Here is a 137,339-nt window from a genome sequence, read left to right on the forward strand (position 1 = left end):
GAACGCTCGGTAGACTACACAGACGGAAGATCATACAGGACTGTCTCAGAAAATTAGAATATTGTGATTTTCTGTAATGCAATTACAAAAACAAAAATGTCATACATTCTGGATTCATTACAAATCAACTGAAATATTGCAAGCCTTTTATTATTTTAATATTGCTAATCATGGCTTACAGCTTAAGAAAACTCAAATATCCTATCTCAAAAAATTAGAATATTCTGGGAATCTTAATCTTAAACTGTAAACCATAATCAGCAATATTAAAATAATAAAAGGCTTGCAATATTTCAGTTGATTTGTAATGAATCCAGAATGTATGACATTTTTGTTTTTTTAATTGCATTACAGAAAATAAAGAACTTTATCACAATATTCTAATTTTCTGAGACAGTCCTGTAGTCGGAGTAACAGATATGCTTCTTCATGTTCAAGATTACACCATCTGTTAACAAATACCGCAGTCAATCATCATTTATTCTTACCGCTCTGTCTGCAGTCTATTTATGCCCGTATTGTTTGAGATCCATATCGAGAGGCGTTGAAGTCCAGAACATGTTCCTGCAGAGAAGTCTTGGTGATAAATTATTGCATTCCCGATCTTTCTTCTTTGTGAGAGAGGGCAGGGGAGGACTGCAGATACCGGGGTGTTCATCTGGACAACAGACTGAACTAGAAACTCAAACCCTGAGGCTCTCTATCATAAGGAAAAGGGCAGCTTCTACTTCTAAAGGATGGAAGTCCTTCAGTGATTGAAGCAAAGTGCTGCATTTCTTCTGTAACTCTGGTGGAGAGTGTCGTTTCACTTCCATTTACTGTTGGGATCGAAGCATTGAAGCAAGTAACTTAAAGGAACTGAACGGACTGAAAGAAATGTGGTGCAGCATCTGGAGGTTGTCAGAAAAACGCTTGACATCCTCTACGCAACACAACTGTGTGTTAAAAGTGTGAAAAGTGTGTTCAGCTAAATATTTCTCCAAGTTTGCTGCAATTACAATCAGAACAAAAGTTATCCAATAAAAACCTTACCTTTCTCAGAAAATTCCGTTTATTATTAATATTTCACTTACTATTTACATTTTAAACGCATGGTTCAAATGGCAAAATGACCAGTTCGATCATGTGATGCGTGCTATGACATTTCTCAGATGAGCGATGAAGAGTTTTTAAGGAAATCTGTGATTTATTAGCAACATTTCCCATAGAAATGCATAATGGTATTTTTGTATTTCTGAGTGTAACTGACATTAAATGTGATAAAATGTGTATGAATGCACGACTTTCCATCATCTATATTTGCCTATTGCTGTGTAGGGTTACAGGGATCTGCTGATATGCATGCTTTTAGGCTGTGGAGGGAAGTCGGAGTATCTCGAGAAAACCCAACAAGTCAGGGAAAACCCGCAAACACACAGAAAGACCCCTGCTGGGATTTGAAACGGGAACTCCCTTGTTGTGAGGCAACAACCACCAAGCCACCATGGTGCCCACTGCCCACTAAATACAGAATGAGAAACTTTTTCATAAACATGCTTCCCAGCATTTTCACTTGAAAAACCTCAATTAAACATCAAACTTGAGAAAAAAACTATCTTCTTTCATGCAATTTAAATATATAAATCAGCACAGCAATATATATACATAGATAAAAAAAAAGAAGCCTCCAAATGAGAAAAACTTGTTCAACTATGATATTATTTCCAATGCAAAATCAGACCAGCAGTTCTACAGATGGCCAAAAGTGACTCTTTTTTCTTCTTTACTATTCCCTTTTTTTTTTTAAACTTGTATGTTGACAGTTTTTACTTGAGAGGCAGAAATGTTACACCGGTCTTATAGCAGTTGTTTCAGACAATATTTGAGTCCACTTTAATACTGAGTTGGAAGAAACATTTGGATTTCATGGATTTCAGGTAGCCATGGAGACCATTAACTCCCAGTGTAGCATCCCCGACTGATGACTGTTGACTCTTTAATTGATGGTTCACGGATGTTTTTATTCCTTCAATTGTAAAATCACTGCAAACACACCGTAAGAGCTATAAAGGAATAAAATAAAACAAAGTTACTCTCACTATATACATACATTGTTTCATCCAACTCAAATACAGGCCGACACAGCAGCTCACTGGGTCGGCAAACCCGTTAACCACAATAAATGACTGTAACAGCCAACCAAACTTAATATATACATAAATACTGTATAAAATTTACAAAGAAAACAAACCTTGTGCCCCTTATCAGCCAGGTGCTTTTTGTGTCAGTTAGGCACACTTTAGCACTACCGACACTAGTTTAGTCTTGCAGAAAATGTTTAGAAAGCCGTTAAACTTTACCGTTAAATACCGGAGCGCTGAAGTTCTCGGCGAGACGCCTTCAAAATAAAAGCACTAAATATTCGCCTCAATACACAGTAAAATAAAAGCCTGGCTCCAAACAACGCCAATAAGCAAAACAAACACAAAAACATATTTACAGAAATAATCATATCAAAGGTCATTTACAGCATGCTTTTAGGCTGTGGAGGGAAGTCGGAGTATCTCGAGAAAACCCAACAAGTTAGGGAAAACACGCAAACACACAGAAAGACCCCTGCTGGGATTTGAAACGGGAACTCCCTTGTTGTGAGGCAACAACCACCAAGCCACCATGCTGCCCACTAAATACAGAATGAGAAACCTTTTCATAAACATGCTTCCCAGCATTTTCACTTGAAAAACCTCAATTAAACATCAAACTTGAGAAAAAAACTATCTTCTTTCATGCAATTTAAATATATAAATCAGCACAGCAATATATATACATAGATAAAAAAAAAGAAGCCTCCAAATGAGAAAAACTTGTTCAACTATGACATTATTTCCAATGCAAAATCAGACCAGCAGTTCTACAGATGGCCAAAAGTGACTCTTTTTTCTTCTTTACTATTCCCTTTTCTTTTAAACTTGTATGTTGACAGTTTTTACTTGAGAGGCAGAAATGTTACACCGGTCTTATAGCAGTTGTTTCAGACAATATTTGAGTCCACTTTAATACTGAGTTGGAAGAAACATTTGGATTTCATGGATTTCAGGTAGCCATGGAGACCATTAACTCCCAGCCAGAGCTGCTTAAGTGACATTCAGCACTCAAGACCATGGAGCGCTCTGATAGCCAGTCAGAATCCACACCTGTCTGGCAGCGTGTCAATTATGTGCTCTAATTTATACATTTTTACAGTTTCACGTCAAACTTATATGATTTCTTCTCAAACCCTTTTACAGACTGATCTGAAAATCTTAAGCAGTGAGGGCAGGGACTGGGCAGTAGCAGCAATCCTAGCTATCCTTTTATTGGTAATATTTAGGCTTCACATCTAACTTGATTAGGCTTGTTTTGGGTGAGGTACTAGTTTGTACTAGTTGTTTGTCATTGGTTCAGTTGCTGCTTAATAAGCTTTAAGCATCACAAGTCATTATACAGTATATGTTCAGACAACACACCCTTATGATAGGGAATAAGAAAATACTGCTGTTTTGTTGAAAATACATTAATTCACAAATTGTATTTAGCATCTTTACTTTTCACTTATGGCCACATTGGTAAAAAAAAAAGAAAAAGAAACAATTTTGGCTTTTTCCTTTCAGGGGTCATTGTGGATTATTGCAGTCTGGATATTGATTTGTCATTTCTTTCCTGACACAACCCTTCCCCGTTTACCCAGACTTGAGACTGGCTTGTGACTACCTAGTGCCAATAGGGCAATGTGAGGTTCAGTGTGCTGCCCAAAGACACCTCTGCATGTGGCAGGGCTGGAGATCGATTGGGAAACAATTTCTACTGCAGTCATACCCTGAAAAAGGGTTGGAAGAGGACGGGTCAAGGAATAGGCTAAAGTTTGTTTGAGTGTTTTAGGTGAAGAAGAACAGAATAAACCACTTGTGATGCCACTCACAGGTTTTCTGAAGAGTCCTTTTGAGCACTTATCAATACTTCAAGACAACCTAATTTCAACTGGGGTTATCACAACAAGTGTGGGTTATTCCTGGTGCAAAGTTGCATTGATTGACTCACTTTTTGAGCCCTCCCCCAGTGGTCAATAGACAAAGTGGAACTTCACTTACTTCTGCACTGGACTGGACCTGGATCCCTGATGCTGCCTCTTGGTTAGACTAAGATGTTCTTTAATAATCCTTTTATTCCATGGATCTAATTGCAATGGATCTTATTAATTTTTTGTGTAAAATATTTGCTCAATACAAAATTGCATCCATCCATCCATCCATCCATCCATCCATCCATCCATCCATCCATCCATCCATCCATCCATCCATCCATCCATCCATCCATCCATCCATCCATCCATCCATCCATCCATCCATCCATCCATCCATCCATCCATCCATCCATCCATCCATCCATCCATCCATCCATCCATCCATCCCTGCTTCAATCCTCTTCAGGGTTACTCGGGTCAGCAGGATCCTATTGTTCAGTGGGCAAACTTCTCAAATCCTCACTTTTTTTTTATTAGTAAAAATTTTTTTCTCATTTAATTACTTATTGCACAAATACAAATTAATATACATTTTAAAGCATTTTTTACTTTTTTTATTTTATTATTTGATTTTACTTATTATTTTTTCACTCCACTCACTGTGTGAGTGAAAGGGGGTGGGGATCTGGGGGGGGGCAGAGTTCAGCAGGGAGACAGCTGTGGGGAAGAAGCCGTTCCTGAACCTGGTGGTTCGTGTGCGGAGACTCCTGTAGCGTCTCCCAGAGGGCAGGAGAGCAAACAGGCTGTGTGCTGGGTGGTAGGAGTCCTTGATGGTGCTGGTTGCTCTTCTGAGACAACGCTTCCTGTGTGGATAGTGTTCATGGCAGGAAGTGAAGCTCCGGCGATGCGCTGGGCGGTTTTCACCACCCTCTGCTGTGCCTTCCGGTCAGCGCTGGAGCAGTTCCCGTACCAGACTGTGATACAGTTGGTAAGGATGCTCTCGATGCTGCAGCGGTAGAAGTTCACCAGCACGTCTGAAGAGAGGTGCTGTTTCCTCAGAGTCCTCAAGAAGAAGAGGCGCTGGTGAGCCTTCCTGACCAGGTTGGAGCAGTTTGTTGTCCAGGAGAGGTCCTATGAAATGTGGATCCCCAGGAATTTGAAGCTGGTCACACGTTCCACTGCCACACCGTTGATGTGGATGGGTGGATGAATGACAGCATTCTTCTTGAAGTCCACAATCAGTTCTTTGGTTTTTGAGGTATTGAGCCTCTGTAGGCCGACTCATCATTGTTCCTGATGTGGCCAATCATGGTGGTGTCGTCCGCAAACTTGATGATGGCCGGCGTTGGAGCCATGTACAGGTCTGCAGTCCTGGGTGAAGAGGGAGTAGAGGAATGGACTCAACACGCAGCCTTGTGGTACGCCAGTGTTGATGGTGAGTGTGGAGGAGCCTAACCGGACTTGTTGTGGCCTGTTGGTCAGAAAGTCCAGTAGCCAGTTGCAGATGGGAGCTGTGAAAATGGGTTAAATGCAGAGAAAGATTATTAGATTATTAATATTATTATTATTATTGTTGTTAGTATAGTATATTATTATTATTATAGGAATCGGATGGGTGAGTGGATGAACGAATGGGATGCCTGGGCCTGGGGCCCTCCATTGTCGGCCCCGCGCGGGTGTCGTCCTGTTGGGGGGGTTCCCTCTCTCTGGGCCCGTCTCCGGTCCCCCCCCGCTGCCTCTGCGGCGGGACGCTCCTCTGGTCCTGGAGGGCCGCTTTCGTGGGGGCGGGTGCACCTGCCCGCGTCGGCGGCCGGGGCGGCTCTGTCTCTCTGGGCAGGCTGGCCCCTCGCCGGGTGGGGGTCATTGGCCTGGGGGGTGTGGGCCTCCTGGCCGCATGTCCGGGGTTGTGATTGGATCTCAAGATTTGGGACGGTTGCTGCTCGTGATTTGGCCGGTTCCGTGTCGGTTTCGTGTCTGTTCTGTCTGTCTACAAAAATGGGTTTGTATGTGTATATATATGTATGTGTATGCGTATATATATTAAATATAGTAACAATGCACATATATATGCCTTAGGTTTTTACCAGCATGGTATTAACCATTGATATGTGTGCAGAAAAGGTAAAAAAAAAAAATGCAGAGAAAGAATTTCCCCATTGTGAGATTACTTAGGGAAAATGTATTTATTTATAATAAATCAGCAAGGCAAATCTTACAGTTACACGTAATTCATGGGGAGAAAAAGAAGCGTTATCTGATCATTCACTAGCAAGAGCTTCACTGAATGATGGTTGTTGTTATCAGCCTTTAATGTCAAAGAGAGACAAGGACATTTTCAGTGAGAGTTAACCGGACAAACACTCACCCTTTGTAGTCTGTATCTGCAGTTGCGAAAGTTTTTTATCTGAGAACCTGCCCTGTGTCCCTCGGGTTAATTTTACTTTATGCTTCACTCTATAAAGCTTATTTTCCTCCTTCCACCTCATCACATCCTTGTTTTCTTACTTTTCTCACCGCTTTGTGAGATAAGCATGGTAAAGAAAACTTGGTGCCTTACTTATTAAGGGCATCCCTGTTCTGGATAAAGGAGGCTAAGCATTACACCTACTGTTTCACACACACTTTAACATATATAGATGATAGCAAAGCGAAAGCCCAATGATCTTGATCTGCAGCTAGTTAAAGAATTAGACTGTAAAGGGTGGTTGGGTGAACCGTTCGACGTGGTGAGGAGCCATCCGGGGGTAGCTCAGAGTAAAGTTACTGTTCTTCCGCTTCTGGAAAAGCCAGTTGAGGTGGTTTTGGGTCTGGTCAGGATGCCTGCCAGACACCTTCCAGGGTGTCTTGAACATGTCCAGTTGGAAGGAGACCTCTGGGCACGCGGGGCAGACTCACTGGCTTGTGAAAACCTCTGTGCTTCCCTTGGTAGAGCAAAGGGTGGTGGGGGTGAAGGAGGTCTCTGCTGAGGCTGTTGCTCCCATGACCTGGTCTTGGATAAACTGCAGGAAAAAAAAAAGTCTCCTATAAGCTTAATGATGTCTCACCTTGCGGTCCCTTTCATCTGATCTCCTGTCAGCATGAGGACCTATGTGTGTGCATGCATGAAATTCACTGAGAACTCAGCATCGCTCTCTTTAAAATTACAGAATTAAAATGGAAATTAGATCTTTGGTTTGCATCCTTGAAATCCTAATCAGAGGAAACGACCTCCTCCTGATTCTCTTTCCTCAAATTATATATTTTTTTTAAATCCACAGGCTATAAGAAGAAGAAGAACGAGGGAGGGTGCAGTGTAGGCACACTGTTAACAAATCAAAATAGTCATATGCTGTTATTGTTATCAGTGCTATTATTTTCATTACTATAACCGTTATCACTATTACTGTATTTCCTCCTCATATGTATCCTATCCCACGCATCATTAGCTCATTCTCTGTGGCCCCTGGGGGCTGCGTCATCGTCTGCTGATGTGCTGCCGCTCCTGCTGCTGCTGTCGGCACAGTGACGCCTGTCGATAGTCAACCAGATGTTTTTTTTTCCCCTCTCCCTCTCTCTCTCTTATTTTTCATCCCTTCTTCTGGGACAGCGGCTGTGCCAGGTTCACTGTGGCAACCGTGGGATGGTGCTTTAGAAGCCATTACAGCGATCCTCTGATGACACTCAAATAGCTATCATTACACCTCCTCCAAGAGAGACGCAGAGAGAGAGGGGGGGGGGGGGGGGTATAAGGGGAGAAAGAGGGGTAGAGATGGGAGGAGGGATGGGTGCAAGGCAAGGAGGGAAGGAAAAAGGTGGGAGAGGAGCAGATAAGAGGTGAAGGAGAGGAAACGAATGGTGATAGAGGGATTGAGGATGGTGGGACACAGAGGGGAGAAAACTCAAATTACACAGGTCGGCATGGATGGGAAGTGTTAAAGATGTACAAGGTGCACGGAAAGACGGTGGAGAGGGAAAGGAGTGATGGAGACTGGGGAATTTAAAATGACCGTTTCTGAGTTAACAGCCTCAAGCCTTTTTCTACCCTATTAAGTTCTATTCTGCCATTACTCTGGGCTGCAGGGGGCTACCTCATACCCCACAGTGCCCCCCACTTCCCACAGACATCCCCTCTTACACAGACACACATATGCCCACACTCTTCCTCTTCTCTTCCCCTTTTTTTCAGTCATACGTCTGCCTCCCCTTTCCTCCTTTCTCTCTGGTGTTCAGTTCATTTCCAGAGGTTGTGAACTGAATGAAAGAGAGATCAGCCTGATCAATTCTTGAGTCCACTGGCTGCGGCTGTACTTGTTGTTGCTTTGCGCATGCCAAAACAAGATTATTTTCCCCTTTTTTTGTCTCCCTCTTTTTGGATACTGTTGCGGTTGGTTCCTTTGCACTTTTCAGAGACATTGCAATCAAATTAGTTCTGTCTCAGGAGCAAAGCTGTCACTGAACTCAACACAATAATCACGCTGAACTCACGCTGACTTTCAGACTAACTATAACTTTTTGAGGCATAAAAGCCACTGTTCAGATGCAAAAGAAGAAAAAAAAAAGTTACATACACTTGCCTCTATGGAGCCTCATAACAAAATAGTTCTCCATATCTCATAAATTTAGACTTTGTTGAGTTCCTACCCTTCTCTGGCAGTCGCGCTAGCTGCTGACATTTCTAAGAAATTGTGATCTCATTAACCAGAATGGTAAAAGCTGTTTCTTGTTTTCGTAGTGAGAATAGGAGTGAGAACAAGTGTAAATATGTGGGAATTCACAGGCGAACAGCTTCAGCGACAGTGATGTCAAAGCAAAGAGAAGGAGGACACTGTTTGCTGCAAAAGAGACAATGTGAAATGTGTCAGATGTGAAAGCTGGGAGCTCTTTATTTGTGAGTCGTTGAGCCTTTCATCTTCCATCTTGCTTTGTACCAAACCACCTCTTTCCAGGGTTTTCCTCGCCTCCTCATCATCACATCTGCATCCCTTTGCTCAACTTGGTCCTGTTCTCTTCTTGACACACTTTTTGGATCTGCGGAGTTGAACAAAAATGTATTTGCTCTCTGCTGTAATTTAAAAGCCCTTCAACCTTTTCCCTTTGGCAAATACATCCATTACACCCATTGCACACTGTAGAGAATCATTTAGAAAACAGACTTGACCTTGAAACTATTTGACATACAGTATTAACAAATGTAATATTACACACAACGGAGACTAAGTTAGACAATGTCTGTGCAAAAACAACTAAAAGCACTAGTGCCACCACTCAGTGGCGTCAATTCAGTGGAAGCTAAGGTATGGCAAGGTTACGAGTCACAGAACTTAACTAGAGTATCAATCAACACGTCCAGCAAATACTCATCACACAAGTCTGCTATGGAGTTGATCTGTGTGGTCAAGAAAATTGAAACTTTTTCAAATGCAGTCTCGCTCACTGCAAAAACTCACAATCTTAGCAGGAATATTTGTCTTATTTCTAGTTAAAATGTCTCATTTTTAGTCTCATTACACTTAAAACAAGAGTCATCGCCAGAAAAATAACTTATTTGACCATTTTCACCTGTTTCAAGTAAATTTTCAATTGAAATAAGTAGAAAAATCTGCCAGTGGGACAAGATTTATCTTCTCATTACAAGCAGAAAAAATGTTCTACTTATTTTAAGTGAAAATCTACTTGAAACAGGTGAAAATTGTTGTTTTTTGAGTTTTTGAGTCTTGTCTTAAATGTAATGAAATTTTTTTTACTAAAAATTAGACATTTTATTAGAAATAAGACAAATATTCTTGTTAAGATTTTGAGGTTTTGCAGTGTAATAACTTGTGAAATCGATCATGTTGTTCTGATTTGCATTTGTAGTTATTTTATATGTATTAAATAATAGAATAATCAATACAAATAGACAGAGTAATTCCATAAATGTATTTAAAAAAACATTTACATTTTCCCCTGAAGCCAAGGTGTGGCGGCTGCCATACCTTGCCATACCCAATTGACGCCCCTGCCACCACTGCAGGTATGAGAATAAAATACAAAAAACACACAAAAAAAACCCCAATATAATATAGAACTGTAATAAACGTTTTTATCGGTGCAGTGACAGATATTTTACCTTCATACACTTACCTGGTACACGCCACTTGAAATTCACTACCTAAATCCCCCACTGGGGGGCGGTGTCGGCCTTCTGCTTCGGCTCCTGAACGAGAACCTTGCCTATATATTTTTTGGAGGTCGCAAAAAACGAAAGAGAAGATTGATGCATGGTTTGTCAGTGTTGGTGCCTGTGTGACTGCATAGCGTGGGAGGGAAGGACTGTAGTGCTATTTAAAATGGCTGCTTTTAATGTTTCTTGTTTGTTTTTGTTTTTTAAAGAAAGGAGGCTCTGTAGGAACTGAAAGGCGTAGACAACACGTGAGGTCTTATCAACTGTAAAACATCAGTGAAATTAAAATAACGGGGGTCGGGGGGCGATTTCACCATTTCCATAATTTCCAGTCGTCTACCTGAGTCTCTTCTTCCACTTTGTAATAACAGGCTGTACGTGGCAGGAGAAACAACTTTGACCCGCAATTTTAGAGCCTGAATGTGTGAATGTGGGTTATACCTCACTGCTAAGCATTCACTTCTCATGTGCTTTTAATCTCATTGGTTTTCTTGCATGCTGATTTGATTATGATCAGAGCAAGAAACGCGCTTAAAAGGGCTGCAGAAATGCTCTGGTCGCCTCATGTGCTCCAGTATATAGTTTAGCACATTATCCTCGATTTTCTTCAAATGTTTCGGAAACGACGCTTTGAAACAGTCTGGATTAACTGATGTATCGCGTTTCTAAAAACAAACTGCCTCTGAATCATTCATTAATTCACATTTGGCTATTACAGCGCGTATTTCTGTTTTATGGGCAGAACAACTCTTCAGCGTAGCAGGAAAGGGTTAAAGACGATGCGCTAAAAGTGATGAGTGAGGGGACTCTTTGAAAAACAGCCAGCCAATCAGCGTCGAGATTAACACCTTGCGGGGCTGTGATTGGCCGAAATTCCAGTCGCTGTCGTCCGAAGCTCAACACCCACGTGGGGACGGAGACAACCATACCAGCTTCCATTGGCTGAAACTTCGACGTTAAGCCCCGCCCACGGAGAATACTGCTGCGCCATTGGTCGAGCTGGTACCCAGGCCACGCCCACACATCAACTCCCCTTGTTTTTCCGTCCGAGAGGATGGAAATCTTCCTCTCGCGAGCTCCACGTGCTCGCGCGAGCAGTCGCGCTGCCTCCGCCGCTGTCGCTTCACATCTAGAAAGAGGCGCAGGAGCCGAGACCAGACGTTTTAAGCGATTTGGTCCGAAATTACGAATGAAAAAAAATACAAAAAAACAAAAAAAATGTTTCTTGATATGATATTTAGGTCAGTGACGACGCCTGTGGTCGAGGAGCCGCCGCTTTATCGTCAGTTTCCCTGCTTGGCTGCTCCGTCTGTCCGCCTGTTTCCTCATGTTTGTCTTCAAAGCAGCCAGCTCCCGCTGCACCGGACACTCACCGTAACACACACACATATACACACCTGTGCATGTTCATATGTGCTGCTTTGCTGTAACGTTTCAGGTAAACTGCGTATGAAAAGAAAGATTGATCTCTATTATGTCGTCATGATCCATACATTTTTGAAAGGATAAGACGCAGTCAAGACGCACATTTTCATTGCACGCTACACGTAACACTGTACAATGGCTGTCATGTTCAGTTTCTGTTTATTACAATTTTTATTAATATTTATAAGGTGTTTTTTTTCTTTTTAATATTTTTTGGCACAGTTGTTAATTGGTGCAGTTCTTTTTTTTTTCCACAGTTCTTACTTGCTCTAGTTTTATAGTTTTAGGTTTCAGGTTAATCTCAAGTTCCATTAATTGTATTTGATTCATTTTACCATTGTGCTTACTTTATTTTAAACTAATGATACTTTTGAATGCATTCGGAGTTTACTTTGCATCATTTCACCTCACGGAGGGTCGATGCTCCCCATGTAAAAGTTGGGGAGACGGAAGTCTGGGCCTCTTTGCTCAGGCTGCTGCCCCCGCGACCTGAGCTCTGATAAGCAGAAGTTAATGAGTGGATGTTTGGATATTTCACTTCATGAATGCCTTTTTGAAGAGTACTCAATTGTAGTTTTTTTTTTTGTAGTTAGTATGACAAAAAAGATTTGATTCTGATTCGAATACAGATCCTGAGGTTGTCTTTTAGATCCACACATTATCTTTCATATCCAGGCCCCTTTTTTGAATGCAAAAAGAATAATGGCCACTTTGTTTTTTTATTTGAACATGAAAATGCAAGATTTGTGGTATTTGGCACATTTTTGGGTATAATATAAATTGGAGGTTAGCAATTAACAGTGTTTTATTCCTAAAAAAGATATCAACAAAATATCAATTTTAGTGCCAAAGCATCATTGTTCTGCTGATTAAATCACTCACTTAAATCATCATTAAAGCACTTATCTCAATTAGCTAAAATTCAAATACATTTATTAAAAAAGAATTCTGACCAGTGTGTTTAAGACACGTGTAAAACCAAGGAAATTATATACGCTTCTTTACAACTATAAAATCAAACTAAGTTACAAAATGGTGCTTTTTGTACCAAAATTGCGCAGTTTGTTTTATTTTTTTCAAATTTATTGTTAGAGCGTAAAAGCTCTAACATCGGCATCCTGTCAAAACTGATTAGACGCAGAACTGGGAGGTGTTGACTGATGACAAACATTTGTTCCTCCAGTTTGATTTAAGACGGTGAAGCATTCGCATTTTACCGCACAGCTGGCTTTGAAAACGGGCTGATCAGTGTTTCATGTTTCAGAAAAGAAAGTTAAAACCTCCATGATGAAATACACTAGAGAGAGTGGGTACTATGTTTTTCGGCTCGTTTGTCTTTCAGTCGGTGTAATTGAATGACAAAACTGCATGAAAATGGTACTGCTAGGGCGCTTAAATATCCAAATAAAAAGGCAGACAGAGCCATGTGTGTTCGTGTAAGGAGAGCGGGGTCAAGCTCAGCTGCTTGGTGCACAAATACGTCTGTAGGAGCATTTCTGAAAGACCAGGGGAACTCTCATCAGAAAAAACAATAAAATCCCTTTAAAGAACTGAATATTTCATTATAATGTATGGACATGCACTTTTAGACTACAGAGTGCATCCATTCATCTGTGCAGCTGTGGACTTCACACTCCTCACAATTTTTCTGTACCCGGTTCCCTCTGTCCTCTTGAAATGGTGAATAATGCCGCTAACCTCAGCTCTGACTGAATCTCCTGTCCATTCAGTTCACCACAGAATTGAGATCAGTCAGCTTTTTCTCGTCTCATCCTGTGCCGGAGCCGTGCTGAGGATTTAGCTTGCTTCTGATCTGGCAACAGCAGGCACGGCGGCCCTCGCTCTAAGACGGCTTCAGGAGGGGAGCTGGGCCAGCAGGAAAGGGGGGATGCTCCCCCCAACCTCCGCCTCCAATGTTCGCCCAGCAATTGTTGTTGTGGTGATGGTGGCCATAGTGGTGGTTGCCAGGGAGATGGCGGTTGCTTGTCTGACCTGTCCCCTCGTGCTGTCACCAGCGTTATTGATGCACGCCGCTGCTCGGCATTGTGGTAGTGCAGGAGGGAGGGCGGAGAGGACAACGGTTAATGAGTTCAGGAGGAATAGGGAGTCTCCATGGTCTCCCTCTCTACTCTTTCTCTGTTATTCCCTCTCAGCCCGTTTCCTCATCATCTCTCTCTCTCTCTCTCTCTCTCTCTCTCTCTCTCTCTCTCTCTCTCTCTCCCCTTCATTTCTCATGGGTGTCTGTCTTCTCCGAGTGTGCATTAAGAATGTGCCCCTCTCTCTCATGATCCATCTTGGCAAAATACACTTTCTGCCTTCTTCACACACATAAACATGTACACGGACGCACCATGCAAACACACACATGCACATGAGCCTGACTGGCATTGAAGGTTCACAAAAGGATTTTCTCTCACACCTTTACTTGCACAGCGTAAGTGACTCATTTGAACCACTCCTTTCACTCTCACTTATATATACACACACATATGTGCACAACTGCATGCACACAAACACATGCACAGAGATACACACAGATGCTGCCCTGCTGTTATGCCTGAAGCTAGGAGAGCCAGCAAGATTAATAATGACCCCTGACTCCCCATAGGCAGAACCAAATATACACAGTTTGGAGAGAGAGAAAGAGCAATGGCAAATGAATTGAGGGGAAGAACAAGGTGAGGCCAAATGCTAACTATAATACACAGTTTGGAAACGACGAGGGAGAAAATGAATTCGGTTTAGCACATAATAGTGGGAATAAGTGGAATAAAAAGTGGGAGTCAGATAGAAAGCATGGTGAGGGACAAGAGAGCTTATGTCAACACAAAGAAAGCTGATCTGGAAATACATATTTCATCAAATTTTGCATTTAGTGTCTTTAAAAACTGTCCAACACTACAAGTCTCTTGCATAGTACTACAGGACCCAATAACAAGTTTCTCTCATTCTGCTAATGAGTGTGTTAAGGAATAAGACATGTTCTGAATTTGTCACCCTTGTGACAATATGGATGATAATATCAAAAAGTATATAAATAATAATAGTTTTCGAAATGTGATCATTTATTAGCAACCATGGTGTCACGTTTAAACGCAGAAGAAATGTCTGTGGTGTAATGAGATAGGTTTACATTAGGAAGTGTGGTCTTAAACGATGATCACAGGCATTTTTAAACCTAACCAAGTAGATATAGCATATAAAACTAACTACTAAAGATATTAAGTTTACTATCCATTTTACTTCAGACTTTATCCAGGGGAGGTTAATGCAAAACATCTCGCCAACATCTTAGCTCTTCTGGGTATGAACATTGCACATCATATACAGAACTCCACAGTGTTTGTTAATACATTTAGATATTGGAAACTGGCTCCAGTCTTCTCACGTATACCTACATCTGAGGAAGCGGAGATTTCCAGTAAATGGTTCCTTAAATAATAGGACCAATTTCACCCACAGCCAGATAACTGCCCTGCAGGACCTCTGCCTCTCCACCATCCATTTCAAATACAATGACAGATTTTATAGACAGAGACATAGATGTGCTGTGGGTTGTCCAGTGTCACGCATTGTTGCCCGTCTGAAGGAAGTGGAAAACAGCCTTCAACTCCTTCAAGGGAACCACACCAAGCCAGGTTCTCAGATATGAGGACGACACCTGGGTCGACATCCAAACCACCACCAAACACATCACCTCAGTGGACAGCAGCATCAAATTTACTAGAAAAGATGCAAAAAAACAGAAAGCTGCCTTTTTTAAATGTGTGAAGCATACCTGAAACCTACCCACACACCCCAATATCTACCTTTTGTCTCACAGCACCCACTGGGAGGCAAACTGTCCGTCATCAGAACCCTACACCACTGGGGTGAGATATTCCCCCGCAAGACAGCAGGAAAAGGAAGAAAGAAAGAAAAGGAACAAAAATGCACCAAGAAAGTGCAACAAACTTGTGGATATGAGAAGTGGGTCTTTGTCACGTCAGCAAAGAAATCTGGAGGCAACACCTCAGCATCAATGAGAGGGGAAGAAAAACTAGCAAAATCATTCTGGTTCCATGTGGCAGGAGCGTCTGAAAAGCTTAGGATCTTTTCCAAAAACAACATCCTGATGTACTTCAAACTTAACACCGCCCTCAGACAAAAACGGATTCTATATAAATGACAAAACCCCTAAAAGGAGGCTGAGCAGCGTTGCATACAGACTTAAGTGCTGTGAGGAGTGCATAGGCCTTTTTATAAGAGAAACTAAACATCTTCACAAACGCATGACATAACACAGGAGGATTGGCTCCTCAGGTCAAGAGTCAGCAGTCCACTTGCATGTCAAGGGTAAAGGAGAATATTTTTTATAAGTGCACATTTTGTACAGAGAATAAAGATTGTTTCAAAAAGGAATCAAATAAGCCATCCGTACTGCCATTCACATAATCAGATGATTTTGCAACTGCAGAGCCTGTATTTTGCCACGCCCCCTGTGCTGTGTGAACATGATGGAGGCGGAGCATTTCATTCTGCAGCTGTTACATCGTTTCAACTCTGGAGGTAGAAACAAAGGTGTAAGAGGGTTGAAATGAGTGCTGTGTGAAGAAACGATGGTGACATAGGTAGAAGGAGTCCCAAGGATGGCGGAAAACTCCACAGAGAAGATGAAAGTAGCCTGTCACGAGCATGGTACGAAACAACCCAGGGGGTTGCCTGTCAGCAGTGTTAAAGCCCACCAGAATGTCTAGCCAAGACGCATACAAGCTAAAGATGCCGTAAGAAAGATAAGTGGCTGTATTGCAAACTCTATCACCCAACGTGGGGTGATAGATACCTGGTTTACCCCATTGTTGTACTGAGCAACCTGGAGGAGCCTCTACCAGCTAAAGTCAGGCTCTCATCTACGAGACGCTTTTATTCAAAGTCACTTGCAATTGAACATGCATGTTATTTGGACTGTGTGAGGAAACCCACATAAGCACAGGGAAAACATGCAAACTCGACAGAAATCCTCCTGCTGTCAATCAAATCAGGAATCTTCTTACTTTGAGGCAGTAGTGCTAACCACTACGCCGCTGTGTGGGGCTACGTCCTACAGTCGCAGTCACACCCCAAACACCAGCAGCATCAGTCAAACTGAGGGCTCCACGGGAACTTTTTTATTGATGTTGATGTTTGTTCAGTGTCATGTTTGATTCAGTGCTGACTGCATAAAGCAGCCAGGAACCAGAGATATTGGGGACTTGTTTCTGACCCTGGACCACCAAGTATAGTGAAGAGATTGTTGAATGGTGTCATGCTCTGGGAAAGCAAATCCTAGAGGAATTACAGCATTGCATCTTCATGGGATCACTAGATCACAAACACTTTGTGAAAGTAGCCATGGTCTCATTCTGTTATTTTATATGATTATTAGTATTTAGCCTGCTGTGTAATTTCTGCAAGATGTTCAGAGTATTATGGTCATCCAGGTTGGCCCATGGAGCCCCCATGTTTACAAAAGTTAAGGTGCATGGACATTTTATGACCATACATGTTGTGTATGACCCACTGTCTTGTGCTTGCTCAGGATGGGGGATTGTATTAAAGAAAAGTCTTGGCGTAATCTGTATGTTTATTTAGCTATGCAGTTATTTTTTTAATTGGCTTTGTTTTGATTGAAATAATTTGGAATGGGATGAATTGTATTCTTGAAATGCTTGGGGGAACACTTGTAGTAATTTGGCGCTACATAAATAAAACTGAATTAAAGTGAATAGAATTCATGAATCCAACTACATTAGTTTCTGTTGCGGATTGAAAAAGTCAGACGATCTGTGTCAGGTAAACGTGACACAAGCGGTTTTAGGTTCTTGTGAGTACAAATTCTATACAAGTGACAGTTCTCAAGATCTATTTCCCTCTTTTTTACACAATCACCAACCTCAGATGCACACTTGTATGCATATTTGGGCACAAAAAACAGGTGCCAGTAGAATTAGACACATACGCAAACCGCGATGCACACGTACCACGTAACACACAAACACCCACAGCTACAGAGGCACGAGCATAGATTAATGTGTTTGGCTCAACTATTTCATTTATTATTGTCCGAGGCCTTTTGTGATGAGGGCATTTTTCAGGTTGCTAACCATTATTTCCTCTAGGCCCCGGGCCCCTCAAAGGACTGCTTGAATGTGTGTGTGAGTATGTGTGTCATGGACCTACCCAGCCTTATGGTTATGGTCGGACCATGTAGTCAGGGGATTCACATTGCCATTTCTAACTATACTTAAGGCCCCTTTCCCATTTGTCAACACATGCCTAAGCTGCTCAAAGCCTGCTTGTTTTGCTATGAAAGGGTTTTTTTTTGTACCTCTATCATACCTTGAGATATTGCTGAGTGTGCTGCATCCATCAACATACTATCTGAGAGAGGGGTGGAGAAAAGAAAAAAAAAGAATGCTAGAGTCTCATAATCATCCTCTTTTCCCCTTTTTTATATTAAAATGTGTTTACGCTCAGCTGAAGCACAAATTACATCTATAAACACAAACCACATGGCTCTGCTTCTGCTCTGAATCGTGGCGGGTGTTTGGTTCTGTTCTTGCTGTCTTCACTTTGCCTTTACATCAAGAATAAATTAATTCCACGGTTCATTTTGGGTTTGTTTGTTTACTGAGTGATATTTGTATTCTGGTCAGTCAGCTAATCTGGGACACTGGCACAAGGATTGCTAGAAATCGGTCTAAAAATAGATGATGGAGCAGGCAGGAAGCCACGAGGCCCCGTCGTTCACCTTGACTCTGTTACACCACAAGGAATAAAGCTGGATAAATGTGTGATTGAATTAAGCGCTCACTAATGACATGCAACAAACCCAAAGCTGGTAACATCTGCAGATTTAATTGAGCTTTTCCCAGTTTAAAGGTTGCTAAAAAAAAAACAGACTACTTTTTTGCAACAATAATAATTACCTGCTGAGATACTAACGTAAGACTACCGGTACTTGTACTTGTATTTTTGTTCTGAACAAAGGCAAAAACTTGAACCCACAACAAACGTAACATCTTAACTGAGTACAGAATCAGAGCTGAGCAAAAGGTTATGAAGCAGAACAGACTCTCTTATCGTGTACTTTACATGCTGTGATGTTTGTGCTCAGTTTAAATCAACATCTAGCTTTTGCTTTGAATAGTAAAGTGTACCACAGGTATCATCCCCACGGCAAATGACTCGGTTATTTATCGTCTCCAATCTGTAGTAATAGAAAACACCACATCAGGTACCATAACAGAGACAAAAAGACCTGTCTACTCTGTACCTTCGACAACACAACCATAAATTTAATCTCCCTTAAAGCTGTGCTCAAACAATAATCTGCTAGCATCAATGCCAGGAATGGGGAGGGAGTTAAAAAAAACCACTTTAATAAAACACTGTATATCCTGTTTTATCTGTATATTTGCATATAGCTACTTCAAAATCTTTTTTTTTTTAAATCAATAAGTTATGATCATTTGAATCGTTTCCCCGTTTATTAACTGTGAGCGGATAGATGGTGAAAAAAGGAAAATAAACATGTTTGATATCCTTTGTTCTGAACTAAGATTTGCAAAGTATGCGAGCAGTCCAGCATGATCGGCACTGCACCAAACCCGTGAACTGTAAGAGACGCGAGAGCTACGCTTTTAAAAACTAAAAAGAAAATATTTTGACTGCATATCTTATAATTTGAAATTATATAGTGCCATAACATTGACAGTGTTTATATGGACAATAATCCAGTTGTGGACATTAATCTCAATAAAACAATATTCCCAGTTAAGGTTTTGGTTAAACATTGGTTGGTTTAAAGAAATAGCACGTAGTTTAAATCAACCCTATGTCTATTACTAGATGTTAATTAGTGTAAACTTTCGTTACAGAGTAAAACCTTAGCAACTGAAGCAGTTTTTAGGTAGAACAAAGTATAATTTTACAGTTTCATAGCCGTTAAAGTTCGCCCAGCAGGCAAGTTGTGATGTCAGAATAAATTACTGTTATATCCATGTGAAAAGACTCAAAAATGACATAAAATGTTTGTACAAGTAAACGACCGATATCACATAAAATACCATCTATGCAAAGGGAGGAAAGTTCATGGCCTCTGCTTCTTACGCTTACTTGTGTTGTCATAATTATAGGACTGATTCAGTTCAAATGCAAAACTGCTTCAATTCACATAATTTTAAACCCTAAAGAAAGGTCATTACCATCTAGTAATATTCTTAGGGTTGATTTAACTTCAGGATATTCCTTTAAGAATATTCATTGCGTATTCCAGGTTTAATTGTTAAGGAGTGTTGTCTGATTAATAGGACGTCCTTGTGTTCCTCCTCGTGGCACGGTGCACTGCTGAAACAGAAGGAATGCCATTTTATCTTTGTACATTTCTATGAACATTTCTCTGCAGGCTGCAAAACCTAGCTGAACACCATTTATAGTGATAGTCACTCCAGAATTTCACAATACAACACAAAACACAAATTGAATTTTTAGCGCTATTATTTTTGTTTCGCACTTGTCATACTCAAACATTTAAAAACTGCCATTAGCAAAGAAGAGTTGCAAAAACTCCAACAATAGAGGGCAACCATGAACCCTCTCGCTGAGAACCATTCAGGCCATGAAAGAATTAATTTATTTATTTATTTATTGATCCATTGTCAGTGGCAAAGGGGTAAAGTGCATTTTTTTCATGTATGCGTGAAAGATTTTGGCCTGAAATGGGATTGTGTCTACAATTAACTACATCAGTATTTTGTAATTCACTTCTGTCACATAGTACTTTATTTTTAGTAACCAAAAATACTTTTTTTTCTCACATTGAAATGTAAATCATTGTTTTATTATCTTTTTCCTTTTCTTTTTGTGATTTAGTTATTTAAAAAAAAAAAATGTCTTGCTTTTTCTGTCATAGACCACTTAAAAGATGTTCAGGTTTTACAAGAAACTTTGGCCTTCTTATTTTTTAACACTGTTGTCATTCCAGACTGCCATTCCTGCCTGTCTGCCCTTTTCAGCCATTAGTGTCCACTCATCTGCTCTCAGTCCCTCTTTCAACCTTGCAGTTTATATACCTGCAGCTCTTCATTGCTCGTCCTTCAGGTTTTTCTTTTTCCCTGGAGCTTTATCTTTCTTTTGTTCTATTTCTGTGTAGTCTGTGGTTGCTTTTTGAGTTCAGATATGTTTTTGGATTTTGGCTCAGCAGGCTCTGTCTGCTTTGTGTATTTGTCTACCTTTTTTTTTTTTGTAAGCTCAAACTCACCATGAGTGCCAGAAAAGCTAATTTTCTTTTATTGTTTGGTGTATTAAGTTGTGCTGTTGGGTCCACTATGGTGGTGATGGTAATGAAGGGATGAAAGAGTTAAGGCAGTTTCAAGTTGAAGAAAGAGGCAACAGGAAAGCTGCTAAACATTGTGAAAGTATGGCGCTAAAATTCACCACAGATTTTAATCAACCTTCCAACCCCTGACTGATACTGTGTCAACAAACACTGTAAGCATTGTAAAGCCGCTATTCAAGCCTGGTATTCACGCACAGCCTGCTGCCAAGGCCAAAACACAAAGATATTTGACGCAAGAAGCACAAAACCCAGAGCCGTGAGCTATGGACAGGGGCAATGTGATCTAATGAGGCGTCTTCGTGTTTCTCTTATAGGTGTCATCAGAGTCTGCTGGGCCCAGCGATTCCTTTATATGGCTTTATAACAGCCAAACAACAGCAGGCCAATAATGTGTGTGACTTCCTCACTTTGAAAGATGATGATGTTCATGGACACAGTTGGAATACAAAACCCAAATCAGGATAGTATTTTCAAACATTTTTAAACCGTTCAACACAACCCTGACCCTGTATAGAGAGCAGTTTAAAAATCTTGCTTCTTCCTCTTCTTTTCTATTTCTTCCGGAGATCTGGGACAAGGAGGACTTTTATACCAAGTCCTCAAATTCTGAACAAAGCAAAATTGCTATTTCTGATTACGTCTTTGAAAGACACAGATGCCATTTAACTTGGAAAGAAAAAGGGTTTAATTCCGTTTTTATCCATTTAAATTATGTTTGAGGTTTTTCAGTAAAGTTAAAACCTCTTAACATTTTATATTTTTGCTATTGCTATATATTTTTTTTTATTTTAACTATTTATTATATAATGAAATCAAAAACACTACCTGCATTCTTTAATAGTGTGAAATTGTTTTTTGTATTATAAAAAAATACACTGGTTAATTCTTTTTTGGTGTTGTTTAATTTTTTTGATTGTACAAAACCCTTTTTTATGTGGTTAATCCAGAGCTCTCAGAAATTTATATATCAAATATAATCCAGCATTACTAAGTTACTTTTACTGTATAACTAAGTCCGATGTCATTGTACAGTACATCCTTTGGGTAAAACATATTGCAAATTAAAAAGGTGCTAAAATAGTATAGATATATATATAGACCACTTTTTTTTAATTAGTTGTGTTTTTCTTAACTAGTGTTGGTTTATTTTATTTGGTTTGTCCATTTTTATTTTTATGTTTTTTTCCCTGGTGTTGATTTTCACCTAGTGTTTCCCTTCTGGGGTCTTTGGTTTATGCACTGATTTATCACACAGGCGCTGCTCATAACTGCTTCAGCTATTACTCACACATCACCGAATCTGCAGCAGGTATGATACTCATGCTCAGGCTCGTGATAAACCTTTTTGCCTGGGCACGCAGGCATATTAGCACCATGAGTCTAGCTGCAGCTCTGAAACAGTTTTCATAGCTTTCTCTTTGGTTTGTTTGTTGAAGTGATAACAACCAAATGGCTCTGCACAACAAGGGCAGCTTTGTAAAACCCCACATTTCCAGTTCAGTTCATTTACACATGAAAATACTTTGACAAATTAGTCGAGTTTTCTAATGCTGCAGTTTTGAACTGGAATGCTTTATTGGCAGTCTCACGTCAGCAGGTGATAAACGTCAAGAGAGAAATGGCTTGAGAACACTTGATGATTGTACGCCAAAGCTGGTTTGACAGGAGGAATTTTCACAGTAAATATTTCTTTGTAACCCAAGCAATAACCGTAAAAGCCAATGCAACAGACTTTTGGTCACAACATGTGAATTTCTGCAGTGGAGATAAAGACCACAAAGAGCATCACTCTGTTCATTAGATGAAAATTCTCTTTTAAAAGATGCTCCTAGCAGCTTGATCTCACATAAACACGCAAATTTAATTTATGATTAAACAGTGAATTGATCAATATGTTGAATTATTGAAAAAAAAAAAACAATAACATTATTTACACATAATCTAATTGTGTGTAATCCTAAAGGGTGTATTATGTGGGCATTTTTTTCTTTTATTTAATGAAAGTAAAATATTTGTGTCTTTTCATGGTAATTGTATTTCTTCTTTTTAAGTTGATTTTGGTTTTTCCATTGTGACGCCAAACTGGTGGTAGCTTCCTCCCAAATTCTTTAGGGTATCTTCTAATTTAAAAATGAACAAATAAATTTGATAAAGTAATCAAATTTCCTGTTTTTATTTGATGCATGTCATTTTTGTCTATGTTTATTGACTACAGATTTTAATCTTCAAACAAAGGTTTTTTGTTTTTTTTTGCGTATGTGTGCATGGGTGTGTGTGTGTGTGTGTGAGTGGGTTTCCTTCACCAGCCCTTTTGGCAGTCTACTATATCTTATCGTTGTCCCCTTTAATAAAAAAGTAAGAAAAAATTATAATTATAAGAGTATAATTAAGTGTTGGTAGGGGGACATATACATATACATAATATCTTTGATTGCTCGTTCATATTTAAGTATACCAATGTGAAGGCATGCAATACATGCAGTCATATGGGAAGAAAGAAAGAAGAGAAAATACTATATATATATATATATATGTATATATATATATATATATATATATATATATATATATATATATATATATACACACACACATTTATATGTATGCACACATCCATATACACGTGCAGTCCCACATAAAAATCAATGTGTTGTATTCCATTTGACAAAGTTTCTTTTAGATTCATTGTGGAGACAGGTATGATCCAGGTGCTATTTTACAACTTCTTTGTGTGGAAAATGCCTCTCAAAGCTGGTACAGGTCACACCACATTCATCAAATCAAATCAAATCAAACTTTATTCATAAAGCACCTTTCATACATAAAATGCAACACAAAGTGCTTTACATAAAACAAATAAACATAAAACGTATTAATGCCCTGCCCCCCTCCCCACACACACACAGACAGACACAAGCACACCACAATTCACCCAAGTTACACACACAGACACACGGTGTAGACATGGCTGAGCACAGAGGATCCAGGTGAGGAAACGGTAACAGGGAGCCGCCCACGCCAGGAGGTCTCATAACCCGCAGCTACAAGGGTTTCCTCCACAGAGATCATCCCGGCCTGGACGGATAGAGGAGTCCACACCACAGCGGTGAAGCCGTGGTGCAGAGCTCCACAACCATCCAGGCCAGAACAGAACGACCCCCAGGACGACCCCCTGCAGGCCAGAGTCACTCCCAGCATGGAGGCTCCCCATGAGGAAACACTGGAGATAAAAGCTACAAGAAAGCAGGATAAGATACACTAAAAGAGTTTAAAAAGTATAACATAACATAAAATCCTAAAAGTATGTCTAGAAAGCGAGACATTAAAAACTAAAAGAATAAGACTATAGAATGTATAAAATAGACCATAAATAACGACTAAAATATTTAAATATAACATTGAGATAAAACAATGAAAGAATAAAACAGGATAAACTAAAGATTAATATAAAACAGAGTAGTAAGATCCAATAAAAATAGCGGTGAGCATAAAAAACGCCGCCTCCCCGTGTGTCCTGGTTCTAACTTTTGGTATGGTTAAAAGGCACCGGAGGACCTCAGGGTCCGCAAGGGTCGATAGGGTAAAAGTAGTTCAGACAAATAAGAAGGCCCAAGACCATTAAGACACTTTAAAACTAGTAAGAGAACCTTAAAATTCATTACTGTCATCGCTGTTATTCTTTGTTAATCCTTAATAGTGCTAAAACATAATCCATAACTCTAGAAATAAAGATTAACACTAAAACGAAACCATGCAACAAAATCAATTTCATACCAAAAGACAAGGTCAGCACTAAAACCAGGAAACAACAAACATAACAAATGTTTGGGCCGTGATGTTTTTACATGTCAGTTCAACGGTCATCAGTTGGGTGTATGAACTACAAACACTGAGAAACATGTGGTTTAAAGGGCTCATCACCTGTAGTGGTGTTTGTGTAATTTCAGTGTCAGGATGGTGCACAAAGTTGCATTCCAAATCAAAGTCTTTATCTTTGCAAAATCTGGAGGTTGATATATTTTGAAATAAATATCTTGGAAACAACGGTGTACATGACAGCTGTGTTGTTGGCTTATTTAGTCCATTTACTCATTTAAAAATACAAATTCAGAAATGTAGTATGCGAGGTTGTTCCTGGTGAACTCTTACATCTCCTGTGAGCATCTTTGCAAAGAATTTTGCTGCAAAGACAAAGTTGCCTCTTGTGGACAGTGCAGTGATTGAGTGTCAGAGGTTCATGTTGACTCATGTCCCCACATGGGCAGAAAATCTGAACTCCAACTGAGACTACATCTGGTACAGGATGAGACTACAAATAAATGACAGCAGAATAAACTTACCCTTCTCATCTTTGTACCCAGTCAGTATGAAGGATAAAAGCAGTTATGTCTGTGCCATGATTGGCTACAGAGTGCTTCCCTCATCTGTTGTCAGCCTCAGAATCCAGACCAGGCCCAGAAACAGAGGGGTGTCAACTGAAATCCCGGACAGCTGACTAAATGACAGTTTGCAGACTCCAAAGACAACCAAAGGCAAGTTCTTGCTTTAGTCTATATATCATACCACAACCAGTGTTTGCTTTGGCTGGATTATCATATACTAAGTGTATGTTAGTCTTCAAAGCAAAGTAGAGGAAATAGAGGAGTCCCAAAAATAAACATAATCAGAATCACGAGAGGAGAAAACACTAATATTTGTCACAATAACTGTTTTGTTTGGCAAAGAAGAGGGAGAGATTTGCTACTTCTGTTCCTGAGTGACAAATACATGGCTTAGATATTCCCTCCATGTCACTGTCTCCATGACATGCTGCCTGACTGGTGAAGCTGTGCTTGAGAACTAAGACCAGGCATACTGTACTTTCCAAAGTCATGAAAAAGATGGAGTGGTTTTAAATTAATTCAACACAGTATGTAATCCCTCCCTTAAAATGATAAACAAACAGAAAAACTCAACTTTGGGCAAAGTTTAGAATCACACTAGCAGCCAGAGGTGGAAATAATCATTGTTGACAGACATGTGTCATCACCCAAGAATTATGATGTTGTTAATGTCCTTTCCACCTACCAATTCAAAATATTGAGTTGTTTTTTTTTAAGAGAAACACTGTCCTATCCATCATCTCACAAGCTGAGTGAGAACAGATTCACACTCACTACTACAAGACTGTAAATCCATCCATCCCTCCCTCCATCCCTCCCTCCCTCCCTCCATCCATCCATCCATCCCTACATCTATTATCTATACCCAGTTATTTCTGTTCAGGGTCACATGGCCTTGCTGCAGTTGATCACATATAGACAAACAACCACACACTCACTCTTATGGAAAACTTAAATAACCTGACATCCATGTTTTTGGACTGTGGAAGAAAGCTGTAGAACCCAGAGAGAATCCATGCAAGCACACGGAGAACTTGCAAACCCTCATGACCTTTTCAACAAAAGCCCCTTTTACACTGGGGGATACTCCGCGTTTAACCCTGAATCTAGCGCGTTGCCTGTCCTTTGTACATTTACTGGCACAGGGTGGCGTGTCGAGCTGGACCCACCAATAACTCACCTCTGACGGCACACTTAATCATGGGCTGAGCCTTATCTAAACAGAAGTGACGTGGGGTGGCGGGTCGTGGGCGGGGTTTGATGATGACAAGATGAGGATGTCTCAGAGCCGTGGACGTCCTAAATTGGCATATTACAGAACTGCAATCTGCAACTGGCTGCTAAAATTACATTGCGACTTTGCAGGAAACAAAACTTGGATAATTAAAAATCTGAAAAGCTTTAGAAAGAAGTTTTTTGCATTTAACAAATACAAGAGCAGGACTGGCAGAGGGAGACTGCTGGTCATATTTGTCCAACAGGATCCATTGTTATTCAGCATGGATCCACCTTCCCCGCCATCTCCTGCATCCAGCCTCAGCTCTTCTGGTGTTGGTGAAACCAACCAGACAGCTAATGGGCCATCATGATACGATGTACCACAACATGCATTCCTCATCCAGGAATAATTACAGGGTTTAATTTAAAAATGCTAAGAGAAAGGCCCGTGCCAGGACTTGAACCCCTCTCGCTGTGCTAACCAACAAGCCACTGGTGCCCATCTGGTCCCGCAGCACAGTGGCTTGTGGTTACTACTGGTGGAAGGTGTTTTTCTGTCTGTGTGTTGTTTCCATGGTATCTCTGTGCTTGCAGGGGTTTTTCGCCGGCTCTCTTTCCTCCCACAGCTCTCCAGCCACATTCATTCTTCTTCGTTAACAAGAATAAGTCTGTTTCGTTGGGATTTGACTTGGATTTCCAGGAGCCAGTATTTAAAGGTGCAGAAGAAACTGGCTCTGGATAGGCATACAACCAACCAGAGAAATGAAGCATGTTGGATGTTCCCGTACGAGTCGTTGCAAACAGCACCATTACCTCTGTGACTTGATTCAGTAGCTCTGTACCGATGAAAATGGCTGTGAATGGAAAAGGGAACTGGACCCATTTCATGAGAGAGAATTTATACAAAGTGAATGGGTCTGGCTGGCCGGAATAAGAATAACTGGCCCGGCCAATAGGAATGCGTATGTCCGGTTGTTTATTTATACTACACGTTTCCATGGTGACCTGTACAGGACGTACTTGTGCATTTCGCTATAGGACAGTTGGGATACGCTCCAACAAACCCTCATGACCTTGAACAGGAATAACATGGCATTTATAAAGTATGGATGGATGTTTTAGTGCAACAAAAGGCAAAGTCAGAAACAATAAATATGATGATGGTAAAATACTGTTTGAATTGAAAAACATATTGCAACAAAAAGTAATGTAATTTTTTTCACTTCTAATTTGAGTAGTAACCCCAATAAATATTGATAATGAAATGAATCAGGTATCATATTTACCATTTCTGTTCAAAAGGTTTTCTATCTTTCTGGGTCACTTATAGCAGTATAACATTTTTACTATTTATAATTTTAAATAATGTATTTCTTTTTTTACTATTTTACCTTGAATCAGAAAATCGTACATATCTAATAATCTAATCTAATAATAATAATACATTTTATTTGTATAGCGCTTTTCAAGGCACTCAAAGACGCCTTACATTTAGTATATATATATATATATATATATATAAATATATATATATATATATATATATATATATATATATATATATATATATATATATATATATATATATATATATATATATATATATATATATATATATATATATACATATACATATATATATATATATATATATATATATATATATATATATATATATATATATATATATATATATATAAATTGTACTGTTAAAAGAAATGAAAACAACCAGGAAAAGATTTTGTTACTGTGTCATTTCAACAAGTTCATTTTATCAGAAACTCATCATTCTGGGTCCCTGCAAAGCCATCAGTACACGCTGTAAGCCAAAGCGACATGCGTGTGAGGAATGTACTAAGGGCCAATGATAATGTCAGTACCCTGCTCGAGCACGCTTAGACAAGGAAGCGATGGAAGTTTGCAGCATTCCCAAACAATGCCCCTTCTTCGCTACATCTTTGCCCTCTGTGTTTGGACCCTCAAATATTTAAAAAACCACAAGCCTCTCACCGTTACCTTTAATCAGGATTAAGATGTGCCAACATTTTGAATACCAAAACTTGTACTTGTATTTAAGCAACATGTCATCACCCTGCATGTTGATACCAGCATGTCTTATCTGCTCTCTGTGTGTGTGTGTGTGTGTGTGTGTGTGTGTGTGTGTGTGTGTGTGTGTGTGTGTGTGTGTGTGTGTGTGTGTGTGTGTGTGTGTGTGTGTGTGTGTGTGTGTGTGTGTGTGTGTGTGTGTGTGTGTGTGTGTGTGTGTGTGTGTGTGTGTGCTAACGACATAAGTACGAAGACATGCTCACCAACATATTGCTGGATGTAAACATTGTACACTTAGCTGCACCCCCTCACCCTTTCTCCATGCTTTTATCTCTCCACCCTCCAAATCAGCTCATCCATCGCTCCCTGCCTTTTTGCCTCTACTCCCCTTGATCTGTTTATCCATCTCACTTTCTCAGACCCTTAAGGCGTTTTCTTGCCTCTCCTCTTATTATAATTTTTCCCTCCCTTTTCTTCTCCTCTCCTCAAACACATCCGCTGACATTATTTATTTCTCCCTGAAACTCCATCTGTCTGACGATCTGCCTGCCTCTCCAGCCATTCATCCACAATCACTCTGTTGCTGATGTGGTGTGATGGAGGAAGTAAATAAACAGAGCCAAAGCCAGGAGTCCTGGAAGATCTGGTCTTTGCATGAATGAAGGTAATTCATCACCACCTCGTCCTCTCCCTCCCTTTTTCTTCTGGGTAAGGGAAAGATTTATCTTTAATAGTAACAGAGAGTCAGGTGATCAAGGAGGGAGTGGGTGGAGGTTAGCTGGAGAGAGGGAATTATTAAATGTCACCACTGGTTTGATGCCACCTGGGGCCAAGATGCCATCCTTGTTTTGGGCTTGCTGCTTGCTGCTGGTCGGTTGAATGCGTTTTTCATTTTATTGGCAGGTATTTTCATTTCTTCTTTACCCCATGGAAGGAGGGACAAGTACAAAAAGAGAGGTAGGAGGCACTGGAAGAGGGTTGAAGAGTTGAGCATTGATCTCTGAAAAGGCTTCATTCCGATTTTAAATATAAATTGAGAGTGGGAGTGATAGATTTGATGAATAATTGCAGACAATAGGCGGTGAAGAATAGAAAGGGATATTCTGCAGAGGTGCACCTTATTGAAGAAATCCCCCATTGAATCCAGGCTAGCTCCAGCCCCCCACCCCACCCCAAGCATAACCAATTAGCTCTGAGGCCATAATGGATGTTGTTTGCCGTGTTTCCCTGTCAGCGGATTGAATTAGCGCCCCTGCGTGTGCGAGTGTGTGTGTGCGTGAGCGTGAGTGATCATCTTATCGGCTCTTAGTACAGTAATGAAACACAGTTATAAATGGCTGCAATCCTGTTAACAAAACAGCACCTGAGTGCAGCCCGCTAGATAAATCAGAACTGGGCCGTCGCCACGTCGACCCGGTGGCTGTTGCTAAGGCGTGGAATCACCAGGAGACAATTGAATCATTTGCTCACTGCCTGATAAAGCGTCTGCCTTTAACAAGCGGATCACTGCTATGAAGAAGGAAAAAAATATATTAATCAAATCAGACTATTTGTTATCGGTGTAGTTTTTCTTTTCACAGGATTTAAAAGAAGCCAGATTGGATTTATGCCTTTGCAATCAAATTGATGATACAATAAAATAACAGCATGTTTTCTTTGATGTGCAATATTTGCTGCTTTAAAAACAGCCACCAACATGGTTCTGGTTTTTCTTCAGCCACCATGGTGATGTGAGCTGTCATGCATGCAGTCTCTCTCTCTTACAGGCAGACACACATTCTTCTGTCTTGGTGCTGGGGGACTATTAAGACAGTGTCTAATGTTGCGACATACTCCAGTGCTCACACACTTAATTGTGTTAATGTTTGAGTTCACATGATCTTTCAGGGCTGTCATTCTCTTAGATTATTCAGCCCTGTTTTCAATTACTAAACGCCTCGGCAGCGTAGGCCCAGATTGTGTGATATACCTGCCCCTGTGTGTGTGTGTGTGTGTGTGTGTGGGGGGGGGTTCATGCAGTTGTCTGGAAACATGAGCAAAACAGATAAATGATTTTATTCTGTTCGACAAAGATTGATCATGAATTGTTTATGCTGCCTTTTTTATCAAGTTACTTATTTTCCTCCTGAAATTATTTATTTTTTTCGAGCCTGCACGTACATGTGAGTGCGTTTGCATGTAGTCGTGTGTTTGCACAAGTAGCTCTGGCTTTCAACGGCCAGTCAGTTGAAAAATTGAACAGCTCCTCCTCAAACCCATTTTGAAACATGTCTGCAATAGTTTTGGCCACAGTCAGTGATCACACCACATCATCACTTATTGTGCATATGAGGAGAGCAACCTCTGTTAGTATTTCGCCACACACACACACACACACTAAGCAGCAGAGCATGAGTCATCTGTATGGGGGAAAAAAAGCACATAGCACAGTCATTACTTGCTGAAAAGAGCCCAGTCAAGCAGATCAGAGCAATAGGTGTGTGTCTGTGTGTGTTTGAGCGCTATTGTGTCAGTCATTTTCAGGCCACTGGTCCGCTGAAAGAATTTCCTCTACCATGGTTTACTTACTGTCACACAAAGTTGCATGGGTGGATTATGGGTGGATACTCAAAGTTTATTCTTGTGTGCGGTGAAGGTAAAAGCTGTGTGCACAGTACCAGTTCCCACATGGCCTTGAAAAGCGACTGCATGCGCCTAATATCTCTGGACAAGCTGGTGAAAGTTACATATTCTTGTGTTATTGTGGACTGCAGCTGCTTATAAATGTATTTAAAAGGTCTGATTAACAAAATAAACACAGTGAAGCAGTGATAAATTGGCCAAGTTTCATTGATAAAAGGTGCTGTCATTTCACGTGTGAATGATGGCATCGGCCTGCAGCGCAGTTGGAATGGTCCTAATAAAACAGGACCAGATATCCCAATTTTAAGAGAGAAAAGGGTAACCCACGGAAACAACCACTTCTTTTATCTGTGTCTTAATGGTTTACCTCAGAGACACAAACAACTTTATGAGGCAAACAGCAGGAAACATTAGTCATACAACAGAGAAGCCACCCAGCTCGTGTATAAGTGTATATTTTTTTGACCAATGAATCGGGAGAAATGTAACTTTGTTTTCATAGGGAGCGAATGCGTGGCCAAAAATACCTCTTAACAATGTAAAAGCTAAATATATGACACAACTATGACTTACATACGAGTACATTTTTATATTGACTCTTCCCACTTACCTCGAACCTGGCCAGGTTGCTTGGCTGTAACAGGAACAGGAACTCCGGTTCGATGGAAGTCACAATACTCAAGAGCAGCCAGGTTACTGGCCTTTGGCTGTGTGAGCCAAAGTTGCAGTTCATCAACCAACCACTGGGGGCTGATTCCAAAAGTGAGTCAATCTACATTGATCCCATGTTAAAATGTACAACTTTACAGCATAAATAAATATATTTACAGCCTGGTGCAGAAAACAATGTTGGTCTCTGTAGCCAGATTTCACATCTGTAACAACTGTAAAGGAGGATGGATTTCTGAGTGATTTTAAGTCTAGAATGAGTTCACTTGAGACATCTCTGATTTGTAACTGTTTTAAATGATTTCCATTTTTTGTTTCATTTGATTGTATTTGATTTTAATATTTCACATCACACCTCTGTAAATTTTAATATCTGAAATATTGTGCTGCCTCTTGGCCAGGACACCCTTGCAAAAGAGATTGTTAATCTCAATGGGTTTCTTTTCCTGGTTAAATAAAGGTTAGATAAAAAAAATAAAATGTATTTTCTTTTGGTACCGCATCAGGTAAAACGTGTAAGTAGGGGTATGTTCTTTTTATTGGCAGCTGCCACAGCTAATGGCTAGGTGTTATCACTTTTACTACTTAGCACTTACCATAGTATAACGTCTGAGCTGTGAATAAAAAGCTAACAGTGCACAGTCATTCATATTTCAAAGCAAATATATTTCCTTGTGCTGTCAATTGTAATAATGGACAGCGGTGACTGACTGTGGGCTGGATTGGACGGGTCCAATGATGAAGATTTGCTAAATAGCACGCAGCTTGTGCTAACTTTGCTGAACATTACCAAATCAGTATTTGAAAGGAGAGGTCCTGTTGACAGTTTTTGCCAGCAGGTCCGCAGCGCCTCCAGCGTGGATTGGTTAAAGGAACCACAAGTCATAGGAAATTATTTCAGGACCCTTCCAAGAGGAAGTGTGCTGGGGCCTCTATTCAATTTGCCCGCTACACCAGGCAGCAGCAGTGCCAAAAGACCACAGGTCCCAGTGGAGGTCTGTAACACGAATTGGCATCATAGTCTTACAGATTGGCTGAAATGAGGTGGACGCGTCCCAGCCGGCCTGCCAGGCCTGCTCGTTCCACCCATTTGCAACATGTCACTGCGTTGTACGAGGGGAAAGAGGCTTCAAAAACACTCTTCAGAAAACATATGGATAATGTCATGGGGCACGGGCGGGGGTGGGGGTTCCCGTTCTTCTTACACAGTATATGGAGCAAATGTGGGTTTAGCCAGCTACCCCACCCAGGAAGTCTGTGACGAGATGTTTGTTTTGGGGTTGCCATATCATTGTTCTCACACCTCATTATTCAATATAACACTCAGTAGTCGAGCCAATGCCCAATGACCCAACATCCTGTTGGTGCAATAGCCCAGGTTATTTATTTAGAACGTACAAAGCCTGCAACTCCAATATCCGGTTGGCATCAGTCAGTAAACCTAAACGCAACTCGGACTACAAATATTATCATACACACAAATAAACAAAAAAACAACAACCGTAAGCCAAAGTACTTTACAAGAATGTGTTCTTTCTTCAAGTTTTGACCAAACCGTTGTATTACATCTAAACATGCCATTCACCACTAAAGACAATGTATGAAGCATCTCCTCTAGACATTTGCAGCATAATCATGAGGAAATAAATCTGTCTGGGTATCAAACCAGCCCTGTCCAAGAAGTCATGAGCAAAACTTGGCAGCCACTGAAACGATTAATGTAAATACTAGAAATTAGTTTGGCAGAATTGGAAAATTGTGTTATCAGAAGCCCAGCTAACAGCTGGAGAAAATCTCACAAATCCAGACACGTTGAAAAGCCGACGGGAAGTATGCAAGTCAGGAGCAAAAAGGAGCATCCTTGAATTGCCATGGGAATGTTTGATCGCTAAAATGCAGGAGGAATATGAAGACTGTGGTCTTCTGTTCTTCACCAAATCATGGCTGTGGGAGCGTAGTCTGAACTGCAATGCCTCACTATCTGGCCTTCACATGATACGGGCTGTACTGACAGACAGATGGCTCATCCAGTTCACCTGTCAAGTATGACAGATGGTGATTCTGTGCAACAAATCACCTCGTGCAACAGGTTGGGTTTCATGGGCACTGTGGGAGAGGGATGAGACTTTTTGCACTGGAATTCCCATTGGCTGGTGGGCGGATGCAGGCCAGGAGGACGTCACAAGACATGTCTCAGTTTCTACATGAACAGACTTCATAATATTTAAAAGTTAAGTCTTGAGAAGAGCTGTTATGCCTTTCAACATAGCACCTCTCCCTTTATGCACAGTGTTATCTAGAACACACATATCTGTCGTGCAATGGACGTGTTCTGTGTGTTTTGCATAATGCTTAGATAAGTTGATTTATAACTCTATCTTTTTACTATCTCCATAACTGAAAACGAACAGCTCTTTCTAGTTTCTGGGCGTGTTTTATCTCGCTAGAGTACGATGGATGTCCTCAATAGCTCACCAATGTCAGTGGGCCAGTTTTTTACGAGTGTTTTTGATAACCACAAAGGAGCAGAAAGCAAGTATAATGACTGGAGGGGAGCTAGATATGGTGGCATTGCTGTGGCAATTTTTACAATGTTGTACTATTGCAGGTGGTTGGGACTTTTGATCTAAAAGTCTTTCCAGTTTTTTTCAAGGTTCAAGGTTCCTTTATTTGTCACACCAAATATATTCAGAAATACAAGGAATGAAATTGTGTTTCCCTCTCATCCATGGTGCAATAAAAGCAGGTAAAAACAATACATAAAAACAGACAACAATAGTGCAACACGTTGTGGCAATAAAACATTTTAATTTTACTATTTACTTATCTTCATGAATTTAATACAGGAAGATGTGGTGGTCACCCATTCTAATAATAGGGACCAACAAACATTTCTCAAATCTTTAAACGAAAAAATAAATAATTATCCATATTCCATCCATGGGGAATGAATGATTATTCTAAAAGCAAAATACTGATTTAAATGTACGCATGGCAAATAATATTAAATATAATAACATTCCCCTTTAAGAAAATGCAAATTAGGTTCACTGGCTGCGAGAGCATCCAGTTTTCTACAGAAGGATCTTGGAGGCGTAAACCTCACTCCCTTCACATATACCTTTCTCTTTGTCCCTTTTGACAAACTAGGCGAAAATAGATGTTGGGGGCCGGACCCTTTGTAAACAGGCTGTGGGTCTGGTCAAGGCTGCAGGAGCCTGTTAGAAGAAGGACAGGCCAGGGAGACAACTGAGGTTGTTTGTCATCAGGTGTGTGTGAAGATATCTCCAAACATTTGGACCCTGGAGATAACAACATGCCAGAGAGGGGGAGGCAGAGAGACAGACAGAGATGAGTGTATTTCCCCGGGACCACCTAAGCCGCCTAATCAAGATATGACTCTGCTGCTTGTGTGTATGTACGTGTGTGTGTGTGTGTGTGTGTGAAAGAGACAGAGAGACAGACAGCGAGAGAGAGAGTCTGTGTGTGTGCTTCTGTGCCCAAGATAAAAAGCAGTAAATCAGAGGCTTCCCCCATCCTGATCCCCCATAGCAGGTTGCAGGTCTGTGTGTGTGTGTGTGCCTGTGTGTGTGTTCATTTCTGCGTTAGACAACTGGGAGGCAGCTCCCACAGCCCCCATCACATCACCCAGACCATGGAAGCCAGACCTGCACCGGAGTAATGAGCAGTGCACTGTTGTGTCTATGCCACTCAGTATGACTGTGTATGAGCGCGTGATGAGTGTGTGTGCATTTCTAAGGGGGCGAGTGATAAGCTCTGGCACTGTGATGTTGCAATAATTGCATGCAGAGTCTTTGGTTCCCTCTCATAGTTAATGAAGACACGACACGTCGTTCAACCCTCTCTGATGCTCTGCTTTGAGTGCCGCTGTGGCCTCCGCTGCATTTAAGCACTGTAATTTGGCTTTTAAATGAAATAAATGAGTTATCAGGGAGATCCCAAGGATTACGATTATCATTATTTTTCCCTTAGTGACAAATGTCGAGCTGTGATTGGATAATGGCTTTGTATTGAGTGGCAGCCGTCCTATGGGGTCGTCCAAAGCAAGAAAATAGAGGGGGAGTGTAAGGCACCAATCTGTACGACTAATAAGGTGCAATTATATCACTGACTGTCTGTTGATGTGACCCCCACAATCTTCTAAATACACACACATACATATTTATGAGAAGCCCCTCAGGGAAAGACATTTAGTTAGTAAAACATCTGCATTTTAGATCATCAGATAGTAATTTGGTGCCTTCTTAAATAAATTTAGGTTTAAATTAAGCTGGGGGTATTCAGAACTAGACGACAGTTACAACACAGCAACAACCTTTGAGTTGGTTTTTGTTGTCAATGTGTTTTCTAAGATAAACATGATCGGTAAGTAGTCAGTCTATTTTGAATCCAGCCTATGTAATAGAGGCTTTCACACCTGGCTTTAAAATATATGCATACAAGGGAAAACGTATATGCTAACACCAAATGTGTTGTTATTTCCAGTCGCTAGAGGCAGCAGTTGCAGCTTGAAATAACTAGTTAGAGATAATTAAAAAAAAAAAAAATCTAAAAATCTGCACCACACAGTGGTGTAAAATAAATGATACGTCCCTGGGAGTTATTTCAGGCGCGCAATGTCTGCAGTCCTGAACCTGCTCATTTCCCCCTCTGAATGGTTCAGTCCAATTACTCCATTGATCTATTTAAGGGGCAAGAAATATGCATTCTTAGATGCCTTTAGATGTCTTATCGACAAAGCTCACTATTAATCCCACCTCCACCCCGTCTTCCACCTGTGGGCTCTGATTCGGGGGTGTTAGTCGTACACCCCTGTTTTTATGTGTAAGCCTGATAGACTATGCTTGAATGGAACCTAAACGCCAAAAAGGCCAAATATGTGTTACACTTAAAGTGTTTTAAACTTACTGCATGAGTTGTCCGGCTGAAATGCTCGGGAAGATTCACAACAAACATGACAAAGAGCTTTTTTGCAGTCATTTGTGCACAAAATCACATAAGTCATTGCCTAAATTGATGGCTTTATTTTGGTATTTGGCCCCTGAAGCTGATGCTACGAAGAAAATGTGGACACAAGTTCCTCAGAACACCTTCAAATGCATCGTCCCAGTAACTGTTTTAGAACCTATCCTGAAATCTTGCAGCTGCAGGGGTGCCTTATGTGTCTTCCAGGCGTGCTTTGACATTGGCAAGAAAGACTGTCTGGTCTTGTGATACTGGAAATTTCACCTGAGCAGAGCAGCTTTCCAAGTTATAGCATTTATAGTTGACCAAAATTAAATGACATTTAGCTGGCTTTTATTTCCATCTGATATCATTCTGCACAGTGGACCTTCAGTATGAAAATGACACATGGTACCTTTAAGCTCCTGATTCTGCATTCCTGCCACAGTGTTATTTGGATTATTTATGGAGCCGCCTCCTTTTCCATAAACAGCTTAAGGTCTAATGTCACTGTGTTCAGGTCGTTCCAATAAGAAAACCATCATCCAGTCATCTTATTTGACGTACAAAGACACCTACACCGCTTTTGATTTCCAGGCAGCATTGTCACTATCATTTCTGCTAAAATGCCTATCTACAACACAACGTCTTTGTGTACATATATCTTTTCAGTCCAATGTGCATCAGTTTTATCCACACTGGTAGTTCTCCAAGGCTTTCACTTTTTTCCGGTTTACTTTTATGAAAACATTTATTTCAAGGGTTTTTCAGCCCATTACCTTGCATATTCAAATTGAATATGCAGGAAAGATGATGAAGATCAATGATGATGATGCTGTCAGTATCTGTGTGAACATTAATACGAACTACTTTATGTCGGAGATTAAAAGCAAATCTGAAGATCTGGCATGGGCAAGGCTTTTTTCTTTTCTTCTGGTTTAATTCATATGAGGCTGTCCACTCGTCTCTTTGTCTGCTTCTCTCATTGACTTGGGCTTCTTTCAGATAATCTCATTCAGACTTCCCCTCTAGATTTTCAAGCCTCTTTCTCTCTCTCAGTGGAGCACCTTGCTTCTCTCCCATGGCTTTTACTTTATCTCTCTTTCTCACTCACTTCCTCTAAATGCACACAGTATTGATGTTTTTCTCTCCATCATGGCCCCTGTGATGCTTTTTTCCTTTTAGCTTTTCCCTTTGTCTCCTACCTTTTATTTGTCAAAGGTTCTTCGCCGTGTTTTCTCCCCAGGTGCATGCTGTCTCGTGCACACGGATATACCCGGGGTTTAACAGTTTTTGAAGACTGATACTGACTTTTCACTTGAAACTGTTGCGGCCCCGTACTCTGAATATTTCATAATTAAAAAAAAAAAAAAATGAATTTTCTCCAGTATTTTTCTTTTTAAAGGAGCTTGAGGCAAGAATAAGAAATTAGACTCATTAGCGCCACGACGACCGTCGGGGTTACTGCAGCCAACAGCGAAGCCGGCACGGGAGGTCGCGCATGCAGCGTCATGTGACGTCACATCCGCAGGACAGCGCTGGAAATTCGGGCCCGGAATTGCAGCACATTTTGCAGCACACAGCCTGTTCAAGGCAACGGAGAGATACACTAGAGGGCTCATTCTTTTTGGTTTGGAACGCTTCATCTGACATTATTACTAGAAAACTTAAAACGTATACGCATTTTTTTCATAAATCCTGCCTCAAGCTCCTTTAAATTAACCAATGTGTTAGATGAACTCTGACTAAACTCCCCTGAAGTGTGCAGCTACAACAGCGAGCATGGACACTCACCTTCCACTAGTTACCCAGCTTTCCTCTGCAGAACAGCGGCAGCTGTGACTGTAAACTACATTTCACATATAAATTCATGCAATTTCATATGTAAATATTGTTCAAATTGAACACCGACATTGTCAAAAGTGATTATTAGTTTAGTCGCATTCGTGTAATTAGTGATAGCTAACTAACTGGTTGTATTCAGGAGTGCTTTCAGATTGAATTGAACTGTTATTAACTGAATTTTAATTGAACTTGTCTAGTTTCTCTCTAAATTACCTGATAATACTTTTATTGTCACTGAAATCACTCCTGATGCAAGGGGATCATCTGGAAATATATCCATAAATAAAAAGAAAAAAAAAATCTCTTCAGCTTATCGACAGTTTTTTGTGCAAATATGATCACTTCATTCTACAGAAAGACCAAGAGGACAACAACCATGGAAACAGAAAAACTGGAGAAAAATAAAAAAAATTGAAATCTGAAGAAAACTACATAATACTGTAGTTGTGACAACTACATATTATTTATTCACTTAAAAAAAAAGTTGTCGGTCAGTAAGCTTTTAATTTAAAATGTTACATACCATGACATCCAAACAACAAATAATTGCTATCTAAAGTCCAATGAATATATTCTTGAGATGAATAAAAACTTTGATTGCTGAGAAACATGAACTTTGTAAACTATCCACCCATTAATTATTTATATCTGCTTCTTTCTATTCATGGTCAGGATGGCCTATCTCAGCTTTCTTCAGGCTAAGCGCAGGAGTGAATCCTCCTCAGGCTGGCAATCCATCCGAGGACCACATTTAGATGAAGAACCACACACACTAACATGAGCAGTTATGAATCACCAATTAGCCTAACATAGAAGACTTGTTTTTGAAATATGGGAGAAAACTGAGTTCCTGGAGAAAAACCCATGCTGGTATGTGAAGAACATACAGACTCCACCCAGAAAGACTTCTGATTTAAACCAGCCGGACGGTCCCATAGTCAATAGTTCAATTAAATAATTTTTGCTCAGGTATATCAAAAGGCAAATTTTAAGTTTATTTTTGTCTTTTTACATTGTTGTGATGCCAAGGAGGTCTACAAGACTTCCTAGTCTTCCTAGTCTTCCTAGTACAATACAATATATTGTTTATACACCTTCAGGTGAGATACTTCCATGAAAGCTTATGAATCATTCATTCGGGAAGGTCATCATGGTAAAGATATTGCAAAAAAAGGCTTTACAGTAGTTAAACAGGGGCGCAGACTAATGTGAGGATTAATTTACAGTGAGACAAATATTTTGTGGTGATCTGGCTTTAACCTTAAAGCGTCCCGTAATAGTTCATGTTTAATAAAGATAACTTCATTGGGGACATATTGGCTTACCTGTCACAGGGAATAAAGAGACACATTCAAAGACACACACGACCTTTGCACCATTTCCTTTGACTGTAAAAAGCAGCAGTAATAGAGATCCCTGCACCATGACACGCTGTATTTTACATTTACAAGCATATTTCACAACAGGCCAATCTAAGGTGGTACTGCCAGATGAGGCAGGCTGTATCACAGACCATGCAGTCAGCACTTGCTTGCCGTTTAACATGGCCTGTATCTAAGCAGAAAGGATATTTAAGGAGCAGATATAGAGGGAGATAAATGATGGGTGGCAGAGAGGATGGATGAATGAGGAAGGGATGTAAAGAGAGAAGGCCCGTGTGCAAAAGTGGTCGTAAAGAGTGGAGAGGTTGGTTTCAGTGTGTTTAAGAGTTTGGCAGAGAAGCTGTTACCGCTACTGCGACTGTGGTTTCTGGGGAATCGATGTGCGCGTGTATGAGACTGATAGGGGGGGAAAAGGGATCCAAGGTATTTTCCTGGCAGTTGATGGACAGCTTAACGCCCGGCTTGTAAAAACAGCAGTGCAAAATGTTCCACATGCCAAAGGACACCGGAGGTCACATACACGCAGATACACGCTGGCGTATGCATAATAAAAGTGAAGTGCAGAGTTGCAGCCTTATTTATTAGCCATCCTGTGGTGTGGGTGAACAGTCATTGGGTGGTGGGGGCAGCTGAAAACCAAAGAATGTTTTCTTACCATGTGCCCTGATTACATCCAGCATCTCCCATCTGTAATCAGATTTTCAACATTTCCCTCTATGGGAGGGCGAGCTTGTTATAATCTGCACACTGTTGACCACAGTGGCCCAGTTGGCTCCAACGGAAATTGCGTATGTGCAGAAAATGACTCTATATTACAGTTTGTCCAGAAATAGTGACAGCAAAATGAGCTAAAGAGGGATGGCCTTGCTTGCACAACTGCAAATAGCAGTTGGACCTCCTCAATGGGGGAGAACTAGTTTCCTAATGCTGACTGAAGTTACATCAACACTGAACTCTGCACAGCATTGGGTTTTTTTTTATAAGTCATCAGCCCTCTCACCCAACCACCTGTCCTCATGCTGCGTTTCTCCTTGTGTGTAGCCTCTTTATTCTACTTGACAAACCTCCAATTCAAGCGAGACTTCAAGTCGTTGTGTTACAATCCATTCTCAACATGACATTTGTGGACAGAGTTACAACATTTTTTATTGATGCATTCTGTTTTGTAATGTTCTGTGGGCTTAAATTAACAGAAAAACACAGGTTTGTGCTACATACTGTAAATACATTTTTACATATCAAACTCGTGAACACTGTCTGGCAGAGATGCGAAACAGAAATGTTAAGTACATATTTTGTCATTTTAATAGCAGATATCAGAGTTGACATCGTTGTGAATTTGGTGGTGAACCTCACACAAACGCATGCAATCTAATAACTTCTGGCATTTTCGAAACAGATATTGAATAAACACAGGTGACCTTCAATAAATCCATTCCTGACTCATACACTATTAAGATAAAAGACAAAGAACACACACATCTGCCAGTTGGTTGAAAAAAACATCTTGAAAAGAAGCTGCAGAATACTTTGAAATATCCAGATTGTGTTTGAATTTCATGTTTTAGATTTTACAATCATTTGGCTTTTTATTCAAACAAACCTTGATTTTTCTGAGCCCCATGTGGGCTCTCTGTCTTAAGCTGCAATCCAGAAGCTGGGTGCTCTTATGGGATGTCATCATATAGCCTACTAAATGAAAGGTCAACATTTCTGCTGCTGCTGCCCATAAATAAGAGCAGTTTAAGAATGCCATGAGAATGCATGCAAGGGATTTCGATTTTATGTTGCTTTAGACAAACAGATGTGACCAATAATCTCTACTAAATTTGATCCTGAACAAAAGTCAGCTTTGATGAGAGCAAAGGCTAGAAACAACTGTCATAAGACAGACCACTGGAAGGCAGTGTCCTGGGTTACAATACAAAAAAGAATGAAGGATAATTTAATATCAAGCCTGTTCTTGGAGCCGCAGCCACTCTGTGTTGAGGTGTGGGCTATTCTTCTTGGTTTTAATGTGACTTTCGTTATCCTTTAGCTGTGCTTAGATGTAGAAAAGAAAAACGAAAGTCAGAGCAGAAACACATCCTCTTGTAGTGGAGTGACTAAGGAAGCACTTACCCTGGCCGAGTTGTAGGGCTGGCATGCAGTCACATTACTCCAGTCTCAGTTGTTTTTAACATGATTTCCATTTGCATTGTTAAGTACCTGTTACTTTACTTGGAGCTCGCATGGTCTAAGATAATCAACTCACAACTCAAACGTGTTTGCATTTTTCTGGTCAGATACAATCCTCTCGCATTTTTGGATTTTCTAGATTATGCTACTGCACATCATCAAAGTCTGAATGGCCAGAAATTTTCTTCAACTAAATTACGAGAAGAGTTGTAATTATATTTGTTCCCTCTGGCTTCATCAAAAATCCTTAACAAATGTTTTGCTCCTTTTCTAAAAATGTGCTCACTTTAGTAATAAATCTGTATGTTATACTGAACAGTTGTGCTCTTCTCCACTATGGATACTTTTAAATCAAATTTAAATACATGTCTTTTTTTATCTTAGTTTTTCTTCCATGTGAATTTGTCCTTTTAAGGCAACTTTTTATTTTCTTTGTTAACACTCTGTGGTGTTTTTTTTATTTTCTCCCAACCTGTTGATACTTAAAATGTTTTAGAAATAACTTTATTTGTTATTTTATCAGTCTTGTTTTTCATTGAATGTATGTGTTGCACTTATGACCTATTTCACATATTTATATTGGCACATATCCTCTGTATGCTAAGTTATTAAATGGTTCATAATTTAATAAACTCATTAATGTTGACCTGAAAGCCATGACAATATTAACTTTTATTGTCTTATGAATGTGCTATTGAGATAAAATAACTTCAGTACATTTCTTTTCATCTTCTTCTGAGTCATGACTTTATCGGCACTTTAGTTTGCTACAGTAACTCAATTATACCGAAAGACAGAATTTCATAGATAGGAATAATGTATGAGACACACGTCACAAATGGTTTTATAATTATTTAACACGAAGAAGATGAATATGAAGAAAAGATTTGACCACACGTTACTAGGATCAATTTATTGTCCTGGTTAAGGATGTGTATGGAAATATTCAAACACTTTTTCCATCATTTCTTTTCTTCTTAGCTCATACACAGTGTATTTGCAATTCATACATATTATTTGGAGACAAAAACATTTGGGGGGCTGGGCACAGATGTGTGTAAAGGAGGCTGTGCCATGTGGACCTCAAGGATTTGGACAGTTGATTAATTTTAAAGGGGGCATATCAAACCCATTTTCAAAACTTGAAAAACATTCCTGAAGTCTTATTGAAATGTTTGTAACATGCTTTGGTGAAAATATTACAGCTATACTACACAAAAGCCTACTTTTGATTGTGTTTTTACCCCTCTGTTCATTGGAGTCAGACTGAGGAGGTGAGGTTAACAACTGGACTCCACCCCTCCTCCACAGGGCGTGACTATTGCAGTGAGTATTTCAACATTAAGCTATTCACTTGTAAGGTAGAGAAAATGCAGCATGAGGTGAAGTTGGGTTGAGATTAAGGTAAAGATGCTCAATAGTTCAACAATGAGCTTGGTTCAATATGTCACAATACCTTGCCAAAATTTAAATGTCTCACACATTTGATATGTCCCTTTTCAAACACCTAGACCCTTTAGGACACTTGTGGCCCTTTTCCACTAGTATCTACTGAGCTCGCTTCTAACCGCCACGCCCCCGTCTTGCGCTTTTCCACTACGGGCTGAGGCGGGTGGAGCCGCTCCAAGCAGATACTTTTTCTGTAACCATTCTGTCGAGGTTCTAACCGGGCTGAGCCGGAACTATATCTGACATCAGCGCCGACACGAACAAAGGGGTTACGCAATCGAGTACGTCACAGCAGCTTCACCCCAACCCGCCCACTTCTCACCTGGCTGTGGAAAAACAAACGGGGACAAAACGGGTGGAGCCGGGACGAGCCGCGCCGAGGCGAGTCGGGCTGAGTATACTAGTGGAAAAGCGCCATTGCAGACATAATGACTTGGAAAGCCAGTCCTCTATGAAACAGTGTCACGGAAACCATAACTATGTTGTAGGTTGAACCACTTTAAAGACTTACACCATATGGGTTTTAACACAGTGGCTTATCTAACTAGACGGATTGTCTGTTTGTCGTTGTAATGGAGAGTCATCTTTGACTATCTACAGTAGATAGAGATAAGCCAACCGTTCATGTGTTGAGAGAAAGAGAGTATGTCTGCTTGTTGAACAAGATGGCAGAGAGAAAGAGATGTTGCACATGTCCTGCAGAGGACCCACATAAGTTACCTAAGCATGTACTCTATACACTTAATAAACAGTTGTGAATTTTTTTAAACTTTTTTTCTTATTCTCAAACACTTTAAGATTTTTTCTTGAATCTTAAAGTTGTTTTTCTAATGTAATTCAGACTGAACATGCTGACGCTGACCAGAACGGATTTCAAGATGTCTTCATCACTCACATGTTGGTGAGTGATGGTGTCAAGAGTAATGCCAGCGCTGAATGACATCTTCCTGCCATTTTTAGAGTTCTTCAGAGAACACTATGAAGGGCAACAGTTTTTGACACAGAGAACAATTAACTGTCTGCAGACCTATTTCCTAATGCAAAAGGAAAAAAAATGATAGTTTCATGTCTGAACAGAAAAATCGGATTGAATTAATTGCGCATACTAATGAGAATAGGCTGTACACAGGATGTGAGTCAACAAAAAAAAATCCAATTCCAGTTGTTGGATCATAGCCGTGATGCATCATCTAGAATAGCGTGAGCTTGGAAGATTTTTCTTCCACTCTTTGGCTAAAAGTCACCACTATTATGGCGAAGCGATCAGTTGTACTGTATGAGGCATCTCAATTATAAGCTTAACATAGGCAAACATTTCCCCTAACTTTCACAAGAAAGCTTTAATTATGTTTTGTACTAAACCCACCGTAGAGATAACAGTTGTTACTTACGTTGCTGTTCTCGCAAGGACAGCTCTTCTGTCCAGCAAAACCTCAGTAAGGTGATGGTGGCAACTTAAAGGAAATTAAGAGATGATCTTTTACACTCATCACAACCAATGCCTCTTTTCATCATCTCTGACAGAACAATTCTCTCCCTCCCTACCTCCATCCATCCATGCCACATTTACTCATAATGAGGAGCTGTCACTCAAGCTGCCGCCAGCTGCACTTATTGCATCGCTGCTGAGGATCCAGGACAAGCCTGCTCAGCTGGGACTGATATCTCAGTTGGATTTGTTGAAACAGACTTTTGAGCAATACAGTTGGCAAATCTGGAAGAAGGAGTTTGAGAACAAAGGTTTCCTGCTGCAACTCTCGGGATGAGCCGAATGAAGCAGAGATTATGAATTGAAACAAATGTATTATGTATAATGAACAGAGGCCAGAGGGAAAAAAAACTCAAAACAAAACAAAACAAAACATTGAGACAGGGAGGAGACATCTTGTCATCACTAAAGGAGAGCAATGGAAAGATGGACAAAGGAGATGTCCCAAGAGACTACGCACTCATTCTGCATGGCTGCCTACTGGTCACCATGGAAACTGTGTGTGTGTGTGTGTGTGTGTGTGTGTGTGTGTGTGTGTGTGTGTGTGTGTGTGTGTGTGTGTGTGTGTGTGTGTAATGGCCAACTCTGAGCTGGAGGGTTTGTATATCATAAGAAGAGGTCGTATTAGCTGGAAAACTTTCAAACAGAACTCACTATTATCATCTAAAGTGAGTGTGTGTGCATGTGTTATAGCGTTCACAAGTATACACAGACTGGCTGTGAAGCAAGATCTTTTCATTTTAGAGCAGGGTTCTCTATTGATGAGTGATCTGCTGTTGAGTGTGATTGATGAAAGACAGCGTGATGAACACTTGATGAGATGAAAGGGTGAAGAGCCATCACACATACTCACAAAAACACACAGACATGCTGAGAGACAAAGCCATGACTCAGGCCTCACTAAGGCAACAAATATGAATGCATATTTGAAGAGACACACAAACTTACAAAGCCAAAATGCACATTACTCAAACACAAACATGCACCACCAAGAAAGATAAAGGAACTTGTAGATGTAACTTTTTTTTTTTTCAAAAAGTCACAAGTGTCACATGAATAACAAAGAGGACGCTACACAACCATCTGCATACACTCAAACATACATAAAGAAATGGGAAAAGAGAATGACGGAAAGCTGATCGCAGATGGAGAAAAACAAACCTCCAGATTTATTATGACATCTATAAAAATAAACTTAATTCATATAATTCATAACTGAGGAATGCAAGGATGTCCTACTTCTCTGACACCATCACAGTCATAATGCTCGGGCCTTATTTGCTAGAGTTGACGGGCTAACAAATGCTTCCCTGTCCGTGGCAACTGAACTTCATTCCACCGTTTCCTGCAATGACTTTGCCAGATTCTTTACAGACAAAATCCATATTATATTATATTACACAAACAATTGTACATCAGCAGCAGGTTCAGCATATGTACTGTGTCCACCGAAAAACCAGTTTAAACATTAACAGCAAATCTTACGTCAGCTGAACTCCCCCTCTGTTTAGACATCCTACCAAAAGGTTTTTATCAAAAATGTCTCAAAGATTTTGGAGTCAGACCTGATACTGATCATGAACTTGTCCCTAATGTCAGGTGCGTTTCCAGAGCAACTAAAAACAGCTGTAAGTCTCTGCTGAAAAAGGACAATCTTGACAAGACACAAATAATTCTAACTGGTATGCTGAAGCCTGAAACTCTTATTTTTACTGGATCTCAGTGCTGCATTTGATACAGTTGACCACAATATTTTACTGAAAAGACTGGAAAACTGTGCAGGTCTCTCCGAACTGTACCAAACTGGTTCAAATCACACTTAGAGAACAGGAAGTATTTTGTGTCAATAGGTAACTTTCCATCTGAGCAGACAGAATCACATGTGAGTTCCCCAAGGTTCCATCCTGGGACTTCTTCTTTTTAACATCTACTCGCTCCCACTGGCACAGATTATAAAAAACAACAAAATAAACTACCATAGCTATGCAGATGACACACAGACATATATTACAATGTTATCAGGAGACAGAGGCCCTGTACAGGCTCTTGGTAAATGCATTGAGGAGATTAATGAATGGATGTGCCAAAACTTTCTCCAGCTAAACAAAAACGAAACTGAGGTAATTGTCTTTGGAGCCAAAGAGAAATGATTACAGGTCACTACAGAGCTTCAATCTATACACCTAATAATTACCAACCAGGCCAGATTTCTGGGTGTAGTAGTCATTTCTACTGCTTGTATCCATGATCTTGTTCTTTCACTCACTATCCACAGCTCTTGACCATAGGTCAGGGTAGGAACATACAGGACTGTCTCAGAAAATTAGAATATTGTGATAAAGTCCTTTATTTTCTGTAATGCAAAAATGTCATACATTCTGGATTCATTACAAATCAACTGAAATATTGCAAGCCTTTTATTATTTTAATATTGGTGATCATGGTTTACAGCTTAAGAAAACTCCAATATCCTATCTCAAGAAATTAGAATATTCTGGGAATCTTAATCTTAAACTGTAAACCATAATCAGCAATATTAAAATAATATAGTTGATTTGTAATGAATCCAGAATGTATGACATTTTTGTTTTTTTTAATTGCATTACAGAAAATATAGGACTTTATCACAATATTCTAATTTTCTGAGACAGTCCTGTAAAGCAACTGGTAAATTGAGGGCTTCGCCTTTTGGCTGAGCTCCTTCTTTACCACATCAGGCCGATGCAGAGTCCGCATCACTATGGATGCCGCACGGATCTGCCTATCAATCTCCTGCTCCATTCTTCCTTCACCTCTGAACAACACCCAGAGATACTTGAACTCCTCCACTTGGGGCAGTATCTGATTCCCAGAGATGGCACTCCACCCTTTTCCAACTGAGGACCATGGTCTCAGACTTAGAGGTGCTGATTTTTATCCCAGCCTCTGAAGGCCTTGGCCCACTGAAGCTAACAGAACCACATCATCTGCAAAAAGTAGTGACCCAATTTTAAGGTCACCAAACCAGACTCCCTCCACTCTTTGATTGCACCAGGAAATTCTGTCCATAAAAGTAATGAACAGAATCCATAATAAAGGGCAGCCTTTATCCAGTCCAATGCCCCATGGGAAACGAGTCCGACTTAAGGCTGAATTAAGCTTCTGCGTCACACCAACGCAGAGCACACGCCGCAGCTGTGACGCCGTCGTGAGCCCTTCGGACTTCTCCGTCTCTCCATTTGGTCGCGGTGCAGTACCCCCCGCGACCGCTAGTTAGCGATCTTTTTCTGAATGGTTTATCCGACTTTTTCCAGTCACAGTGAATCAAAGAGATAAGGACAACTATTGTGCAAAAAAAACGAAATAAAAAAAATCACACATAAACGAAGAAAAGAGCCCTGAAAGTTCACGACTGCTTCAAACCGGAAACCGGAAATGCGTTGCTCCCAAGTGAACCAATCACAGCCCTCTCGGTCTGCGTGTGGTCTGCGTCTCCTCGACGCGTAGTTACAATTTTCGGGAGGTACGCGTCAGTGACGGCGCAGGTGACGGCGTGTGGTCTGCGTCGACCCAAACCACACGCCGTAGGCACGGCGCAGTTTTGACGCAGAACCATATTTCGGCCTTTACAGTCCACAATGCGGACCAAGCTCTGACACCAGATGTAGAGAGACCAGACAGCCCCTAAGTGATTCCTGCACCCAATACTCCCAGAGAACCCCCCCACAGGACTCCCCGAGGGATAATGCCCCAAATGCCTTCTCCAAGTCCAAAAAGCACATGTAGAGTGGTTGGGCAAACTCCCATGCCTCCTCAAGGACCCTGCTGAGGGTATAGAGCTGGTCCACCATTTCACGGCCAGGATGAAAACCACACTGCTCCTCCCGAATCCAAGATTCAATTCTATCCGGCGGACCCTCCTCTCCAGGACCCCTGAATAGACTTTACCAGGGAGGCTGAGGAGATTGATCCCTCTGTAGTTGCAGCGCACCGTTCTGTCTCCCTTCTTAAAGAGGGGGACCTCCACCCCGATCTGCCAATCCAGAGGCACTGTCCCTGACGTCCATGTGATGTGTTTTGTTGTTTTTTTTTGCCCAAAAAGGAAAAATAAACATGCAATGTGCAGATGTATTTCAGCACACACATCACCGGGGTCTAGGTATATGCACACGTGCCCAAAGACAACAGACATAGACAGCCTTTTGCATTCTTCTCCAGCTCCTTGTACACACACACACACACACACAGACCTCTGGCACCCGAGGTGAGTGCCGTAGCTCTGTCGTGCTGTGACAGCATGTGGGAGCAGTTACAGTTAAGAAACACTGCCAAGACCACTCTGGGCAGGGCAAACAGCTGGCAGGGGCACACTGAGACGCACACACACACACACGCACATTTACTCACACAATCACTTATCCTAAAACCTGCAGCCGTATCCATCTGCCTAGTTTGCAGTTTCACTACCACAAAAACACGGCCACAAATTCTCCGAGCAGCTTCCTCATACACATACATAAATCACACATAATCCTCACACACATAAACACTTTGCTGAGTCAATATGGATTATAATAATAATAATTATTCAAACAAACAAACAAACAAAAAAAACAACCTCCAGAATAAAACAAGGATATCCCCAGCGTGTCTTGATTTCTGTTGTCTGATATACAGGAAGCGTAACTGTTCCATTGATTTTTGCGCTCCACATTCCTGTTGGTTCAGCTTTGCTCACTCACCGTGGCGTCTTAATCTCTACGGATTGCTGCCAGTTGATGAATTGTCAGTCATCTAGACAGGGGAGAACAGATTTCAGCTTTGGGAACTACAAGCAGCGAGGTTTAGACAGAATGTGGTGTAGACGTTACATCAAGGGTGTTGTTTCATATGACATTTCATCTTTCTGTGTCTTACAGGGTTTCATATCTTTACAGGATAGTTTTTAGATAAGAAACAGGTCCTCTGAGGCCAGTTTTATTTCAGAAATTATTTTACTCCAAATTGGTTTTGCTTTGTTTTGTTGTTTGTTTTTGTGGGTTTTTTTTTTTTGGCTATATATTGCCGTGGTAACTATGACGTATTAGCCCCGTTTAAATGGAACAACTATGATTACCTGGGCTCATCTTGTGTTTTGCAATAATTTCTACAGTCATCTGTATTCTTAATTGCTGTATTGTGTATATTTTGTGTGTTAATTAAAAAAAAAATCATTTAGTAAATTATGAGCAAATGAAACCAGATACAAAGATCATCAGATAACATTAGATATGTTTTTTAGTAACGAGAGCTAAAAAAATAAAAAATAAAAAATCCTGGAACCAGAAAAACGAATTGATCAAATGTTATTAAAAGCTGCAGGAAGCTTATCAAGTAACTCAGCATGAAGAGTCATTTAAAAAGATGGAGTTTATCTTAATGTCTGTGTTTTGTACAGGATTATAGCGAGAAAATATACAATTACTTCACAATAATGTGAGGCAACCGCACGCTATTACTTTCATACAGGCGCCATCCTTTCTTTTTATGCAGACTTCTGACTGTGTATCTATATGTGTGCTAAATCTAACCATCCAATGGACCATTAGCTTGACTAAGCATCAACATAAAAACAAAAAAATAAATAAAACTGGGTAAACAGTTTTAATGGCTGTCCATGTTAGTGGAATTACATCCCTTTACCTCTTTTCACCATCACCACACAAAAGTAGCACAGCGTTGGGGTATGTTTGAGGTTTATGTGGTTTTAGATGGTAGAAAGTCACTCTCCTCCGTGGCCTTCACTCTGACCAGATGTTAGCCAGGCTTCCACTCATAAATCCTCACTAACTCTTCAAACTGTGGCTATCTAATCTACGTAGAAATCTTCTAATTTAAACCGCACCGACCTCGGCTTCTGAATCCAACACAGGTCCTACTCACATCAACAAAGTAAGCTATTTATAACATTTCTGTTGTAATTTATTCACACTGAGCCAGATATATGCATAGTACTTTTTGCTTGATCAGTGGACATGTTGCTATGCTATGTGTGCTAAGTAGCACCTAAGAAATTGTTATGAATTACCGGTAGTACTGCTAAAAATGGCCAGAAGCTAGTGCTAGTTTGATGCTTGGAAAAGGTTCAGGGTGTATAAGGGCATGCACACACATACATACATACATACATATATATATATATATATATATATATATATGTATATATATTAAAACCAACGTGGATAGACTTTTCCCTCAACGGTCAGAAATGCAGCACCTCTGGGTCAATTGTGAGGTAATACAGCTAATAAATTGCAGTCTGTTAAAATCATAAATTAGTTTTTCTCCTTTTTTACGTTGTACATACACATTATACATTTCGGATAACTTGTTTATCAGTGACATTTGGGAAGAAACCGCTTACTCAGCTGCATTTAACAGAATTAAGAAATAATTTTCCTTGTATTGAACATGTGTTTTAGTCAACATATTTTATTGCACATTTAAAACTGTATTGGCAGAAAAGACAAAATAAAAAATACATGGCTTTCATGCAAAAACATGGTGGAGATGGAAACCTTTGTGACTCACTCTTTACAAAGAAATACGCAGGCTGTTACTGTATCTGGACAGGAAACGTAACCAGTAGGCTATAAGACATTAGACTATATCTCATATAGGCAGACGTGTCAGATTTCTGTGTGTGTTTATTCTCATAGGGTATAAACAGTCAGAAATCCTCTGTGATGTTCTCCATCGGTCCCTTTGGACCTCTAGAAACACTATCTTGACTGATTGAAGCTGATTCACCCAATCCTAGTAAAAACCAACAAGATTACCAGCTTAGCACATGCTAACGAATGTCACCTTATATTAATTATGATCAAATATGTCTTTCATTTTTGTTTCAGACAACACGACTGAAATGACATCTGATTGGAGGACGTTTCCCAGAGCTGAAACTAAGACTGTCCAAGCACCACCTGAGCTCCACCAGAGGCTGTTTGTTGTTGCCGTCATCGCTGAAGCTAGCCACGTCTGAGCTCGGTGGCTCAGCTGTAAAAGAGTTTTTTTCTTTAATGCTGCAGCTGTTAGAGGGCATGTCACACCAAAACACTTGATGAAATTTACTCTGAAAGTGTCACTTGTTATCGAAATAGTGTTAAAATAACACTAATTACAACCAACACTGACACATTAACACTGGCGGATTCGCTGTGTAGCCTCTTAGCGCCAGGCTAATTAGTAGAAAGAATCTTAAACACTAGTCTTTATAGAACAGTGCTATAAACATTTGCTTTACATTTGCATTGCCCTTAGACAGATGCCTTTCTAGTAAGAGAGTATTAGTTGGTGGCTGTGGAACAAACCTTATTATGGGGGGGATTCTTTTTTTTTCTTTCAAAACAATAAAAGATTCTATTTTGCCTCTATCATTAGGACAAATACTTTGTAAATACAATAATGCAATCTTAAATTATGTTAAATGCATTAAATCATATGTTTTTCTGAAATATTTTCTCTTCTTCCTCTTGTGTTTACCTGTAAATGGATATGGAAATATGTTGTGTACTTGTGGTGGGCTATTGTTTATAAATGGAAACCATTAAAAAAAAGAAGCAAAGAAAGTGTAATGCTGTGTAAGGAAATTCCAACTGGATGTTTGCCAATTTGCATAGCAAATTTAGTGACAATTCACTTTTAATGTGGCGATAGGAGCTTGAAAGGTGATAAATCCTGAGATACCGTCAGAGTCCTCAGGTTACACTTTAATTTATCGTACGTGTTACATCCAGATAGGTTTGATGTTACAAGTATTTTGATGACCCCCATAGGGGGGCTGATGGGACTTCAAGAGGAAAGAACATACAGGGCTGTTTATCTCTATGTGTGTACTTGGATTTGCAATGGATCTTTTATATAAATATACACCATATATCTTTTCCCCTGCTGTCGCTGGGGTAGAATATGCAAAGTTGGCAATCAGGTGGCTCTCTTCTGCACACACACACAAACACACAGACACACATGGCTGCACATTACACAGAGTAATTCTGGTGGTTAGCACTGATGCTGGTATTTGATATTTGGAATAGTAGAGGAGTCTTGGCCGTCTCGTGGCCGCCTGCCCAGCAATCGAAATAGGTCAAACATCCTGTAAAAGTCTTAGAGGACACAGCAATCCGAGCCACAGACACCTGATAGCAACTCTGTGGGAATGTGTGTGATGTTCAGGATATGATCTTGAGGTGCCACATATGGCCATGCATGTGTGTAGTCTGACCTGTATTAAAGAAAGTAAAGCAATGTTTTTTCTGCAGTTTTATATTCAAATCTGAATTAGGGCATTCAGGGAAAGAGTTTGGCTCCATATATCTCAGGCTATAAAAAACTTGTCTATCTTCCTTCCTCTTTTCTCGCATTTTCTATTCCTAACTGCTAGATTCTTAAGTTACACTTTGTTGCTCAATGCCACATAAGTGTGCCAGATGTGGGCTGATTCTGGGCCAGATTAAACATAAACGGTAGCGCAGATTACGACTAGTCCTGGTTTATTTGGTATGTTTTACAGCGTGTTGAAACTCGGCTTTACTGTAGTTTCTTTGTGGCAGCAAGATCTGGGCTGTAGGAGTTTTACCTCCTGCGTTGTTTCTTTTTAACTTCACATATTTGTACGATACGTGTTGAATTGCGACAAATTTTATTGTGAAATATCTTAGTAGAAATGTAGAAATGAGTCTTTATGAGTTGAGTTTTTTTCTTAAAATAAACCAAAATGACTAAGTTGTAGTCACAAAAAACAAAATCAAAATCTTTAACATTACATGAAAGCTGAAAAAGACACTGGGGGGTAAAACAATCTGCATTTATTTTATCTTTGGCCTGCAACAAAAAGTTGGGACAGTACAGCTTTTACAGCTTTGCCTTTTATTCTCACAACTCTCAAAAGTCATTCTGAATTTTATAATGCAAAGTGATAAAGAGTAAGGTGTGTAAGAGGACAGGGATGTTGCTACATTTATTATTACAAAGTTTTCTGCTCATTCTTTTTGGAGGAACAGTTCAGGTCAGTCCAAAACCTGTATCCTGTATCCTATCTTTGAAATCTGTCCTGGCCTTGAAATGCAGGAAAAAATATGTTATTTCTCAAAAGAACAATTTGTGACAAAAAAAAATATTTTTTATTGTCATGCAATATGACTTATCCCTCATGCACTGTTTTCTTTTTTACAAACTCGTACCTGTATACCTTGTATAAAGCAGGATTGTTCAACAGTCACTTAGAACGACAGCTGTAAAAGTAATGTTTGGAACTTTGACAAGGTGAAACCCAACCGTTCACAAATTTTTGGCTCAACTGTCTGAGCCTAAAACATCCCGCTATCATCTACACCTGGCCACTTATCTGTGGGAAGACAGAGAGAGAGAGAGAGCAGCGTGCATCCATAACGTTATTCCTCTTTTTTTTTCCATGTAATGGGCCAGAAAGTGAAACGAGTCATAAAATTGGAAGAAAAAGAACAGTGGAGGTTTGTTGGTGTTGTAATATAGGAGAACATGGACATGATTTCCACACTGCCAAGGAGCCATGATTTATGTAAGTCTACCATCTGTTGCCACAGAATATGTTGCACAACTACCAATGATGGCTACAGGGATATCCAACGTTACACACACACACGCACACACACACTCACACAGATGCAGTAAATTGCATACCAATAGCGAGCTCACAGGGCTCATGTGTACGATGGATGAGGTGATGCAGACAAGACCGCTGATCTCCTTACTCTCACACCGACCTGAATATACCCCCGTCCACACACACACACATGCAGCATCCCCGCAGCAGCTGACAGTCATTCATTCACTTCAGTGACATGCTCGGAGTGTATCTAAATGGAGGGCTTTCTCTGGATTTGAAAGCTCCTGCCCCACCTCTCCCTCCCACTGCATGCATAACTTCATTCACCCAGGTACACACCCTTTCCTTCCTCAGTCCGCCAATTTTTACTGTTTCACTGCACACAACCTCAGCTTTTCCTCCGTTACTCGTTCGTAACCATGTAACAAAACATGACAAGTACAAACAATGGATAGCCGGGGCTCCCTCTGACGAGCGGCATGCTTCAGATGTTGCGTCTTTGTCCACCGGCCTGCAGTCAAAACCAGAAAGAAACCCAAGAAAAGCCGCCGCGCCGTTCTGCGACACCTTGACCCTTTAGACACACATTCTCACACACTAATCATCTCGCAGGTTGTTTGCTCTCACAACGTGAAAGCCTCTCTCATTAACCTAGAAGGCAACCCCCAGCCTACCATTGTGCCCCTATCTCCTGCAGCATTCTGGGTAAAGTAGTTTAACAATGTCAACCAGATAAGCCCAATGCAAACCTACTGATAAGGAGTCAAAGACTGCACTTAATGTGTGTGTGTGTGTGTGTGTGTGTGTGTGTGTGTGTGTGTGTGTGTGTGTGTGTGTGTGTGTGTGTGTGTGTGTGTGTGTGTGTGTGTGTGTGTGTGTGTGTGTGTGTTTTGAAGGCGTCGGTTGATTGAGGAGCCGATGAGGAGGATGTTAAAGACCAACAGTGTTGAGAATGGGGGTCACTTGTGTGTGTGTGTGTGTGTGTGTGTGTGTGTGTGTGTGTGTGTGTGTGTGTGTGTGTGTGTGTGTGTGTGTGTGTGTGTGTGTGTGTGTGTGTGAGGCGGCGTCAATCTTTCATATCTTTGTAATAACAAGCCAAACTGCAGAAACAGCTAAATAGAGAAGACAAAAGAAGAGCAAACACACACTGGACAAAGATTTTGTTCTTGAATGAGTGTGTGTGTGTGATTTTAAACTGTGGCCAAGGACCATTAGTTAAGTTATTCAGAAAAAAAAAGAAAGGTGGGCCAAGTTTTCCTGTATTGACAAGTCACAGAGGCGCTGACTGAGAAGAAAAAGGAAAAAAATGCTGAAGGAAGAGCTGTCATTAAAAACACAGCTAGGAGTAAAATTGAGTTTATGGCTGACGTTCAAGGCAACAACGCACTCAAGCTCGCTTTGAACAGTGCCACGAGGCGACTCAATGGTGATTTGAGGTCAAAGGTAAACGTTTCATATAGACCAGGAGTTTGCAATAAAGACTGCAACACAAGGAGATAAGGACGTGTGAATATCTTGCAGGAAGTCTTGAAAAATCAAATAGATTAGGATTCTCTGTGCAAGAAAGTCCAATCTCTGCAGGCAGTAATCCCAGCTGCAGAGAGGGGACTGTTTCTGAACAAGACAAACATGCAGACTAGAAGAAAGCAGAAAACTAAATTAGCACACTCGGCCTGAAGAACATGTGAGCTGGATTTATTAAACATTCACACACATACAGTATGTATGTGAAAGCTGCGAAATCTCTGTCGGCTGACAGCGGATACCCTGGCTTTGTTCTCTTAATGGACCTGTTCCGTTTTTATTATTCTGAATACCTTACCCACCTGAAGAGCCTGAGGAGACTTTATCCTGGCCGTCTCCTCTCGTGAAACGCTGCAAGATACAGTTTCCTTTTCTTTGCCTATTCTTCTCCTTTTATCGGCCACAGCTACAGTTTCAAATTGCTTCCTCCTCTTGTGCGCCATCCCCTCCATCCCCCACCCCTTCTTCATTCCTGCTTTCTTCTGTGGTCCATATTCTTGCATCTGACAAATGATCGGCATTGATTCACACAAGAAGGCATTCAGGGACCTCACAGCCAACACAAAAGAATTTTGTAAGAATCTTTTTTTTTAATGAAACACAAAAAAAAATGCAATAAAATTAAGATAAATACTTTTTCTTTTTGTACATGTGGAAATATTTAAGTCATATTTCCAAAGAATGACTGAAATTACATAATATATTTTAGTAGGCTATCTCAACCATACAAAGCAGATTCCAGTGGGTCTAAAAGAAATAAAACAGAAAAAAAGATGTTGCCTATATGACCAAATGTGATGTTCAGAACTGATTCCAGTGTTTCTTAAACAAAATACAGCTTAAAAAAATTCAATTAAAGACCCATAAATGTAATATTTCAAAATTGAGTTTCACATTAGATTCTGTTTAAAGCTTTTGCTTTGCAGTGTAACAGCAACAATGTTGTTAAAAATCAGTCAAAGTCCTAAAGGAAGAAAAAAAGGCATTCATGTTCTTCCTCCTGTACATCCTATATACCGACAACAGTCATCTCAGGTTTGCATGAACCGAAAATGATGATAAACATATTAAAAAAACCAAACATGAAACGCACAGACATTTTTGGCAAAGCAGGAATAAAAGTGACAAGAAGCATAATTGATGATTTGATCCTCTCTTTTTTTCTTCCATTTTTTTCTCATCTCTTAACATTGTCCCATTGATTGGCTCTGATTGTCCTTCACAGTCACATGTTGCCATTCTGGTTGCCATAGAGACCTCAAGTGCATTGGCTCGGCAGTGTGTATACAATGTCACTGCAACTTTTTCTCGGAGGCCGTCATAGCAACGCTGGATGAACACGAGCGGACAAGAAGAGGAAGTCTATCAAATACCTCTGTGATTGCAGGGGTCCCGGATTCAGATCTGATTGAGCGTCTTTCATAAAAGTGTATCCATCTAATAAGGGGAAGCGTAAAACTAACAGGTGCTTTGGTATGTTTCTTTTTGCTGCCAGATAAATATCTACATTTCCTACTCGAATACAGACTAAAATAGATAGTAGATTCTTTTAGGATCAAAGAACAGCAGGGACTCAGCTTGCTTTTCCAGTATTAGTTAACAAAAAGGAAATGCACTTTCTAAATCAGAGTAAAATAAAAAGAAAATAATTGGACACATGTAAAAAGAGCTTTTTTTTTCTCAAATTTCCTTATAAAAACATCATATCCCAAATACCTTTTACACATCACCTCTTGCCTCAAGCAATATAGTTCCAACCAAATAGTTTTCACATCTGTCGCAGAGTTTGACCACTAATCCAAACCTCCACTCGTGTTCAGTGCATTGAGAGAGAAGGAAACATAACCCCGCCTCCTAATTCTGTTAGAACCACCCACCTGCCCTAAAGACAAAAAAACCCAGCCTAAATAAAATAATCTTCTCTGCAAAAGAACCATCAGGAAACAGGAACAAATATATATGTATAAGTATTTACATTGTGTTACTCTACACAAAACGCTGTACAAAGCGCACACACTCGCCCATATGCACACACAGCTCAAATAAACAATCCTACCGCCTGTACATGTGTCTTCGCACCCAGACAGGAGGGTGCGAGAGAGGTATTGACGTGTATGGCTTGAAAGAAGAAAAACATTGTTCTGCGTTTAAGCCGCAGAGACTAAAAAACTACACGTTACGTTCTGGATTGATTAACAGAAGAGTGTCAGAGACATACTCATGCTGTATCACCACGTCAGCGTCTTTGCTCGGTGAGCGCGGGTGCCCACGTGCATGACCACACGCATACTGTACAAACACACACTCACGCACGCACGCACGCACGCACACACACACACACACACACACACACACACACGAGTTAAAGCACTATTTACTTAGAGTTCATTAAATGCTGAACAGGGTCTTCGCAGAAGCTCTGCAAACAGACGTACAGTATACACATTTAAACACACAGTCCAAACTACAGTGTTTAATGGTCCTGTTTGGGGATCTCTCAATCACGTTGTGTCGTAGTTATACTACCAGTATAAGACCATTAAAACCAACCAAACCAGTGTGGTTTACAACAAGTCTCTTCTTATCCTACAGTTTCTCCCGCTCTCTGAATCTTGGTCTCAGAAAGCAAAGTGTGCTGCCTTTTTTCGCTCCACAAAATGTTAAAGATACAACACTACAAAGTGCTCATGTCCATGGTTTCTGTTCTTTTGTTGCAATAATCATGTTGCAATTACGAGACAGCCATATGGGAAAGGCAAATAAACTCCTGATGCCACAAGGAGCCAAGTCCACATCTGCAAATGGGGGGTTAAATCTGGCATGGATCAGACTTTTCCTCAGAGCAAACAGGACTTCTCTAAGTGCCAGTATTGTCAAGGCTTTAATCCAGAGGGCTAGCTCCTTCTTCAACGCGCAGAGCCAAAAGTCTTTGTCCGTATTTGCCTCCGCCCCCTGCTCTATGTTGAAGGACCCTTGCTGGAACTCCTGGGATCAGGTTAACAACTGGATCTCTCTCTCTCTCTTTCGCCAGGGATCCTAGGACACGATGACCATGCCGTCTGCGCTGATCAGCTGGCCCGTGGTCGGCTCGTACGTTCCAGCCAGGTAGAACAAGTCGTTCGCTGTGCTGCCCGGCTTGCGTTCGTGCATCAGGTGGTCGTACTCGGACTTACTGACCACTTGGCAGCGATGGGAGATGGTCTGCACGTCATTCTCATCTTCGTGGCTCGACTGATACAAGGCGTTCTAGTGGAGAGAGGACGGGAAAAATGAAATATCACGTGACTAATTGTTACCATCACCGTTAGAAAACATCCTTGCACGTGCTTGGGTTTACCTTGCCATCGCGGTGTCGCTTTCCCAGACGAGTCTCCTCCGGGTGGTAGAACCACTTGACCCTGACCACCATGCTGGAGCTCCACGACTCCCAGAGGCTTTCCACTCTGCCCACATAAGGCAGCTGGGGCCGACCGGGTGAAAGAAACACGGCGCAGTCTCCCACACGCACCATCTCCTTGCCCCGCACGATGGCCTTGTAGAAAAGCTTACGGGCTTTACCCTTCAGACCTCTTCTCTGTCAAAGACAGAGAAAATAGCACTCTCAGTGGATTCATTCAGCATGGAGGGATTATTTTACCACCTGAATTATTTCAGGAATTAACTCGAGTTTCTGATTGCTCTGCTAAACCCACAATGTAGCACGATTTAATGAGTTTTCCCGATTCAAAACATTGACTTTAGCCCAGAAATATGGGTAGTTTACCTAACCTGTTTTCAATAAGCGTAAAGAGCCAGCTTACTTCTTTAAGGAGACATTTTTGGGGCCTGAGGGCACATCTGCATGGCCATGGTAGTTTTTAATTCCCTTTTTTGGACACTTGAAAATGCTACTGACCCAGTTTTAGCTTGAAATCACCAAGATTATGATTTTATTTGGACTCGCGCTATGTTTGTGCCTTTGCTGCAATTCTCTGTTGTTTGTCGACTGCCACGAGTCCGTTTTTACAGAAGAAAGCAAAGACACCAACCTTGACCTGTCTGGCTAATAATGGATAAGGAATAAAAGCTTTTCTCACTGTGTTGTCTATGCCGGAAGCTTTTTGATAATAAATTTGGCTTTTTAATCAAGCTCCAGCTGTCTCGGTTCTCAGGAAAGAGACCATTGCTCAAGCAGTTCACGACAGCTCCCTTAACCTACAGCACTATTAACAACCGGTCATGTGACATGCGCTTTCAGCCATGTTGTTTAAGATTTTAGATTATTTATGAAATAATACTAAAACATAATTTTCATTTTAAGAAACCACTGCAAAATTGAAATGATTACACTCATCCCCATCCTCCATTATTTGGGAATGGTTTGAGCCCTTATTCTTTGGACTTTTCAATACCTACCTAGCTAATCTCTAGGTAGTGTAAACCTTAGTGTGTTAGAGTCAGTAGTCATTGTCGCAGCTATAGAACAAGACTATAATTGTTAGTCTCAAATATAGCTTCGCGGTAGATATGCTGCTATAGGCTTATGCTGCAGGGGGGCACCGACATGATCCACTGGGCGGTGCCTCTCACCCTTCTTCTCCTCTCCTTTTCCCTGCCTCTCTTCTCCATTTCCATTTTTATTTATTACGGTATAAATATCTCATAGCTATCGTTTTTGTCATCGTTCCTGTAGTTTCTTGTGCCGGCCCCCCTTTTTTCTCTTTTTTGCATGTTTGCAGGCCGGAGCCTCGGGAGCTGCGTTCTGGCCCGCTCAAGGTTTCTTCCCTCCTAAAGGGGAGTTTTTTCTTGCCACTGTTTGTCTTAAGGCTTTTCTCCCACTAGGGGAGTTTTTACCTGCCATTGTTTATGTAATAATTGCTCGGGGGTTTATGTTTATGTTTATGTTCATGTTCATGTTCTGGATCTCTGGAAAGCGTCTAGAGACAACATCTGTTGTATTAGACGCTATATAAATAAAATTGAATTGAATTGACTTGTAACAACCTTGTGAAATATTTGGTACCAAGCATTAAACTTCAATAGAGATGAAAACGAGATATTACCTGCATACTGCTGATTTAATGTACAAACCATACAGTACAAAATATAAATAACACATATTTTCAAACAATTTCCATCTTCAGCAACATCTTGGACACAGAAAATTGTCAAATACAAGTCAAAGTTCGTACCTGTGTGGGGTTGCCGGACCACTTCCAGAGCTGCCGCCGGGGCAGCAGAGGTGTCATGTTAGGAAGAGGCTCTGGTGACGACATCCTCTGTTTCTTAGCTGTTGCAGAGTCCTTGGAGGCAGGTTTCAGCTGGTGGGCCGCAGGGCTGCTCGGGCTGTGATGGTGGTTGTTGGGAAGGCTTTCTTTTCTCTTGATCTGCATCTTCGCTGTGCTGCTGTTGGCCAACATACTTCCTTTTGTCATGTACTCCTTCCTTTCGTCTGCTCTGTCAGCCCGTACCTTTGACCCTCCAACGGCCATGCCAGGTTTGGTCACATAGCCGTGAGTTGGGGCTGAAGAGGAGGAGGAGGAGGAGGGGCAGCTGGACATTGTAGGGTCGGGGCTTCGGAGCTCGGAGTTCATGCTCTGCCTGTTTTTGTGTTTGTCCTGCTGGAGAAGAGCGCGACGGAGCAGCACGGAGGAGGTCTCTTCATCTGAGGAGTACGAGGAGTCATTGTCTGAGGAGCAGAGAGATGAGGACGATATGGAGCCGGAGCAGGAAGAGGAGGAAGAAGAGGAGGAGAAACAGATGGAGGGTCTAGACAGAAGGCGACTGCCACGGTGTGATGTAACAGCTGCTCTTCTTCTTCTGGCATCGACTGCTTCGCCATCGTCCTCATCATCTTCATCCAGTTCAGAGTAGGAGCTGGGGAAGTCACTGCCATAGTCCAAATTGTAATCTCCTCCTTTTACTCCAAGAGTAGCAGGGAGAAGATCCTTTCTCAGAGGTGGAACACCCTGTACAGGACCCTCAGGCCGAACCCCAGAAACATCTCTTTCCCCACCTCCCTTCTTGCTGTCTTTCACCAGCAGAGAAGGTTGGATGTAGCGCAGTGGTGCCCCTGCAGAGGCATGGCTTTTTAGTCCTCTCCCGCCTCCCCCACCAAGTCGAAGCAAAGCTTTACCATTCTTCGTTTTGGGCGAAGTCACTCCTTCATGGTCAAGCTTGACTAAGAAGTGCTTCCTGTCACGATCACTCACAGACTTGCGGCTGCCGGCGGCCGTAGCCATGGTGACGGATGGCGAGCAAGTGGAATCCCGGAGTCCAATAGAGGCCATGGTGGTAACTGGTCTCCCAGAAACACAGGATCCACCATTTCCAAAGGTGGAGTAGCCGTTAGCAATGCTGCTGAATGAGTCAACCTTGAAAGGAGAGCCAAAAATACTTTTAAGAGGGGTTGGTAGCGGTAGAGAGTGCAAGGCAGGCTGATGAAACAACCCTGAATCCTGCTCTCGTATCTTCCGGGTCTTGCGGGATGTCCCATTGAAGAGGAAGAAATCAACCGGGGGTCTCTTTCGCGGCATGGACCAGTTCAACAAAGGAGAGTTGCCTTTTGCTACAGTGTCTGCTACTGAAGTCGGAGTGCTGGCTGGTTTTGGCGCAGAGTGGATTTTCTTTGGCCTGCCAACTGAAAAAGTAGCCAGCGAGAGAGAGAGAGAGACAGGGGGTTTTAATCAATGAGAAATGACAGGTCTTAAAGGCAAACTGTGATTAATTGAGAAACCAAGCACTTTTAGTGAAACTTGATCTTTATCTCTTTGTTCTCCACCTAGTTTTGACATATCCATTACTCATATGGCTCCAAACCTGGTCGACCCGTCTATCTACCTAGGCTTATTGTCAGACCGAGTTTGAGGTGAGTTTGTGGCTTAAGTTTACAAGGCACAGTGATGAGAGTCCGTGAGATCATGATTAATGTGGTTTTATTGAGGGCAAACAAAAGGTGGCAAACAAACTTAACTGTGAGGCATCTCATAAGTGTGTGACAGTTGTCTTAAGGATTTGAGTAATCCCCTTTACCAGTCAATAACATGTCTATTGACAGGAACAGACCAAAAGTTTGGACACACCTTCTCATTCAAACAAATGGGGAAGTGTGTCCAAACTTTTGGTCTGTACTAGGGATGGGCGGTATGGACTAAAAAATGTATCACGATAATTTCTGGCATTTATCCCGATAACGATAAAATTGACGATAAAAAAAATACCAATTCAACTCCACCTTTTTAACTATAAATCTATCTCGCTCTCAGATCCGCCATGTTTGTTACACAAAAACGTCATCAACGGGAATTTATCCTTCTTTCTTTCTTTCTTTCTTTCTTTCTTTCTTTCTTTCTTTCTTTCTTTCTTTCTTTCTTTCTTTCTTTCTTTCTTTCTTTCTTTCTTTCTTTCTGTCTCCTTTCTTTCTTTCTTTCTGGCTCCTTTTTTTCTTTCTTTCTTTCTTTCTTTCTTTCTTTCTTTCTTTCTTTCTTTCTTTCTTTCTTTCTTTCTTTCTTTCTTTCTTTCTTTCTTTCTTTCTTTCTTTCTGGCTCCTTTCTTTCTTTCTTTCTTTCTTTCTTTCTGGCTCATTTCTCTCTTTCTTTCTGGCTTCTTTCTTTCTTTCTGGCTCCTTTCTTTCTTTCTTTCTTTCTTTCTTTCTTTCTTTCTTTCTTTCTTTCTTTCTTTCTTTCTTTCTTTCTTTCTTTCTTTCTTTCTGGCTCCTTTCTTTCTTTCTTTCTTTCTTTCTTTCTTGCTCATTTCTTTCTGGCTCCTTTCTTTCTTTCTTTCTTTCTGGCTCCTTTCTTTCTTTCTTTCTTTCTTTCTTTCTTGCTCATTTCTTTCTGGCTCCTTTCTTTCTTTCTTTCTTTCTTTCTGGCTCCTTTCTTTCTTTCTTTCTTTCTGGCTCATTTCTTTCTTTCTTTCTGGCTCCTTCCTTCCTTCCTTCCTTCCTTCCTTCCTTCCTTCCTTCCTTCCTTCCTTCCTTCCTTCCTTCCTTCCTTCCTTCCTTCCTTCCTTCACATACGTTTTTTTTTGACGGTATATCGTGAAGGGTAAAATATCGCCCATTCCTAGTCTGTACTGTACGTAAAAGCTGCCATATGGAGTCTTAAGCGTGTAATTTAAATCTCCCTACCTGGTCTTTTTTCCTGAGGCCTCCCTCCCGCCTCTTCAGAGGCCGCTTTCTCTGTGGGGGTGTCTTTCTTCTCCGTAGTAATGCTTCGCCGGCCTCGACGACCAGGAGAAATCAGTAAAGCAGGAGAAGGTTCAGCACCTGACATAAAAGAGTTGTAAGGTGACGGCATTCCTCTTATTTGTTAACTCTCAACTCCTGCGACTCTTAACAAAGCCGCACTCACAGCGAATTTGGTATCCTGGAGGTAGAAGTCTGATGTTTACAAGAGAGATCCTTCCCCTGTCTCCGTCATCAAACTCTACCATTACACCGCTCTCCTTCTCCTTCTCCTCCTCACCTGGACCTCCTAACGCACAAAAAAAGGAAGGAGGACATGACTTTCGGGGGGGAAAGACAGAGTATGTGAGAGTAGTGTGAGGTTCCTAGCACTTGTGGCTAACCTTGGTGGACGTAACCAGGGTAAAGGCAGCGAGAGCGCTCGCTCCAGTAGGCACAAACCCGTGTCCCCGCCGTCAGGATGGCTTCATTCTGGGGTCGTACATCCAACACCTGAAGAACAATTTTCCAGTCAAAGAGAGTACGACTACCAAAAGTCTGTAAATTATAACAAAAACAATAAGGCCTCACTCACAGCCTCTTGAAGTAGTTGCTCCAGTGAGTAGATCCGGGGCCGATTCCCTCGTTCCCCGTCAATGATGACACTGAATCTGAGGGAGACAAAAGGAAATAGATGAACAATTATAAAAGTTGGAGTTTTTAGCACCGTTTTTATTGTTAAACTTAAGAAGTAGTCTGTTGAAAGCTGGGTTTGTGTCATAAGAGCTCAGTGCCTTTCTTCTTCTTATTCTGCAGGGATATGTGCTGGCAAACACTTCTGTATATCTTGGCTTTGAAGTTTAACTAGACTTCCTGTTTGTAAAGATTCTCCCTGCTGCCAGATACATTTTCATTGTTATTTTTTTTTTTTTAACCAAACAAGTGAAATGTCTCTTTAGTTGTAAAGGACTGCTACAAAATCAACTACCCATAAACACTTGGAAATAAGAAAGAACAAAATCCCTTTAAACAAGGGCCTTGTATCACATTTGCTGTGTGAGAATTAGGGTTGCCACCCGTCCCGTAAAATACGGAATTGTCCTTTTATTTGAGAAAAAAATGTTGCGTTCCGTATTGAACTAATACGGGACGCGATTTGTCCCGTATTTTCATTAATTTGTACACCATATTCTAGTTGAATTATTGAAATAAATTAACTTTTACACCATATTCTAGTTGAATTATTGAAATAAGTTAACTTTTACACAATATTCTAGTTGAATTATTGAAATAAGTTAACTTTTACACCATATTCTAGTTGAATTATTGAAATAAATTAACTTTTACACCGTATTCTAGTTGAATTATTGAAATAAATTAACTTTTACACCATATTCTAGTTGAATTATTGAAATAAGTTAACTTTTACACCATATTCTAGTTGAATTATTGAAATAAGTTAACTTTTACACCATATTCTAGTTGAATTATTGAAATAAATTAACTTTTACACCATATTCCAGTTGAATTATTGAAATAAGTTAACTTTTACACCATATTCTAGTTGAATTATTGAAATAAATTAACTTTTACACCATATTCTAGTTGAATTATTGAAATAAATTAACTTTTACACCATATTCTAGCTGAATTATTGAAATAAGTTAACTTTTACACCATATTCTTCACCTGTAGGCTATATTATACATCTGGGCTGATGTGGACATACAGAGCATAGGAGGCTATTTCAGTTGCTAGTATGGTTGTCTGTCTCTACAGTCATGAAAGTTCAATGCTATTAAAGCACTTTAAACTTTAAATTAAAGCATTTTGTTTTTCATAAATGTGTTTCATAAAATAAACACATTTTTATTCAGTTTAGAAGTTTAAGGGCTTTTTTTTTTGGCTCCTGCGCTGCTGAAATCAGGGCGTCCCTTATTTCTATTTCTGAAAGGTGGCAACCCTAGTGAGAATATCAGTGGTTAGCAAAACACTGTGGCGAGAGAGTGGGGTCCTACATGTCAGGCAGGTGCAGGGTTTGAACACAGGCGGCGTACAGCAGCTCATCCTCCTTTGAGATCAGGATCTTCAGCCCGTCTACCAGCATCTCTTTACTCAGCACACAGTTTGGCAGGGCTGAGGACAAAAGGGGAGGTTGAAAGATGAAGCAGATGAAAGGCGGGACATATATAAACTGTGAGGGTGTTGAATAATTGTGAAGTGAAGAAAGGAGCAGGAACGGTAATGTAGATGCAGAGGTGTTGTGCAACACGGTTTTGAACCTGCATAAGTGTCATAGTGAATGATGTGTCACTGTTTATGCCCACCAGGTATCCTGCAAGGCATGTTGGGGGGAAGGTGTGTCAGCACCCCTCCTTCCTCTTCATCTTCTTCCTCATCCTCCTCTCCCTCAGAGAAGCTGCTCTCTTCATCCAAATGAAAGCCGTCGTCGGCTGCAAAGCTCTGCAGGAGGCGGCTCACGGCGTGGCCCTTTTCCTGAGCGAGAAAACAGGACGTGACGTCAGCGGGCAGAGAGGCATAAAGCAGGATGGGATGTTGCTTCACTTTATACACTGATGAATCAACAGTAAAGAGGACCTACAGGTGACTAAGGCCCCGTTTACACGGGGCAAAAACGGAGACGTTTTCATGCGTTTTGGCCGTTCGTTTACAGGAAAACGGAGGTCAAAGCCCCCAAAAACGATCATTTCTGAAAACTCCGGCCAAAGTGGAGATTTTCAAAAACTCAGTTTTCACGTTTGCGTCTAAACATTATGCGACAGAAACGTCACCAGCAGCGTCATGAGTGCGACCTGTGTTTACAATTTGTTTGGCCACCGTCAATATTTTCTTTTATTTTACCTGTTTTAAATTCTCTCAGACTCTCGTTCCGTCTTGGAAGTAAAGCCTGAATTATGGTCCCGCGTTAAATCGACGCAGAGCCTAAGGCGTAGGGTACGCGGCGATGCGCGCCGTACGGTGCGCATCGCCGCGTACCCTACGCCGTAGGCTCTGCGTTGGTGTAACGCGGAACCATAAATCAGCCTTAACTGGAAGTTACACGTGTCATTTGTTGATGTTTTTTTCCAGGATTCTGATTGGCTGGAATGACGTTAACAGCGTTTGCATGCGGGTCCGTGTAAACGAGGATATTTTTGAAAACGGAGAGGGGAAAATATCAGTTTTTGTAAATACCCGGCTACGTGTAAACGTGGCCTAAATCAAATGTTTCCGTTGGATGTGATTCATGTGGTGAATGCATTAGTGAAATGCAAACGTGGCTGGCAAACGCCTGATATAACTTCACTTGAATATTCAGGATTTTCTTTTCGTCACACGCCGATTTTCACCATTACATTTACTACAGCCCCTGAACTGACTGTACGTCAGCTTTTTTTTTTTTTGCTGTGGGCGGCTTCACATCTCAGTGTCTGACACACACCAACACCAGATACCACTCATCTCCAGACCAGTTTAAGCTAGTCTCTCCAAAGATGACACATGACTGATGATGGAAAGTCAGCTCACCCAACAGGTTCCTGCTTGTATTCAGGCTTTCCAAGGAACAGACCATAATAATCAATACAAGTACAAGTGTGTCTTTTGGAGTTTTCCACACCAGGAAGCCATATATTTTAATGACAGAGGTTTCATCACCAGAGGGCTTGGATGGTAATTTCCTGTTAGTCCTGATGCATGTGTGTGTGTGTGTGTGTGTGTGTGTGAGGGTGTGTAGAAGCATGCATGGGTGTGTGTGTGTGTGTGTGTGCTGGGGGGGAGTGGGGGGTGGGGTTGTGGCCAATGATTATCTTAATATTACTCTGTTTGGTTTGGAGTTATATGTTTTTGGACATTCCTTCATGATGACTCAGCAGCGAAGGCAACCTCGGGGCATTTAACGTTGAAGTAAGTGTGAGTTTCTTGCCAGCAGCTGCTTGTGCAGATCAAGTCAGCCTGTCGTCTGTTTGAACAGCCTGTGTGTATACAGGCGCTCTCCTATAACAAGAGCAAATTTGACAAATTGACTGATTTACAGCTGATGTTAAGCATCTCCCCATAAGGGCGCAGAAGTTATTGGTAGGTGCTGTCAGTGTTAATCTATGGGGCTGTCAAACTTCCTGGTGGGGTGTGGCTGACTTCAACGGGCAAGAAATGCTACAAAAAGTAACCTTTTATGAGGTTTCGTTTCTGTTTTAGCTGCTTTTCAAGTCAATATCTGAACCTTACTTAACCAACTCGTTGTTTTGTGATGCACAAGAAAAGCAAGTCTCTCCTTTTATGGAAAACTCCTTGATAAAGTGATGTAATTTATGGTGATATTAATAATTTAACCTCATCATAGCACTTCTAAAACTGCCAGCAGAATTGATCTTTAATGACTACGGGGGACAAAACATCTGAAGGCGTGCATATTTCTAGCTCTGGAAGAGCACTCCGCTGCACTGCTTTCTGGGCGTGATAATAATGCTGAATATTGTCGGATTTCCAGCTGGTACAATAGGTGTCTTGTAAATCTTTTCTGCTTAAATGTGCAGTTTTATTAGTGCCCAGAAGGAAAATGCATGATGGAAAGTTTTTGAGGGTGCAACATAACAGAAATGCCTCACCTTTTCCTGGAAGCCCTGAGCCATAGAAAGCTTCCTCCTGTCATCCTTGCCGACTCTCTTCGCCTCTGGCAGAGTCCGGTGGTTTCCGTGGGTGTCTCCAAAGCTGCAGGCCACTGGCGACAAACCCCAGTAGCGCATGCAGGCTCTTTTAGCCCCCAGTTGGTCTGGCCGTCCCCGTTTCATGTTGGCAACATTTGGCTTCCTGGGCGCTCTTCTCTGACTTGTGCAGAACAAGCTCCCCTTGCCTTAGGACCAAGACGAGCAAAATTGTAAATATTTTGTATGTCATGTAAAGACATGATACATATGGTGCAGGTTTTGTTACGAACCAATGATAAAGGCTAAAATGCAGACCAAAAAAAAAAGAAATCAAGAGATGAGAAGGCAGAGAATGTGGTGGGACTGAAGACCTGGAAACTCCTCAGAAAACCATTCAATCTTTCAATCCAAGTTCAAAAGAACCAAAGCAAATCATCAAAGCTTGAGTAACGGTGTTCATACAACCCCAGAAAAATGTAAATGCATGTATTAAATATCTCACCAGGAGGTCCTGGTCTGTCAGCCCTGGCGTTCTGGTTTGCTTGCTGCTTGGAGGACTGTGATGAAAAAGACAAAGCCCCAGCAGGGTTTGCAGGAACTTCTTTAGAAGAGGAGCTAATCTTGATGTCGCCTGCTCCATCTTCACTGTCGTAGCTGCCGTCTTCCTCCTCTGTGAAATCCCAACATCAGCATGATCAGTCAGAGAGCTTCAAGTGATTTACATGCGAACACTGTTGACAGCCGGGGCTCGCTTGATGAGGTCTATTGACAGCAAGCGCTCAAGAGTCCTTTGCATCTGAAGGACAACTCACAAGTCTGTGGCCACATTTGAATAATCCTGACAGCCAACCAAGATCTTTGAGGGCTTAGAAAGTGAGGCATTTTGTCACATATTACCAAAAGCAAGCCTGGTTTTAATGGCGACACGATAAAGTGCAGCTCATTTCTAAATGGCAGAAGCAAATGCACGTGCACGGCGCTGCGTGCATGCACAAGCAGATTGATATTGGCAGCCGTGTGTCGCTGACTGTGGGGGTCGTGTCAGGTGTCGACACATCTCTGACACACTTGTCACTTACACGGCATTCCCGTCAACACTTTGCCTCACACACACACACACACACACACACACACACACACACACACACACACACACACACACACACCCTCTTTCCAATCCTCCATTGCCACAAGGTATATCAAGTTTTATAGTTTTCTTGAGGATCCGTGCGTTTCCATATTCAACTCTCCTAAAAAGTTAAAAGTCATATTTGGTGTGACTGTCTCCTCAGCTCAAGGCCTCCGTGGAAGACGTTTTTTCACGGGGTTGGAGACGGGGAAGAGGGGAGGGGGAGCATGGGGTGTGACATTCTGGATGGGGCCGGAGCAGGCTCACGTTACGGTGCGCTGATGAGGGCGGGGGGGTGGTGTGGCCGTATTGGCCGCCTCGCCTGTGGCAAGTCGTTAAGGGATTTAACAGTGTGACAGACGAGCCGGGATGTGAGAGGGGGAAAGATGATGGCCGACATCTCACTTGATCTTTTATGTGCACACACAAACACACATGGACGCACTCTCATAACAAAACCCCCGTGCTGAATGGTCCACGTTCCCTTCAGACAAATGGACACTGCCTGACCGCCTTAGCTTACAGTACGCTGCAGACTCTGTGTTGAGCTTCGCTTGTATATCTCATTTTGAATTAATTGGTTCAAGGAAAGGCTAGAATAACTCACCATGGTCTGACCCCTCGCTGTCACTCCTGTCTTCTCTTATTTCATGTTTCTCAGAGGCCTGGCTGTCCTTGTGATGCGCTTTGTTAGAGTCTATCCCCATCAGCACTTTGGGTTTTCGACCCCTCTTCCCCTTAATGGTCTGAGCAGCTGCCCGGTCTTGCTGCAGGTCTGAGAGATCCACAGCAAAGGAGAGTCAGCTTTGGGATGCTACCTTGTGAAAAACGAGTGTGTATGTACTGTATATGCTTTCCCCACCTTTTCCTTCTTGTCCGCAGTGACTCTTGGAGGGGTCCTCCTCGCTGCTGTGCAGAACGCCCGACGAGGCGGCGCCACGCTGGGCTGCAGCCTTCTGCTTCAGCTGGGTCACCCGCCTGGCCAGCCTGGAGCTCAGGGTGCTGGGCCGACCTCTGTGCTTACAGCCGGCTTTCATCTGTGGACGGAGAGCGGAACAACTCATTATTGACTCATTTCTTTCTGCTAATTGAAATATCCATGAAAGGAGCAGCAGGAGGAGGCTGGCAGAGTGTGTGTGTGTGTGTGTGTGTGTGTGTGTGTGTGTGTGTGTGTGTGTGTGTGTGTGTGTGTGTGTGTGTGTGTGTGTGTGTGTGCCAGCAGGAGGACTGACCTGTGCAGCGCTGAGGCTTTTGAAGTTGTGATTGAACATTGAATTCCTGGCTTTTTCCTCCAGTAAATTCAGCCCAGCTCTGAAAAACATTAAAACACAGCAGAGAAGCTCTTAGACGAGACTATATCATAACGCACAACACGTCACAGAATCAATCTGATCACACTTCTTTTCTCTCAAGCATAATAATCTCTGCAACACTCCCTCTTTGCTCTTTAATTGCTGATTTCATTCCTGCCTCTGGTGAGATCGCTCATTGTCTCACAGTCCTCCCACTGTCCCTTCCCGTCTCATCTCCTGGATGAGGTAAGAGACGGGTTTTTTTGACGAATGTTTGCACAGTTTGACGGCAAACGCAGAAATATTCAGCGGCCGTGCGAATGCGAATCGCCACATAAAAGGGTGAGAAGGATCAGGTGTAAAGAAGCCTTTCTGGAGGAGAGAGAGAGGCAGAGGGAAGAGGAGAGTGGCTGAGAGGAGAGGCGAACGTGAGAGATGAAGCAGTCTCGGGGGAGTCTGTCCGCTGACCGGAGCTTCAGGGCTCAATCGATAAACACTAACCTCTATCGAACACTACTCCTCCCTCCTTCTCTTTCTCTGTCTGTCCTTCGCTGCCTGCGTGGACTCTTATACCACGGGCAGCCAGCACTCACACTCACACACACACACTTAGCGGCTGGTGTCTAAGGCAGGTGAATCCTATATTCCCACAGAGGGAAGGATTGGCTCTCGGCATCACTGCTCCGGGGAGAAGAGAGGCGAGAGGAGAACAGGAAAGGAGAGGAGTCTCCACATCTATACCTCATCTCTATGGTGCATCCCTTAAAGCAATATAATGTACTAAACACTGGAGTTTGTGGGTTGCTGGAGGGGTCTCAAAACACTTCCATGTGCCTGTTCCTCGTAGAGAAAGTGTGGAAGCTGCATCCAACTATATTCTAGCTTTTAAAAACCTGCCAACCCCTTCAGAAGAGAGAAAACAAGCAGATTTTGAACAATAATTCCATTCAGGGACAGAGTGTCATTTGCATTGTTATCTTATTTGAAAGAGCATCTTGTTTTACTGTGACTGGCGTGCTGGAAACTTTTCAGTTTGGTGTTCAAGTCAGATCTGCCAGAGCAGCGACGCTTTTGCCTTCAAATTGCTCAACTTCATGAACAATCTAAGTAAACTTTTGGGGCAAACTAGTGTCTGTGTCGCCTCATGCCTCCAACCAAGAGTGGGTGCAACTCCCACTCATCACATCAGCTCCAGCTTTCTCGTGATGGAACAATCTGCAAACATTCAGCACTTTATTTCCCTGAATCAATTTCAGACTACGAACTGTTTAACTGAAGGGTGTAACAGCTATCCTTAAACCACACTTAAGACATTAAATGATGCCTTAATTGTACGCCTTCCTCTGGTAAGTTTTTGTTTGGCTCTGCTCTTTGTACTAGCGCGCCGAAATGATATGATGACGTCTTACTCGTACGTAAGTGTTTACCCGGATTAACCCACGTTTTCCCTCGAAAAAAACGTTTTTATCTCAAGGGACTTCCTGGTAAAATTAAGGTTAAATGATGATAAAATTAAGATAACTGAAGGCTGAGCTGGGACAAAGTGTTTGAAGATGGGTTATTTGGAAAGGTCTGCACGAGGAAGACTATCAAGAAATAAATGCTAAAGTGCATTTTTTGACTCGAGCGTCTCAAGAGTAACAGTCAATTGAGTTTGCCAGATTACTCTCACCACCAGCCATCACGAGAAGACAGAAGCATAAACAAATGATACACCGCTTGTTCATAACAGCAGAAACGCTGTTTAGGCACGTAGAGACCAGCTCCACTAATTAAACAAGTTATATGTGTGTGTGTGTGTGTGTGTGTGTGTGTGTGTGTGTGTGTGTGTGTGTGTGTGTGTGTGTGTGTGTGTGTCTTTCATTGTCATTTTCATTAGCACTTTCTAATCACGGCACCCGTGACAAACCTTGAGTTTCTCTAATCATTTTATCAAGGCGAGGGGGGCACATGTTAACAGAGGTGGGGCATCATGAGAAAACACATTCATCACTGTGAGCGTTGAACACTTGCTGTGTGAGCGTGTGTGTGTGTGTGTGTGTGTGTGTGTCTGTGCGTGTGTGTTTTTGTACATACATGCGCCAGTATGGACGCTCTCCTGTCTGAAGTGTTAAATAACGTCTGGTTGTGTGTTGCAGCTGGCGAGTCATTTATCACTGTGATAACTGTATATTAGGACTTTGCCCAGGTTTGTTAATATATGCTGGCGGTTCATGTGGAATCAGGACATAATCAATACAAGTGATAAATATGATTAAAAGTGATTAATGGTGATTAATGAAGCGCTCATCTCCATTACCTTCTCTCATTAAAAATCACTGCCATCTTAACGCTCTCATTGCATAGTTCACTTTGTGTGTGTGTGCGTGAGTGTGTGTGTGTGTGTGTGTGTGTCAGTGAGAAGCTCCACCCAGAGCCAAATCAAGCAAATCATCAGCTATAGAGCCTTTGAATCAATTCAGCTGAAGGAGAACTTCTTGAAAATCAAGCGTGCCTTTCACTTAAAACACAAACAGAAATCAGGGTGAATGTGCTGGGCTTGCCAATCATGTTGATTATAGCGGCGCAGCATCAGAGCACTGACCTGAGTCTTTTAGAGCTCTCTGCAGCAGCGGCGGCAGCAGGGCCGGGGGTGGACTTGCGCTTGCGGGGGCGGCCGGGCCCCCTGCGAGCAGGGCTTTGAGACGTCTTGTCTTTCCTGCAGAGAGGACGACAAAAAAAAAGGAAGAGGACGGTGAAGAGAGGGATTAAAGATGCAGCAGGAGAAAGCAGGAAGGGGGATGTATCGGCTATAGGTCAAACTGCATTAAGTATGAGCAGGCAGCCAGCGCTGATGAATCAGGGGGATGCAGCATGAAAGCAGTGAATCCTGGAATGCACAACTCAGGCGTGTGTGTGTGTGTGTGTGTGTGTGTGTGTGTGTGTGTGTGTGTGTGTGTGTGTGTGTTAGTGTTGTCTCTGCTCACTGGTGGTCGTGTTTCCTCTGTAGTTTGGCCAGCTCTCTCTGTTTCTCTTTGTAGCGGCGCTGTAGCTCGGCCAGCTGGACACGCATGGCCAGCTCCTCCCCTCCCATCGTCTCCATGGAGCCCTTCACTGGGCACACCTGACGCACACACACGCACACACACACACACACAAAGCAGAGAGATTTAAATGCTGAGCACAATCTTCAGTTCAACAGGCACTGAATATGTAAGCAGCTAGTGTTTGGCCGGCTTGTTGATGGCATTCCTGAAAACAAAGCTCAGAGGTTTCATCACTAAAACAGCATGATTTCGTTAACCAACAGCTTTTACGTTTCAAATACGATTGCAGGAAGGCTGGCAGTGCTTCCTGCAAAAATATTTACCAAAGCCCTTTTAGCTCTGTAATTTCTTTAGATATATTACACCTTTGTTTTATTGAGCAGGTAATCCTATGGTTAATTTATTGTTTTGTATCTCCATTTAAAGCGTTCTAGCCTGGGATTTATGGACGGAGATGTTTACTTCAGATGTATTTATTCTGTGATGCATTGGGCTGCAATGCACTTTGTAACTCCAGTTTTGAAAAGTGCAAAGAAATATATGATATTTTATTGTTTTACTATGTTAAAACTGAATGTGTGTACACAAACGGCATCTCTGACCTGTGATATCCTGGTAAAATACGGCTGCTTTGAATAAAGCAACCAGATCAAATCAGTGTATAATCAGTATTCTGTTTGTGATTATTTAAGAGAAGTAAAAAAAAAAACTAGTGTGTTATATTGGTCGACACCTCAGTAACCCACAATTTAGCATGAATGATTCATGATTGGTGGCATGCATAAAACACACACTGACTGGAGTCCTCACCGGCTCATGCCGAGGCGTCCAGCTGCACTTCCTGCGCAGGTTGAGCCTCTTCCTTATTGGACACTGCTGCCCGGCCCCTGTATCCGCTCCCCCTCCCCCCATCTCCAAGGCCCGGGCGGCTGCCAGCGTTGCCAGACTGTGGAGGTCAGGGGTCAGCATCCCCTCACCTGCGCAGGAGATGGATTATTTCAGCTTAGATTGGTGTGCTGCATCGCGGGGCTGACACCGCCGTTAAAAAACGTGTCGCACGCCCGACAGATTTATCTCTCCGAGCGGCGAAAACCATGCCTTGAAAAGTGGTGATATTTATGATATTAGCTGTGTAGTTTATTTGATGTATACTTCTGTTCATGCCTAATCGTACACACACGCACACACGCAAGGGGGAAGTGGGAGGGGAGAGAACGATCTCTACATCTGTCACTGTCATTAACTCTGTCATTGTCACAGCACCGGCAGATGAAACAGAATATTCATGAGACGGTCCACACACACCAACACACTGAGTACACACCGGCATGATAACATTTTCGCTGAGCTACGCAGACATGGGCAAACCACGTGAGTGTATGTGGGGGGGAGCTGGAATGAACGGCGGGTGGTAGGAGGAGGAGGAGGAGGAGGAGGACTGCAACGCTGTGAGAAGTAAGGAGGGAGGGGGTGGGGAGTGAAGGGGGAGGAGAAGCAATAAGAGGCAAAGTGTTTATTGAGCTATCTATTTATTCTCCTACATCTCCTCATTATGGACATGGACAGAATCCAATTTCCCCTTCGAGGAGAAGACGAAGAGAGAGGATGAGGAGACGAGTGGAGGAGTTGTTTCACTGGATCACTCACAGTCTGTGCAGTGGACCTGCAAGGCCCACGCGCTGACACCTGACATGATTAAAACCTGTGCGCACCACTGGGATATGGACACTGAAATGTGGTAAACAGAGGAGAGAGGAGAGGGCAGGAGGGATGAGAGGCTTCGTCTGCACGCTGAAAAATGGGAGCATGAGAACAAAAAACGACAGGTAACTCCGGAGAGGGCGACTGAGAGCGAGCGGCAAGGAGCTGAGGGATGCGGCCCTATCCTATCCTATCCTGTCCTGGCCTGGCCTGGCCTGGCGGAGGTCAGCGCCGTTTCATCCGTCAGCCTTCTGAGCCAATGGCACGCTCCGATTACCCTGACAGGATGACATCACCACTGACATCATCACATCCTAGTGTAGTATTCTGGAGGAGGGCCACAATCGATACGCAGCTTCCGCCCACAGCTCACCACAGATGCACACTCATCTTTGCACAGTAATAACGCCACGCTGCGTCTCTAACGGGGGTGAAGGGTGCAATAAGAGGCGGCACAGGGGAGTTCAAGGGGAAAAACAAAAACAGTGCGAGGAAAATTAAAAACGATTACAGCCGTTAGGCCACTGTTCGAGCCCGTTTATGAAGTTTATTGAGATGAAAGACGGGGGAGGGAACGTATATCTTGATTCCTTAATCTGTAATTGTGATCTCCAGTGAACAGCAGAGATATCCCTCTGCATTGAAGAGTCCCATAAATGCATCTGTCTGGGATCGGTTTCCTCTACCGAATGCATTCACGTCGAGAAAAAAAAAATAAAAAAAAATAAATAAATAAAAGCATCAGCAGTATTAATAACGTTCTCTGCGATGAGGCCGGAGCAGGTTTGAAATAAATGTGTTGCAATTTGGAAAACGTTTTCCACGCCACGACATGACTTATTGATTTCACACCTATTACACATGCTAACCACGTGCGCACAGATGTAAACAAATGCACACTCACACACCTCTCTCTCTCTCTCACACACACATGCACACACACACGCACACACACACACACACACACACACACACACACACACACACACACATACACACGCACACACATACACACGCACACACACACACAAACACACACACACAGCAGCTGAGCGTCTTATGATTTTAACACTTATTAATTCCGTCAACAAGGCTTGCAGAGGCAGGATTTACACACAAGATTACATTGGTTTATTGAAAAAAGAGAAGAAGACGACGCATGTGTGTGTGTTTGTGTGTGTGAGGGAGAAGGTGCAGGCAGGGAGCAGGCAGCCTGGTGGAGAGACACATAGACTCTGATGGAGGAGAGCAGGGAATCATCTGGGATTACTTAACAGCTTAGCCACACACACACACACACACACACACACACACATGCACACACACAAACCGGTGTACACGCCACGCGCAAAACGTACACACACGCAGATGCTGGCATAAATAAAAACACTTTCTCTCAGAGGGATGAGAGGAAAATAGAAGCGCTTACAGGAGAAGTGTTTTAAAGGAAAGGGTCTAATTAGCGAAGCAAGACGCCAGCGCCTCGGGGACACGCTGGCCAGAGAGAGTGTGTGCATGTGTGTCCTGGCTTGTGTCTGAAGCTGAGCTCGTTTGTCCATCGCTGTGTTCCCTCGCACACACACACACACACACAGTCATCAGAATATGGGCGAGAGCAGAGAGTCACAGCGAAGGAAGTGAGCGGGACAGTTAGTGGGAAGTGTCTGTGCATTTGTGTTATATTTATTATCCACATCTGGACTGCACATGTTTCTAAAGCCACTTTTTAAAATTTTTTTTTTTTTGTGGTTCGTAGTAAGCGTGCCAATTTGTCTAGGGAAGAAATAAGTAGCATGTCAGTTTTTCTTTCTTTTCTTTTTTCTCATAATTTTCTTGGCATTTAACCTTTTAACCATTCAAGAGAAACAATTATACACAATTTGTTTTGATTTGTTCCTTTTTAAAGAAAGGAAACATCAATGTATTGCTTTGCAAGTGGCTGATGATAACAAATGTGTAAAACTTGATTGGGGAAAAGAATTAAATGAACTTATTCTCACCTTGGTTGTCCTCTTCTTTGCCTTCCCTGCTCCTCTGCTGGATCTCCAGCTCGGCCAGTTCCCCCAGTATTTCCATCCCATGGTGTGATGAGGGGCAGGGGGTCTGATCCACAGGTGCTGGCGGGTACAGGGCATCTCTATTGGCACACAGAGCGGCGGCAATCAAGAGTTCCAGGCTTCGTATGTAAGCCCCCTCGAGTTGGTCTGTTGTACTGGCTGTGGCGGGGAGGACTGGGTCAGCGGGTGGGGAAGGAGCAGGTGAACTACAAGTTAATTCTTCAAAATCTTCACTCAGACTTATCCCAGTCCCCTCCTCCTTCCCTTTATCCTCAACTATCTGTGTGTTCTCCACATCTTCGGGCCCATCCTCCTCCTCCACCTCCTCTTCTGGCTTCGCAGGCACAGAGACAGTACATTCAGCTGGTTCAGGCTCCATTTTCTCTGCTTCATCCTCCCTCGTGTCCTCTGTTCCAAGCTCCTCATCATCCTCCCGCTCTTTGGATTGCTGGGGCTCCTCCAGGCCCGCCTTCTGGCCCGAGCAACCCAGAGAGAGATCCACTTTTAGGGTTTTGCCTGCTGGGCAGGCCTGATCTGATACCGGAGCTGGGAAAGTACATGGCGGCAATCCAGAAATCTTGATCTGGGGCTCGGAGATGGAGCATCCTTTTGTTTCCTTCCCGGCCTCCTCCGTAACTCCGCTCTGGGATTCCACCACTTCGCAGTCTCCCCCATGCTCTTCCTTTCTCATGTCCTCCTCTACAGTGAGAGGTTGGATGTGACGTAGGTGTGGGAGGGACTTGGATCCAGGCTCCTCTTCCACCGTAGGTTGTTCAGCCAGCAGCGCCTCGGGAGACGAGGGCCCGGCCTTGTAACCCATGGCGATTGGAGAGAAGCTATAAACAGGTGGCAAGTCTAGTGGAAAGAGGAGAGCAAAGGTCAGATTCTGGCATAAACTAACACACAGTCTGTATGTTGGTCAGAAATATGATGTAAGGTGCAAGAAACAGTTTTCAATGACAACACATGTAAGAATTTCTGCTTTTGGGGTTATATAGTCACTGGCTGTTCGGGCTGAGGATGAAGCGTGTGATTACAGCTGACATACTGCATTAACAGCACAGTATATACAGTGTATTCCCTATATATAGGGAATACAGGGTGTGTTTAAGTACAATGTGTATTTAGGGCTGTTCGATTTTGCCCAAAAATAAAATCTCGATTTTTTTTCTCTCAAAATCCGATTTTCGATTACGATTACGATTATTTTGTGAATTGACAAAAGGCAAAGAAATGATTTCAAATATTTTTTTTAATGAACATTTGCCCCATTGGGCTTTAAGTGCTTTAAGTGCTCTTATTAAACCAAAAATGAATGAATAAAGTGCAAAACTCTGTAAAATAAGTTGAAAAAAGTTTAAATTGTAAAATATAAATATATAAAATATAAAGTTTTATCTCTGAAAAACAAAAAATCAGCCAATCAGCACTTGCAAACATACAGTAAGTTATATTTCCAATTAAATAAAACAAGACATTTTCTAATTAAACTAAACTGGGTCTTTGCATGCTTAATAATAATGCAACCCATGAAGGAGGTAGAGGTGTGTAATGTCAGTCATTACATTTGCTGTTCACATTTGCAAGTTTTTTGCAAGGAACACGAGCCGCATCTGGCTTGAGGGATGCCCGGTGGCATGTTACAACGCCCCCTCCTACACTAAAGAGCCTCTCCGATGGGGCACTTGTCGCAGGTATTGAGAGGTATTTCCATCAATCATTAATATGGTATCAATCATTAATAATATGTGTGCAAACAAGGTAAAAAGTAAAAAAAAAAAAAAAAAAAAGTGAAAAATCGATTTTACGATTTTCACGTTTTAACATCGTTCTAATTACATAATCGCGATTACGATTTAAAATCGATGAATCGAACAGCCCTATGTGTATTGTATGTATAGTCTGTGGTGTGAACCTGTGTATATGTGTGTCTGTGTAGAGGTGTGAATTTATAGATCTTTGTGGGATATTGATGATACCCCACTGTTTTCCTTTGATTGCAGCGGCAGCCTTGTCACCTCTACTCTGTTATTATTGATGATATCCCTCCGCCCCCTGACAACACAACCAGATGAATGTGTATCCTTCCGCCTGCGCTTTCCAAGGACCCCTGAAGGATAAGGAGGCTCTGTCTGAAGATACCACTGACCTTCCTCTTGTCACACACACACATCCACTGGGCTGGCAGGTCACACATACACATGCACACAAAAGAGTGTCCATATGCTTTCTCTGACCTTAATGGCTGGCCTACCTGCTGTCCCTCTTTAGCTTGCACCAAGAAAAAAGTGCACTCAAGGACACGAGACTAAGGGATCAGCCCTGCTTCAAACAACTTCTGCAAAATCAAAAGAATACCACGCTTCAAAGACCTGTGCCATGTTTCAGTGCAGCAACCTCCATCTCTCTAGCCCTTTTTCTCTCATATCTCTCTTTCTCTTTCCTGCCTGCTATCTTTGTATTTGTTGTTATCAAACAGTTCAACCTGCTTTTTCCAGTTCAGCCATAATACTCATTTCAAAAACCTACAGGTTTCTAGACACACACCTGGCTCTAAAGATTGTGGGTAGTCCTGAGGTGGTTGTCCTTCTCCTCTCTCGCTCCCTCTATCCAGCCCTTTGGAGAGGTGAGAGGGAGCAGGGCTGAGTGCCGGGGAGCGCGGGGCTGCTGCGGCCGGGCTCGGCGCGGGGGTCAGAGGGTTCGGCGGGTGTGGCCGCGTGGAAGGCGAGTGGTAGCAGGGCGACTGGCGGCTGCTGGGACACAGTCCCGGAGACGGCGTGGAGGTCTTGAGTGGAGGAGGGGTATGAGAAAATGGCTTCGCCACGTGAGAAGAAGCAGCGGATGAAGAAGATGAGGAAGACGAGGGAGTTCTGGACACCTCGTTGGGAGAGTGTTCGATGGTGATCGTGTGCTCCTCATGTTTTCTCTTTGAAAAGGGAAATGGAGAGAGGAAAATATTGCATAGGATGAGGCGATATTCCCATAAAATTAAAGCTACATTTATAAAGAAACGTTTTTTCAGCGCTATGACTCTTTACTCACTGATTACAAAATGATTTGGCAAAGTGGGAGCGCAAAACAGTCTACACTAACGCCTCCGTATCAGTGAAAACCTTGCTTTAAGGAGAGGAAGTTATTGTCATCAATAATATGTCCTAGTATGACTTTGCATAATTTCTGCATTCAGTGTTGTGAAATCAGGATATCTGTGTTCAAAGATCTTAAAACAAATTAGACCTCAAAAGAAAAAGATGGCCTATTGCATCAGTTATCAATATATTTTCGTGCTTTCTAATTTTTTTTATAGTATCAAACTATCCCTTAAAATGGTTATATTTCCTTTCGTTCCCTATATACAGCAGTATCGGTCTTACTTGTCCTAAGGGCAGGCGTTGCATGTGCTCCATGGCTCGCTGCTGCTGCAGGGCGTAATACTCCTGTTGTCGTAGGAATGATGAGCGGGAGTAGACCGGGTGGTGCTGCAGGTGAGGGGGGGGGCCTCTGGCTCCGTACACAGGGGGCCAGAGACCAGACTGCTCCAAAACATCTAGAGGAGGAATCCAAATATAAACTTTAATAATAAAGCACCACAATGTAAGAACATATTTATTTTGAAGAAACTCTTGCATTTCTTTGGACTCTTCAACTTTCCCTCTAACGTGACTGGTGACTTTAACTCCCTTTTTCTTTTTCCACGTAAGGCGTTTTTTCAGTGCACAGAAACACACATTTTATTAACCCCCCCCCCCCTATATATACACACACACACACACACACACACAGACACACACACACACACACACACACATCCCCTCCTTGGCTGTCTTGTCGCTGGGAACCTTTGTTCTGTGAGATTAGCCTGAGTGGGCTAATGTTTCCCAGGGGAAGGGTTCAGTGGATGCACTTCCCCTCTCTGCAGGAACACTCACAGAGTGAGTCAAGGGAGGTGGGAGATAATTAAATTTCACAGCCTGTTTGCAAAGCAGTGTCCACACACAAACCGTACATGCACACACACAAAGACATGCGCATTCCTTTCTCTCGCTAGCAAAGGCTGGGATGCACAGTAAAACCGTTAACTTGTATTGGTTCAGACATGAACATAACTTCAGATACACACACACACACACACACACACACACACACACACACACACACACACACACACACACACACACACACACACACACACACACACACACGGAAAGCACAAGTTTCAGTCCAAACAGATCAGTGCTCTGCCACAACACAGATTAAATGCCAGTTCAACTGGTTTGCATAATGCTGGGCACATGCAGAGGGGGCCCAATGGGATGACTGCTCCCATTAACAAAGCTATAAAACATAATTCCACTGACAGAGGGACTTAGTTGAGCATTATATTATGATTTGCCAATGATAGTAAAACTCTGGGAGAGAAACAGCAGCAGCTATCATGGTGAAAACAAGAAAAAAAAATGGGATTCAGCAAATGAATAAGTATGCCCGGACAACAATGGACATAAATTCTGCTGGTTGTTTGCGTTGGCTTGTGGCTTAGGGAGGATGGATGGTCATCGCCCCTGCCACTTCTCAACCTTTCCCCGACCCTGCACCTAACCTGGGGCTTGCTGATTGGGCCGGAGCTTCGGGAGCTGTGTGCTGGCCTGCAGTCCCCACCCCCGGTCATCCCGCTGCTGCTTCCACCTGCCTGCAGTCCCCACCCCCGGTCATCCCGTTGCTGCTTCCACCTGCCTGCTGTGCTGTTGACGTCCCCGACCCCCAGTCTGGCCCTCGGCAGGAGGGTCCCCCCTTATGATCCTGGTCCTTCTCCAGGTTTCTTCCCTCCTAAAGGGGAGTTTTTCCTTGCCACTGTTTGGCTTAAAGGAGCTTGAGGCCGGATTGTGGCAAGATTTATGAAAAAAATCTGTATACATTTTAAGTTTTCTAGTAATAAGGTCAGATGAAGCGTTCCAAACCAAAAAGAATGAGCCCTCTAGTGTATCTCTCCGTTGCCTTGAACAGGCTGTGTGCTGCAAAATGTGCTGCAATTCGGTCCCGAATTTCCCGCGCTGGGCTGCGGATGTGGCGTCACATGACGCTGCATGCACGTTCTCCCCGTTCTCCCGTGCCGGCTTCACTGTTGGCTGCAGTACCCCCAACGGCCGTCGTGGTGAAGGGTGGCGCTAGAGAGTCTCATTTCTTAAAAGGAGCCTCATGCTCCTTTAAGGTTTTTCTCCCACTAGGGGAGTTTTTACCTGCCATTGTTTATGTACCCGTAATAATTGCTCGGGGGTTTATGTTCTGGATCTCTGGAAAGCGTCTAGAGACAACTCTTGTTGTATTAGACGCTATATAAATAAAATTGAATTGAATTGAATTGAATTGAATTGAATTGAATTGAATTGAATTGAATTGAATTGAATTGAATTGAATCGTACCAAGGGGATGTTGAGGTCCGGCTTCTGGTGGGAGCACCACAAGTGGGGAGTTGGGGTCTTGGGTAAGGGACCCCAAAATGGGCTGCAGGGAGCTGGCTAGCCCTGGAGGGAAGCCGGGGCTCATTCCCACATGCCCCAGACCTGAAATAAAAGTGCACAAAACAACATGCAGTCAAAAGAAAGCAACAATTACATATTTATTTTAAAAAAAACGCCCAAAAAAGTAATGTGCCGAGTTCTTATCAGAAATAAATCATTAGAAAACAAGGCAAACATACTGATCAATATGACATCCAACAATAAAACACAGGTTGAATGGAGAACATCACTCACTGTATGAATGCCCCATCCAGAGGGATGGACTTCCTGTCCTCTGCATCCAGTGGTGGTGTGCTGGGTGAGCATGTGCAGCAGGGTCTGCCCCCAACTGGCTTGTTCCTCCAGGGACCAGAAGATGAGAGGTCAAGTCACCAGGGCAGCTACTGGAAGGGTGGATCCTGGCAAACTCCACACAATCCTTGTTTTCCCTGTTGAGGTGAACTTTGTCATTATGTTGATTATCCCTCTTATTGAGGTCATCATTGCTATCATTATGATCATTATTTTCATTCACCGTATCTTCATTACCACTACTACCATTATAATCATCAAGAAAAAGGAAATGTGACAGCAACAGGAACAGCCATCATCTTGTGCCCGGTCTATGAGTTCTCATTATATGTTTTCTCCCCTTAATATGACTACATAATGAGAGCCCGATACTTCAGAGAGATCCATATTAGTCCCCCTAACATTAATGCACCACATCTCATCTTAGGGAGAATGAGAGAGATGGGAAGCAAGAGAGTGAAGGAGGTAAAGAAATATCACATCAAAGGGTGAGAGTAGTAAATGGAGTGAGGGCTTGAGAGAAAAGAGAAGCAGAGCCTCAGACTGGCAGAAAGAAGCCACGAGAATAAAAGAGGTGCAGTTTTTCAGATGAGAGGAAAACTCAACAGATGCCACTGTTTGGATGTGTGAGCGGTGTACGCGCTGGTGTTTGTGGCTTCACCTGATGATCATTTCTCTTTCTCTGTCCAGGTGGTGAAGACTGATCTGGTCCTCTGTCATCCTCTTCCGCTCCTCTGCTTCCCGACCAAGAGGATACAGAGGGCGAGACATCCCTGAATCACAAATACAACAGCGCCAACATTTAATCATTTCACTATGAATTTTAACAACAACACCTTGTTTTGGTTCCTAATAGATTTAAAAAAAAAGAAAAAGAGTAAGATTTGAGTCTACATTTCCCAGGAGAAATTCACTTCCCACGCAGAAATTTCTACTTTGCGTCTTTACCATTAATTTCTCATTGAATGGGAAAAATAGTGAATTTATGAAGAAACTGCAAATTGATTCTTTCATGTTGTAAGATGTAAGATGTTTAAAACTCTAAATAAAAATCTCCAGTGACTGTTGAAGGGAACTGGGAAATATTCAAGTATACAATACCAGAAGCACAAATTGTCTGACCTTTCAGGCTGGGCATCACCCTGCCCTGTCTGCTGTGTCCAGGGGTGCTGTCTGGGGAACGATGGGGGGGCCTGGCTACCGCAACTGCGATCCCCACTGGAGGCTGTCGGACCTCCCCTTCTCCTGCCTCTCCTGTCTCTTTTGCCCCCCTGTCATTTCTCTCACCCTCGTTAGTGGAGCACCGGCGAGGAGGGAGAGACTGTTTGGGAGTGTCTTGCTGGGAGGTGTTGCTTTTAGTTGCTCCTCTGTCCCCTTTTTCTGATCTCTCCCCCTTGTTGAGGCAGCCCAGACCTCCAAAGGGGCTCCGCTGTGGTAGCAGTGAAGGTTGCTGGGAACTGTAGTTCATAAGGTTCTTCATGGCACTGCCATCGCTGTTGGTGGTGTGCAATGAGGAACAGGATAGTGCTGGAGGCACTTGAGAATTGGCCACTTTTTCAACTGGTGCATGGCTGCTGCCTTTCCTCTGGTCCTCTTGGTGGCCCCCCCGAGCCCTCCATGAAGGTGCTGTTTGACTTCCGTCTCGTCCTCTCTCCTCTGAATTTGCTCCCTGGCTGTTGTGCTGCTGGTGTCGTATTCTTGCAATCTTCTGTCCCTCCCTGTGAGTTGCTGACTCCGACGCCAGCTTCCCATCAGGACCTGAAACGGAGCAGTCCCTGAAGGGAGAAGTGTCTGTATCCGGTCCTTTCCTGTGTATACCCTGTCCAGCACCAGTATCATGGGTATCTAGTGGGAGCGATGGACGGTAAATCTCGTCCACAACTTCAACATTCCCAAAGGATGAAGATGTTTCCAGGCTGCAGGACCGCAGTTCAGATTGAGAGTTCACATTGGAATTAGGCTTGTGGGAGTGATGAGTCTGGGGGCTCCAGTCGGGAGGTTTGTCAGCTTTGCCGTATCCCATCTGCTGTTGATGTTGCTGAAATTTGTCCTTTCTCTGACAGCTACTAAGGCGGCTTTGGTGATGTGAGGGGCTTTCATAAGAGCCCTCTCCAGTCTTATCATCTGCCTTTCTCCCACCTCCTTCTGCTACACAGCAGTCTGGAGCTTCCAAGTCCCCCTGTGGCCCAACTGAAGGCACATAAGTTGGACCAATGACCTTCGCCTCCCTGCTGGATCCTCCAGGACTGGATGTTGGGTCTTTAGACAGTGTGAGTGTTAAAGGGGGAGGAGGACAGTAAAACTCATGATGTGGATGGTGATGTGCATGGTGTAGCCATCCTCCAGTAACTGCGGGGCTCATGTGCAAGGCATGAGGAGGCGGGGGTGCAGGCGGTGGAGGCATGGAGTAAGAAGTCACAGAGTGAGGGGTAGGAGGTGCCAAGACTGTTGTCCCTGCAGGCCCCCCTCGTCTTATACATTCAGATGAGGAAGTTGAGGGTTCACTAATCCTCATTTCCCCATTTATGGGTCCATCTTTTGAGCCCCGTCTGCCGCCTCCAGATGGAGGTCTTCCCACCCCGTTACCGCTGCAGCTGCTTAGTCCTCCTCCCTTTCCTCCACAAGCAACGTCTGCCCCAGAGCCACTGGACATTTTACAGGCAGTCATATGTTTCACTCCCTGACTGCCTGAGTCAGTGTCTCTGTAATCCTTTAGTCGCTCCAAAGAGTGTCTGTGGTCTTCCTCCCGGCCCTGAAGCGAGAGATGAGGAAGAAGGGCATGATGGGGGTGGGGGAAGGCTTGCTGGTGGAGGCCAGATGGAGTAGTAGCAGGGTTCGTCTGATGAGGATGGTGATGATGAAGCTGTTGCTTGTCTTTGCTCTCTTGGTACCGCTCCTTGCTGCTCGATCGCTCCTTCTCTTTCGACAAACCCCCTTTATCGCCTATATCCTTGGTGCTCTTCCCACCTCCTCCCCCACCGTCCGTGTCCCGGCTGCAAGAGCCAAGTGGGTGGCCCGGGGCAGTCCTCGACAGTGGGGGAAGGCTGTGATTGGTGGAGAGCAGTGGGTGCTGGGGAGGAAGGCCTCTCAGGTAAAAGTGATCTACAAGGAAAAGAGAAGATACATGTGCAAAGGTGAGCACTTTCACAAGTCTTTTCAGAAGCAATGTGGTTCTTAAAGATAAGTTTCATTAAAACAGCAGTATAAAAATGTGTTCTATGATCGTCTCTTGAGGCAAGAAATTACTCACTTTCAACTTGTATAACGAGACTCTGGGTTACTACCAGCTGTCTTACTCCTGCGGTAAGGCTGAATCAGCAGTTTATGGAAGAACTGCATATAACCCCGCGATGTTACATTCACACGCAGCTTCCAACACCTACCTTTCTGAGCTTCATAGAAGCGGTGCTGTCCATAGAGACTGTTGCTATGGTGATCCAGGGGACTCATTGGGAGAAAAGGAGAGGCAAGAGTTCCTGAATAGCCGGGGTACCCTGTCAGCGGGAGTGAGAGGGAGAGAGAGAATTGATGTTTCTTCCCAGCGTTGACATTCAGCAGCCCTCTAAACAAACTGTTTATCTCCACAATCTATCATGAAATGGGGCCATTTTGGAAAACGAAGAAAAACTATAACCAGTTAGTGCTACTTTCACCATAAATGCACTTTTGTACAAACATGCCAGATGAGTTGACATTATTTACAGTGGACAAAGTGGTGACAAAAACCACAGCCGACAGCTACTGCCAAGTGTGCGTAGCATTTAACGGGATGGAATTTGCTCTTCTACAAAACACATTTTTTCCCAAACCCAAGACAAATAGTATGATGCATCACACACCTCTCATCTCTGAAACACGCACACACACACACACAAACACACACAAACACACACTGAGTCTTCCCAGGAGGTCACTTGGAGGTAAATGGTCGTTTCACTCTGTTCCTCGTCTTCAAGGACGTTGAACTGCATCCTGGGATAGAGGAGGTCTTGCCAGTTGTGTTGATCGAGTGAGCCCACATACACACACGCTCATTTATAAGTACACAAACACACACACACACACAGCATGCATATCCACATTTTGAAGCAAAAAAGGGCCAGGACTGTGTGTGTGTGTGTGTGTGTGTGTGTGTGTGTGTGTGTGTGTGTGTGTGTGTGTGTGTGTGTGTGTGTGTGTGCAAGAGTGTGTTTTCCAGCAGTTTGGTTTCATGCCCCACAGAGTGTCCTTGCCGGCCCGTTAATTGGCAGCCGTTAAAAGTTTAACAGTGGTGGCCAAAGCAAACAGCACTCCATAAAAACTCATCCTACGCATTCCACAGTCACACTGCAAAACCACCAACACCCCCTCACTGCTTTCAGCATGAGGGTGTGTGTTTATGTGTCTGTTTGTGTGTGTGTGTGTGTGTGGGGACTCTTCATGTTCTTGCTGCAATGTAAGTGCATGATTATGTACACTCCACTATGTGTGTGCGTGTGTGTGTATGAGTCTAAATGGTGACAATTAGGCAGCAGGCTTAATCAGCCATCTAAGGCCGATCCCCCAGGTAATGTTCACAGATAAAACTTAGGAGCGAGAGAAAGAGGGAGGGGAGGTGAGAAACAAGACGATGGGAACAAAGAGGGCACGGAGGGGAAAGGTGACGAAAATGTAGAGGCGAGTAAAATAAAGGAAGGGAAAGAAGGAAGCAAAGGATGGAGGAGTCAAGTAAATGAATGACAGTGACAGAAAAAAAAGAGAAGACACCAGATGAGTAAGGCTGTCAACATGAAAAGCCCCCAGTCTGGTGCTGCTGTGAGGCGTATGGAGGGAGCAGTGTGTGTGTGTGTGTGTGTGTGTGTGTGTGTGTGTGTGTGTGTGTGTGTGTGTGTGTGTGTGTGTGTGTGTGTGTGTGTGTGTGAGTGGGAATGTAAGATAAAGGAGGAAGTGAAAGAGAAGTGGAGAGTTTTGCGATGGTGGAGATGAGAGGACAGGAGAAAGGGAAGTAGGAAGATGAGGAAAAACACAGAGTATAAGACCAAAAAAAGGAGAAAAAAAAGGGACAGGTGTGAGAGAATGGGTAAGTGACTGTGCCGACTGCAAGAAGGAAAAAGAGTGAAGACTTTTTTTGTGTGTGTGAGGTAATATGCGCGAGAATATGTCTGATATGTGCCTGTGTGTGTACCGGCCAGGTTTCTTGTCTTGGCGCTGGCTGCGCTCCACTCTCTGGACCGTGGCCAGCTGGCAGACCGCCTGCTGGAGCTCCCTGGCTTGAATTCTTAAAAACAATCATTTGTAGTGTCTGAGCCCGTGCGAGTGCGTGCACGCACATGTATGCGTTCGTACATCAAAGCTGAACCACACAGACGCGAAATCTGTCTGATAGTTCACACACATACACACACAAACACACACACACACACTGCCTCTCGCCCTCCACACACACATTCTTCCTCCCTTTTTCTGGTGGTGCTCTCTCCTGCATTCAGCCTCTGATATTAGAAATCTGCGCTGAGACGGTCACTCCGGGCAAAATTAGAGCTCATTTTTAGGACTGCATTGTTGCAAATGAGGCAGCAGTACAAGCATAAGTCTTTAGAGCAGCACCAGGAGGGATTTCTGGATAAAAACAACTCTTCTGAGATGTTTAATGACACAACTTAAGCGTCTGCAGCTTGAACACTTCCTCATCCCCTTTCGGTTTTTCTTACACTCTAGGTTAAAAACAATTAAAAGAAAGGTTAGACACTTAATGTGATAAATGTGTGACCTTGCTATTGTTTGAACAAGTGGTTAGTGCCGTCGCGGGCAGATATAACAAAAGAGAGTTCCTTTTCATCACAAACATTTTGACTTGGCATGGCAAGAATAGGTGCAGGTATGAGCAACAAAACTAACAACAGTTTCATTTAAGTGTCCCAACCTGCACAGCCATGCTGTTGAAACTGATTCACCCGAGTGAAATGCAGTCATTTCTGTTATTGCGCCTGTCAAACTGATGTGTAAAATGCTGTTTGCTCATCGATCAGTTATCTGGTTTGAGAAAACAAGTCACCGCTGAGAGGCGACCATTTATTTAATTGTTCTAGCAAATGTCAGAGGGTCCTCCGACATGACATCAGTGATCGTCAGAGTCTACTCAGACAGATTCAGACAGTTGTCAGTTGGCTGAGAAACACAAACTGTGAAGGAAACAGTCTTCTGTTGAAACCTTTTTAGATATTATCGGTTCAGACCCATCTCATCCACCTCACACACACATACCTGAAGGGGACAGATAGCTGTGTAGGATTCAGTTTGACACCACAAACGGTTAACAGTCGAATGAGTGATGCGTGTGGATGCGCCTGTTTTGTCTCTGTGCACGAGTGTGTGTGTCAGATCAGGAAGGGGTCCGTTGGAGGTCGGTTAGCCCAGAGGAGGCCCTGAGGGTGGGGCTGCGGTCAGAGGGGGAGGAGGCTGTGAGGAGACGAGGGATGGTGGAAATGGGGGTAAGTTTCAGTGTGTGTTTGTCTGTGGTTGGGGGTGGGGGGGTATTGAAACACTGTTGTGGGGATAATGTAAAAGATGCATGATACTGAGATGTATTTGTTAAGTTGTACATGTTAAGATCATATTTTAAGATGTTTTGGGGCGTTTGTGTGTGTATTAGTCATCATCTGGGGTGAAAGGGAGGAGCAGGATATCAGTCGTGCATCGGTTTGTGTCACGGTGCACCAACTCTGAACTAGAAAACAGCACCACATGCAAAACCAGGCCCGGTTCTACGAGGGTGCATAAGCATGCATTGCATCCTTAGTTTATGTGTTTGCATGCTCAGTTGAAAAGACGGGAAAAAAACTGACAAAAATTTAAAATCTTACCAGGAATATTTGTCTTATTTCTAGTTAAAATGTCTCATTTTTAGTGAATAAATCTTATTACACTTAAAACAAGAGTAATTACCAGAAAAATAACTTGTTATTTGACAATTTTCACCTGTTTCAAGTCAATTTTCACTTGAAATAAGTAGAAGAATCTGCCAGTGGAACAAGATTTATCTTCTTATTACAAGCAAAAAAATCTTGTTCCACTGGCAGATTTTTCTATTTATTTTAAGTGAAAATCTACTTGAAACAGGTGTAAATTGTTGTTTTTTTTCAGTGATGAATCTTGTTTTAAGTGTAATAAGATTTTTTTAGACTAAAAATGAGCCATTTTAACTAGAAATAAGACAAATATTCTTGTTAAGATTTTGAATTTTTGCAGTGTAGATTATCTGATGGGTGAGGTAGCCCAGACTAAATGTAGCATTTTCTTTGTTCTGCAGCAATATTGCTGCAATAAAGCATTTGAAATACACTTTAAATATTCTTGTTTTACTAGTATCATTCCGCTTGAAATTATGGGAAAATGCATAATTTAGTGTTGAATAACGTGCCAGGCATGTGCACCCCCTCTGATCTGAGATGCAGCCCTAGTCATCATTTTCTAGAACCGGCCCTGTGCACTTGCTGACTAACAGGCCAACAGGACGTCGTACGTATGTGTCGCTATAAGTAGCATCATCCGAGGCATCACTCCTGCACATGTTTGGCATCCGCTTGGTGTTAGTTAAACCACTTAATGGCTCCATCTCAATCAAATCCCAAACCCAGAGCCTGGATTAGCAAGAGACCCAAGCTGCTTCCTGTGTGCGTCAGTGCGTATGTGTCTTACCTTCATGTGAATGGGGGAACCAGATAGGAGAAGCGCTTGAATGGGGCCCGGCTCTGTAGGAGGGGGAGGAGGGAGAGGCAGCAGGTCCAGAGGGGTGAGGAGGGTGTGAAGCCGGAGACCCCAGACTCCTGGCCAGGAAGGAGCCCATGAAGGAAGCACCTAAGTAACAGAGAGAGGGAGTTAGAGAGCTCATCGCGGATTAGATTAAGATCTTCAAAGAGTGGGAAGGACTGCTGACGCGACAATAATCAAACAGAAGAGGATGAGTTTCAAAATATGTCTGTTAAATATGGCTGAGAAAAAAAACACACACGAGCACTCACACTTCCTCAAATGTCAAACATAGATACATGTGTCAATGACATATATTTAATGCTTTCAGAGGTGTGGTTCTACTGTTTCTTGTTCATTTCAAATAATTTGACAATATTCATGATTTCCCTTTAACCCCATAATGCCGGACGTATCATAATTGATACGTGAATTTCTCAGTCACCACCGTCATAATCTCAATGAATGAAAGAACGAATAAATGAATACAAAAAGTTTCATTCAATTTAAAAAAAACAAGAAAATATTCACAAAACTATTACCGTATTTAGAAATTGTTAAAGACAAAATGAAGGCTGTTAAACACTGATTCTGACTTTTTTCATATGTCAGGCTTTAACGGGTTACGGTTTGATTTTTGTGGCAATGAGCATATTGAGATCAATAAGGTTTGTGGTTGTGTGTTGACACTAAATCTTTAAGCACATTGCTGCTAGAAGTGCTCCAGTTTGAATTCAGTATTTTTCTTCCGGGGTGGGGGGGGGGGGGGGGGAGGGGTTAACTACATGCTTATAAAAGCTTCAAGGACACATTTTCTTTTCATTTCTTATCCACATTAGTATAACTGAGGTCTAAGGTGGATTTCTGCAATGCAAGTTGTATTTGAACACTGACAAGAATTTGTCACGACGGTTATTTCTCACCTAAGAGGACAGTCATTATTTTGGTGTCAGGTCTTATTAACATTAATATCAAATGAACAGCTATGACGGCTGAGTGTCGAAGGCCACTTGGAAGGGATTTTAGCTTTAATTCTTCAAGTGGTGTATTATAGTCACAAAGGGGACTCGGAATTTGGAATCGCACTAATACCATTTATATACGTTGCTTTGGTGCAAATTTGATTCAAAAAAATTCCTTTCACAATTCACAAAATACTGAAACGTGGCAATGTTTTTAGACCCTTTCTGTCAGATTGCATTTGCACTAATTATTTAAACTTGTAGAGGATTATGAGAAGATGACAGATGCTGAGAGCTGGGATCTAAGTGTGACTGTGCAAGGCTGCCCAGGTGAGCTTTATTTATCAGGATATATTTTTATTATAAACACAGTAGACAATGTTGTTTGACCATTACAAAAAGAAAAAAAAACATTAACTGTGACTCATAATTTCACCCTTCTATTGTATCTTTAACAAAAACTAAGATAAAATGCAGAAGCAATTATAACATCTGGTAAGAACCAAATTATTTTTATTATATTTTTTAAATGTTCTGGTTCTTAAATCCTTCAAATAATTGTACATACATATATAAAAGCAGTGACCTCACCCCTACTAACAGCACCATTATTACCATACTACTGAATTGCTTGAGTCACCTGTGTTTTAGCAGCGAAACACTGTTAGAAGCAACAAATGGTATTATATACATGTATTATACGGCAGATTTCCATTTGAGGGACTAAGGGGAGCAAATCTAGCAGGCTGGAACTTTAACGGAGCCTTCCTTGGTCTTCTCAGCTGTTTGTGTCCATCACAGGGTTGAACCCGGTAGGATCCAGTGACTTGTCAAAACATCCCTTGCTTGTTGTAGCAAACCACTTTTTCATTTTAACCACCCACCAATAGTTAAAAGAAAAATTAAAGGAAAAAGAAAAAAAAGAAAGAAGAAAAACCTGAAACAACCAGATTACAATAAAGACGACAAGATGGTTAGCTTTCTGATGAACGAAAAGAGATGACTCGTACTTGGAGAGGACATTGAGAAAGCTAAACGGTGTCACATATGCCTAGAGCAGGGGTCGGCAACCCGCGGCTCTAGAGCCGCATGCGGCTCTTTACCGCCACCCTAGTGGCTCCTGGAGCTTTTTCAAAAATATTTGACCTTTTTTTTCCTTCTTTTTTTCTTTTTTTTCCTTTTTTCCTATTTTTTCTCTTTTTCCTTTTTTTCTTTTCTTTTTTCCTTTTTCTTTTTCTTTCTTCTTTTTTTCCTTTTTTCTGTTTTTTTCTTTGTTTTTCCTTTCCTTTTTAATCTCGATATTTTAATCTCTTTTTAATCTCGAACTTTTTTCTCAAAATTTTGACTTTTTTCTCGACATTTCAACTTTTTTCTCGAAATTTTGACTTTTTTCTCAAAATTTTGACTTTTTTCTCGACATTTCGACTTTTTTCTCGACATTTCGACTTTTGTCTCAAGATTGTACTTCAACATTTATCTTGACATTTCGACTTTTTCCTCGAAATTTCGACTTTTTTCTTGACATTTCGACTTTTTTGCATAATTTAAAAAAAAATCTTCCCCCAGTTATAACTAATATAGAAACATGCAGCATGTGTTTCTTCATTCTAAGGTTTATACAAGACTTTTCATTTTTTGCGGCTCCAGACATATTTGTTTTTTGTGTTTTTGGTCCAATATGGCTTTCAACATTTTGGGTTGCCGACCCCTGGCCTGGAGGATATCCAGTCAGAACCAAGTCAACTGCAACCCCCATCCAGCAGTTTTTTCTGAGCTGAAGTTCCTAACACAAAGCAGGAAATTATTTTATTCCTGAAAATGGAGACAGACCGCGTTTGAGGCTACCCCTGATCCCTGCTAATGGAAACTCTCCTATAGATCAGGTACATTGATGTTGTGTAAAATGGTAAAGTATGTTTTACATTGACACTGTAATTCAATTTAGTCTCTTTGAGGTCTAATCAATGGTCAGAAACCACTTTCTGACCTCTAGAACAGCAAACGCTGTTCACCGTGGAGCTGAGCAGCCTCCCTCAATGGTACTCCTATATGCAGTCTAATTGCATCAACCCCCCCCCCCCTTTTTTTTTGGTTTTGTTTTGTTTTTTTATGCAGTTGTGATTGGCCTGCACTGGGCAGGGCCGAGTGAATATCTGTTTGAAGGTTGAGTGAGGCCAGATGCATTCTGCCAGAACAAATGAAACATGAGGCCCGAGTTCGTCTGGTTCCCAGGCCATGTGTAAACAGCTGTATTGATAAAAATAATAGTGTTTCTGTTCTGTCTCTTTGAGACAGTGGACTGATAAACATAACTGTGTTGACTCGTCATTGTCCACCAGAAGCTTCTCACAAGACATTGCGTAAATTTGAACCTTCTGGTATGAATCTGTGGTGTGGTCAGCACTGTCACCATGTTTGGACATGGGATGGTCTCCCATTTTTGTAGGTTGATTGGTGATTCTAAATGGACAGCCGTTGTTGTCTCATTTGTCTTCATGTGCCCAGCCCCACCAAGACAGGATGTACACAAAATGAATGAATGTATGATGCTTTCTAACATATCTCAGTGACCTGCAAACCCCAAATCCTAAGAAAAAAGTCAGTACCATGGAAATATGGTTTTTCATGTTGGCTCTTCACCTGCAACTGGTTGGGTTTAAACCTTAAAAACACTATTATTTATCTGATACAGACAGACTGAGTTTGAAAATGAGAAACAAGTATATTCTTTCTTAGATGAGCACGTGTTTAGTTTCAACAACCTGAGCGAGCTGGCTGTGTTCACTTTGGTTTAGTTTGGATGTATCTCCACTCATTAGCACGCTCCCATTTATTGAAACAAACTGAACAGTTGTAGGGGAAGGAGGAAACAAATCCACAGGGAATCAGGTAATTAGTCACTGGATCTAGAGAAGCAGAGAGGTGGTGGGCTGGGTCGTTACCCATAAATGCTGCGTTGCATCAGAGGCAATTACCACAACCACAACAGTCCACATTCCAGCTACACACACTAACACACACGTACAGTGCTCTCATCTCCACAACGTCCCGACACCCTGACAACCACAACCACAAGTGCCTTCAGCTGTCTACCAATATTTCTAAGAAATGCACGAAGAATGCACCCGTGTGCACCCAAACACACAGCGTGCACGCAAGAGGGAGGGCATGGGATACATCAGGAATGAGATGAAGCAGCCGCATGTATTAGGAGACAAATCAGGGAGTGTGTGCCTATTTATACAGCTGGATCCCTAGCATTGAAACACACACACACACACACACACACACACACACACACACAGAACATCACACTTTTTCTTCCACACGTGTTCAAATGTTCACAGCAAAGGTGCAAAATTGTGAGATACTTTTACTTTTCCTTTGTTTTGTACAATGTTCAGGTGACATTATGCCAGGATGTACATACAAATACCAAACCCTTACCATGTATCAATTAAGTCTAACCTGAATTAATCATGACATACGGCGATGTTAAATGGTGAAAACACTCCACGGACATTGTTGAGTCAGGCGGAGCTCAGTTTTCTGGCTCCACCGTGTAACACCACCTTCCACCTTCTTAAATTTACTTATAGGCAATTTCCAACATGTTGCAGGTGTGTCAAATCACTTTTGTGGCAGTTTTACTGCAAAATGATCAATTTGCAAAAGGAAAATATTGTTTTTGGAGGACTAAAAACTAGTAATTAGATGTTGTTTTTACATTTATTGGACCAACAGGTAACTTAAATGTTCTTGAGCAAACTTGTGTTAAAGTAAAACAACATATCGTTTAAAAGCAGAAATCCCACCCCCGTCTAGGGTTCTTTATGTTTCCGCTCACTGAAGTCAAAATGAAAATTAGTGGAAAAGAATAAAACATTAAAAAAAAACCTTCTGTACATCAGCAGACTTTGAGAAGCACGAGGCCTCCAGCACTGCTGACTCCTAAACACGTATGCACACACACACGATATAAAGAATGATACACGACACAGCTGTCTGTAACTAATGTGCCACAACTGTCAGTGAAAAGAGAGGATAGATTTCGGACGTGTGCCAATGAGACTCCTAAAGTGAAGTCTATCCATTCAAGAGGACATTTGAAAGACACTTAAATACCAATGTTGTTGATCAGTAAGTTAAGTGGTGACTCTCAGCCCTACCGGGTCTCTACCTTTTCCCCATTCCTCCATCTTTTCCCATTTACTTAACTCTTTCCTTCACTCCCTTACCTGACTCTATACCCCTCATGTCTGTTTTCTGTTGGCAAGTTGAGGAGAAAAATCATATTTCCCCGCTCCCTCTGGCCTGCTGATATGGAAAATCATCTCCAAGGCCAGCCGCTAATGTAAACCTCATTTCTGTCCATGCTTTCTTTTTCCTCCTCCTCCTCCTCCTCCTCCCCTTCACTCTCTTCCTGGCCTCTGTTTCCGCCTTTGGTTTATCCTGATCCACACACATTCCCTTTCCATCTGTCACTGCTGCATCCTTCCATAGTTTCCTGGTCCTCTGAGCAGAAACATCAAATTATGAATGTAAACACAATGATAGATTTACAGCTAATGAAGAAACACAACACTACTTGTCACTAGTTTTGGGTTTTCACTTCACTTACAAATGTCTATTGATCTAACCCAAAAAAAAAAGATATTATTTATTATAAATACAAGCTGCTAAGTGAGGAGACAGTTGAGTCTCTGTAGTGGTAATTAAAATAGAAAATGTGTTTGCATGCCTCCATTTTCCCACTTGGCATCATAACTTGGAAAAGTGTGTCAACAAGCAGCGAATCTTCCAATGTTGACAATCCGAGGTAATAAAAACCTGAATTATGAGTTTTCATTCACATTCATAGTCAACGCAGTCGTCTGTACTTACAGTGAGCAGAATCTGCTTCGGTTTATTTACGATTGGCTGTAATGTGATTTACTGAAGGGAAATCCACTTAAAAACACTTAAACACTCTTTGCGGGGAAAAAAGAGAGAAAAAATCTGGGTGTGTGCCTTGTTTTTCTGGGCAGGTTTTTTGCTGCTTAGAATGAGGCCGCTGCAGAGTTTGATATCAGCAAATCTAGAGATTCAATGGGATAAATGGCAGGATTTGATGCCGCTGCTTCAGGAGCAGCCGGGGAATCCAGGATGCCGTTTCACACTGCTGTCTCCACAAAAGGCGAAAGAAATCCATCTATATAAGCTACAATATCACGCTATCGTTTCTGCAAGACGCTGATTGAAATAACAACCTAGATGAATGCGGGGTAGAAATATTTAAAGTTAGAGCTCAGGTTTTCACACATTTAAGAAGTCGTCACTAAAAGAAAAGGCTTTCTCACGAAACCTTCCTAAATGTTTTTTTTAAAAGCAGCTCTGGCAAGGCCATTTCCCATTTTCAGATGATAAAAGCTCTGATCTTGCCTCAGTCACACCAATTAATATACAGCAGGAAGAAAAAAAAACATCAGAGCAAAAATAAATAAATAAATCACCAACCCTGAGCTTTCTTTTGTGTCTTTGTCTTGATGAGAGTGCTTGATGAAATCAACGGGGAAACGGAAAAATAAAACAAGAGATAACGGGCCAGTCTCTCCCAAGGTCCCTCACTATTCTAAAGCCAGAAAACAAGAGGAAGAGGAGGATGAGGAAGAGGCAGACAGGAGAGGGAAAGGAAAAGAAGGAAGCCACCAAAGGGAGAGTCGTTGGTGATGATAAAACAACGTCACATTGTGAACAGAGGCACACGTGGATAAAGTAGACGGGTGATTTCTTTGATGCAAGCGGCTGAATGGACTGCAGCTGATCAATACACACACACACACACACACACACACACACACACACACACACACACACACACACACACACACACACCTTGGAGGATGATGACTTAAATCAATCTCCATCCGATTGAAGATCAATATCCTCTTGTGTTGTATTGTCACATTTGCCAATTAACAAAAGCTTTGCTTGCACTGATATACTGAACTATCTCTCTCTCTCTATCCCTCTCACACACACACGCATGCACGCACGCATGCACGCACACACACACGCACACACACACACTCACACACACACACTCACACACACACACCCTCTGCCACTACTGGAGACAGCTTAAGAGCCTGAAAGGACGGTCTCGGTGTGTGTCAGAGGTTTTGACTCTCGTTAGCTTGGCAGTTACACTTATTGCCGTACACTTGGCAACCTCTCGGCGCTCCGACCCTCATAAGCCTCCAACCACCAAGAGCCCTGGCACCGAGCCTGCAGTCTGCGTGTGTGTGTGCGCATATTTAGTGTGTGTGTGTGTGTGTGTGTGTGTGTGTGTGTGTGTGTGTGTGTGTGTGTGTGTTCAGGGGCAGGAGTCAAGCCAGACCTTTCTGATCTGTTTTGACACCACAGAATTGCACAAGTGACACGGCTGCTCAAACAAATGTGCCCCACACACACACACACACACACACACACACACACACACACACACACACACACACACACACGGTCCACGAAAGCATTGTAGCACTGGGGACGCAAGCACATTCAACGTGTGAGTGAGTGCCTGAGCAGTGCTTACAAAGAATATGTTCAGTGGAGAAAAGGAGTTCTTTTGCCCGACTTGATCCAGATAGCATTTTCCTTCTGCTCTATCTTATTTTTCATCAACGATTCCTCTTGACTCATTCATGTTAGAGAGAGAGAGAGGGAAGGAGGGAGGGAGGGAGGGAGGGAGGGAGAAGGGTGAGCAAGCAAAGCATGGCACGCCGCCTGGGACAAGCAGCCGTGCTGAATCACATTATGGCGGGAAGAAGAGAAAGGACAGAGAAAGAGAAGGGGAGAAAAGAGTAGAGGGGGGAAGAAAACGAGATGAAAGAGCTACAAATGAGAAATTTCCCTGTGAGGCGCATAAATCAGCAGACTATGAACAGCACTGCTCAAAGCCTAACTCCCAGGCTGCAGGACCAGAGCATCAGCATCCACACACATACACACACATTCTGTCCACATTATCATCTCCTTGCATTCAGAAAAGTGTCGATGGAAGAGCTCCACCACGACACCTGTGTTTTACATCAAACGCCAACAGGGATGCTAAAAGGCAGATCTTCCTCTGTCCATGACTTCATCAAAGTTACAGGAAATGAAAGCAGGGAAATTAAATGAACAACATTGCACATTATGTCTCATTGCATGAGGACCCCCCCCCCCACACACACACACACACACACACACACGCACACACACACAAACACCAAAAGAAAGAGAGAGACAAACAAAAGAAAGCCAGTGCTGCTCAGAGTTTTCCATCGGCCCACAAAAGGCTCCAGTAAACTGTGAGTGAGGAGGAAAATGTTCTTGCTTTTGACCACAGATTTCTTGGACGCCACCCATCCACCCACCCATCCATGGACGGAGGAGGGAAGGACCATATATGGTCGTGGAGAGCAGGAACTCACAACAGGAGAATGGGAAACAGGAGGGTAGGGGGGTGGATGGCTGTCAAAGTAAGTTTTTCCATGTTTTACAAAACAAAACAGGGAAAATTGGAGAAAACAGGGTCATACGGGACTGGTTCCCCTAGTCTGCAGCAGAAGGAGTTGCAAATGGTGTGTGCAGGAGCGCGTGCACACACACACTAATTAAAAACATAAGGTTTCTGATATTTCAGGAAAGCCTGCGGTGAGGGTCAATAATGCAATTCTGTCTAACTTGTGTGTGTGTTCAGAGTGAAAAAGCATATTCTGGGAATTATGGTCATCATCCAATCCAGCATGCTTGTGCCACGCCTCTATGGTCCATTCAGCCTCCAGCTGCAGCACACACACACACACACACACACACACACACACACACACACACACACACACACACACACACACACACACACACACACACACACACACACACACACACACACACACACACACACACACACACACACACACACATGCTGACTTCCATGATTTGAAGCTGCATGTGTCCACTGCTGGATAAAATACATCTGGGGGTCAAGACACCAGGAAGAATTGAGTCTAACAGAAAACACGTCACCATGATCCGAGGGCAGAGTGGAGGCAGAGGGCTGTGTTCCTCCATGAATCACACACTGAAGTTCTAACACTGCCGGAGTTCACCACTTATCAAAATTTACTATCTTCTGGTAACATATTGCAATATAGGGTGTATTAATGCACATTCCCCATCAAACAGATGTTCTTTAGTGCTGCATTGTGTGACACTGTTACTCATTAACAATGCTACAGATAACAGCGGTGACTCAACTAACATTTTGTGACCACTGTGTGATGCAATGGTTTGTGGTTGCACATGATTTAGATTGAATTAGTTCTTTTACACGCAAAATATTTTATATTATGAACCTAGACCGGTGAATTCATGAGAGAAGATGGGGTGGAGATAGACTGACAGCTGCGGCTAAATCACTCATCTTGTAGTTGAAGGATGAGAGCAACTAAGATAAAAATGGCGATGAAGTGGTGAGGTGGATTTACGTGTTTCTTGTTGATTAAAGCGGCGTAAACAAATCTGAGCAGTAATGCAGACGTTTCAAATGCACAATTCCAGCTGATTCCATCTTACGGAAAAGACGGTGAACACTTCAAATTTAAATTCCTTTCATGTCTTTACTCTGCCAACTTCATTCTTCATTACATTTCATTGTTACATGGATGTTATGTTTAGAAAATGGAAGAAAAAAAAAATCATGGAGCAAAGATCTCATGTCAACAGCTGAGAGGTGAAAGGTGCTGCTCATAAACCAGCAGAGAATTAAGCCCCCCGTGGCACAACCAACCATTTAGGATCTTTGAACGTATTGTTTTGGTTTCTTAGTATTCACTGTTCAAGTTAAGCAGGTAGTTTTTGTTTTTTTCGGAACAAAATAGTTCTTAAATCAGCGCTTAAGTGATTGATATCTGCTAAGGAGGCTAAGCTGGCAAATCCAGCTTAATTCATCAGGCTGATGGTGTCTCACGTCAGAAATCACGTGGAACAGTTCTGCAAAACTTTTTATTCATATTAAAACCTTGATTGAGGATTTCTATTTTTTCTTTTTCTTTCATTGAAAAGGCCTCTCAGATTTGGATTTGGTTACTTTCACCACTCTGTACTTATTGGGCTGAAGCAAGGCAAAAAAAAAAAAAAAGACAAAAAAAACAATTGAAGTTATTTTTGTGATTGCAGCCCGAGATTTGCAGCAGCAGCAGTGCAACACAATCCCGCTTCAGCTAAAGTTAGCTCAAACGCCAGTGGAAACAAACACACCTACACACCAAGAAGCGAAGCGGGAGGGCGGCTGCAGCGAAGGAGACGACATCCTCTAACCAGCAACCAGCATACACAGATTCAACCACATCCAAGTCAGCTGGCATCCATCCCACGGAAATATGCTTTAGCAAAACATTCAGTCCCCCAGCAGCCCTGCCACTGCTTTATCTGACCATACGGTTGGCTCGGCCGGCAGCCCGAGGACCGTGAGTTTCCTTGCAGGGATCAAATGTCTTATTATTATTGCAACATGCTACTTTGCAAGCCATCTACAGAGTTTCCCTCAGTCCTATACCACGGAGAGTCATATCTCAGCATCACAGGAGGATGTGTATGTGCGTCTAGGCATAACTCTGCGTGTGTGTTCAGCCCTGCTTGTACCGTATCACCCTCCACCATCGTGAGTTGAGGGGTTTTGGTTCCAAGAGAGGCACTTTACTTAAATTAGACTCCCAACAACTCGAGATGCAGGTGTCATTGTGTGTATATGTGTACGCCTGCGCTTGCGTCTGCAAGCACGGCGAACGTGTGGGTGTCTGCAAGTAAGCGCGCGTCTGTGTGTGAGAGGGAAAAGAGGCCGAACAAGGGAGGAGAGCGAGATCAGCAGACGGCGAATGCGAGAGCGACGGAGGGAGGCTGAGGGGAGAGGGAGTGGGAGGCGGAGAGTGAGACAGGCACAGCAAGCAGGTGAGAATAACCTCGTCTGACCTTACATCAGCATAGCTCTTCCATTCTCTATATTCCTAAATTACTGTAATATTTACGCGGGAATAACAGTTTATTGGAAAGATCTACTGAGAAAAATTAAAAAACAAAATGAAAAGGAGGGAGAAAGAAAATAAATAAAAGGGAAGACAGAGAGACAAAGGCTGAGCGTTAGGAAGTGAGAGGAATTAATCTGCAGCTGATGGGGATTTTCATTAAAATCTAATCTGGCTTTTATTTTCTCGATTCAGGATGTGCAAATTAAAAAAAGATACAACTTCAAAAGTCTTGCCTCTCTAAAAATAAATAAATGGATAAATAAAGGCAAGAACTCAAAGTAGACCCTAATGAAGATAATTTTACTTATAAACGAATCAAATTAAAAAGCTATCATAAATATAGTATAATTATTTAAGAATTAGCTCAAATGAACACCAACAAACATCAGGGATGGAAGCGCAATCGGACAGTTTTCTAAGTATCTTAGCTGCAGTGAATCTACTAACTAAACCGCAACATTTCAAGCTGAACTCACTGCTGAAGTTTAACGAGATTGCAACGTTACAACAAGAACGGGTTCAGCTGAATCACAGTCATAAAGTCTGGAGACCAGAAGTACGCACAAAGCTCAAGCTGCCTCCCATTTCAGCTGTGGCCCTTTCGCCAACTCCCAAATCAGTAAACTTTAAATGATCAGTATTAACAATTTAAATGTAACCTATGACAAGCTGCCAATCAAAAACATGATACTTTTCATATGTAACTCTTATATGTGATACCTGGTTTACTGGAAACGATGTGGAGCTTCACTTTTGTAAGGGAAGCACCAGTCAGTGAGACTTAAAAGACTTTTCCCCCCCCCATACAAATCAGGTATCATACTTTACATACTTTATATTGAAAAATCCCCTATCAGACCAAATGATGGTAAACATCCCGGCATATCAACAAAACAAGCTTCTCAGCTGCAAAATACATCACTGTGTGCCACAAGTGAAGAGAAAGTCGCGCGCCTGCTCCTTTGCGCCTGCTTGATCTGTTAGATCTTCAAGATGTAAGATAAGGCTTCTTATAATACTTTATTTATGCACTTACAAAAATATATTGTATTCAGCGCTGTGTCACTTCACTCCAGAAATAACAATAACTTCAATTTCACTAAACCATATTGATCTGGAAAAAAGAAGAAGTCGCTGCGACAGCAGCGACACTAACGATGAGCCAAGGACACACACTTTCACACAGACACATGTAACGATACGGGAGCGAGCGCACGTGTGTGGGAGAAAAAAGAAATAAAAAGCATTTATGAGTGTACATTCACACACAAAAGAAGTGCCTGTATTATGCATGCACTCGTGCTTCCAAACATTACAAAAACACACATCAAAAACGAGCAGGAAAGACGGTAGGTGGTTATTAAAGAGACATGGGCAGGAAAGCAGAGAGGAGGAGAAGAGAGACACTTTAGCAACAATCAAAGATGCAGAGGAGAAGAGGCAGAGGGAGAAGAAGAGGTGGAGGAGAGAGAGAGAGAGAGAGAGAGCTTGCTTCTACTCAGGCGGGATCCGAAATTTAGACAGGCACACACGGAGGCACGAGCAGTCCCGGTAGGATTAGGACCTTAGCACTGCGTGTGAGTGTGTATTTGTGTGCATGTGTTAGTGTGCTTGTCCCACGAGACTGATTAGCCATGAATGACTGATGACGGATCTTTGTTTTTTTTTTTTTTTCGTTTTTTTTTCCTCGCCCTCTTGCTCCCATTTCTTGTTTTCCTTCTCACAACTCTCAGCTCCAGCAAGAGCTTGAGAGAGGGTTCTCTCTCTCCCTCTCTCTCGATCTCTCTCTCGGTCTCTCTCTCCCTCTCTCTCTCTCTCTTACACACACACACACACACACACACACACACACACACACACACACACACACAGCTCCATGTATATTCAACAAAGGTTCCTGAATATACTTAATGCTTTCATGTGTGTCACTGTGTAACGATCCATGCTGTTCCACACAGCTGCTTCTCTCTTTTCCTTACCCTCTCCTCCTTACGCCCTCTCACACAATCACACACAAACACACACACACACACAGATATGTACCTATTTCCTATTTAAGAGCACATTAGCTGCCTTTCACACCAAACGCTAAATCTGTTCCATCTGAGCCCCGGCAGCAGTGTGACTCATGAAAAGTGAAGGGTCCTGTTTTCAGGAGGCAGCCCAACTACTCTGCCTTCTTTCACCTCACCTCCAGATGAACCTACGGCCCCCGCCATCCATCTCAACCCTTGACAGCAAAACAAACTGGACATAGACCGGCCTGAATGGAGTCAATTACAATATGAATAAGCCAAACAGAGCTGAAATGAAGCGAATGGAGAACCAAAACACAGCGGCTGAGAAAAGGGGGACCTCGGCCCGAGTCAAATAAGTCAGCCGGAGTGACTTTGAGTCAGACGTAAATGTGACCCTCGGGTGGATGAAAAGCCGGCTCGTCTCAGGTAACGACGGCCGCTGTGATAAGGGTTTTCCACGGTTGCACCGTCTGGCTCGGCCGGTGTACGTTTTCAAGGTGTGTGGACTTGTGGATCTGCTGAGACTGTGACATCATGTCTAAGTGATGTCACCTCTCTGTCACATTGCGTAAACATGAAATTGCCTTGACCCCGTTGGAGAGGAGGAAAGCCATAAAAAACCAGGCAATTATAGTGTCTGCACACACACACACACACACACATGCAACACACACACACACACACACACACACATTCTCTTTTCACATATCATGCAGGTTTTTTCTGCAATCATAAAATGAATAATAGCCACATTAGCCACAATTCAAACATCGCACAATGTATTTGTAAACGAACACACATGCACACACACACACACACACACACACACACACACACACATACACACACACACACACACACACACACACACACACACACATACACAGCCCCCTCCCTCCTGCACGGAATAAGAAGCTGTTTTAGCCTTGTGTTTTGCAGGCTGTTTAAAATGTCATTTTTCTCTCGTTGCTCTGACTTCAAAGGCGCCTCACTGAGTTCTTACTCCCTCTTGCCAAATCCTCCAAACGTTTCTGATTTAGTGAATTGGCCATGGGCCGAGCAGCACCGGGACGGGCCCGTTTAACAACCGGCCGTGTGGTGGGGAGAGAGGGAGGGAGGGAGGGAGGGAGGGGGTGCAAGAAGAGAGAGGGGAGAAACAAACGAGGCAATGTGGAAAAAGAAAGGAAGCAGGCAGAATTGAGACAGAAATAGAAGGAGTGCTGAGAGAGGCTGGCCTGCTAACAATGCAAGGAGGCGATGGGTGTGTGGGGAGTTAGACGGAGACGGGAGATGGATATAAGAGGTGTGGGGATCGATTGAAAAGAGAGAAGAGAGCAAAGACGAGTGGGGAGGAACATGGCTGTGAGGGGGAGGAGGCGGAGGAGAAGGAGGAGGAGGAGGAGGAGGAGGAGGAGGAGGAAGGAGGGTTCGTGCACCACTCGAAAAAAACGAGAGGAGCAAATACACTGAAGGGGAAGTGAAAGAGGAAAGCAGAAGGAGGAAAAAGGGAGGAGCAAGAAGGAAGCTTGGGGAGATCGAAGGTCTGGGGGGGGAGAAGAGGAGTGAGAATGAGAAAGACAGAAAAGAGCACATGGATATGGGAAGTCTGGCACTTTCCAATCACATGCCAAGTCATCAGATGGTGGCGTGTGTTCACACCCCAGAGATGTCACAACCAAACGCACCCCACTCCCTTCAAATCACCGCTACCGACAATAAGCAGCTGTTCTCATGTTGGAAGAGAGTTGGAGACGAGACAAAAGTCTTTCTGTCACAGTGGCAAATGTGCTTCAAAGCAAATGCAAGCTTTGCTCAAAACTCCTACATCAGTCGGATTTCTCACTTAATATTCTTTCTCGTTACAAAAATTAAAAAACAACAACCAAACATGAACATACAGGCAGCTCAAATCTTGGTCAGCTTTACTCTGAGGTAAACTTGATTAGTTGCAGTGAAGTAAAACATTAAGGAATAGATTGAAATGATGTTCCCTGATTTGCTTAAAATATCAAAGCCCGCACAAGCGGCTCATTTGTAATAAAGACGCCTCGAATGCCTTCACTGGTGAATGACTCGATGCTTCTTACACGTCGACACTGGTCCAACAGTCAAACTGATTTTCCTGATTTCTTTGGCCCTGCTGCATATTTTATCCGACATTTAGATAACAACACTGCCTACTGATGTGGGTGTCAGATTAGTTTTTGCTATATTTTGAGGTTAGTAAGAAATTGGAGGGGGATGTTAAAACCAATGTTGTTATATAGGTTGCATGTTTTTCCTTGTTCAAGTACATACAAGTCAGTTAAAAAGTGACAGTTTACAACTGAACACCTTAAAAATGCAGAATTAAACATGCAACCATTTTCAATCATGAAGTTAAACACTTCCCTGTAATTTTTGTATTTGATTTGATAATGTACTATCTTTTCCTTGCAGTGTCTGGCTGCAGTCTCCGCCAGCTGTCTCCTCCAAGCAGGGGGTCGTCTTGCACGCTGCACCCGAGATGTGCCCCTTGTAGCCAGAGTCGAGATGGCTGGGTGATGCGAGGGGCAGTGGTGGGGTGGCAGGGGGCTTTTACTAGGTCCTAGCCACTGCTGACTCATCCCCACCCACACACACACACACACACACACACACACACACGCACACACACACACACATACTGCTGAGCGTCTCTTCTCTCTTGCTTTCGCTCACTCGCACTCTTAAGAGGCAGAGGAGACGCCAGGCTTGGGAGTCGGGGATGAGGGCTAGTGGTTGCTGTCAGGCGGTGGTAATCTGACTGGATTACCAACCAGGTGGAAACATTCAGCCTATCTACTCCCTCAGCCCCCCACCAACTCATCCCTACCCCTCCAACCCTCCTTTTCTTTATCCATCTTTGTTTTTTTTTCTTCTTTTCTTTATCTATATAAGGCTTTGTCCTTTAACATAACTAGACGCACACACACATTCACACCCCGCTGCATATCTCTGTTAACTACAGACCTTTGTATCTGAAATTCCACAAACACAAATCCACACAGAACTCAAAACTCCCGCAAGCACACACTCAAATACACCATCCCCTCTTTTAGCTTCATGCACATTGCTTCGTGTGCGAAGGTGCAGGCAGCTAACAAGGTGAAGGGGTGTGTCGTAGACGCTCCTGTGACGATCAAAGCCGAGGAACCCCCGAGAGGGTGAGAGATTTTCATGGCAGGATCGTAATGAATGGACAGGGCCGCTGCATGTAACACACGTATGTAGCTACACACATTTATTGCAGAGATATGCAGAAAATCCCAGCAGGATCTTGTGCTTCACTAACAAGACTGAACATGAAGGAAGAAGGAAGCGGAAGAGAAGGCCAAGAAGAAGAGGAGAAAGGTCAGTAGAAAAAGGCAAAAGATAAAGTAATAAATGAATAGAGATAAGTGGCAGAGAGGTTATCTGGTCTTACAAAAACATTGTGGTTTATTACTTTCTCAAAGCACTAAACAAGGACAACTGAAGGCAGGAATCCTTTTAAGGTCTGCAAATGAGTTTGTGAGTGTGTGCAGCTTCTCCTGCGTGCAGGAATAACATGGACGTAAACTCTTTCTATCTGTATTAGTAGGTCACACACAAATGCACGCTCTCACATACACAATTGTGTAAACAAAAACCGTCTGCTGTCTGGGAAGTAACACACCTGCTCAATGACAAGCACTGCCACGCCCTCGATAATGCTGCACACCTGTGCTACTGCAGGCTAAACCTAACCCTAATCACACACGCACGCACTTGCGCAACAACGGCCCAGGGGCTAACATCACAGAACAGGGAAGAAAAGGACGGAGAGACAGGAATAAAAGCAAAGCATTGAAATGGGAGGGGGGGTGAGAGAGAGAGAGAGAGACAGAGAGAGAGACAGACAGAGACAAAGGCTTTCCTACTGCTTCTATCAGTAATCTAAACGCCTGTGTAATATCATTGTGGGACTTTATCAAGCGGGGGCTGTGGCTTATGGTGCTGGTATCTGTCTGTCATTCCATCATTTTGTCAAGAGAGACCATACTCAAGCAGACACCATGCTGATCTAAATAAGAGGCTTCACCAAATTGATGGATTGCAGGTTTTGGGGGGAAATGAAGAATCAGGAAAATGAGGGAGTTTTTTTTTTTTTTTTTAACTTTCTGTAAATGATACACCCAGTCTGGTGTATTGTGAGACTGTAAAAGATGTGTGTGTCTGTCTTCACAAAGATCTGAAAAAAAAACTCTTGTCTTAACCCCCCTCTCCTCCCCACTCCTGCTCCGCTATGGCCAACTCCACATCATATCTACCCCCTGTGCCGAGGCTTAGGGCCAGGCATCCAGCTTTCTGAATCTCTAAGGGGGCAAGGACAAAGGTAACCCCCCATCCTAACCTCCCACCAAACACACATACACACACGTACCCCAACCCCCACCCCCAAAACAACAATCCAGTATGCCCGTCATGTCAGTCAAAACCCCATAAGGGACATGCATGGAGAGTCTGGATATCTTGAATCTCAATACAGTGTCATGCACCTTGAGACCCAGTGAGAGGCCCTCTTGAATATATTTCAATAGCATTATCACCCTGCATTACTATGCTTATTCCCCCTTTCAACATTACAGAATCATTTTTAAATTGGGCTATAATGCATGTCAGTGAGCAGCAGTATCAGTCTAAATGCTATTTGAATTGTTATGCAGGATAATATGACTGTTTATCTAAGATCTAAATGTATCTCTGATCACCCCCCAAAAATGCTGGTAAAATTAAGAAGCTGAATATATCATAAAATAAATGATAATATATATTATTAATAGTAAATAAATTATGGTTTGTCCGTCATTTGATTATATATCAAAATATTTGTAAATAGATTGTTTAATACAATATATATATATATATATATATATATATATATATATATATATATATATATATATATATATATATATATATATATATATATATATATATACATACATACATACATAGGTGCACATAGAAAATGGGTCACACACACACAAATCGAATATTTAAGCGTGTAGAAGAACTAGCTTTATTTTAATTGACGATTTGTCTAAGATTCATATAGCCTAGGCTATATACCACTCATGTTTATATGCAATTAATAATTTCGAGTAGAATCTTTCCCTCTCAACACACACACACACACACACACACACACACACACACACACACACACACACACACACACACACACACACACACACACACACACACACACACACACACACACACACTCGCACGCACATCTCCCCTATTGAGACAGGATACCAAAGCTACTTGTTAAATCTTATGCATGCACTGTCAACCCATTCGCACCCCGTCACGTCCCCCCTCAATATAGAAACCGGATTTTCTGGTATTACCCGCACCTCTTTTAGGCAGAGCTCCATTTCCTTCCGACCAACGCAGTCCCCAGTTTGGGACCAGTACAAACCAGCGTGAGCCCCGGAACCTACCGGCACAAAAGCACCGTCCTGGTGGAAGCACACACGCTACGAAGGAGGGTCCGCGCAGACGCACGGCTCCAGCGATACCTTTAATTTACTGTTTAATGGGAAATATGAGCGACGATACAACCCAATTGGAATTAATTACATTAAATGGCAACGATTTGCAGTACGCTAATTGATGACCCCATACAAATGTATAACAAGATTATGCCACTAGAATAATCCATGTTTACTGAAAACCAAATAATACTAGAGAACTTATAAAGTCGTGAGGAAAAAAAGAAGTTACATATATCAAAAATGTAAATCTCCATTTGTGAGCCAACGCTACGTTATGGTCCTTTTATGTGAAGCGGAACCAACACGTATATTTGTTCTTTATCCGCGGCAGGCAGCAAAGAGCTTTGTCCAAAAAAAATGAGACAAAACTTAAAACTCCTAAAGATCCTCCCGCAGTTTTTCTTAAATGTATAAACGCTAAACAATGTAAGCGCACTTTCCTTTCAGGGGGAAAAAAGTTAGTCCCTGAAGCGCTTCAAGGCTTCCCAAGTTTTCAATATGGAAAACATAAGCAAAAGGAGTACGTGCTTGTTCTAAACCCACATTGGTGTGAGAGACTCGAGAGAGAGTGGCATTCACCGACCTGAGTGCTGCGCCATGGAGAGGTGGGAGTAGTACTTCCCGGCCTGGAAGTGCGCGGGGTGCTGCACGGAGCCGTGGCCGCCAGGCGCCATCCGCGCCGCGGCGCCGTGACCCAGGGCGCTCCGCTCCGTCAGGAGGTGCTGCGGCGGAGCGAAATCGCGGCTTTCCATTCCGATGAGAACCGATAAATCCAAAATCCAGAGTAAAATCCGGAGGCACCGAAGGTTTCAGGCATCCAAATTCAAATAATCCCTTTTATAAACTTTGGGCTCCCCTCGCAGTGAGCGGAGTTTTGGCTTTGCAGGGTGGAAGCGGAGTCCCCGTCATGTCCTACAAAAGAGAGAGCAGGAGACAAGTCAGAGCTGGGAGCCAAGCAGGGATACATCGCTGAGGAAAAGCTTGGGAGACAGACACTGTGCAAGTTTAAACGAACCAGCAATAAAAAAAATAATCAACACATAGATTTTAAAAAGGTTCAAAGCCCACAGTTATCTGACGCTATGATTTTTTTTTTTCTTTTTTGTTGCCAGCGAGGTGAGTAAAGTCTGCTGTGTACATGGAAAAGGTGAGTGGATTTAGCCTGCATAACATCGCTGGCTCCAACAGCCCCAACACACACGCGCGAGCGAGCGAGCGCACATACACACAGACTTATTATGGCCAAACACGATGAAAGTAACTCACAAAGGAGGTTTGTTTATCAGAGGGGGGAAAAAAGGAAGGAAGAGTGAGATTGACACAGGTACAAACAATCGATCAACAAAAAGTAGAATAGTTCCAAGCAGATAAAAAAGCGTAAAAGACAACAAGGACAACAACAAGGACTGGCAATAAGCAGGCTGGACTTCGGCCCTCTTGGACAAAAATATTCTGAAAATCACTGCACAAACGCGGTTTTTATCCTTATGGAGATTTCAGCTTGTAAAGTTCCAAATAGGACTGAATATATATATATATATATATATATATATATATATATATATATATATATATATATATATATATATATATATATATATATATATATATATATATATATATATATATATATATATATATATATATATATGTGTGTGTGTGTGTGTGTGTGTGTGTGTGTGTGTGTGTGTGTGCGTATGTGCGTATGTGCGGGTGCTCCTAAACACCACAGACCTATATGTTGGACCTTTCAACAGAGCTGCGATTGTAGATATACATCGAGAATATTCGACCACATAGATTTATTGAAACTAAGTGAAGATGTCACTCTACCTCAATTAATATAAATAGCCACCATTAATCACATAATTACACACAAACACACGCACACGCACACACACACACACACACACACACACACACACACACACACACACACACACACACACACACACACACATATGTAATGTAATGTAATGTAAGGGCATGGGCGTCATATAACATTGGTTAATAGGGCTCCTTAAGATGCTCCTATAATCTGGGTACCTGCGTTCCCCAAACACGCCTCACCAGTCCAACTGTTGGGTTTTCAATGCAGGGACCGCCCATCTATCGCTAGATGCTGATAGTACTTCCCAGGAACCAACGATAAGGGAACAAAGAAAATATCAAAAGCTCTGGTGGACCAGGGGCTTGTGAAGTGCATAAGAATATAACATGTATGAGCTCGAAAGTCTTCCTTGGACACACATTCTCTCTCTCTCTCTCTCTCTAACACACACACACACACACACACACACACACACACACACACACACACACACACACACACACACACACACACACACACACACACACTCCCTCTCTTCCTCTCTGTCTTCGCAAGCACCCCAAATGTCTTCTTTTTTTTTGAAAATTCAAAACTTCTGACCCTGTGGTGTACGAGCGTGTTCTATACCCAAACTAAAAAAGTATGAACTACCCCAATGCTTCCCATAAGTGCCAATCTGCAAGTGCATTTAAATTATTAAATTTCCTTTTTGTTTCCGAGCGCCACGTTATCTCTTTGGCGCATATGTGGAATCGACAGCACTCGAGGAGAAGGAGGGTAAAAGGGGAGAGAAACGCAGGCTACCGCAAGCGCACTGGGGAGGCAGAAATGGGCTCCCTCCTGTCCCCTAGGCAGAGAGAAACAATGGCCCGTCTCTACGGGACATCAATCACACACCACTCTCGTCTGACGTTTGTCTATATGTTTTTAAAATTTCAGGCTGTAAACACAAGTCCTAGGTGTTTACATTCCACGTCAACAGAGGGCCACTCGGGCTGCATTCACCAAACTGGACCTAAATCCTGTGTTATCACACGCGGCGCAAACAAGACGATGGGAGCAGATCGTAACAGTTTGGGAAAATGAGTGTGTGTGTGTGTGTGTGTGTGTGTGTGTGTGTGTGTGTGTGTGTGTGTGTGTGTGTGTGTGTGTGTGTGTGTGTGTGTGTGTGTGTGTGTGTGTGTGTGTGTGTGTGTGTGTGTGTGTGTGTGTGTGTGCGTGTGTGCGTGCGCGCACACCAACGTGGAAAGCGTCCAGACTCCCTTCTAATCTACCAAGGCACCCCCAAACATCATACCTCACACCCTCACACACACACCTTCCAAACACGCACGCATCTCCACCCCTGCCGCCTTGGAAAGGGTTAACACTATACCGTCAGACGAAAATCCCCTCTAAAAAAGTAACCACTGCTGGTCAAGGCGACATTGCATGAACTTCGCACAAAAGCCATTCAATCCGCAAAGAATTGTGTTCGTCAGATCTCATGCAATTGAAGTTTCAGTCAATAAAAAAGAGAAAACGCCTTTTGTGTTATTTCACGGAACTCCATTAAATCATAAATGTGCGGAGCTTCAAAAAAATGAATTTGAAAGCTTTTACTTTTGAAGTGCCCTAGGTTCAGAGGCCAGCTCATTGCCCTCAGCAATTTTGCAATAAAGTAAAGTCACAAAGCATAACCCGCGCACTAAATCCAGACATTCAGAGGCTGAATGTCTGGGAGAGACAAGCCCAGCTGAGGAGAGCGCAGCCCGGCGTGTGTACAGCCTCCATACCGAGGACGGAGCGCTGATCGCTGCAAACCTCTCCCGCTATTAAAAAAGAAAAAAACAATCGCACAAGAGCAAACTATAGGAAATGCCGCAATCTACAATTGAAACCCTCCTTAAACATCACGATGCTCAGTGAACAGCAAAAGGTTTGAAGCGTTTACGAATTAGAAAGACGTCAGTAATATGGCATCGAGGAGAGGTCAATACAAAAAGTGACACACAGTCCTTCACACTGAAAAGAAGGCGATGGGATTCAGCTACCCTCAAAAATTTTTTTTCAAAAGCATCACAAAATCGTGAGATCTATCCTATTAATAGAGTTAATAAATAAAATAAATTCCCGAGAAGAATAGTGTGTGTGATGTGTAGTCATCATTCTGTAATTTATTATCTCTTCTATACAGTCTATGACAGTGAATAGCGGAATTCATATATACATAAATTACGCTAATTTCTATTTGAATAAAACGTTAAATTTAAATAATCGTGTATAACATGGAGGAGCCAAACTAAGAGCGACATCCAGTAGCTACAATCAGTATATTTTACAAAAGACAAAAGTAGGGAAAAAAAAGAAAAAAGGAAAAAAAAGCGACTTACTGGTAAGTTAGATCCACTGTGTGGCCAGTAGAGTATCATGAAAGTAAAAGTCAAAAAAATAAAAAGAAGATAAAAATAAAAAAGATTCAAAGTGAAAATCCCCGAGTCGCAGAGATGAAACATGTGGGATTGATTACATCCTATGCTGCTGCTGCAGACGGTGCTGTGCAGTCAGTTGAGGTATGGGAGAGACGCACCGTGGAAGTTCAGGCTTGTAGTGAATCGAGGCTCGTTCATGCAGCCGGAGACTCAGACACGCCGGGAGGAGGAGGAGAAGGGGGAGGAGGAGGGGAGGAAGCTGGAGGGGTGTGTGTGTGTGCGTGTGTGTTTGTGTGTGTGTTTGTATGTATGTGTGCGCGCGGGGAGGGGTGGACGCGCAGGCCTATTGGTTTGAGAAGGACAATGTGAAAGCGTGCCCGTGAGTACACCACCCCTCCCTCCCCTCCACACACACACACACACACACACACACACACACACACACACACACACACACACACACACACACACACACACACACACACACACACACACACACACACACACACACTGAACTACTACCGCCCCCCTTCGACGGTAAACACAATCTGCTATTGGCTGCTGTCAGGAGCCAATGAAGGGGCCGCCGGTGCTGCGGAGCGAAACGGCGGGCGTTTGATTTGCAGCCCTCGGCGCGCTGCGCGCACTGCACGAGCAAATGCGTGGAGACAGCCGGCGCAGCTCGGCGCAGCTCAGTTCAGCCTCGGAGAGACGGAGAGACGGAGCCTGAACGCTGGTGGAGAGCAAACAGGGTCGAGCCCATTCCGTGTGATCCCCGCTGCTCTCGGGTTCAAACGCTGCGCGTCTTCTCGAGTGGGCCGCGTCGTTGTTTTGCTGCGTGTCAGCGGTGATGCGATAAGTCGCGCTGATGCGCCTTCGAGGAAATCCGCTCCTATACACTTGGGTTCATTTTTATCAGCAGAATCCGCGTCTCTTATTTGCAAAAACACTAAAAATGATAAAGGGAAGTTTCAAGATGCCGCGTGTAAAATAATAACAATAACAATGCTACAATATATTTAATAATTTATAGGCCTGCGTCATATGGCTTCTAACGTGTCTCCATTTCTTACATAGTGTCTCTCACACGGGGACATTGAATCACTGCATAATGCGAAAGCGTCCCTGTCCTCGGGATTAGCCTCGCATACAGATCACTAATTTAGGCAATTAAAAGTGGAAGTATGGGCTTGTGTGTTTCCATGTCGAAATATATAAGCTGCTACACACGGGATAATATTCCGGCGCAGGTTTGTTTATATGTGGAGGCAAAGGGTTAAAACTGAGGGCTTCAAATCTGTGCGGCTTCTGATTGGCTGGCGCGTTGCCAGAGTGCTGTCAATCACGGAGTGTAAACAAGGCTCTGATTGGCTGCTGGCCAGTCCGCACTGGGCTGCCTGAAAAAAGCAATTACTGCCCCTGCGGTTTCAAGGCGGCCCTGCGCTGAACGATGAAAGGAGATAAGGAGGGGCGGTTTTAAGGCGCCCCCCACGGCGAACCCCGTTGGCCCCAGAGCAAAAGGAGAGTCAAGAGTGACTAAATCAAAGGGAATACGGCAAAAGGGGGGGAAATTACACGTTGTATTAAACGTAGAAGCTAGATTTGTGGGATGCTGCAAAAACAAGTCGGTGTTTGGAGAATGGAAGAGAGAAACGGCAACAAAACAGGAAAGGAGCTGCTTGCCGCTGCGGCCGAGAGGAAGGTCCCTTTTTTCCCCCAAAAAAATATGGAGGAAGAAAAGTTGTTTCTCGAGTAAAAAGACGACAGAAAGGGTCACAGGTTTGTGGAGGGGCACAATTGTAAGATTTGTTCACGTGGCCTATACATGATAAAACTGACAAGATAGCATACTGATGCACGCTCACCCTTGTGATGCTGAACTGAAACTTTTTGTTGGCAGATATTTAATTCATATATATATATATATATATATATATATATATATATATATATATATATATATATATATATATACATGCATTTATTTATGTATATATATATGCGCGCAGGCTCCCTGCTTTTCTCTCAACTCATCCAGAGCTGACAGCACTGGGCACGCACCTCATAAAGTATACACTGGCTGTTGCAACTGATGTCCTTTTACATTAAAACACAGACTCACCAGCTCGCAGTGCCTCGGTCCTGCCAGCCCCAAACAAAAACACACTGAAAACGAACTCAGGCTGTTCTGTGCCCAACACGAAGCTTATAAGAACGACACTTTCATTTAAAGATTAATTAATTTACAGGCAATATATACACGCACACACACATCCATATATATATATATATATATATATATATATATATATATATATATATATATATATATATATATATATATTTCACGTCAGTAATTAATCTCTGTCGTATTTTTCATTCAGCCTAATGGTCAAACCTCTGCAATGATCTTCGGCCCCCACGTGCACATACACACACATACACACACATACACACGACGGTAGCTTAGAAACAAAACCTCGGGACTGCAAACTTCCACCTTTTTTTTAGAGTCTATCTAAGTCCAAACGTCCACTGTGGCCGCTAGTACACTGTTGAATTATAGTTTGCGCATTCGCATATATGTAAGTGACAACAAATAACATCGCGTTATGGGAGCGGTTGGTGTCTCTCAGTCCAAATAAACTGCGTATTTGCCGGCGAACTCTTAAGGAGAAGACATTTGAATAATGAACTATACACGGGGAGCATGGACTATGGACATTATACCCAAACAGCATCCAAACCATGCAGTTTCATCCAAAACCACGAAAACATTGCTGCTTTCTGGACTTGTGCAATAATCACAATCGGGGGGTGGTGGGGTTGGTACTTATTGATTCCAAGAACAACCGGGAGCCAGTGGCAGGAAATGTCGACGGAGCCTTGTGTACCCCACGCAAACTCGCGCAAGGAAGGGTATTTACTGTGGAGCGACTTGGTTTCCCCACTCTTTCCCGTGACAGCGTTGTCCACGACACTAATGACAGGGAGACAATAAAGAATCCTGTTCCGCAGCTTACAAAAGGAGGCCGCCACTTAAAACAGAAATCTGCATTTAATTTATTTAGTGACAAGGAAAAGCCTTTTATTGCTTGATTTTTATTGGTTCTTTTTCACCTAAAAAAAAAAAAAAAAAAAAAAAAAAAAAAGTGGGGGCTGGGTGTGTGTATGGGAGAGGGAGAGAAAGCATAACACAACGCACTCCCACCTCCCCACCCCCCACCGACACCCTCGCCTCCCGCAGTCCGTGCCAGTGAGGGGGGTGGGCGGTGGGGGGGTAATTAATGCGGATTGACTGATTGCTCTTGAAACAGACCGGTCCTGCGCACGGATTGTCCTCGAGCAATGAAGCGTTCCTGACTGACACTTTCCACCTTCCCTTCTTCGCTTCCTTCTTCCAACGCTTCCTCATTTTTTCGCGCTCTCTCTCTCTTTCTCTCTTTCCTCCAGAAGCAGCCCGGTGCGAGACTCGATCGAAGCCGCTTTTCAGACGCCCAGCCCGGCCAGCCGGGGCAGCTTTCTGGGGGCAGCTTTCTGGGGGCAGCTCTGCTCCTCGTTGGGATAATGGCGCGGCACAAAAACAAGAGCACCTTTCCAAAATTATAGACCAAAGTGTGTTATTTTCAAACGTTCATGCTTTCACTTCCATGCAGCAGGCTACATATACTTTGGTTTAACTTTACATCCATACATTTTAAAGATTGTTGTTCTTCTCTTTTTTTAAAACATTCAAGTCACTCGAGGAGTTGTAGATTAATTGAGCAGTTTCCCATATATCCCCTACTAGTCCCCTACTCACGCACTGTTCTCCTCCAAAATGATATGAGTGCACTTATGAAAGGTTTAAAAACAAAACAAATCCAAATTCCCAATAAACGAGGGGAAGAAATTGGAGAGACCGCCTTTAAATGAGGACCAAATGGAGGGTTGTCCACACGTGAGGCCCTCCATGCGGGACGATCCCCCCAATACGCACCAGATACTTTCTGATAGCCGTTTCATGTCGAGAAATTTCCAAAGAGGGTCTCTCATCAGAGACACGCCTCGACTATCTAAAGGTGGGGCAATCCCACGAGACAACAGAGCCACGTTAGAGCCGAAAAGAAATGCAGCGGCGCTGCCAAGCTTATGAAAAACAAAACTGCTCTGTGCGTCCTGCATGTGCGTGCGGAACCGCGACGTGGGCACAACATTCAGACTTTATTTCCTTCTCCTTTAGCGGGCAACAGTTTGTGGATATCAGCAAACAGCAATGGAGCTCACGTATTGCCAGAAGAAATCAGAAGCTGAACATGCTGGACACAAAGACAACATTTTTCCTCTCTGCGCGCAGGGCATGCTGTTATTTCATCCTGCCTTAACATTTCAGGTCGGGGGAGGAAATGTTAGAATAAAAGCGAATGTTACTTCTCCATCACTGCGCCAGAAATACACCCAGACACCTTTAGATCGAGACGACAATGATGTGCAGTAGAGGAGGATGATGGTGATGATAATTGTGACAGAGGGAATAGCTCTGGCACCAAATGAGTGCCTGTCAAAGAACTATATATCCGACCGCAAGCACCACCAGGACTGTACCGGACTGCACCACTATGTATTTATGGGCCATCCAAACATGTAGGTGAGGGGGGTTTAATTATCATTACCATTTCAACATAAACAACCAGCATGCCTTACTGCCCCGTCTTTTGCTGTCTGCAGCAGAAGCTTGCGTGTAATTCACATTCATAGGGGAGGAGACATCGTACCAGCTTGTGAAATGTTGATATTATACACGCAAATAATGGGATTACATGTGTGCCTGACGTCCTCTGCACGTGAGCAGGGTGCCACCTGAGTTTGTGTATTTGTCTTCCAAAGTTTCTACAACACTTCCTGCTCTGCTAACATGTAAACACTTGTGCATTCATGGGGGAGTTGGAAATGAAAGCTATATTTCTTTTCCTTTATTCTTTTCTTGTTGATTGTGAACATCATAAAACGCCTCACTCAACTGGAAGATCTGTGAGCAGCGTGAGCCCAATAGGAGCCTGAATGTAAAACTAAGCACATCCTGGACTGAGTCAGGCCTTAGGGGTTATGGGGTCAGCTGACCTTCTGTGACTGATAATGCAGCGGCTGATCAATTTGACAAAAAGAAGAAGGAAAATAATACAAATACAAAGGCTACAACAAAGATTACCACCTGACTCTTTGATAGTGATAATATTAATTATAGTAATTATTAATTATTTAAAAAAAGCAAATTGTGGCTACAGGAAAAAGTTTAAACACTCAAAAATATTTTGAAAATCACTGAGTATATCGCTGTGTATTATAAATATCAAAGGCTCAGTGATTTTCAAAGTATTACTGTTAAAACTTTTCTGTACATATAAATATATATATATATATATATATATATATATATATATATATATATATATATATATATATATATTTATATATATATGTATGTATGTATGTATGTACATCCTGTATTATCCTGTATTATGTATTGTAATTGCTGCAAATACCAGCTTCATTGAAGTTTTAGGATTGTATTTATTTATTTATTTGTCTTAGGAGCCCATGTCTTAGGTCTTTTTGTATTTATATAATTTGTGCCAGTAAAAATTAATAAAGGAATAAACAAAAAAATAAAATAAATTGCTTGTGAATTAATGAAAATTAAGGGAGCTGTTTAATAATCTCATCTCAATTTTTTTCCCATAGCTTTAAATGTCAACGTTAAAATTCAGATGCCAAATTGGTAAAGTCTGCTTGACTATCAACACATTTAACCTCTCCCACTGTTAAGCTGACAACAACCTTTAATAGATTACAGAGCGAAAAAAATCGGACCATTTTTAAAGTCTTTGTGTCTCAATAAACACACAACCTTAAGAGACTGGTCTACTGCTGTAAAAGCAGAGTAATGAATGAGATGTGGTGGGAAAGAAGAAGACGAAAATCCATGCATTAATATCTAAATCCAGGATCAGTTGACTACACAACCTTTGTCCTTTGCTTCCACTTTATCAAACTAACTGTCTGAAATCAGAGATTCTGCCAACGTGTTGCCAAAGCTCCGTGTGTGTGTGTGTGCGTGTGTGTGAGTGTAACTGCGAGAGAGGGAGAGAGACGGGGAGACAGACAAACAGCAGTTCAGTAGGCTTATCTTTACAGTTTATAACATAATTCTTTAAAAGTAAGCCTGACAAACTACAGTATCCAGCTCCGGTCAACTAAAGAGAGTCACATGTTTTTGTGTCCTTGTTCGCGCGCATAAAACTGTGTATGCTTTTCCTACTCAGAAACCCCGAAGGATAAAGTTTTTTGTTGTTGTTTTGTTTTTATTTACAGTAACTATGAGCACACATTAGAGTAATAAAACTGTGCATCCAGTGGTGCTTTTCATTTTCTGCCATAGACAAAGCATTTGTTGGAAGCGTGGCCGTCAACACCGATTCCGTGAAGCCTTTGCACGATTAAATTATAAAAGAAGAGTAGCCTCTATCTAATCCATCATTTTCAATACACATATAAATAAATATTGTAAAAAAAAAACTCGTGCTGAATGTGGAAATATAGTTGAAAACGGTTCCAAGATCAACTTACTCCATTTAAAAAAAAAGAAAAAAAAAGATTATGCTGCATTTGCTTAACAGCGCACCCATAGCATAAATGACCCCAACCATTGCTCACAGACAATCCAAACATAACACGTAACTAATAGTTATTATAATAATAAATACAAGTAAATGCACTAAGCGGAAAAACAGAATAGCATGGAGTTGTTCTTCCTCCTAAAAGTTTAAAACTCGTGAAAAGAAATGCTGCTTTGAAACAGGAACCAACGCGCATCCATATGTAAGGTCTTAAATAGCGCCCCGCTTACTTACATGTTAACTTCTTGTTGAATTCACCACTGAGGGATTTTCCCGACTACAAACGCCGGATCTTCTACATACGAGTCTCCGCGAAGCTGTATAATTGCAAATTCATACATCTGCCTGGCGCGTCCTCTCTCTCCCACAATGAAGCTGAAGCGCTGACATTAAACAGAAAATTGATGGAGAAACTCTGCCTTTCCTCCCTCTGCGTGTCTCCCTCTCTTTCCCATGCACTTTCGTCTCAGCGACTAGAGGCTTTCATGCTTTTTCTTTTTTTTTTTCCATTAGGGGAGGGGGCAAAGGGACATCATCAAGCATGCTTGTGTTACAAACCAGGAATAGACCCCCTCCCAAAGGTGTAGCCATCAAAGGTGCAGGCCTGCATTTATTCCATGCGTACACATTTTCTTTGTAAAACTGAGCAGCGCTGTTTTGTTTTCATTTGTGATTGTGCTGAACCGTATCTATGCATGAAGGTGGAGCAGGAGGAGGAGAGGAGGCCAGTAGTCACTCCTTCCACACGCACCTCTGTGATATTCAATATGAGATTCGGGCTAAGATTTCACCAAAGTGAGCAAACGAGGTATTGGGAGCTCAGTCCTCTGCGTGCACCGTGCTGCAGGCTATACGACCACTGCACACCCAATGTTTTAATTTGCGAAATACTTCTACTCTGGCATGGAAATGGAGCAACCAGGCATTTTCCTGAAAATCTAATTAATATTTGTTTATAGTGGAGGTTGTTTGGCAAATGACAGACCTAACTACCGCCTGGAGGTCACGGTTTGTCCACGTTTCTGAAGACCATCACTATACTCTATCAATGCCTGCTACACATATATACAGTTTACAGTAAACTGCTTTCAAGAGTTTCAGAGACGCTCTGTTCTGAGGCACGGCGGACCCGGTGCAGGAAAGCAGTGCCACGCACACACGGCTTCAATTAAAAGAGAGCTATAAACATTTAGCACAAGCGTTAAAGAGTCCGCGGCATTTCTGAGCGTTTGCCCCGCAGCCTTTGAACGAGTCCAAACGGTCCAGACAAGTTTGCACGTAAAAGTCACTTCGCCGCCCGTTCCTGCTCCACAAAAAGCGAGCGCGGCGTGCCTCGCCGTGCCGACCTATAGACCTGAGGAAACAAAGGGTTGGTTTTAAACAGAGAACAAGGGAAAACACACCAAGCACAGTGCTCCGTCTAGCAGGCTTTGTGCTGATCCAGCAGACACCAATGCGTAAAGTGCGCAAAATATTTAAAATAATTAATTAATTAATTAAAAAAGAATCGCAGGTGTGAAATGCGCGGTGAACCTTGGATATAAAGCTAGATAAATAAACGCCGTGGTTACTAGGAGTCTCCTTTTCCAAAGTGGACCTCCGCGTCCTCCTCTTCTCCCCATACAGCCCCCACTGTCTCCCCGCGGGTCACGGCTGCAGGAGCACCGCGTCACTATTAACCCCTGCATCACCGCGCCCGGGACACAAGCAGGGCCCCGAGCCCTGCGGGTCTGCACAGAAGGAGCGGGGGAGGGGATTCCCAAACTGGGGTGTGGGGACCCCCGGGCGCCGCGGAGGGCGGATCCAGGGTGCGCCTGCTAGGAATGAGGAACAGTTCTTTCACTTTATTTCAGTTCACATCAATGCAAGCCAGCGTTCATCTGTAAATTAATCTACATTGCTTCATTAATTATCTTTTTCAAGGTTCAGGTAATCAGATTCACCACATTTTGCAACAATCAAAAACATGAGAGATTGAAGTTGAGGGGGTCATAAATATGGACCCAAAATAAAATAGGGTCATACAGTTTACATGATTTATAAACAGAACTTTTGAGCTGGTGGACTTTACAGAGACATACATCTTTGATAATGTGGCATCAATGCAGGAATCTTGCAGGGAAATCTCCTTAAACAAACTTCAAGTTCAAGAAAAGTAATTCTGGCATGACTTTTCCAAGCCACCACTGAACATAAATAGATAAAAATAAAAAACATTCCCAAGACCAAAAGCAACAATGCAGACATAAATCCTTCCAGTATGGTTTTGGCTTTGCTTTGGAAAGGATTTATGGACAGGGGAAGTGGGTGGGTCACAGTATACCCCAACCACCAAAGAAAGTTGCTTTCACCTGTCACTGGACTATTCCAATGTTTGTCATACAGTTTTTCAGTATACTCAAACTATTTTACGCCCACATCAATCAAAGAGAGATTGATTCCGAACTGATCGTACCCCAGAACACTATACAGCTGCAAAATGTCAGAGTTTTCCCAACAAAGGTTTAAAGAATGACAATTTACCATTTCTTAAAATATAAAATGGCATGCACATTCAACATCTCACCACTACTCCTGACGTGTAGTTGAGCGTGTTAGGGTTAGAAATGTACAAAAAACATAGGCTAGTTAAATGACTATTCTTAAGTTAAGTCAACCCTAGGTCACTAGGTAGTAATAAGTGAAAGGTTAGACAGCAAAAAGACGTGAATCACAGCAGTTTTGCATTAGAACGTAATATAGATTGGGAAAGTAGGTAGACAAGAAATGATTAGACAGAGCGGGGAAGAAATGCAGTAAAGAGCAACGGGCCGGGACTTAAACCTGTGCCACCTGCACGAGGACTACAGCCTCTGTAAATGGCGCCAAATGGACCCACTGAGCTATCCAGGGCTTTGAACTGGTTTCTAACCACCAATCCAATCCAATTTGCGCAATATGAGAAATCAATTTGTAGAGGCTTCTGACAATAGGAATGATGTTTCCATATAAACAGTTCTTTAATCCACTTTTTTAAATGTATTTATCGTTTTGATGTGGACATCATAATTATATTGGACAAACCACATGCATGGTTTAAGTGTTTTAGCACATGTGCTAATTTGCAACAATCTCAAGTGGCTTTGAAATTATAAAATATATGGAGAAAAAGAAAGAAAAACTGTGAAAAATAACATTAAAACAGTAGTTTTTCAGATTAAATACATACATAAGCTACAAAGTTAGTTAACACATTTAAGCTTTTGGTATATATGCTAAATTAAGTACCTTGGTTCATCTGTACAGACCCTAGCCACACTATCAGAGGGTTAAAATAGATATATTCTGATATAGCTACTTGCTTTCTGTTTTACTTAAGTCAAACACTGCTTCAATTCATGTTGTTTTGATCCCTAATGATACTTTACACTGATTACCATCTAGCAATAGCCCCGGGGTTGAGTTAAGTCTGGAATATTTCTTTAAGGTCAGAATTAATAGGTTAAGAGATTATGAAATTCATAATTAGGGTTAGAAATATCTGATAAAGGGTACCATATTTACTATTCACAACAGCCTACAGAATTTTTACCATCCCACACATTAGATAGTGGCATTTTATATCCAACGTATTTCAAATTAAACTTCAAAACAATATCTCACGGAATTTTTCCATAAACTTTTGGTACGTAGGGCTTGTTTGGAAAGGCTGTCATGAGAAAACCTCTTTTGTTTAAAAAGAACATAAAAGGATGGCGTAGGTTTACAAAGTTGTAACTGGATGAACCACAAGACCTCTGGAACCATGTCCTTTGGACAGACATAATACACACCACCACATTTGGGGAAAACTAAACACAGCATTGAGCACAAATGCCCCATGCCAACTGTCAAGCACGGTGGTGGTGGGGTGACAATTTGGTCTTGTTTTGCTACTAGAGGACATGGGTCCCTTGTAATTATTACATACGCCATTAACTCCTCTGTTAGTATAGAAGAATAACATGTGAGGCTTCAATAGCAGTGCTGGACTAAAACAGGGTCATGCAACATGTTTCAAAGCAATGACAGAATTGTTGAAAAAAAAAGGTCCCGTCAAAGATCAAACCTCGGCTTGAAACCTTTGGAGGAGAAAAAAACAAATAACCACAAACTTGAATGAAGTGAAGAGAATTGCAGCTAAACTGTCTAGAAGAGTTACATGGGAGCCAAACATGAAAATTCACACCAACTGAACAAAAATGGCTCAGGGCAGTATCAGGGCAGGATACAGAGCGCTTGGAGAAGCATCGAAGTAACATGACCGTCAGTCGTAAGAGGGCCGTGTTCTGTGGCAGACATGTCTCACTGTTTCACCTTAGGGTTGCACGCACGAGGTGGAATATCAGCAAAACGTCCTGCTTTGAAAGAACTGTGTGTGGAGCATAACAATTATTGATGCTAAAGTGTCTCCAAACGCTACTAAATCATGAGGTTTACTTAATTTTTCCATACATTCGTGCAGCTTTTTGATGGCTTCGTTTTTGTTAAATAATCACATGATGTAAGATGTAATGTTATTATTGTTTGAGGTCTTATTTAAGATTTGTTAAGGACCAGACGTTAGTTTTTTTTTTACTGTAGTACTAAAGTTTTAGAACTGTAAAAGGATGTTTCCTCTCCGTTCACACGAATGTGTCTGTATCAGGTCATCAGCTTTTAACCACAGTTTCAACTGTTCCATAAGGGCTAATATTCCTTCATCCATATCAACACTCGGTGAGAGACAGATCTGTCCCATTTGAACCAACGCCTGTAGCCTGAAACAAAAACATTACGTCACAATGAGGACAATCCCAAACAAGGCCGGTTCACAGCCAAATTCTTGAACCCGTCCAGGCCCTTTCTGCTCAGCACTTTGCTTGTGTTGGGTAAACACAACTCAAACGATACTATCAGAGCTGTCAGGTGGCTTTCACTCGTGGATTCCTTCATATACAGAGGGTTAACACCTGTTTGCGCAGTTATTTGTTAAAGCATTCCTTAGTGTTTATCGGTTGTGCAGGACAAACAACAGTGTTTCATTCTAAGTCATGTATAAAAATGTCTTACTGCATGTCGTTGCGCACTAAACCAACTTTGACAGGAAACATCTGTAATATTCATTACAAAATCCAGCAGCTGCGGAAACAAAAAATAGCACTTGTTCTTTACAACATTTTTCGTGTGTTTTTCCAACATAACCTGATCGTGACGATGCAGGCATATGACAGTACTGATAAAATTGGACGAATGTTCGAGATTTCAACTCTAGATTAGATTCTCTCCTAGTTGCTGATTCTGCTCAGAGACGGCTCTCCTACACATTTGTTAAAAACTCTGATCCGTCTCAGAACTGTCTCAAATTCCAATTTGCTGGCTCAACTTAAGCAAATTTAAAGACTTATGGACAAAAAGTTAATATGCAATGTTCAAAGAACGGAGGTTGTTTGCCCCGGAAGCAAGAGCTCAGCACATACACAAGCCTGCATGGAAAACACACACAGCCTACAAGTTTATAGAGGATGAGTGACCCCAGAGGTGAGCCTGGCTGAATAACTGAGATGGCCACAAACGGGTGAGCTAAGACAGCAAAGCATTCTGGGATATGACTTTGTGCCAAAGCATTAAATTCTTTCATCTTTGCACTCATATTGTAATGCATATCAGTCATAAAAGAGTGTTACATCACTGGAAGCACAGTGGTGCCTTTATCTCAGATCTGCCATGTAGGTCTTCGTTTCATATGAGTTATGGCCCATATTCATATTATGTGAAGCCGCATTATAACACAGAGTGCTCAAGTGACAAACAGAGACATCTCTTAAACACCATGCCAGGGCATTCACCCCCTCCATACCACCATCCATCCATCCTTTTCTCTTTCGCTTTTTCTTTTTTTTTTATTGCAGCTGCTAATGTAGCAGCCAGAACAGAAACAAAGCTAGCTTTGTGACACCCACCCCCCTCCTCACTGTCTGCTGACGTGTTTGCTTGTTCTCCATGTCATCCCCGAGCCCTTGTTCCCCATCCAATCTTTCACTAAAAACTTCTTTTCTTCTTTTTATAATTCTTCCTCCACCAGCACATCTGCAGTAGCATCACGCGGCCTGGCATTGCTGGCCCTGGAGAGTCATGTGATCTTCATAGTAGCTATTACCTCGGAGAAGAAAAGGGAAATGTGTGCCGAAAGCCATTTTTTGTCCAGCTGGGAGGTTAAAGGTCAACTCAACGCTGATCCAATCAGTTCAAGCAACACAAGGACCAACTCACTTTTAGTCTGCATTTCTCTTCTTCTTGCTGTCTTTCGTCCCTTTCTTTCTTTGCTTTTTGGCCTCTGGACGACCCAAATGCCTCACTTTAAAAGCCCAAGGCTGGCTATGATTAAAGACGTGGTAAGTATAATTCAACAACAACAGAACATTAGACATTTCACCAGAACATGTCCTAGAGCTGGACACGGACCATTCGAGGGACATTTCATTCTGTACATTTACTTGTAAAATGTCAGAAAGGGCAAAAATGTCATGCCTCATAAGTGTGAAATTAGCAATGGATGAAACTGTTCAGCAAGAAAGCACTAAGACAACACAGGACTTTGTTCTTGCTGCCATTTGGGGATTTTTGGGGTTGAACAGATCTACAGTTTCAATCAAATCTGCTCACTTGCTGTCATGGTTGTAAAAAGCACAAATGGCCTGATGGTAGAATGCTCAGATTTCAATCACCATTAAAACTTGATCAACTATGGTAAATTCAGAGTTTATATGGTCCACATTAAAAAGAAATCGCCATATTTTAAATATTTGTGTGTTGTGCTAATGCAGGTTTTCTGCATTATTTGATAAATTTAATGCGGAATGCGTCAGAAGGAAATCTGCAAAGATCTGAAGGCCGGTTTCCATTACCGGTGGTTTTATGGAGCCTCAAAGATGTCGCGTGCAGGCCAAAGAAAAAGTCCCTGCCTTGGGTTACGTTGTATCGCTTTGAAAAACTGCGTGTTTGGGGTAGTGTTGACTGGATGCTCATAGCAAATGCTATGGACAAGAGATTATGTTGATCAGCCATCTCGATATCCCCTTTGAGTATGAGCCATCTCTTCTCATACATTGCCAACATTGCAACACATGCAAAAGCTCTTTCAATCTTAATTTCATTGTTCCAGTTTGCTTTTCTTTCTTCCTGCTTCTTGTTCTTATTTTTGAAAATTGTATTTATTTGCAGCTGAAACAATGAAAATATGACACCACTAATTAAAGTGGTATATTGTGTTTGTTTGGTAAGTCAGTGGATCCTACCAGGTCCAACACAACGGCTTAAAGGACCTACGAGGGGGTTGGCCCTCGTACAAGTCCAGCCTCCATCCCCGTTAATGGAAATCCACCTTTATTTACTCATTTTTTTCCAGGCTGATACAGGTGCAGTTGCTGCATTGAAGTTTCTGTAGCAGCTGTAAAATGACCTCCTGCAGGTGTAGTCCTTGGAAGCAAGGGTACATTGTATTGGGCACTGCCAAAGCTCCCTCATCGACTGCAGCCATCCTCCTCAACAACAATGGCCTGTTTATGCACCCTGTGTTGATCATGAGACTAAATGAATGTAGCATTACCAGAGGCAGAAGAATGAGTGAAAAGTTCAGAGTATTTCCTTACATGATCTCTGGGCACTACTTATAAATAGCATGCAACTCAGGGCACATTTACTGCGTGCATCCATCCATCTTCTAAGCCCGGTTCATCTGGTTCATTTTTTTTCACATTTTACACTTTTCACATGTCACGTTTATGACTTTATGACGTTAACCAACACGTCAAATGGTTACAGATAGGATAAAAGATTTGGGCATGGTTGTCATCTCCTCACAGTAAAAAGTGTAAAATGACACTTAGAAAAACGATAGGTATGTATAGCAGCAACACACTATGTCACTCACTGACTTATTCATACATTATTTCATGAGACCAGGCTGAATTTACTGGAGTTAATAGTTTCATAGTTACTCCTTAATGTTACATCTTAGCTTTTATTAAATAAACTGCAGTTTAAAGCAGCTGTAATGGAGAGAATTAGGTTAATTCACTTAGGTAAAAGTATTATCAGCAGACTTTCATAGAACTGTTACAAGAAAAAAGGCCAGCATTTAAAATAAGGGTTATTTATATTATTTAATTGTGCTTTGAGTTAAAAGTATACTGAGTACAAATAAGTAATAAAGTAAATTAAAAAAAAAGCACTCTGAGATTATTATGCTTTTCATGTCATAGGAATATTGCATTACTACCGGTAGTTAAAGTTTTTTTCTTTTTTCAATACAAAATTGTGACTATTGATAGATTTCAGTCAGGCCTCATCTGTTTATTATTCATCAAACATTTCAATTTACTCCAAGAAATACCATCACACCATCCCAAAATAGTAAGAAATACCATCGCTTAGGACCAAAGCTACACATACCACACCACCTCTTTAGTCCAATCAGCTACGTTCAAACCTTAGATTCATTATACATACTCAAAATTGACAAAATAATTATAGGAAAACATATTATATCTTAAAGCTTTGGAGCTTAAACCTTCATATGTTTTTACATTCAACATAACTGGTGAAAAAAGTAAATAGACCATTTTCGGTCCATTGACGGATTGACAAATTACCTGATAAAATAAGGCTTTTCTGCTATACCTCAATCACGTTGTTTGTTTTTCATAGCTCTTCATTATGCTTTGTGTGAGGAAAAAAACAAACTTAGATTGTAAAATAACACATTTTTAAAAGTCTCCGATGACTGTAGTGAGGTTAGAAGTGCTGTATTTCCTGTGGGGTGTAAAAGAGTAGTGAAGTAAAATACCTTCAATTTGTCATGAAATACTGTACTTTAATAAAAATAAATCTACTTCGCTGCATTCATCCACAAGAAGGTCCATGAAAATTAATTTATAAGTGCGACATAGCAGTCAGTATCCATTTTTTCACTTGAAAAAATCAAACAAACTACAGATAAAAAAAAAACACTGATGAAATGGTACCATCAGGCCCTGGGACCAGGCCTTATATGCTGCACGGCCTCTGATCCTCTTTGTACGCAGCTCAAAACTCTCCAAGACCTTCCACTCCATTATGCACATTCAGAAACACACGTGCTTATGTGATATGTTGTGGAGGACTTTACATGAAACAGCTGATGCATTAAACTTTCAATCTTTTAAGGATGAAATTATTCTACATCTCCACCCCTCCTCTTTATGTCCCCTCCTTACCCCCACCCCCCTCTCTCTCGGCTCACTATTGTCTTTTCCAGCAACAAGTGTCCTCTTCCCCCGATGAATTTTTACATCCGTGGTAATCCAGTCTGCTCATGACATGTTGCGTATCATCGATTGTGCTCAGAGGTGACAGGTATGCGTGGAGGAGGTGAGTTTATTATTCACCAAAATAAAATATAAAATATAACAAGTGCTTGCATGGTCACTCCTAAATACACTATTCCCACCCGCTCCCAGGCTTTCTCTTGATCAACCTGACTGAGCTGGCCACTAAAATAAAATTTTAGTGCCGTGGTAATGTTGCGGAGCAGCATGGCGCCGCAGCTAATGGGGGATCATATCTACGCCCCTGTTCCTGCACCCAGCCCCATGTGAAACCCCCTGCGTCTGTCATCATCCTGTGCATTTGGCACAGGAAATAACGGGCCTGAGAGTTCAGATGTCAGCACATAAAATGAAAATAGAATTACAACAATGTGATATTTCTGTGCTACAGAGGTTATAAAGAAGGGTGGAAAAAAACAGTCGGCAGGCAGCTTCGCAGTATTTCTCTCACTGTTGTGGGGAGATGGTTGGTCACAGTGGTTGTGTGGTTTCTGAAATTCCCCCGGGCCGCCTTGATTAAATTTTGAAAGCGCTCCTTGTGGAGAAAAATAAAAACAAAAACACCCGTTTGGCAATTAATGGTAGCCTAATGTGCAGTTTGCAGTAAGTTCCAACTTTTTCGGTGCTGTTTCGCTGACAGATGTTTCTGCTTGTAAAAATGATGCATATAGTGCGAATGCTCTGCAGACGTACTCAACGTGTACAAAGAGTGGCTGCCGGTGGTGGTGTGTGCAAGTACGTCATGTGAGCAGAGCATTATTAGGCCTTTCTGGGGAGTTATCCATTAATTCGGGGTTAAAGTCCATTTGCATCTAGACAAAAGGGACGTGGGCCATCCATCTCTATCCTGAGGGGAAGGGGGTAGCGGTGGGGGTTGGGGGTGGGTTGAGCATGCACGATTATGTGTGTGTGTGAGATTGAGGGAGGTGAGACGTCTTCTTGCAGATAAATCTGTTGCCCTCAGGGGTGCGTTTACATAGGTGAGGACTGACTGTTCTGCAAGCCGAGAGTGATTTATCTGAAAATACCACCAGTAACCCCCCCACTCCCATCCAACACATGTACTCTCTCTCTCTCACACACACACACACACACACACACACACACACACACACACACACACACACACACACACACACACACACACACACACACACACACACACACACACACACACACACACAGAATCAATTCCTTTACTATGGATGAAGCAGCCTTTTTCACTCCACCAGGGTGAGTGGGGATTAACATGCACACAGCTGCACTCTTGCACAAGCGCCTGCAAACACTAAGGTACACAAAACACAGAAGACAGGACCTTACACGCACCCCCACCCAGACTCCTCAACAATTCCATACCCCTTACTTAAAAAAAAAAAAAGAAAACAAGGCTGAAATCTATATTCAAATGGTGTTAAAATTTGATTCAATTTTGCTTAAAAAAAGAGGCTCAACTGCTTTCTCATCCTGCTTGTAGGTCCTCCCTCACACACTTACAGAAAGGATTTCCTAGCAACCACTATGAGTACACAAACACACAGGAAAGGCACACACACACACACACACACACACACACACACACACACACACACACACACACACACTGAGGCTCCCTCCAGCTATCAGCGCGGGCTTCCCCTCCTCCTCCTCCTTTCTTCTCCCTCGCTGCCCCTCTGCTGTTGAGGGAAGGACGGGGAGGGGGATAGAGGGAGGGAGAGAGAGGGGGATAGAGGGAGGGAGAGAGAGAGAAAGAGAGAGATTCCCACTTCACAACTCCCTCCTGGAAGCCTCAGCTGCTGGCTAGACGGCGCGGTTTTACACGGGCAGCCTGCCTGCGTGCGCACCGGGGACGGCCGCGTGTGAACATTTCTTTCTTTTTACGCAAAACGGAGGGGTCATGGAGATAAGGGACGGAGGGAGAGAGAGGCGACGAAGAGGAGAGTCGGCGTTTGCACGCCGAGTCTTGTTTTTTTCCGCGGAAGAGCTACGCACCCTGTTTTGGAGGAGACGCGCGGAGGAGAAGGGGGTCGGGGTTGCGCTGGAGAGCCGCGCTGCGCAGCAGCAGCGGCAGCAGCGGCCGCTCTGTCCACACGGCTCGCCGGCGGAGGGAGGAGGTTAGGCGGGTCGCTTTTGTGAGGCTCTGCCTCCCAAACACCGGAGACGGTGTCGTATACGCGGACACTTCGACGGACGCGGGAGCGGCTACGGCCCCGTTGCGCGCAACACGACGTGAACGGGACTCGTCCCCTCCCCTCCTCTCCTCCTCTCCTCTCCTCCCTCCTCCCTCTCCACACTGACAGGGAGGCATTTGCAGGGGCGCCATTTTCAAAAGCCCTTCTTTGCATACGAGCTTTATTTGGCTGCAGGGAAGCTGCGGCTCGTCCTGACGTCTCATGTTTCACGCGTCTCTGCCCGGAGGAGTACGGACTGAGGAAAGCAAGAAATCTACCGACAACATGCATATTCTTCTCCTTTTTTTTTGTAATTGTCTATTTTTATTGCAAAGGTGAGACTTTTTAATTTTACGAAACGACTCGGACGCTTTAGACTGGTGGTGGAGTAGTCTGACTAACCTATAGTCAAAAGTATTATTAACCAAATTCCATAATATACATTAAAATTGTTAAATTATGCTATTTATTTTAAATGTTCTCAAATTAGTTAATAAAAAATAATTATAAGTAGCCTACGTGCATGCAACCCTGTTACAGATTTTTTTACAGAGATTTTTTTCAAACAAAAACTAGAATATGTCAACCTTTTTACTTATTTATTCTGCTATCGACTTATAATCTTAGTTTCTAAAACCAAACTAATAATTATTTCCAAACTAGACGCATACGCCATGTTGAAATCCTTTCCGTGTGTGTTAGCTAAGTGTGTGTGAGTGTGTGTGTGTGTGTGTGTGTGAGTGTGTGTGTGTCCACATATCCTCTAATGGTTACAAATAAGATAAATAAAAGCAAAAATATTTATTCTATAAATTAATTAATGTTTAAATTTGTAATTTTCGGTTTGAAAATGAGTTAAAGAGACTGTAAATATTGCCAAATGAGTTGGATAAAACAGAATAGGTTTCACACACCAGATAAAATCAGATGTTTTATTTTCACTTCAAACTGAGATTTTATTTTCCTTCGTTTTATTCCACGCTGAAAATATTTTAATTTTAGCGGATTTTGTTTCCGTTTCTTTTGTGATCTGATGTTTTTCCTCTTATTAAAGTCTACAGGCTTCAGAACAATCTAAAATTACAGGCTGGCTGCAGGAACCAGCCTACTTTACATAATTACATACAGCAGACTAGTCTGCTCACTTTGAAGAAGACGCTTTTAGTTCTGCTAATCATCACAGCATGTACAACAGCGGCTCATTAAAATGCAAACATATTATCCTTATTATCTTATTCGTTGTTTGTGTCGTGCGGTTTAAGAATTTTTGACAAAAAGCAGAACTCTGTTTTCTTCTCTGCGCCTTTTATTTCACCGCCAACGCGCTCTCCATGCTTGCGCTGACGCTTAGAGTGCTTTTACGCGTTGAAGTGCATTTGGTTAAAATTTGGGAGACTTTTCGTGGATAAAAACCAGAAAGTGTAGCCCATAGGTTGTCCCGTGCGCCGTGTTTTACTGCTGGGGTCTGTGTGGAGTTCTGTGTTGGTGAAGCTGATTCAGAGTGACTGCGGCAGGAAGGACAACACTTCTGTAGATGAGTGGAGGGAGGGGAAAAAAAGCATTTATAGGACGCAGAGTCAAAAAGTAAAATACAGACAGGATGTTTTTCCTTTTTTAATCGTCTATTTTATCCACGTGCGTTTGATTGTTGAAGCTACAAATAATGATAATAATTATTAATTACTTTACTTAAAATGTTTAAACTGAGGCTACTTGTGTGTTCGACCTAATTTTTTATTTAGGAATAATGCAGGGAAATTATAGGTGTCATTTATAAAAAATAAAAAACAACAATTTAAATAAGTTAATATAAATGATTGTGTTGCGAATGGAAATTGTGCATATGCTACTGTGAAAATGCCGCTATTGGAGATGAATGTATCTGATTTTTAAATATATACTTTTTAAATCGACGTGTTTCTTATTGAAATAAAAGCAAATACTGGATAACCTGTGCTGCATTTTGCTTAGTTGTATTTGTGCCGCTTATCGTTTTTTCGAGCATGCATTTCAAACACAAAGCATCTGAAACAGTGTGATAATTTAGTGCATGTCTAAGCTCCAGATTTTAGTCTTTTATCGCTATTTCGTTTCAGTCTTTGTGCCGTAATGCCACAAAAACAACCAACGGCCCAGTCGTTTTAGCTGTCTTTATACTCTACATGGTAGCGACTCTAGTGCGTGCACGTGTTCCCTGTGCATGCGTTTGTAATTGTTGATGGTTTGCCTGAATTATTTAAAAATTTGCAAGGCAAACATCACAGCTTTGTACGTGTTTGCGTGACTCCATCCATCTCTGTGCGTATGTGTGTGTGTGCGTATGTGTGTGTGTGTGTGTGTGTGTGTGTGTGTGTGTGTGTGTGTGTGTGTGTGCGTATTTCATGCAAACCTGGGAGAACAATGTTGCTGCTGATGGCCTCTGGTGAATGTAGAGCAAATGCAGGTTTCATTTTAAAACGCACTGTCAGTGGGGTGGAAAGGGCTGTGATGGGCCACTGCAGCGGAGCATGCTGGGGTGTTTTTTTGGCGCATGGAGGTGCTTTTAGCAGCCACTCCGGTTCGCAAATAGCCCCCCCCCTTTCTTTTTCGGGATATTAAGGCGCTGATTTAACAGAGTGCATAGCCTTCCTGCACCATCAATATCTCCATAACAGCAACGTAGACAATCAAGAAGCAAATTAAGGAAGAAGTACGTGCCTATGAAGTGGAGTCAGGTATACAGCCCGTTAAATAGGCTCTTGCAATGGCTGTTAATAATAACCCAGTTTTGCTTTTGGATAAATCAGACATTCAAGGTAACTTACAGAGGTTTTTTTTTTTTTTTGTGTTGTTGTTGCCCCATTTACATCACAATGACGCTTACATTTGTTTACCTACTTTATTACCGTCGTTGAAACCGGACCAGTGAACGCTTTACATGAAAATGCTTCCACTCCGCTCTTTTGAGAATGTGGATACGCAGTCTGTTGTTGCTCCACTTTACATGAGAGATGCCCATTTTCACTACCAGTTGATTGTTTTGTAAGACAGAGGCGGATCCGAGAGGAGGAGGGGGGAGTTAGTGGTGGAGGGCCCCCCCACCACCACTACCCCCACCACCTCCTCCTCCTCCTCCTCTCCACTCCACTCCACACACCTCCACCTCCCCTCTCAGCCCCCGCTGGACTGGGATGGCCTGAGACAGAACCCCCCACCCTAAAGCACGGAGGCACCCAGCTAGGAAATACAATACAAACTCAATTAAATGGAGTCTCCGCTGCGATTTACGGCAATGAATGATAAATTGGCAGTCGTTCTCACACTGTAGGATCTCTGAAATTGCAATAATAGGCAGAATCGTTATGTAAAATATGCATAGACACACATTTACCAAATTTAATGTAGGAGGGGGCAACTGTCTGTCTTCTCCTTTGTTAGGAAACTCCAGCTCAAATAACCAGGTTTGTTTCTAAGAGAGCCTGTTTGGGGTCAAAGTGCAATATTCGCCAAATTGACACATTGTTAATAGAGCGAGGATGGCCACTGGAAAATAAAAATGTATCTTTGACGTGCACATATTGAGAGTGGTGAATAATTTTGTGTGGCTGTCTGGCGTGAAATTATGGCAAAAGATGGTTTAGCAGTAAATCATGTAAACAATAATTACAAATGCAGAAAGAGGCCAGTCAGAGGAGGAGGAAGACAAGGGATGGTGTTTTTACCTGTCTGCACAGAGAAGAATAGAACAATAAAAAAATGTTTTCACACATTCTTACATTTTTTTTGGTGTCCCTATTTTTTGTTGGGTGATCTCAAAATACATCCTAATGTTCGTGTTGAAGTAAGACCGTTTTATATCCTTTTTTTTTGTAATGATAAGAAGTTATAAAATAAAGAGTTTTTAGAAATGTGTTTTTCAAGTTTAATTCCGAACATTTTTAAAGTTACACCTAAATCAAAGTGTATGTCAATTTGTGACCGCCATTTCAGAGATAAAATAAATACCGGTACATTTCCAAGAGCTATGACTTGTGCCGCAGACACTAAATTAAAAAAAATCCTCACTTTTATTAGTTTAGAAAATTACCCAACAATTCATTTAACACACGATACAATGTAATGTATACATTTGTGACTAATCAGATCTATACTGTCTCTAAATCTTGCACCAAATTTAAATGTCACTTCAAGCTCAGATCCGTCTTTAGATCCAGTTCAGAATAAAACAGCACAGTTAAATTTGATATTTCTTGTTGGAAATGAAATATTGAAATATTTTTCCAGCGGCTGGTGAAAGTACACGTGTTCATTTCTCGGGACAGATTTGATCAGGATTCACCTGGTGAGTGTGTAAACACACGGAGCATCAAAGCACCCAACTCTTTCATGACTCATATTCACGGTGAATATCTCACTAAGAGGTATCACATCAATATGAGCCTCTAAGTCCCTTGAAGGAGAAGTGGAAACCATGATGATGACTTTTGAAAATATGATTTATTTTTAGTTATGTCAACAGCAGTTATTTTTTTCTTTCCTACA

At 42.3% G+C, this 137,339-nt stretch overlaps 1 protein-coding gene across 2 annotated transcripts; it reads right to left on the minus strand.

The window, feature by feature from the left end:
• Positions 1-56,778: 56,778 nt before the first annotated feature.
• Positions 56,779-121,653, minus strand: bahcc1b (BAH domain and coiled-coil containing 1b). Of its 2 annotated transcripts, none has more exons than XM_061709061.1 (28): positions 121,517-121,653; positions 110,968-111,296; positions 91,759-91,917; positions 87,465-87,575; positions 85,204-87,183; positions 84,743-84,854; positions 84,025-84,218; positions 83,692-83,832; positions 81,646-81,818; positions 80,819-81,197; positions 78,215-79,126; positions 75,324-75,490; positions 74,454-74,590; positions 74,072-74,185; positions 71,428-71,506; positions 71,058-71,232; positions 70,803-70,970; positions 69,569-69,736; positions 69,028-69,272; positions 66,748-66,916; positions 66,439-66,556; positions 65,016-65,091; positions 64,825-64,933; positions 64,608-64,730; positions 64,385-64,522; positions 61,449-62,896; positions 59,615-59,851; positions 56,779-59,523 (listed from the first exon to the last, which is right to left on the minus strand). In XM_061709061.1, the coding sequence occupies exons 2-28, from the start codon at positions 111,134-111,136 to the stop codon at positions 59,314-59,316; spliced, it is 8,211 nt and encodes a 2,736-aa protein (XP_061565045.1). In that variant the 5' UTR covers positions 111,137-111,296; positions 121,517-121,653; the 3' UTR covers positions 56,779-59,313. The 2 variants fall into 2 exon arrangements, with proteins under 2 accessions (XP_061565045.1, XP_061565044.1); XM_061709060.1 differs by lacking the exon at positions 121,517-121,653 and adding an exon at positions 114,588-114,790.
• Between the last annotated feature and the right edge of the window lie 15,686 nt (positions 121,654-137,339).

The sequence above is a fragment of the Cololabis saira genome, chromosome 19 (assembly GCF_033807715.1).
Source record: "Cololabis saira isolate AMF1-May2022 chromosome 19, fColSai1.1, whole genome shotgun sequence".
In the NCBI taxonomy this organism is placed as follows: domain Eukaryota; kingdom Metazoa; phylum Chordata; class Actinopteri; order Beloniformes; family Belonidae; genus Cololabis; species Cololabis saira.

What these genes read in the sequence shown, in the direction of transcription:
- bahcc1b (XM_061709061.1), bottom strand. Translation starts at nt 111,136, where the DNA reads ATGGAAAGCCGCGATTTCGCTCCGCCGCAGCACCTCCTGACGGAGCGG. An exon ending in CATGCCTTGCAGGATACCTG is followed by an intron (nt 66,557 to 66,747) that starts GTGGGCATAAAC and finishes TTTTGTCCTCAG; the next exon opens with CCCTGCCAAACTGTGTGCTG. An exon ending in AGCGACACCGCGATGGCAAG is followed by an intron (nt 59,524 to 59,614) that starts GTAAACCCAAGC and finishes TCTCTCCACTAG; the next exon opens with AACGCCTTGTATCAGTCGAG.